Here is a 126637-nt window from a genome sequence, read left to right on the forward strand (position 1 = left end):
ATTAGCTTTAGTTAATGGAACAACCAGTGGTAAGTAATGGGCAGGTTTGTTTGATGTTTGATGCTACTGTTCTGAGTTTCCTAGATGTCAGTTTGATGCCTCTGAGCTTGGGTTCTTGCTTCTTATTATCCTTTGGGTTCGTAGTTTAGTCGGCTATAGCTGTCAAATGAGTCAAATTCGTTTACATAAGGAAATTCCTAATATCTTCTTTTGTTTGCCCAGTTCACGCGGAAATCTTTCCATAAATAGGCAATTGGGGGTTTCCGTAAGGTCCTCACAACAATCAAAAGAAAAGGTCTTAGCCTCGGCCTGGCAGTAAGATTGATGCAAGGCGGAAGTTTATCTTGGCAATATTGTCAGTGGTCCGGTGAGTAGTAAGCTCTCAAAGGATATAAACGAATGCCGAATTACTGAAAAATCTCTCTTTTCATGGAAGTCATATTATCATAGGTGATTCTGACCATCTCTACGCAGTCAGTCCCTACTTCAACCATATCTACCTGCGCCTTCGCGCTAACTAAAGCAGATCCGAAACCGAGGCAAGCTTTTCAGTAGGCAATAGGAGGACCAATATTTGATTGTAAAAGGGGAGTGACCCGAGTAGGTACTCAAGGAAAGATCGCTCACTGCACACGAACTATATTTCGATTCCAGAAAGGTGCTTCTGTCACAAACTGTGTCCAAACTTGAACTTTAGGAAGCCAGGGCTCTTTACGTTTCGGGACTAGAATAGAAAACAAGAAGCACTATTCTGACTATCCTACATCAAACTCCCAGACAAGAAGGGTTCAAGCGGAATGAAGGCGCAAGGTCGGGCATGGATGCTGGGTTCACGATCGGAAAGAACAACCTAAACGATTCTCTCTGTAGCTTTCGGGGCAAACCCATCTATCGCTCGCTCAAGAATCGCATATATAGATCATCTCTCAGATTGCCCAATATTTCACCTTGGCTCTAATCGAAAACCTTGCTCTGTGTTCCGGTTTCAACTCCTCGCTCCGAGGCTTGCTCCGCAGCGCTTTCTCTTTGACATACAGGAGCTGTTGGGGCCTGCCCCAGTTAGTTCGGTACCTCTTGGCTATTGTAAGTGCTACGTGGCCCCTAGGGCTTCTTCAAAGGCTTAATCAAGGAGTCTCTGTAACTAAGAGATCCCTTCTTGTTAACGCGCCTACTGTCCACGAAGCCAAGAGCAAGCCTCAGATCTATTGCGGGAGGAACTTACCGGGGTCGTCCCTCTAACCTTCCCCTGCGGGCTTTCTAGTCCCTAACCACCCTTACCCTTCCCCGTCGCAGGGTAACCACTCCTTCTATCCGATCGTACTACCTATGTGAATTCAAGAAATCGCTAGATTGGTGTAACTACAGGTAGTGAATCCATATTTAGGAGAGTCAGAGCTTAAGTCAATGAAAAAGCTATTGGATGACGAAAGGAAGGAGCCTCATTCGATGAATGTAAACAGCATAGCTATTCAATGTCCCTGTCCCCTTGTTGTCCCCCCTTTCCTTTCAATGTAAAGAGCTATTCTAAGGCAAGCGCCCCACACTTCGCGACATCGTAAACAGAACGATTCGCTGATAGTAAGATGGTCAAAGCTAACCAACTCATACAGGGAGAGCTACCTTATTACAACTTCACTACATCAACTACCCCCAATCTTTGTTTGCTACTCCAAATCTTCACGGAGAATTCAATTTGGTCCATTTTATAGTCAGTCGCTAGATCTATAATAGCCTTTCAAATGCTTGGGAGAGCCCAGCGTGAGTGTCAGTTTAGACGGAGAATTTTGTATAGAAAACTCCTAAGAAACGAAAACCTAGAGTAGAGGGATTCACTTAGACCCATATCTAGCGAAGGATTCAACCCCAAAACTTGTTAGGATCGAGGTAGCTCTTCTATCTCCTCTCTCGTTCTTAGTGGTCCGCAGCTTTGTTCTTTCCACATTTTGGGTTGCCTTTGACTCGGACCCGAAGGCTCAAACAGGCGGAACTCTTCGAAAGGCCGGGAAGGAGAGGATCACTAAAGCATTCCTGGGATAGGAAGGATAGGAAAAGCGGGAGATCCATTAGATGGACGCGACTAAGGCTGGAAAACTGCCGATGAAAGCAAAGATGGGTCCACACCCTTAGATAGGACTAGAACGCTAGTTAAAAGGCACTATCATGGGCATAGAAGAGAAGTGTTGTTGTAGGATAGCCGCCTTATCTGAAGTACGGCGGGGATAAGCCCCCTTAACTCTTTTCCCAACCACAACTCAAATAAGTGAAGAGCCGCGATACATGTTAATCGAGAGAGTTTTCTTCATGAAGCCTTGGTGTGGTGGTTATACTCTATCCCAGAAATGGGAAGCGATAAAGTTGTTCCCATATCTTTCAGAAAAGGGCTAGGGAAATGAAGAAGGAGGTCTGATACGGGCGTAACCTTTTCATCTCCCTCCGGTCAGCTCCTATTATAGCTCTTTCTTCTCTCTGTTTCTTGTGGGAATGCTCAATCGCGTATGGCTTCTCTTGGTAGATCGCTTTGGGGAAGGTCAGTTCGAGGCTACGAAAGTGAAGTGCAAGGAAAGCAAAGCTTCCCTGAGGTCAATGACATAGGACTCTCCATCTGCGTAGTCCTAGTCAATTCAAGGCTAACAAGGCCTGTCACTCTTCATCTGGGCAACCGGTCACGTAAGCAAAGCCTAGGTCGCCTCTCTCCGAGGCAACTAGTCACAGCCTTGTCCCGAGATACCTCCCTCGAAAGGGTGTCCTTAATGAAAGGATAGTCGACACCGCCATGAAAGTATCCCCTTAGTAAGTCGAGATATCCCAATAGTGTAACCCTGTACTGTAGATGCCACTTTCAGAAGCTTAGACGAGCATGTATGTGAACAGAAGCTTCAGCGGTGATCTTTCCAAAGAGTTCAATTTCGTTGGTGTTCCAGTTGAGCTTAGTCTCTCATTCTGATTCTCTCATAGTTCTTTCTCCTCTTTCCCGCCCGTATAGACTATGGAGCATATAGGGCACTGGCATCACGGAAGCTTACCGCGCAAAGGCGAACCCTTCTTGTCCGGCTAAAGGATAGTCTTCATCTCTTTTCCTGTTTTCCCAAAGGCTAAGAACAATTCGGACAGTAATGGGGTTTAACAACCGGACTGAATGTCTCACTATAATCAACACCAGGGCGTTGATGAAACCCCTTGGCAACTAAACGGGCTTTGTAGCGATCAATGAGACCATCGGGATGGGATGTCTCGTAATACGAAATACCCATTTGCACCCAACAATGTTATTGATTAGGTTGAGGAGGAAGAAGGTTCCAGTTTTGATACAATAGGTGGCTTTCCCTTATTCTTTCCTTGAATTCCGTTTGTGGTCAACTTACTTCTATTCTGCTTGTTGGAAGGTTTGTACGGGTCTCTCCTCGAGTTTCAGTCGATAACAAGTTGGTTTCTCATACATCTTCACATTACGTGGAGCGTCATGGTAGGCAACACTAATACAATAGGAATGCTTAAAAAACCAGACAGACGGCTTCATTCCTGATCCTCATCAACTCATACCATCTTTCTTACAGCAAGGTTCGGTTCGTATACCAGCGGCTTACCCTGCAACTGGCTCTGCTGCTCGTACTGCGTAATCTGGACCTGGAGCTGCGTCTGCGACTGGCGGATCTGGATCTGTAGGGTCTATTGATCAAAAGTCGGAACAAGATAGCAACATTTTCTTTGAAGAGAAAAGAGTCTTATTGATGAATAGGGTGTGACTTACTAGTGACTGACTCTGGGACCAGGTAAAGGGCTATCCTTTCCTTGAAATTTACTTCTAGTAGTCAAGTAGTGGATAATCATCTTGCTCAGGGAAGAGATTCCAGACAGAGGGTGTCCAATTAAGGAGCTTACAATAAAGGGAGCTCTAAGAACTCGACAGGGTAATGAAATCCATAATCGAGGTCAAAATAGCCCTCATTTAGGAGGTCGTATTCTTATGAGTGGCCCATGTATGGAACAAGGTCAAGGTCTCATTACCGTTCTTATCAGAAATCTCTCTATCCTATACTAAAGTTTCATAGTCAGTCTAACCTTAAGCAATAGCCTCAAAAGGGGAGTCAAAAGCTTCCAAATCCTGAAAAGAAGTGTCTGCTGGCGTGTCTAAAGCCTGTGTGCCCGAGAGTCGACTGGAACTAGAGTCGTTTTCAAGGAATTCCTGCCCTATTAGTATTAGAAAAGTTTTCGGGAAATCCATATCTATTTGTAATGCAAAGCATGACTCTGTATTAGATCAAATTGGACTTTTCTTTCCGCTATCTGGCTTATCCAATAGTCTTTCTCAGTGAATGAATGAACAAGAAAACGAGAAAACAATGTTGCATGATCGTTCACTTGAAAAGAAAAAGATATTCCTTTAGAGAACAACTGCCAGCTCGAGAAGGTGGGGAAGATTTTCTTAGTGATCTGTGGGCTACGGTATGAATTCTCTTTTGAAGTCGAGGAAAAGCAGCAAACACACTTTTACATCAACATTTGAATATCACAGAATTCACCGATTTCTTAGTGGCATAATGGTAGATGGGGAGGACATTTTCAAGACTGTTTTTAGGACCCGAACCTCCCTGCCCATATCCTCGAAAAAGGTTATTTTATTCGTTTCTCTCTGTTTACTGAGAATTGTGCCTAGAAAACGAAGAGGGGAAAGGTAGACCACCCCGTATTTGTAGCAGGCTTTTCTCCAACACTTAGAGTTTTGCCTATGGTTAAGCGCCTAAACCCCCCGAACTACTTATTCAGTTTAGCCCTTGCTATTCCTCCTGCCTTTGGGAAGTTCCCCCTTCATAGTTAGAGAAAGAAGGAGATGAGAGTCCGGCCCTCCCCTTATTGACTTGACCGCAACAACTGTCTTGATTCTCGACTTCATTGCTGCTCCTCTGTGTACGGCTGCTCAGTTTACATGACTTGCATCGTGTCCAGGAAGGAGGTCTCATTCAAAAAATCTATCTTTTATTCAATTGGTAAAGTTATATCTTGTGTGCTATGTGACTCAAAGTAAGTAGTCGTTTTCTTTGGTAGAGGCGGTGTCGAATCTATTCTAGCCGAGAGGTCCGTAACGGCTGCTATAGACGAGTCAATTCCTGTAAAGCCTACTACTTAGTATAATAGTAAGGGCTTTGATGATGTGGTTTCTTGTTTTGATTGAAAATATGCCACGGATAAAAGAAAAGGGGCCTCGTGCTATCATTCGGGAGGTGTTTACAGCTGTTATAGTGGATGCGGAAGAAGAAGCCTAAATCATAGACCCACTTCTATATATGCATTTTCCCTGTCGAAGCAAAACTGGCTGCACACTATTGGCAAGATTGATGGAGTATGCTTTACTGCTTTCACCCATCACGTTACCTATATTTGGGTTTGAAATCCAAAATACCAAAGCCGGCAAGATCACTGTCAGGAAGAATGAGATTTTCATCTATTTATCGCTAGGTTTTCCCAATTATGGTGGGATTATGCTTCTGGAAGAGAGCTTCGCATGGACTTTTCTTGAGTCAAGTAGCCTTTGAAGGTCTTGGGTTGCTCTTTTGTTGATTTGGCTCTTTTAAACTTCACCGATTTCATTTAATTTAGTAAGCTAGTAAGCCAGGAATAAGGGGTGGTTGTTGGAGTTGTGGTGAACAGATTTTCCTCTAGGGATCAAATACCCAGTTCCAACTAATTGGGGGTTTCTTACCCCGTCCCTTACTCGTCCTTTGAATGAAGCCCACCTACCAGAACATGCAGAATCTTTTGTCGAATGCTTCCCAATGAGTTTTTTCTGGTCTTTCTTTCTGTGCCAGATTTTGAATCCCTTCGATCGCGAAGGTCAGACCCCTGACTCAAACATGGCTTCTATGGCTGTGGTGACAAGGGGACAAACAAAAGGAAAGACATCTCTCGGGTGTTTTCCTATCTTTGCTGAAATCTACGTTTCTCACTACCTTGTCGCTTCGCTTTCAGCATTCCGGCTACCTCATCTCAATGAGTGAACAGTGCCTCAGCTTTTCCAACCAAGCATGTAGCTCGGCGTGTTAGTCACCGTGCCGTGTATGTTCAAGGTCAAGCGCCGTATGCCCACTACGCATGGGTCAGCTCCTGAGCGAACTTGTAGAACAGGGGCAGTGTCAAGTGAACGAGAAAATGGAACTATTGGAGACTTTTTGGTCACCTTCCCCATTAACAACTGACGCAAGAAAAGGGTTGCGAAGATGCAGCTGGAAGGCAGGCTGTTGAAGTTGTTCCGTTGCACTAAACTAACCTGTAATTCGGAGATCATCTGACTACTGGAAAGAGGAGAGAGAGTCAAAACTAGGGCTAACAGAGGAGTTTTCACTTGCATTTATTGAATGGATTCGAATTCTCTCTATCTAAAGAAATACGTCACAGCGGGGAAGGTGAAAAGATGGGAAGGGGATGGCGACTAGGCTTGGATGCTTCTACAAGACCATCAACCGGGCTTCTCACTATCAGTAGGGTTCGTTGGATCTGGAATGAAATCATAGTAGGAGTGTTCCCGGATGAATTCCATTCCTAAACTGAAGGTGGTCAGATGGAGAAAGGAAGTTCGGGAAGATCAAACCCTCTTGGAACACGCAATTGTGTTTGAATGGTTAAATCATCTTACTCACTGATACGCTTCTTTGCCGAAGTTGTAGTGGGGATCTCACCAACTAATCATTATTATAAGCAATTCTTGAAAGCCTATCAAATTGCTTTTCTCACGACCGAAAGTGCCAAGCCCAGGGAGAAGTACTACATACCGGTTGCTCGTCGTTCAATGAGATTTGAGCTTACCTTGAATAACAACCCTGAGAAGCGGATGGTAGGGGAGGCAATCCAAGTAGCTGATTGATTGGATTTCTGATTTGCGTATAGCTTGTGTGTTTGACCCTCTTATTCTTGAGGTTGGTGTTTGCTTCTTCCCCTCCCCCTCTGTCAAGTGGATCTGTTGAAGGAAGGTAGAAATACAGATATTCAAATAGTTGAACTTCCGACGAGTGCTAGATTAGCTTCGACGACGAATCCACCCACTTTGCTTTGTTTTTAGATCTACTAGAAAGATCGCTGGGATAAATTAGCGCATAAGGGTAAACCGCCTGCTGCCTTGATGCTAGTTCGAACGTAAGGCGTATAACCGTCGGCCTTATCAGAGAGAAAGGGATTTGAACACACCATTGTGGGGAGGATTAAAAGATGAAGCAGGTTCTCCCATTAGAGTGGTTTATGAAGCAGGGGCAGCGACTCCTGAGGCAGCTAGTTTCTAGTGGTCTCACTTTCTAGTGTCAGCAATCCCATCAGCTGAAGACGTTCGTGAGGCTTGGGTTGGTAAAGAAGAATAGGCAGCTTATCTCTAAGTGGATTCCCTTTGAGCAAGAAGCAAGCCTTTTTGAGAAGATTCCCGGCCTAGAAAGAAGTCTACTATCCCTGCTTGACTGGAGGGGTTGACACCCACCTTACGAAGACTTTCGCGCGACCATCTATTTTCCTAGCCCCAAAGAAGGAAGACGATGATGACGGCGATGTTGCTGTTGATGGATGATGGTCTTTGTTTTGGTTTCCTTCTCATCGGTTCACAAGTCAGTAATGTTGTCATCTAAGCTTTCTCTCTTTATTAACTACTCCCCCACTTCTTTGACTCCCTTTGCGTAGCTTTCGCTATAGTCAGAAATGTTGGTTGTGTGGTTGTAGTATTCTAGTCGGATAGCTGCGTCTACGGTTTCACCTATTCGTTTTGCGATTCCCCCAATTGAAGTCTTTTCTTTCTATTATGATAAATAGACGAAACAATAGCCTCCACCTCAAAAATAGATTCTTATCAAGTAGGAGCTATTCCCAAAGAAAAGTCTATCCATCTCGCATCCTGCTTTCCACAAACAAAAACTGCTGCACGCTATGAGATCCTCAGTGGCTTGTTCATTGCTTATAACATTGATACTGGCAATCCGAGTTTTCGAAGCTGTGAATCGCACCAAATGACTTCTATTTTGACCTTAGTGAATCTTCGCGATGGAAAGATTTTGATGGTTGTGTTGAAGGCTGACTCGCGCTTGGCTACGTGGAAGGGGGGCTCTAATTCCACTGACACTTTTGGAGCGACTGAGGAAGCAATCCTTTTCTGAACACCACTACAACGTCAAACCCCCTCGTATAGCTAAGGGCTGTGTCAAAGCTTCCGTCTTCATTCATATATATCTATATATATCGAATACCCAATCTTCCTTATCTATTAGTTGTTTGATCGAATGGAAATGTTTCATTCTTGGTGACTTCGCAGCTACTTAGCTCAATAGCGTCGCCTAGATGCCTTCTTTGAAGTCCTCTTCTTTCTCGTCCGCCAATAAGTAGTCCCCCCCTTCTCTGGCTTTCAAGCTGCTCGTTCTGGTCTTTACGCGGAAGCCTCGTTCGAATAACTGCTGCAAGTCAAGTCAGCGACAAGTAAAATTATGGTAGGGTGATATCAAACGAAACGTCCACCAGAGTAGAGTTTCTGACCCGTATTGCGTGAATTTATAGCCCTCGCTTTCTGCTTTTCGGGGGAGTTGGCTCTGGAATTCAAAAACGAAATAAGCGGAGATCAGTGAGTGAAAATACCTACTGGTTGGTTCACAGAGTAGTGCTAAGGGGCTCATTTCTTTCGCTTTTTAGCTTTCATTTAGGGCATGGATTCTCAAAAGATCTATATAAGGAAATAAAAGAGTGAGGAACCTACCCATTGAGAGATTGATCTTTCTTTTCCTGGGGCCCGGTCCCACCTCTTAGCCAGCCAAGCCAACAACTGATCGGTGAATCTGACTCATCATCTGCTTAGGCATTGTTCGTAACATCCGCTGCATTCGCTATTCAACGTGTCTCTGAATCTGCTTATAGCTTCTATAGCAAGCAAACGAGGAATTCTTTCTCATTAACGAGCATGTGTTATTAATATAGCTAGCGTTCCTTCTGAGCCAGGATCAAACTATGATTGGAACTCTGATCACGAAGAAAATGAACAGCTATCGGGATCTCTTGATTGCGAGTCTAGGGACTATACTAAAGAGGAAAAACAGCCTTTTCACTCCGAAATGGGGAAGAACACGTGAACGGGAGAGAACGGGGATTAGCGCTAAAGGTTGGGCAACAGCGGCATTATCTACGCGTTTAGAGAAAGAGTTTCGGATCACCCTCATTGGGCATTCTCGGCGCTATCGCCTACAGTTTCTTGAAGAAGCACAACCCCATCAAGAAAACATTGCACCAGTAGGCTGGTTTCCATATTGAAAAACAAAAGGAAAGACTGATTTTGGTGAATTCCCTATAGATGATGTTCGAATCGGTTTTCCGCCCTAAATAGGGTCATACAGTCAGCAATGAGGCTTTCAGTCAGCGATGCTGTTTCTGAGTCAGCGAGGCTCTTCAAGACCTCTTTTGCTGTCTCCTCTCTTGTAAGCGAGGAGCTGCTCCTTCCCAACCAACTAATCATATGAGGAGTTTGGAGTCCTCTGTTCGGATGAGTAGGCTAATGCCGGTGACTTTTCTCCTTCCCTAAGGGCGAGGTACCCCTGTGTCTATTTGACTTACAAGCAGCAGGATGCACACTATGTAACAGACAGGCTCCCAACAAGGCAGTTCTTCGATATTCCGTGATGCGTCAGCAGGGTGGAATGGTTTTTGCTCTTCTTTTCAAGCCAGACCTCTACAACCTTTTCTCCAACAAAGCAAATGGGGATCCTAACTCGCGAATTTCTCGCATATTTCTTTTATCTACGTCTATGATAAGGAGGAATCCTATACCAAATCTCTAACCAGTGAGTCAACTAGGTTATATACGCAATTCAAGATTTCGAAATTGTATTCTCCAAACAGTGGAATTTATTTCCAGAAAATAAGGAAGAAAGACCTCCATTGGCCACCTCCTTTTCTTTCCTCGATCGAATTCGTTATATTGGCCCGTTGTCCCGTTCAGCACAAAAGGAGGAATCTGGTCTTGCCGGGAGCAACCGTTGACCGTCTTCGTCAATTTAAGCGCTGGCACGATATCTATGAAGATTGATTGTCCTTGATCTAGAATGGGTCACCCCCCCGTCCTTTCTTCCCAGTCCATTGCGTTTAGGAAAGAAAGAGACAAGAAGACATGCATGCATGGCAAAAGAAGACCGAGCAAGAGACAAAGAGAACAGCAATGAGGCCGTATCGTTCCGGAGATTCGTTATAATCCGGAGTTTCCAGGATAGGGTCCAATGAACACTGACTCACCTCTGGATACGGGCGTGAAGCCCTTCCATTACTACCTTTCGCCTTATTTACAATCTTTTAGAAAACCTCTCCAGACCCACTTGCTTAGAATTCAAAATAGTTCTTTATAGCAATCCGAAAACTAGTTGCCGAGATATGGGGCTATGAACCGGCTGATGGAGTTCTTCGAGCGTATACGTGCATCTGTTAGGGCCTTCTTGACCCTATTGATTGACGGTCATAGGAGCTACCCGCACTACGTTCCTAATGATAGAGGCAAGTTCAACTCACGGGGAGAAAAAAGAATCCATTCTCAGGTTGGGGGTTCGGAGCGGGGGAATAGGGTGTTGGGGAAGGTGGAAAGCTAGGCGCCTCTCCTCCTATTATTATAGTGCCCGGGGGCCGATATTGACTAGCTACAACACGAATCCGGGAAGCGACTGAAGATATTTTTGTTTCAGTAAAATGTGCTAGTGGGATCACCCCAACTTCGGCTTCGCATTGGTGGATCAAAGCCCTTTGTTAGTGATCCATGTACTGCGGTACAATAAAGTCAGTAAGAATCTCATAAGTCATTCGTATAGTGACTCCCGCGCTTGACAGCAAAGAAGCTTATTTTGCAATTCATTCTTTCAATGTGTGAATGTTAATCCACATTGCTTATCCATATTGATACGCTTGTATGCTTTATATTCCTTAGATGCTCTACTTGGAATTCACTGCTCGTTGCCTTCCTTTCTTGTAGACTGGTAAGATGAACGAGAGCCTGTGGCTTTTTTCAACTTTCTCGGCATGATCTTGGGACTTTTTGAGTCTCCCTTTGAGCGCCTGAATCAATTCAACAAAAATAGGTCAAATCCCCTAGTTGGGCTGCAAGCTCTTAGCGTTCCTCGTGAGTGAGAAAAGAAAGCTATACCTGATACCGAGCAAGGAAACGGATCCTGCCACATTGATCATGGAAGTAGCAGATTTCAATCTTAATGTAGTAACCAAACACAAGTAAGTAGTTCGTAAGCCATTAATAAGAAATACACGTCATTCTATGTTAATGTTTAGAATTGCCTGATCGCCCGATCGTGCTGAACCTTTGGGCATTGGTTATCTGAAATCCGAACAGTCATTTTGCAGCTATATGAGACTCCACTTTTTCTAAAATAGACCTGGTCCCCAGGCTGAAAAGGGGTTACCAACTTTTACCTATATATCCGGCATCACTTTCTTTTTTCTCTTCCCAGTATTGAATTTAGCCACTCGTATTATAGCTCTGTCTTCTGGCAAGGTCTAGGGAACTCTCTTCTTGTTTTGCTTTTGTTTTTCAATCCTCCGCCAGTTTCGGAATGGACTGAGTCCAGACACTCAGATGGAATTCAAGATCCAAATCACCCATCTGCTGACCTCTAAAGTGACCCCAGGGTCAGATCAGATCCCACGGCTTGCACGGGATCCTTCTCTTTTCCATCATTCCTTGTTTGGTGAGACATCTCTGTCTCTCGGGGGCAAGACACTGCAGAAGAAAGCACTCCACAGAAGCTTTTGATGGATGCTGGAATGAATCGAAAGAAAACTTTCTCTGATACGCGAAAGAACCTGTTTGTTGAGATTCTCGTAATATAGATGAAATCATTCTCACCTTCAGGAACCCTATGAGAAAAGAGCACGCTCATCTGAATCTCCTTCGTTTTGCTTTTGAATTGCTCGGTGAATCTTCTGAATCTACTAATGGATAGAGGAATGGATCGATACATCTGCTTCAAGCTTCGGACTATCTTCCTCATCTGGTCTTAGATGATCGGAGTCTCTGCCCCAATCGGTCTTTAGGCTTTCCTCTTCATCTCTTCAATGCTGTTCTCAGATGTCTTTGAGTTAAGGCCTTATATCTACCTCGCTGAGGGAAAAGCAACGCTTCCCACGCGGTATCCTATCTCCTATGGTTTGGTTGGAAAGGCCCATTTCCCCATTCCAAGCTTGAAGAAGAAGGGAGTTGGTCCGGTTGAGCCCCCTTCTGATTCTTCTGGCAATGATGAAGGTCGTATGGATTCTATTCTTGTAGACCTTTCCCGAAGTTAAGGGCAAGTATAAGAAAGTCAAGTGCAAGGCCAAGAAGCGAGAGTTAGAACCTATGAATATCCCTTCGTGGGAGTCCTAAGGCAAAGGCTACATGATTAAACAGATGAGAGCTGACTTCCCGGCGCAATCGCGTGCAGAAGAAGATAGGTTTCGCGGAAAACCATGCTAGCTGATTGATGAAGAAGAACCTTGAATGGAAGCCCCGTACCGAAATAGAATCTTGAACCTAAGCGATTGAACCGCTCCTCTTCGATTTATTACCCGAGAGCTCGTTCAAGGAAAGAGAAAGACTGACTGGCCAGAAAAAGCCCTTTGAACCGCCTATGGGCGCCTAGACAGGAAAACACCCGAGAGATGGCTTGAACTGCCCTTAAAGGCCACGAAAATGGCCATAGCTGCAATGTTTTATGAATGGGGTTGTGCTTCTCTTAGCGATCGAATAGAGAAGGAGAGGATCACTAAAGCGGATAGGAACAGCTTTCTTGTAATTAGATGGACGTATTGAAGATGGAAAAACCTCATATTGACTCTTCTTTGGGTCAAACCCTGCAAGAGGTATCATATCAAAACTGGTTGAAAGCTACATCCGATGGTCATGGAAGTGGTTTTCCAATTGTGCTAGAAGGTTCTTTGATCGACTAGTGGAATAGCCCTACGGAGCCTTTGCCGTGGAACTAGCTCTAAGGGTGACTTTAGTGTTCTCAGTAGTTTGATTCTCCTTGTCTTTCAGATGGCGAAGAACTAGATTCCGAGCTTGAGTGAAAGCTTCACTAACTTACAGACCTCATTCATTCTTTCTTTATTTCCTTATATAGAACGATCATCAATGAAAGAAATGCAAGCTCAAAAGCCTCTGTTAACCAACCTTGTATGTGACTCTCCTCAAGATTCTATTTGGAACGGAGATTGGAAACTCACTGTCAATAAGGGGGGACTCCTTTTCAGGTTCATTTGAGGAAGGCAGATTGAGATTCGGATCCGATCATTGCTTGCTGCTTTGGTTGAAAGATTCTTTCCTATGGGACCTGAGGACTTCTCTAATACGATATTTCTGCTGTTTTCTTTCCTGACATGGCATTACCAAACAGAAGGATTTAGAATGAGAAACAGGATCGATGGAAGAAGCTTGGACGAAGACCTGGATCTACTAATTGTTGGTTTTCCGGTGTTCATCATCTGTTTTTCGTTGATCATCCTTGGTACCTGCTGCCGCCCCTCTATAACTATATTCTTATCCCTCTTGATGACATCACAAGCGAGTACTCACTCACTGATTTGAATAGGTCTTCCCCGTCCGTGTTCCACAATGACACCTGTGCCGTTGTTCCAACAATTTGACACCAAGCATCATCTTAGTATAGGCATGGCATGTACGAGTGAGTCTAGGAACTTTTCTTCAGGATACGTCTAAGACCTCGCTTTTGAAGTGGATTTGCGTGGGCCTTTTCCAGTTTTCCCAAAGGATAAGAATTGGAACTCGCCTGAACCCATGCTCTGAACTGTCACCATGTCTGTAGTTTCACAACCCAACCCTTGTTCACTTACGCGCGATCCTATGATTTGCTTTTCGTTCTTACTGAGGAGATTGATGCTGCTAAACCGTAGATTGAGTCGTATTTTGGTCCAACCCTGACATAGGGGGAGAAATCGGTTGTAAGCTATCCCTCGCGTGAGGTACTTCGCTAAGAGGTTCCACCTACTCTTTTCTATTGGTCCCCGTACATCTGGTTGTGTAGCATTGTTTTCTCTCTGTCGTTCACTATTGCTTGCTAATCCTGCTGTTTGTTTGATCTTTCTTTTTTACATATCCTCCTCCCAGCAATCTTATAGATAGCAATTCATGACCAGCAGCTGAGTCAATTAGCATAGCATGTCTGCATTGGTCGACTTGAACCAATCATGAAATGGTTGGAATCACCTCATAGTATCGAAGGGAAAAGAGCGACTCCATCCATTAAAACAATCCTTGCTGGAGAGGGGCATCGGTCACCGACTGCCAGCTATCCTATCGGAACTAGAACTGAAGATGGAAATTCCCCAAACATGGATGAGACAGACACCATGCACAAGGAGACATTGATTAGTAGAGGTCACAACGTCTGCCTGAGCTTCGAACAGAGAGAGCTCGCTTAATGTCTCCTGTCGGTTCCTCTCTAAAAGCGTTAAGGCCAGTCAGTTTAATGGACCGTATAGCTCCAACTCGGAAACACCGAATTGGAGACAATTTCTCTTTTCTTCCTGGCTGCTTATAAAGATTCAATCTTCTGCGTAATAAAGCACTTCGGATCCTCATAAATAGAAGTACTGGCACGAGGAAGAAAATGAGGAATCCAATGTGTAAAATCAAACTTCTGAAATGCAAATCTTCACTCTACCTTAGATTCATTCGACGAAACGAGAGAGCGCCGGCTTGATCCGAACCTTTAGGCATACGATCACACAAGACAAGAGCGTCTGTTTGCTTCATCTGGGAAGCTTTCTATACCATACCTTGCTAAGAGAATCTCTCTGCTAGGGAATGGTCGAGGTAAGGGATAAAAACCTATTCGACTGGACTTGGTTCATTGCCTTCTTCAACAAGAGAGGAGGACGGGGAAGACCTGCTTCGAATTGCTTTCTTCTGACCTCTCTTTCTGACTTATGTAATTGATTCAGCAGAAATGGAATTCATAAGGCAAGGGCTTTGGCTCAAGGCTCCAACTCATTTTTGCAATCTGTTTTGTTTTCAAGGTTTGTTCGATAATCAGACTAGTAGGAAGATTTTGTATTATTAGACATCCCCGTTCCTTCCGCCACATTCTCTGATCAAGAGATAATGAATAAGGAGCATTTTTCGATCTGTCTTCCGTGAGGATGATGAGTGATGGGATACTTCTACCGGCGGAACAGCTTTTAAGATGTAAAAAATGGGTGCTAAACAAGGATGACAAGCACTTATATGATAGCCTTGGTATGCTCTTCAAGGCGTTTTGCGGATCTACCCTTGACCCCTAAAGTTTGAAACAGAAGGGGGCGAAATGGGGGAGATCAAAATGGTCGGCACTGCGGTGAGACCTTATTGGAAGACTTTGACTAAGGTCTGTTCATGGATTGAGGGCCTAGGTCTAGAGCCATAGTACCCTCAGTAGTGAGAGGCAAGAGTGTCAGCTACTTGTTCATCAGAAGGTTCATAAAAACTAGGAAGAAGGAGGGGACCTAAAGGAAGAAATAGAACAAATAGATGAATAGCGAACTGCTGCTTAAGTGCAATGAATGTGAATCCTCGGTTCCAAATGAGAACGAAATAACCGGCGTCAGAGCCACCTTCGGTTGAGTCGGGTGGGCTTAGGAAAGTGACCAACAACATCAACAGCATCTTCTCCTATTAGCCCCAAATTAAAAAGTAAATTCTTCACCTATGTTAGTAGGATCTGAAACTCATTTTTGGTATTCATTTCACTTAATTGTCAACCCCTTTTCTTTTTGTTCGTAGAAGCGCTATTAGCTTTAGTTAATGGAACAACCAGTGGTAAGTAATGGGCAGGTTTGTTTGATGTTTGATGCTACTGTTCTGAGTTTCCTAGATGTCAGTTTGATGCCTCTGAGCTTGGGTTCTTGCTTCTTATTATCCTTTGGGTTCGTAGTTTAGTCGGCTATAGCTGTCAAATGAGTCAAATTCGTTTACATAAGGAAATTCCTAATATCTTCTTTTGTTTGCCCAGTTCACGCGGAAATCTTTCCATAAATAGGCAATTGGGGGTTTCCGTAAGGTCCTCACAACAATCAAAAGAAAAGGTCTTAGCCTCGGCCTGGCAGTAAGATTGATGCAAGGCGGAAGTTTATCTTGGCAATATTGTCAGTGGTCCGGTGAGTAGTAAGCTCTCAAAGGATATAAACGAATGCCGAATTACTGAAAAATCTCTCTTTTCATGGAAGTCATATTATCATAGGTGATTCTGACCATCTCTACGCAGTCAGTCCCTACTTCAACCATATCTACCTGCGCCTTCGCGCTAACTAAAGCAGATCCGAAACCGAGGCAAGCTTTTCAGTAGGCAATAGGAGGACCAATATTTGATTGTAAAAGGGGAGTGACCCGAGTAGGTACTCAAGGAAAGATCGCTCACTGCACACGAACTATATTTCGATTCCAGAAAGGTGCTTCTGTCACAAACTGTGTCCAAACTTGAACTTTAGGAAGCCAGGGCTCTTTACGTTTCGGGACTAGAATAGAAAACAAGAAGCACTATTCTGACTATCCTACATCAAACTCCCAGACAAGAAGGGTTCAAGCGGAATGAAGGCGCAAGGTCGGGCATGGATGCTGGGTTCACGATCGGAAAGAACAACCTAAACGATTCTCTCTGTAGCTTTCGGGGCAAACCCATCTATCGCTCGCTCAAGAATCGCATATATAGATCATCTCTCAGATTGCCCAATATTTCACCTTGGCTCTAATCGAAAACCTTGCTCTGTGTTCCGGTTTCAACTCCTCGCTCCGAGGCTTGCTCCGCAGCGCTTTCTCTTTGACATACAGGAGCTGTTGGGGCCTGCCCCAGTTAGTTCGGTACCTCTTGGCTATTGTAAGTGCTACGTGGCCCCTAGGGCTTCTTCAAAGGCTTAATCAAGGAGTCTCTGTAACTAAGAGATCCCTTCTTGTTAACGCGCCTACTGTCCACGAAGCCAAGAGCAAGCCTCAGATCTATTGCGGGAGGAACTTACCGGGGTCGTCCCTCTAACCTTCCCCTGCGGGCTTTCTAGTCCCTAACCACCCTTACCCTTCCCCGTCGCAGGGTAACCACTCCTTCTATCCGATCGTACTACCTATGTGAATTCAAGAAATCGCTAGATTGGTGTAACTACAGGTAGTGAATCCATATTTAGGAGAGTCAGAGCTTAAGTCAATGAAAAAGCTATTGGATGACGAAAGGAAGGAGCCTCATTCGATGAATGTAAACAGCATAGCTATTCAATGTCCCTGTCCCCTTGTTGTCCCCCCTTTCCTTTCAATGTAAAGAGCTATTCTAAGGCAAGCGCCCCACACTTCGCGACATCGTAAACAGAACGATTCGCTGATAGTAAGATGGTCAAAGCTAACCAACTCATACAGGGAGAGCTACCTTATTACAACTTCACTACATCAACTACCCCCAATCTTTGTTTGCTACTCCAAATCTTCACGGAGAATTCAATTTGGTCCATTTTATAGTCAGTCGCTAGATCTATAATAGCCTTTCAAATGCTTGGGAGAGCCCAGCGTGAGTGTCAGTTTAGACGGAGAATTTTGTATAGAAAACTCCTAAGAAACGAAAACCTAGAGTAGAGGGATTCACTTAGACCCATATCTAGCGAAGGATTCAACCCCAAAACTTGTTAGGATCGAGGTAGCTCTTCTATCTCCTCTCTCGTTCTTAGTGGTCCGCAGCTTTGTTCTTTCCACATTTTGGGTTGCCTTTGACTCGGACCCGAAGGCTCAAACAGGCGGAACTCTTCGAAAGGCCGGGAAGGAGAGGATCACTAAAGCATTCCTGGGATAGGAAGGATAGGAAAAGCGGGAGATCCATTAGATGGACGCGACTAAGGCTGGAAAACTGCCGATGAAAGCAAAGATGGGTCCACACCCTTAGATAGGACTAGAACGCTAGTTAAAAGGCACTATCATGGGCATAGAAGAGAAGTGTTGTTGTAGGATAGCCGCCTTATCTGAAGTACGGCGGGGATAAGCCCCCTTAACTCTTTTCCCAACCACAACTCAAATAAGTGAAGAGCCGCGATACATGTTAATCGAGAGAGTTTTCTTCATGAAGCCTTGGTGTGGTGGTTATACTCTATCCCAGAAATGGGAAGCGATAAAGTTGTTCCCATATCTTTCAGAAAAGGGCTAGGGAAATGAAGAAGGAGGTCTGATACGGGCGTAACCTTTTCATCTCCCTCCGGTCAGCTCCTATTATAGCTCTTTCTTCTCTCTGTTTCTTGTGGGAATGCTCAATCGCGTATGGCTTCTCTTGGTAGATCGCTTTGGGGAAGGTCAGTTCGAGGCTACGAAAGTGAAGTGCAAGGAAAGCAAAGCTTCCCTGAGGTCAATGACATAGGACTCTCCATCTGCGTAGTCCTAGTCAATTCAAGGCTAACAAGGCCTGTCACTCTTCATCTGGGCAACCGGTCACGTAAGCAAAGCCTAGGTCGCCTCTCTCCGAGGCAACTAGTCACAGCCTTGTCCCGAGATACCTCCCTCGAAAGGGTGTCCTTAATGAAAGGATAGTCGACACCGCCATGAAAGTATCCCCTTAGTAAGTCGAGATATCCCAATAGTGTAACCCTGTACTGTAGATGCCACTTTCAGAAGCTTAGACGAGCATGTATGTGAACAGAAGCTTCAGCGGTGATCTTTCCAAAGAGTTCAATTTCGTTGGTGTTCCAGTTGAGCTTAGTCTCTCATTCTGATTCTCTCATAGTTCTTTCTCCTCTTTCCCGCCCGTATAGACTATGGAGCATATAGGGCACTGGCATCACGGAAGCTTACCGCGCAAAGGCGAACCCTTCTTGTCCGGCTAAAGGATAGTCTTCATCTCTTTTCCTGTTTTCCCAAAGGCTAAGAACAATTCGGACAGTAATGGGGTTTAACAACCGGACTGAATGTCTCACTATAATCAACACCAGGGCGTTGATGAAACCCCTTGGCAACTAAACGGGCTTTGTAGCGATCAATGAGACCATCGGGATGGGATGTCTCGTAATACGAAATACCCATTTGCACCCAACAATGTTATTGATTAGGTTGAGGAGGAAGAAGGTTCCAGTTTTGATACAATAGGTGGCTTTCCCTTATTCTTTCCTTGAATTCCGTTTGTGGTCAACTTACTTCTATTCTGCTTGTTGGAAGGTTTGTACGGGTCTCTCCTCGAGTTTCAGTCGATAACAAGTTGGTTTCTCATACATCTTCACATTACGTGGAGCGTCATGGTAGGCAACACTAATACAATAGGAATGCTTAAAAAACCAGACAGACGGCTTCATTCCTGATCCTCATCAACTCATACCATCTTTCTTACAGCAAGGTTCGGTTCGTATACCAGCGGCTTACCCTGCAACTGGCTCTGCTGCTCGTACTGCGTAATCTGGACCTGGAGCTGCGTCTGCGACTGGCGGATCTGGATCTGTAGGGTCTATTGATCAAAAGTCGGAACAAGATAGCAACATTTTCTTTGAAGAGAAAAGAGTCTTATTGATGAATAGGGTGTGACTTACTAGTGACTGACTCTGGGACCAGGTAAAGGGCTATCCTTTCCTTGAAATTTACTTCTAGTAGTCAAGTAGTGGATAATCATCTTGCTCAGGGAAGAGATTCCAGACAGAGGGTGTCCAATTAAGGAGCTTACAATAAAGGGAGCTCTAAGAACTCGACAGGGTAATGAAATCCATAATCGAGGTCAAAATAGCCCTCATTTAGGAGGTCGTATTCTTATGAGTGGCCCATGTATGGAACAAGGTCAAGGTCTCATTACCGTTCTTATCAGAAATCTCTCTATCCTATACTAAAGTTTCATAGTCAGTCTAACCTTAAGCAATAGCCTCAAAAGGGGAGTCAAAAGCTTCCAAATCCTGAAAAGAAGTGTCTGCTGGCGTGTCTAAAGCCTGTGTGCCCGAGAGTCGACTGGAACTAGAGTCGTTTTCAAGGAATTCCTGCCCTATTAGTATTAGAAAAGTTTTCGGGAAATCCATATCTATTTGTAATGCAAAGCATGACTCTGTATTAGATCAAATTGGACTTTTCTTTCCGCTATCTGGCTTATCCAATAGTCTTTCTCAGTGAATGAATGAACAAGAAAACGAGAAAACAATGTTGCATGATCGTTCACTTGAAAAGAAAAAGATATTCCTTTAGAGAACAACTGCCAGCTCGAGAAGGTGGGGAAGATTTTCTTAGTGATCTGTGGGCTACGGTATGAATTCTCTTTTGAAGTCGAGGAAAAGCAGCAAACACACTTTTACATCAACATTTGAATATCACAGAATTCACCGATTTCTTAGTGGCATAATGGTAGATGGGGAGGACATTTTCAAGACTGTTTTTAGGACCCGAACCTCCCTGCCCATATCCTCGAAAAAGGTTATTTTATTCGTTTCTCTCTGTTTACTGAGAATTGTGCCTAGAAAACGAAGAGGGGAAAGGTAGACCACCCCGTATTTGTAGCAGGCTTTTCTCCAACACTTAGAGTTTTGCCTATGGTTAAGCGCCTAAACCCCCCGAACTACTTATTCAGTTTAGCCCTTGCTATTCCTCCTGCCTTTGGGAAGTTCCCCCTTCATAGTTAGAGAAAGAAGGAGATGAGAGTCCGGCCCTCCCCTTATTGACTTGACCGCAACAACTGTCTTGATTCTCGACTTCATTGCTGCTCCTCTGTGTACGGCTGCTCAGTTTACATGACTTGCATCGTGTCCAGGAAGGAGGTCTCATTCAAAAAATCTATCTTTTATTCAATTGGTAAAGTTATATCTTGTGTGCTATGTGACTCAAAGTAAGTAGTCGTTTTCTTTGGTAGAGGCGGTGTCGAATCTATTCTAGCCGAGAGGTCCGTAACGGCTGCTATAGACGAGTCAATTCCTGTAAAGCCTACTACTTAGTATAATAGTAAGGGCTTTGATGATGTGGTTTCTTGTTTTGATTGAAAATATGCCACGGATAAAAGAAAAGGGGCCTCGTGCTATCATTCGGGAGGTGTTTACAGCTGTTATAGTGGATGCGGAAGAAGAAGCCTAAATCATAGACCCACTTCTATATATGCATTTTCCCTGTCGAAGCAAAACTGGCTGCACACTATTGGCAAGATTGATGGAGTATGCTTTACTGCTTTCACCCATCACGTTACCTATATTTGGGTTTGAAATCCAAAATACCAAAGCCGGCAAGATCACTGTCAGGAAGAATGAGATTTTCATCTATTTATCGCTAGGTTTTCCCAATTATGGTGGGATTATGCTTCTGGAAGAGAGCTTCGCATGGACTTTTCTTGAGTCAAGTAGCCTTTGAAGGTCTTGGGTTGCTCTTTTGTTGATTTGGCTCTTTTAAACTTCACCGATTTCATTTAATTTAGTAAGCTAGTAAGCCAGGAATAAGGGGTGGTTGTTGGAGTTGTGGTGAACAGATTTTCCTCTAGGGATCAAATACCCAGTTCCAACTAATTGGGGGTTTCTTACCCCGTCCCTTACTCGTCCTTTGAATGAAGCCCACCTACCAGAACATGCAGAATCTTTTGTCGAATGCTTCCCAATGAGTTTTTTCTGGTCTTTCTTTCTGTGCCAGATTTTGAATCCCTTCGATCGCGAAGGTCAGACCCCTGACTCAAACATGGCTTCTATGGCTGTGGTGACAAGGGGACAAACAAAAGGAAAGACATCTCTCGGGTGTTTTCCTATCTTTGCTGAAATCTACGTTTCTCACTACCTTGTCGCTTCGCTTTCAGCATTCCGGCTACCTCATCTCAATGAGTGAACAGTGCCTCAGCTTTTCCAACCAAGCATGTAGCTCGGCGTGTTAGTCACCGTGCCGTGTATGTTCAAGGTCAAGCGCCGTATGCCCACTACGCATGGGTCAGCTCCTGAGCGAACTTGTAGAACAGGGGCAGTGTCAAGTGAACGAGAAAATGGAACTATTGGAGACTTTTTGGTCACCTTCCCCATTAACAACTGACGCAAGAAAAGGGTTGCGAAGATGCAGCTGGAAGGCAGGCTGTTGAAGTTGTTCCGTTGCACTAAACTAACCTGTAATTCGGAGATCATCTGACTACTGGAAAGAGGAGAGAGAGTCAAAACTAGGGCTAACAGAGGAGTTTTCACTTGCATTTATTGAATGGATTCGAATTCTCTCTATCTAAAGAAATACGTCACAGCGGGGAAGGTGAAAAGATGGGAAGGGGATGGCGACTAGGCTTGGATGCTTCTACAAGACCATCAACCGGGCTTCTCACTATCAGTAGGGTTCGTTGGATCTGGAATGAAATCATAGTAGGAGTGTTCCCGGATGAATTCCATTCCTAAACTGAAGGTGGTCAGATGGAGAAAGGAAGTTCGGGAAGATCAAACCCTCTTGGAACACGCAATTGTGTTTGAATGGTTAAATCATCTTACTCACTGATACGCTTCTTTGCCGAAGTTGTAGTGGGGATCTCACCAACTAATCATTATTATAAGCAATTCTTGAAAGCCTATCAAATTGCTTTTCTCACGACCGAAAGTGCCAAGCCCAGGGAGAAGTACTACATACCGGTTGCTCGTCGTTCAATGAGATTTGAGCTTACCTTGAATAACAACCCTGAGAAGCGGATGGTAGGGGAGGCAATCCAAGTAGCTGATTGATTGGATTTCTGATTTGCGTATAGCTTGTGTGTTTGACCCTCTTATTCTTGAGGTTGGTGTTTGCTTCTTCCCCTCCCCCTCTGTCAAGTGGATCTGTTGAAGGAAGGTAGAAATACAGATATTCAAATAGTTGAACTTCCGACGAGTGCTAGATTAGCTTCGACGACGAATCCACCCACTTTGCTTTGTTTTTAGATCTACTAGAAAGATCGCTGGGATAAATTAGCGCATAAGGGTAAACCGCCTGCTGCCTTGATGCTAGTTCGAACGTAAGGCGTATAACCGTCGGCCTTATCAGAGAGAAAGGGATTTGAACACACCATTGTGGGGAGGATTAAAAGATGAAGCAGGTTCTCCCATTAGAGTGGTTTATGAAGCAGGGGCAGCGACTCCTGAGGCAGCTAGTTTCTAGTGGTCTCACTTTCTAGTGTCAGCAATCCCATCAGCTGAAGACGTTCGTGAGGCTTGGGTTGGTAAAGAAGAATAGGCAGCTTATCTCTAAGTGGATTCCCTTTGAGCAAGAAGCAAGCCTTTTTGAGAAGATTCCCGGCCTAGAAAGAAGTCTACTATCCCTGCTTGACTGGAGGGGTTGACACCCACCTTACGAAGACTTTCGCGCGACCATCTATTTTCCTAGCCCCAAAGAAGGAAGACGATGATGACGGCGATGTTGCTGTTGATGGATGATGGTCTTTGTTTTGGTTTCCTTCTCATCGGTTCACAAGTCAGTAATGTTGTCATCTAAGCTTTCTCTCTTTATTAACTACTCCCCCACTTCTTTGACTCCCTTTGCGTAGCTTTCGCTATAGTCAGAAATGTTGGTTGTGTGGTTGTAGTATTCTAGTCGGATAGCTGCGTCTACGGTTTCACCTATTCGTTTTGCGATTCCCCCAATTGAAGTCTTTTCTTTCTATTATGATAAATAGACGAAACAATAGCCTCCACCTCAAAAATAGATTCTTATCAAGTAGGAGCTATTCCCAAAGAAAAGTCTATCCATCTCGCATCCTGCTTTCCACAAACAAAAACTGCTGCACGCTATGAGATCCTCAGTGGCTTGTTCATTGCTTATAACATTGATACTGGCAATCCGAGTTTTCGAAGCTGTGAATCGCACCAAATGACTTCTATTTTGACCTTAGTGAATCTTCGCGATGGAAAGATTTTGATGGTTGTGTTGAAGGCTGACTCGCGCTTGGCTACGTGGAAGGGGGGCTCTAATTCCACTGACACTTTTGGAGCGACTGAGGAAGCAATCCTTTTCTGAACACCACTACAACGTCAAACCCCCTCGTATAGCTAAGGGCTGTGTCAAAGCTTCCGTCTTCATTCATATATATCTATATATATCGAATACCCAATCTTCCTTATCTATTAGTTGTTTGATCGAATGGAAATGTTTCATTCTTGGTGACTTCGCAGCTACTTAGCTCAATAGCGTCGCCTAGATGCCTTCTTTGAAGTCCTCTTCTTTCTCGTCCGCCAATAAGTAGTCCCCCCCTTCTCTGGCTTTCAAGCTGCTCGTTCTGGTCTTTACGCGGAAGCCTCGTTCGAATAACTGCTGCAAGTCAAGTCAGCGACAAGTAAAATTATGGTAGGGTGATATCAAACGAAACGTCCACCAGAGTAGAGTTTCTGACCCGTATTGCGTGAATTTATAGCCCTCGCTTTCTGCTTTTCGGGGGAGTTGGCTCTGGAATTCAAAAACGAAATAAGCGGAGATCAGTGAGTGAAAATACCTACTGGTTGGTTCACAGAGTAGTGCTAAGGGGCTCATTTCTTTCGCTTTTTAGCTTTCATTTAGGGCATGGATTCTCAAAAGATCTATATAAGGAAATAAAAGAGTGAGGAACCTACCCATTGAGAGATTGATCTTTCTTTTCCTGGGGCCCGGTCCCACCTCTTAGCCAGCCAAGCCAACAACTGATCGGTGAATCTGACTCATCATCTGCTTAGGCATTGTTCGTAACATCCGCTGCATTCGCTATTCAACGTGTCTCTGAATCTGCTTATAGCTTCTATAGCAAGCAAACGAGGAATTCTTTCTCATTAACGAGCATGTGTTATTAATATAGCTAGCGTTCCTTCTGAGCCAGGATCAAACTATGATTGGAACTCTGATCACGAAGAAAATGAACAGCTATCGGGATCTCTTGATTGCGAGTCTAGGGACTATACTAAAGAGGAAAAACAGCCTTTTCACTCCGAAATGGGGAAGAACACGTGAACGGGAGAGAACGGGGATTAGCGCTAAAGGTTGGGCAACAGCGGCATTATCTACGCGTTTAGAGAAAGAGTTTCGGATCACCCTCATTGGGCATTCTCGGCGCTATCGCCTACAGTTTCTTGAAGAAGCACAACCCCATCAAGAAAACATTGCACCAGTAGGCTGGTTTCCATATTGAAAAACAAAAGGAAAGACTGATTTTGGTGAATTCCCTATAGATGATGTTCGAATCGGTTTTCCGCCCTAAATAGGGTCATACAGTCAGCAATGAGGCTTTCAGTCAGCGATGCTGTTTCTGAGTCAGCGAGGCTCTTCAAGACCTCTTTTGCTGTCTCCTCTCTTGTAAGCGAGGAGCTGCTCCTTCCCAACCAACTAATCATATGAGGAGTTTGGAGTCCTCTGTTCGGATGAGTAGGCTAATGCCGGTGACTTTTCTCCTTCCCTAAGGGCGAGGTACCCCTGTGTCTATTTGACTTACAAGCAGCAGGATGCACACTATGTAACAGACAGGCTCCCAACAAGGCAGTTCTTCGATATTCCGTGATGCGTCAGCAGGGTGGAATGGTTTTTGCTCTTCTTTTCAAGCCAGACCTCTACAACCTTTTCTCCAACAAAGCAAATGGGGATCCTAACTCGCGAATTTCTCGCATATTTCTTTTATCTACGTCTATGATAAGGAGGAATCCTATACCAAATCTCTAACCAGTGAGTCAACTAGGTTATATACGCAATTCAAGATTTCGAAATTGTATTCTCCAAACAGTGGAATTTATTTCCAGAAAATAAGGAAGAAAGACCTCCATTGGCCACCTCCTTTTCTTTCCTCGATCGAATTCGTTATATTGGCCCGTTGTCCCGTTCAGCACAAAAGGAGGAATCTGGTCTTGCCGGGAGCAACCGTTGACCGTCTTCGTCAATTTAAGCGCTGGCACGATATCTATGAAGATTGATTGTCCTTGATCTAGAATGGGTCACCCCCCCGTCCTTTCTTCCCAGTCCATTGCGTTTAGGAAAGAAAGAGACAAGAAGACATGCATGCATGGCAAAAGAAGACCGAGCAAGAGACAAAGAGAACAGCAATGAGGCCGTATCGTTCCGGAGATTCGTTATAATCCGGAGTTTCCAGGATAGGGTCCAATGAACACTGACTCACCTCTGGATACGGGCGTGAAGCCCTTCCATTACTACCTTTCGCCTTATTTACAATCTTTTAGAAAACCTCTCCAGACCCACTTGCTTAGAATTCAAAATAGTTCTTTATAGCAATCCGAAAACTAGTTGCCGAGATATGGGGCTATGAACCGGCTGATGGAGTTCTTCGAGCGTATACGTGCATCTGTTAGGGCCTTCTTGACCCTATTGATTGACGGTCATAGGAGCTACCCGCACTACGTTCCTAATGATAGAGGCAAGTTCAACTCACGGGGAGAAAAAAGAATCCATTCTCAGGTTGGGGGTTCGGAGCGGGGGAATAGGGTGTTGGGGAAGGTGGAAAGCTAGGCGCCTCTCCTCCTATTATTATAGTGCCCGGGGGCCGATATTGACTAGCTACAACACGAATCCGGGAAGCGACTGAAGATATTTTTGTTTCAGTAAAATGTGCTAGTGGGATCACCCCAACTTCGGCTTCGCATTGGTGGATCAAAGCCCTTTGTTAGTGATCCATGTACTGCGGTACAATAAAGTCAGTAAGAATCTCATAAGTCATTCGTATAGTGACTCCCGCGCTTGACAGCAAAGAAGCTTATTTTGCAATTCATTCTTTCAATGTGTGAATGTTAATCCACATTGCTTATCCATATTGATACGCTTGTATGCTTTATATTCCTTAGATGCTCTACTTGGAATTCACTGCTCGTTGCCTTCCTTTCTTGTAGACTGGTAAGATGAACGAGAGCCTGTGGCTTTTTTCAACTTTCTCGGCATGATCTTGGGACTTTTTGAGTCTCCCTTTGAGCGCCTGAATCAATTCAACAAAAATAGGTCAAATCCCCTAGTTGGGCTGCAAGCTCTTAGCGTTCCTCGTGAGTGAGAAAAGAAAGCTATACCTGATACCGAGCAAGGAAACGGATCCTGCCACATTGATCATGGAAGTAGCAGATTTCAATCTTAATGTAGTAACCAAACACAAGTAAGTAGTTCGTAAGCCATTAATAAGAAATACACGTCATTCTATGTTAATGTTTAGAATTGCCTGATCGCCCGATCGTGCTGAACCTTTGGGCATTGGTTATCTGAAATCCGAACAGTCATTTTGCAGCTATATGAGACTCCACTTTTTCTAAAATAGACCTGGTCCCCAGGCTGAAAAGGGGTTACCAACTTTTACCTATATATCCGGCATCACTTTCTTTTTTCTCTTCCCAGTATTGAATTTAGCCACTCGTATTATAGCTCTGTCTTCTGGCAAGGTCTAGGGAACTCTCTTCTTGTTTTGCTTTTGTTTTTCAATCCTCCGCCAGTTTCGGAATGGACTGAGTCCAGACACTCAGATGGAATTCAAGATCCAAATCACCCATCTGCTGACCTCTAAAGTGACCCCAGGGTCAGATCAGATCCCACGGCTTGCACGGGATCCTTCTCTTTTCCATCATTCCTTGTTTGGTGAGACATCTCTGTCTCTCGGGGGCAAGACACTGCAGAAGAAAGCACTCCACAGAAGCTTTTGATGGATGCTGGAATGAATCGAAAGAAAACTTTCTCTGATACGCGAAAGAACCTGTTTGTTGAGATTCTCGTAATATAGATGAAATCATTCTCACCTTCAGGAACCCTATGAGAAAAGAGCACGCTCATCTGAATCTCCTTCGTTTTGCTTTTGAATTGCTCGGTGAATCTTCTGAATCTACTAATGGATAGAGGAATGGATCGATACATCTGCTTCAAGCTTCGGACTATCTTCCTCATCTGGTCTTAGATGATCGGAGTCTCTGCCCCAATCGGTCTTTAGGCTTTCCTCTTCATCTCTTCAATGCTGTTCTCAGATGTCTTTGAGTTAAGGCCTTATATCTACCTCGCTGAGGGAAAAGCAACGCTTCCCACGCGGTATCCTATCTCCTATGGTTTGGTTGGAAAGGCCCATTTCCCCATTCCAAGCTTGAAGAAGAAGGGAGTTGGTCCGGTTGAGCCCCCTTCTGATTCTTCTGGCAATGATGAAGGTCGTATGGATTCTATTCTTGTAGACCTTTCCCGAAGTTAAGGGCAAGTATAAGAAAGTCAAGTGCAAGGCCAAGAAGCGAGAGTTAGAACCTATGAATATCCCTTCGTGGGAGTCCTAAGGCAAAGGCTACATGATTAAACAGATGAGAGCTGACTTCCCGGCGCAATCGCGTGCAGAAGAAGATAGGTTTCGCGGAAAACCATGCTAGCTGATTGATGAAGAAGAACCTTGAATGGAAGCCCCGTACCGAAATAGAATCTTGAACCTAAGCGATTGAACCGCTCCTCTTCGATTTATTACCCGAGAGCTCGTTCAAGGAAAGAGAAAGACTGACTGGCCAGAAAAAGCCCTTTGAACCGCCTATGGGCGCCTAGACAGGAAAACACCCGAGAGATGGCTTGAACTGCCCTTAAAGGCCACGAAAATGGCCATAGCTGCAATGTTTTATGAATGGGGTTGTGCTTCTCTTAGCGATCGAATAGAGAAGGAGAGGATCACTAAAGCGGATAGGAACAGCTTTCTTGTAATTAGATGGACGTATTGAAGATGGAAAAACCTCATATTGACTCTTCTTTGGGTCAAACCCTGCAAGAGGTATCATATCAAAACTGGTTGAAAGCTACATCCGATGGTCATGGAAGTGGTTTTCCAATTGTGCTAGAAGGTTCTTTGATCGACTAGTGGAATAGCCCTACGGAGCCTTTGCCGTGGAACTAGCTCTAAGGGTGACTTTAGTGTTCTCAGTAGTTTGATTCTCCTTGTCTTTCAGATGGCGAAGAACTAGATTCCGAGCTTGAGTGAAAGCTTCACTAACTTACAGACCTCATTCATTCTTTCTTTATTTCCTTATATAGAACGATCATCAATGAAAGAAATGCAAGCTCAAAAGCCTCTGTTAACCAACCTTGTATGTGACTCTCCTCAAGATTCTATTTGGAACGGAGATTGGAAACTCACTGTCAATAAGGGGGGACTCCTTTTCAGGTTCATTTGAGGAAGGCAGATTGAGATTCGGATCCGATCATTGCTTGCTGCTTTGGTTGAAAGATTCTTTCCTATGGGACCTGAGGACTTCTCTAATACGATATTTCTGCTGTTTTCTTTCCTGACATGGCATTACCAAACAGAAGGATTTAGAATGAGAAACAGGATCGATGGAAGAAGCTTGGACGAAGACCTGGATCTACTAATTGTTGGTTTTCCGGTGTTCATCATCTGTTTTTCGTTGATCATCCTTGGTACCTGCTGCCGCCCCTCTATAACTATATTCTTATCCCTCTTGATGACATCACAAGCGAGTACTCACTCACTGATTTGAATAGGTCTTCCCCGTCCGTGTTCCACAATGACACCTGTGCCGTTGTTCCAACAATTTGACACCAAGCATCATCTTAGTATAGGCATGGCATGTACGAGTGAGTCTAGGAACTTTTCTTCAGGATACGTCTAAGACCTCGCTTTTGAAGTGGATTTGCGTGGGCCTTTTCCAGTTTTCCCAAAGGATAAGAATTGGAACTCGCCTGAACCCATGCTCTGAACTGTCACCATGTCTGTAGTTTCACAACCCAACCCTTGTTCACTTACGCGCGATCCTATGATTTGCTTTTCGTTCTTACTGAGGAGATTGATGCTGCTAAACCGTAGATTGAGTCGTATTTTGGTCCAACCCTGACATAGGGGGAGAAATCGGTTGTAAGCTATCCCTCGCGTGAGGTACTTCGCTAAGAGGTTCCACCTACTCTTTTCTATTGGTCCCCGTACATCTGGTTGTGTAGCATTGTTTTCTCTCTGTCGTTCACTATTGCTTGCTAATCCTGCTGTTTGTTTGATCTTTCTTTTTTACATATCCTCCTCCCAGCAATCTTATAGATAGCAATTCATGACCAGCAGCTGAGTCAATTAGCATAGCATGTCTGCATTGGTCGACTTGAACCAATCATGAAATGGTTGGAATCACCTCATAGTATCGAAGGGAAAAGAGCGACTCCATCCATTAAAACAATCCTTGCTGGAGAGGGGCATCGGTCACCGACTGCCAGCTATCCTATCGGAACTAGAACTGAAGATGGAAATTCCCCAAACATGGATGAGACAGACACCATGCACAAGGAGACATTGATTAGTAGAGGTCACAACGTCTGCCTGAGCTTCGAACAGAGAGAGCTCGCTTAATGTCTCCTGTCGGTTCCTCTCTAAAAGCGTTAAGGCCAGTCAGTTTAATGGACCGTATAGCTCCAACTCGGAAACACCGAATTGGAGACAATTTCTCTTTTCTTCCTGGCTGCTTATAAAGATTCAATCTTCTGCGTAATAAAGCACTTCGGATCCTCATAAATAGAAGTACTGGCACGAGGAAGAAAATGAGGAATCCAATGTGTAAAATCAAACTTCTGAAATGCAAATCTTCACTCTACCTTAGATTCATTCGACGAAACGAGAGAGCGCCGGCTTGATCCGAACCTTTAGGCATACGATCACACAAGACAAGAGCGTCTGTTTGCTTCATCTGGGAAGCTTTCTATACCATACCTTGCTAAGAGAATCTCTCTGCTAGGGAATGGTCGAGGTAAGGGATAAAAACCTATTCGACTGGACTTGGTTCATTGCCTTCTTCAACAAGAGAGGAGGACGGGGAAGACCTGCTTCGAATTGCTTTCTTCTGACCTCTCTTTCTGACTTATGTAATTGATTCAGCAGAAATGGAATTCATAAGGCAAGGGCTTTGGCTCAAGGCTCCAACTCATTTTTGCAATCTGTTTTGTTTTCAAGGTTTGTTCGATAATCAGACTAGTAGGAAGATTTTGTATTATTAGACATCCCCGTTCCTTCCGCCACATTCTCTGATCAAGAGATAATGAATAAGGAGCATTTTTCGATCTGTCTTCCGTGAGGATGATGAGTGATGGGATACTTCTACCGGCGGAACAGCTTTTAAGATGTAAAAAATGGGTGCTAAACAAGGATGACAAGCACTTATATGATAGCCTTGGTATGCTCTTCAAGGCGTTTTGCGGATCTACCCTTGACCCCTAAAGTTTGAAACAGAAGGGGGCGAAATGGGGGAGATCAAAATGGTCGGCACTGCGGTGAGACCTTATTGGAAGACTTTGACTAAGGTCTGTTCATGGATTGAGGGCCTAGGTCTAGAGCCATAGTACCCTCAGTAGTGAGAGGCAAGAGTGTCAGCTACTTGTTCATCAGAAGGTTCATAAAAACTAGGAAGAAGGAGGGGACCTAAAGGAAGAAATAGAACAAATAGATGAATAGCGAACTGCTGCTTAAGTGCAATGAATGTGAATCCTCGGTTCCAAATGAGAACGAAATAACCGGCGTCAGAGCCACCTTCGGTTGAGTCGGGTGGGCTTAGGAAAGTGACCAACAACATCAACAGCATCTTCTCCTATTAGCCCCAAATTAAAAAGTAAATTCTTCACCTATGTTAGTAGGATCTGAAACTCATTTTTGGTATTCATTTCACTTAATTGTCAACCCCTTTTCTTTTTGTTCGTAGAAGCGCTATTAGCTTTAGTTAATGGAACAACCAGTGGTAAGTAATGGGCAGGTTTGTTTGATGTTTGATGCTACTGTTCTGAGTTTCCTAGATGTCAGTTTGATGCCTCTGAGCTTGGGTTCTTGCTTCTTATTATCCTTTGGGTTCGTAGTTTAGTCGGCTATAGCTGTCAAATGAGTCAAATTCGTTTACATAAGGAAATTCCTAATATCTTCTTTTGTTTGCCCAGTTCACGCGGAAATCTTTCCATAAATAGGCAATTGGGGGTTTCCGTAAGGTCCTCACAACAATCAAAAGAAAAGGTCTTAGCCTCGGCCTGGCAGTAAGATTGATGCAAGGCGGAAGTTTATCTTGGCAATATTGTCAGTGGTCCGGTGAGTAGTAAGCTCTCAAAGGATATAAACGAATGCCGAATTACTGAAAAATCTCTCTTTTCATGGAAGTCATATTATCATAGGTGATTCTGACCATCTCTACGCAGTCAGTCCCTACTTCAACCATATCTACCTGCGCCTTCGCGCTAACTAAAGCAGATCCGAAACCGAGGCAAGCTTTTCAGTAGGCAATAGGAGGACCAATATTTGATTGTAAAAGGGGAGTGACCCGAGTAGGTACTCAAGGAAAGATCGCTCACTGCACACGAACTATATTTCGATTCCAGAAAGGTGCTTCTGTCACAAACTGTGTCCAAACTTGAACTTTAGGAAGCCAGGGCTCTTTACGTTTCGGGACTAGAATAGAAAACAAGAAGCACTATTCTGACTATCCTACATCAAACTCCCAGACAAGAAGGGTTCAAGCGGAATGAAGGCGCAAGGTCGGGCATGGATGCTGGGTTCACGATCGGAAAGAACAACCTAAACGATTCTCTCTGTAGCTTTCGGGGCAAACCCATCTATCGCTCGCTCAAGAATCGCATATATAGATCATCTCTCAGATTGCCCAATATTTCACCTTGGCTCTAATCGAAAACCTTGCTCTGTGTTCCGGTTTCAACTCCTCGCTCCGAGGCTTGCTCCGCAGCGCTTTCTCTTTGACATACAGGAGCTGTTGGGGCCTGCCCCAGTTAGTTCGGTACCTCTTGGCTATTGTAAGTGCTACGTGGCCCCTAGGGCTTCTTCAAAGGCTTAATCAAGGAGTCTCTGTAACTAAGAGATCCCTTCTTGTTAACGCGCCTACTGTCCACGAAGCCAAGAGCAAGCCTCAGATCTATTGCGGGAGGAACTTACCGGGGTCGTCCCTCTAACCTTCCCCTGCGGGCTTTCTAGTCCCTAACCACCCTTACCCTTCCCCGTCGCAGGGTAACCACTCCTTCTATCCGATCGTACTACCTATGTGAATTCAAGAAATCGCTAGATTGGTGTAACTACAGGTAGTGAATCCATATTTAGGAGAGTCAGAGCTTAAGTCAATGAAAAAGCTATTGGATGACGAAAGGAAGGAGCCTCATTCGATGAATGTAAACAGCATAGCTATTCAATGTCCCTGTCCCCTTGTTGTCCCCCCTTTCCTTTCAATGTAAAGAGCTATTCTAAGGCAAGCGCCCCACACTTCGCGACATCGTAAACAGAACGATTCGCTGATAGTAAGATGGTCAAAGCTAACCAACTCATACAGGGAGAGCTACCTTATTACAACTTCACTACATCAACTACCCCCAATCTTTGTTTGCTACTCCAAATCTTCACGGAGAATTCAATTTGGTCCATTTTATAGTCAGTCGCTAGATCTATAATAGCCTTTCAAATGCTTGGGAGAGCCCAGCGTGAGTGTCAGTTTAGACGGAGAATTTTGTATAGAAAACTCCTAAGAAACGAAAACCTAGAGTAGAGGGATTCACTTAGACCCATATCTAGCGAAGGATTCAACCCCAAAACTTGTTAGGATCGAGGTAGCTCTTCTATCTCCTCTCTCGTTCTTAGTGGTCCGCAGCTTTGTTCTTTCCACATTTTGGGTTGCCTTTGACTCGGACCCGAAGGCTCAAACAGGCGGAACTCTTCGAAAGGCCGGGAAGGAGAGGATCACTAAAGCATTCCTGGGATAGGAAGGATAGGAAAAGCGGGAGATCCATTAGATGGACGCGACTAAGGCTGGAAAACTGCCGATGAAAGCAAAGATGGGTCCACACCCTTAGATAGGACTAGAACGCTAGTTAAAAGGCACTATCATGGGCATAGAAGAGAAGTGTTGTTGTAGGATAGCCGCCTTATCTGAAGTACGGCGGGGATAAGCCCCCTTAACTCTTTTCCCAACCACAACTCAAATAAGTGAAGAGCCGCGATACATGTTAATCGAGAGAGTTTTCTTCATGAAGCCTTGGTGTGGTGGTTATACTCTATCCCAGAAATGGGAAGCGATAAAGTTGTTCCCATATCTTTCAGAAAAGGGCTAGGGAAATGAAGAAGGAGGTCTGATACGGGCGTAACCTTTTCATCTCCCTCCGGTCAGCTCCTATTATAGCTCTTTCTTCTCTCTGTTTCTTGTGGGAATGCTCAATCGCGTATGGCTTCTCTTGGTAGATCGCTTTGGGGAAGGTCAGTTCGAGGCTACGAAAGTGAAGTGCAAGGAAAGCAAAGCTTCCCTGAGGTCAATGACATAGGACTCTCCATCTGCGTAGTCCTAGTCAATTCAAGGCTAACAAGGCCTGTCACTCTTCATCTGGGCAACCGGTCACGTAAGCAAAGCCTAGGTCGCCTCTCTCCGAGGCAACTAGTCACAGCCTTGTCCCGAGATACCTCCCTCGAAAGGGTGTCCTTAATGAAAGGATAGTCGACACCGCCATGAAAGTATCCCCTTAGTAAGTCGAGATATCCCAATAGTGTAACCCTGTACTGTAGATGCCACTTTCAGAAGCTTAGACGAGCATGTATGTGAACAGAAGCTTCAGCGGTGATCTTTCCAAAGAGTTCAATTTCGTTGGTGTTCCAGTTGAGCTTAGTCTCTCATTCTGATTCTCTCATAGTTCTTTCTCCTCTTTCCCGCCCGTATAGACTATGGAGCATATAGGGCACTGGCATCACGGAAGCTTACCGCGCAAAGGCGAACCCTTCTTGTCCGGCTAAAGGATAGTCTTCATCTCTTTTCCTGTTTTCCCAAAGGCTAAGAACAATTCGGACAGTAATGGGGTTTAACAACCGGACTGAATGTCTCACTATAATCAACACCAGGGCGTTGATGAAACCCCTTGGCAACTAAACGGGCTTTGTAGCGATCAATGAGACCATCGGGATGGGATGTCTCGTAATACGAAATACCCATTTGCACCCAACAATGTTATTGATTAGGTTGAGGAGGAAGAAGGTTCCAGTTTTGATACAATAGGTGGCTTTCCCTTATTCTTTCCTTGAATTCCGTTTGTGGTCAACTTACTTCTATTCTGCTTGTTGGAAGGTTTGTACGGGTCTCTCCTCGAGTTTCAGTCGATAACAAGTTGGTTTCTCATACATCTTCACATTACGTGGAGCGTCATGGTAGGCAACACTAATACAATAGGAATGCTTAAAAAACCAGACAGACGGCTTCATTCCTGATCCTCATCAACTCATACCATCTTTCTTACAGCAAGGTTCGGTTCGTATACCAGCGGCTTACCCTGCAACTGGCTCTGCTGCTCGTACTGCGTAATCTGGACCTGGAGCTGCGTCTGCGACTGGCGGATCTGGATCTGTAGGGTCTATTGATCAAAAGTCGGAACAAGATAGCAACATTTTCTTTGAAGAGAAAAGAGTCTTATTGATGAATAGGGTGTGACTTACTAGTGACTGACTCTGGGACCAGGTAAAGGGCTATCCTTTCCTTGAAATTTACTTCTAGTAGTCAAGTAGTGGATAATCATCTTGCTCAGGGAAGAGATTCCAGACAGAGGGTGTCCAATTAAGGAGCTTACAATAAAGGGAGCTCTAAGAACTCGACAGGGTAATGAAATCCATAATCGAGGTCAAAATAGCCCTCATTTAGGAGGTCGTATTCTTATGAGTGGCCCATGTATGGAACAAGGTCAAGGTCTCATTACCGTTCTTATCAGAAATCTCTCTATCCTATACTAAAGTTTCATAGTCAGTCTAACCTTAAGCAATAGCCTCAAAAGGGGAGTCAAAAGCTTCCAAATCCTGAAAAGAAGTGTCTGCTGGCGTGTCTAAAGCCTGTGTGCCCGAGAGTCGACTGGAACTAGAGTCGTTTTCAAGGAATTCCTGCCCTATTAGTATTAGAAAAGTTTTCGGGAAATCCATATCTATTTGTAATGCAAAGCATGACTCTGTATTAGATCAAATTGGACTTTTCTTTCCGCTATCTGGCTTATCCAATAGTCTTTCTCAGTGAATGAATGAACAAGAAAACGAGAAAACAATGTTGCATGATCGTTCACTTGAAAAGAAAAAGATATTCCTTTAGAGAACAACTGCCAGCTCGAGAAGGTGGGGAAGATTTTCTTAGTGATCTGTGGGCTACGGTATGAATTCTCTTTTGAAGTCGAGGAAAAGCAGCAAACACACTTTTACATCAACATTTGAATATCACAGAATTCACCGATTTCTTAGTGGCATAATGGTAGATGGGGAGGACATTTTCAAGACTGTTTTTAGGACCCGAACCTCCCTGCCCATATCCTCGAAAAAGGTTATTTTATTCGTTTCTCTCTGTTTACTGAGAATTGTGCCTAGAAAACGAAGAGGGGAAAGGTAGACCACCCCGTATTTGTAGCAGGCTTTTCTCCAACACTTAGAGTTTTGCCTATGGTTAAGCGCCTAAACCCCCCGAACTACTTATTCAGTTTAGCCCTTGCTATTCCTCCTGCCTTTGGGAAGTTCCCCCTTCATAGTTAGAGAAAGAAGGAGATGAGAGTCCGGCCCTCCCCTTATTGACTTGACCGCAACAACTGTCTTGATTCTCGACTTCATTGCTGCTCCTCTGTGTACGGCTGCTCAGTTTACATGACTTGCATCGTGTCCAGGAAGGAGGTCTCATTCAAAAAATCTATCTTTTATTCAATTGGTAAAGTTATATCTTGTGTGCTATGTGACTCAAAGTAAGTAGTCGTTTTCTTTGGTAGAGGCGGTGTCGAATCTATTCTAGCCGAGAGGTCCGTAACGGCTGCTATAGACGAGTCAATTCCTGTAAAGCCTACTACTTAGTATAATAGTAAGGGCTTTGATGATGTGGTTTCTTGTTTTGATTGAAAATATGCCACGGATAAAAGAAAAGGGGCCTCGTGCTATCATTCGGGAGGTGTTTACAGCTGTTATAGTGGATGCGGAAGAAGAAGCCTAAATCATAGACCCACTTCTATATATGCATTTTCCCTGTCGAAGCAAAACTGGCTGCACACTATTGGCAAGATTGATGGAGTATGCTTTACTGCTTTCACCCATCACGTTACCTATATTTGGGTTTGAAATCCAAAATACCAAAGCCGGCAAGATCACTGTCAGGAAGAATGAGATTTTCATCTATTTATCGCTAGGTTTTCCCAATTATGGTGGGATTATGCTTCTGGAAGAGAGCTTCGCATGGACTTTTCTTGAGTCAAGTAGCCTTTGAAGGTCTTGGGTTGCTCTTTTGTTGATTTGGCTCTTTTAAACTTCACCGATTTCATTTAATTTAGTAAGCTAGTAAGCCAGGAATAAGGGGTGGTTGTTGGAGTTGTGGTGAACAGATTTTCCTCTAGGGATCAAATACCCAGTTCCAACTAATTGGGGGTTTCTTACCCCGTCCCTTACTCGTCCTTTGAATGAAGCCCACCTACCAGAACATGCAGAATCTTTTGTCGAATGCTTCCCAATGAGTTTTTTCTGGTCTTTCTTTCTGTGCCAGATTTTGAATCCCTTCGATCGCGAAGGTCAGACCCCTGACTCAAACATGGCTTCTATGGCTGTGGTGACAAGGGGACAAACAAAAGGAAAGACATCTCTCGGGTGTTTTCCTATCTTTGCTGAAATCTACGTTTCTCACTACCTTGTCGCTTCGCTTTCAGCATTCCGGCTACCTCATCTCAATGAGTGAACAGTGCCTCAGCTTTTCCAACCAAGCATGTAGCTCGGCGTGTTAGTCACCGTGCCGTGTATGTTCAAGGTCAAGCGCCGTATGCCCACTACGCATGGGTCAGCTCCTGAGCGAACTTGTAGAACAGGGGCAGTGTCAAGTGAACGAGAAAATGGAACTATTGGAGACTTTTTGGTCACCTTCCCCATTAACAACTGACGCAAGAAAAGGGTTGCGAAGATGCAGCTGGAAGGCAGGCTGTTGAAGTTGTTCCGTTGCACTAAACTAACCTGTAATTCGGAGATCATCTGACTACTGGAAAGAGGAGAGAGAGTCAAAACTAGGGCTAACAGAGGAGTTTTCACTTGCATTTATTGAATGGATTCGAATTCTCTCTATCTAAAGAAATACGTCACAGCGGGGAAGGTGAAAAGATGGGAAGGGGATGGCGACTAGGCTTGGATGCTTCTACAAGACCATCAACCGGGCTTCTCACTATCAGTAGGGTTCGTTGGATCTGGAATGAAATCATAGTAGGAGTGTTCCCGGATGAATTCCATTCCTAAACTGAAGGTGGTCAGATGGAGAAAGGAAGTTCGGGAAGATCAAACCCTCTTGGAACACGCAATTGTGTTTGAATGGTTAAATCATCTTACTCACTGATACGCTTCTTTGCCGAAGTTGTAGTGGGGATCTCACCAACTAATCATTATTATAAGCAATTCTTGAAAGCCTATCAAATTGCTTTTCTCACGACCGAAAGTGCCAAGCCCAGGGAGAAGTACTACATACCGGTTGCTCGTCGTTCAATGAGATTTGAGCTTACCTTGAATAACAACCCTGAGAAGCGGATGGTAGGGGAGGCAATCCAAGTAGCTGATTGATTGGATTTCTGATTTGCGTATAGCTTGTGTGTTTGACCCTCTTATTCTTGAGGTTGGTGTTTGCTTCTTCCCCTCCCCCTCTGTCAAGTGGATCTGTTGAAGGAAGGTAGAAATACAGATATTCAAATAGTTGAACTTCCGACGAGTGCTAGATTAGCTTCGACGACGAATCCACCCACTTTGCTTTGTTTTTAGATCTACTAGAAAGATCGCTGGGATAAATTAGCGCATAAGGGTAAACCGCCTGCTGCCTTGATGCTAGTTCGAACGTAAGGCGTATAACCGTCGGCCTTATCAGAGAGAAAGGGATTTGAACACACCATTGTGGGGAGGATTAAAAGATGAAGCAGGTTCTCCCATTAGAGTGGTTTATGAAGCAGGGGCAGCGACTCCTGAGGCAGCTAGTTTCTAGTGGTCTCACTTTCTAGTGTCAGCAATCCCATCAGCTGAAGACGTTCGTGAGGCTTGGGTTGGTAAAGAAGAATAGGCAGCTTATCTCTAAGTGGATTCCCTTTGAGCAAGAAGCAAGCCTTTTTGAGAAGATTCCCGGCCTAGAAAGAAGTCTACTATCCCTGCTTGACTGGAGGGGTTGACACCCACCTTACGAAGACTTTCGCGCGACCATCTATTTTCCTAGCCCCAAAGAAGGAAGACGATGATGACGGCGATGTTGCTGTTGATGGATGATGGTCTTTGTTTTGGTTTCCTTCTCATCGGTTCACAAGTCAGTAATGTTGTCATCTAAGCTTTCTCTCTTTATTAACTACTCCCCCACTTCTTTGACTCCCTTTGCGTAGCTTTCGCTATAGTCAGAAATGTTGGTTGTGTGGTTGTAGTATTCTAGTCGGATAGCTGCGTCTACGGTTTCACCTATTCGTTTTGCGATTCCCCCAATTGAAGTCTTTTCTTTCTATTATGATAAATAGACGAAACAATAGCCTCCACCTCAAAAATAGATTCTTATCAAGTAGGAGCTATTCCCAAAGAAAAGTCTATCCATCTCGCATCCTGCTTTCCACAAACAAAAACTGCTGCACGCTATGAGATCCTCAGTGGCTTGTTCATTGCTTATAACATTGATACTGGCAATCCGAGTTTTCGAAGCTGTGAATCGCACCAAATGACTTCTATTTTGACCTTAGTGAATCTTCGCGATGGAAAGATTTTGATGGTTGTGTTGAAGGCTGACTCGCGCTTGGCTACGTGGAAGGGGGGCTCTAATTCCACTGACACTTTTGGAGCGACTGAGGAAGCAATCCTTTTCTGAACACCACTACAACGTCAAACCCCCTCGTATAGCTAAGGGCTGTGTCAAAGCTTCCGTCTTCATTCATATATATCTATATATATCGAATACCCAATCTTCCTTATCTATTAGTTGTTTGATCGAATGGAAATGTTTCATTCTTGGTGACTTCGCAGCTACTTAGCTCAATAGCGTCGCCTAGATGCCTTCTTTGAAGTCCTCTTCTTTCTCGTCCGCCAATAAGTAGTCCCCCCCTTCTCTGGCTTTCAAGCTGCTCGTTCTGGTCTTTACGCGGAAGCCTCGTTCGAATAACTGCTGCAAGTCAAGTCAGCGACAAGTAAAATTATGGTAGGGTGATATCAAACGAAACGTCCACCAGAGTAGAGTTTCTGACCCGTATTGCGTGAATTTATAGCCCTCGCTTTCTGCTTTTCGGGGGAGTTGGCTCTGGAATTCAAAAACGAAATAAGCGGAGATCAGTGAGTGAAAATACCTACTGGTTGGTTCACAGAGTAGTGCTAAGGGGCTCATTTCTTTCGCTTTTTAGCTTTCATTTAGGGCATGGATTCTCAAAAGATCTATATAAGGAAATAAAAGAGTGAGGAACCTACCCATTGAGAGATTGATCTTTCTTTTCCTGGGGCCCGGTCCCACCTCTTAGCCAGCCAAGCCAACAACTGATCGGTGAATCTGACTCATCATCTGCTTAGGCATTGTTCGTAACATCCGCTGCATTCGCTATTCAACGTGTCTCTGAATCTGCTTATAGCTTCTATAGCAAGCAAACGAGGAATTCTTTCTCATTAACGAGCATGTGTTATTAATATAGCTAGCGTTCCTTCTGAGCCAGGATCAAACTATGATTGGAACTCTGATCACGAAGAAAATGAACAGCTATCGGGATCTCTTGATTGCGAGTCTAGGGACTATACTAAAGAGGAAAAACAGCCTTTTCACTCCGAAATGGGGAAGAACACGTGAACGGGAGAGAACGGGGATTAGCGCTAAAGGTTGGGCAACAGCGGCATTATCTACGCGTTTAGAGAAAGAGTTTCGGATCACCCTCATTGGGCATTCTCGGCGCTATCGCCTACAGTTTCTTGAAGAAGCACAACCCCATCAAGAAAACATTGCACCAGTAGGCTGGTTTCCATATTGAAAAACAAAAGGAAAGACTGATTTTGGTGAATTCCCTATAGATGATGTTCGAATCGGTTTTCCGCCCTAAATAGGGTCATACAGTCAGCAATGAGGCTTTCAGTCAGCGATGCTGTTTCTGAGTCAGCGAGGCTCTTCAAGACCTCTTTTGCTGTCTCCTCTCTTGTAAGCGAGGAGCTGCTCCTTCCCAACCAACTAATCATATGAGGAGTTTGGAGTCCTCTGTTCGGATGAGTAGGCTAATGCCGGTGACTTTTCTCCTTCCCTAAGGGCGAGGTACCCCTGTGTCTATTTGACTTACAAGCAGCAGGATGCACACTATGTAACAGACAGGCTCCCAACAAGGCAGTTCTTCGATATTCCGTGATGCGTCAGCAGGGTGGAATGGTTTTTGCTCTTCTTTTCAAGCCAGACCTCTACAACCTTTTCTCCAACAAAGCAAATGGGGATCCTAACTCGCGAATTTCTCGCATATTTCTTTTATCTACGTCTATGATAAGGAGGAATCCTATACCAAATCTCTAACCAGTGAGTCAACTAGGTTATATACGCAATTCAAGATTTCGAAATTGTATTCTCCAAACAGTGGAATTTATTTCCAGAAAATAAGGAAGAAAGACCTCCATTGGCCACCTCCTTTTCTTTCCTCGATCGAATTCGTTATATTGGCCCGTTGTCCCGTTCAGCACAAAAGGAGGAATCTGGTCTTGCCGGGAGCAACCGTTGACCGTCTTCGTCAATTTAAGCGCTGGCACGATATCTATGAAGATTGATTGTCCTTGATCTAGAATGGGTCACCCCCCCGTCCTTTCTTCCCAGTCCATTGCGTTTAGGAAAGAAAGAGACAAGAAGACATGCATGCATGGCAAAAGAAGACCGAGCAAGAGACAAAGAGAACAGCAATGAGGCCGTATCGTTCCGGAGATTCGTTATAATCCGGAGTTTCCAGGATAGGGTCCAATGAACACTGACTCACCTCTGGATACGGGCGTGAAGCCCTTCCATTACTACCTTTCGCCTTATTTACAATCTTTTAGAAAACCTCTCCAGACCCACTTGCTTAGAATTCAAAATAGTTCTTTATAGCAATCCGAAAACTAGTTGCCGAGATATGGGGCTATGAACCGGCTGATGGAGTTCTTCGAGCGTATACGTGCATCTGTTAGGGCCTTCTTGACCCTATTGATTGACGGTCATAGGAGCTACCCGCACTACGTTCCTAATGATAGAGGCAAGTTCAACTCACGGGGAGAAAAAAGAATCCATTCTCAGGTTGGGGGTTCGGAGCGGGGGAATAGGGTGTTGGGGAAGGTGGAAAGCTAGGCGCCTCTCCTCCTATTATTATAGTGCCCGGGGGCCGATATTGACTAGCTACAACACGAATCCGGGAAGCGACTGAAGATATTTTTGTTTCAGTAAAATGTGCTAGTGGGATCACCCCAACTTCGGCTTCGCATTGGTGGATCAAAGCCCTTTGTTAGTGATCCATGTACTGCGGTACAATAAAGTCAGTAAGAATCTCATAAGTCATTCGTATAGTGACTCCCGCGCTTGACAGCAAAGAAGCTTATTTTGCAATTCATTCTTTCAATGTGTGAATGTTAATCCACATTGCTTATCCATATTGATACGCTTGTATGCTTTATATTCCTTAGATGCTCTACTTGGAATTCACTGCTCGTTGCCTTCCTTTCTTGTAGACTGGTAAGATGAACGAGAGCCTGTGGCTTTTTTCAACTTTCTCGGCATGATCTTGGGACTTTTTGAGTCTCCCTTTGAGCGCCTGAATCAATTCAACAAAAATAGGTCAAATCCCCTAGTTGGGCTGCAAGCTCTTAGCGTTCCTCGTGAGTGAGAAAAGAAAGCTATACCTGATACCGAGCAAGGAAACGGATCCTGCCACATTGATCATGGAAGTAGCAGATTTCAATCTTAATGTAGTAACCAAACACAAGTAAGTAGTTCGTAAGCCATTAATAAGAAATACACGTCATTCTATGTTAATGTTTAGAATTGCCTGATCGCCCGATCGTGCTGAACCTTTGGGCATTGGTTATCTGAAATCCGAACAGTCATTTTGCAGCTATATGAGACTCCACTTTTTCTAAAATAGACCTGGTCCCCAGGCTGAAAAGGGGTTACCAACTTTTACCTATATATCCGGCATCACTTTCTTTTTTCTCTTCCCAGTATTGAATTTAGCCACTCGTATTATAGCTCTGTCTTCTGGCAAGGTCTAGGGAACTCTCTTCTTGTTTTGCTTTTGTTTTTCAATCCTCCGCCAGTTTCGGAATGGACTGAGTCCAGACACTCAGATGGAATTCAAGATCCAAATCACCCATCTGCTGACCTCTAAAGTGACCCCAGGGTCAGATCAGATCCCACGGCTTGCACGGGATCCTTCTCTTTTCCATCATTCCTTGTTTGGTGAGACATCTCTGTCTCTCGGGGGCAAGACACTGCAGAAGAAAGCACTCCACAGAAGCTTTTGATGGATGCTGGAATGAATCGAAAGAAAACTTTCTCTGATACGCGAAAGAACCTGTTTGTTGAGATTCTCGTAATATAGATGAAATCATTCTCACCTTCAGGAACCCTATGAGAAAAGAGCACGCTCATCTGAATCTCCTTCGTTTTGCTTTTGAATTGCTCGGTGAATCTTCTGAATCTACTAATGGATAGAGGAATGGATCGATACATCTGCTTCAAGCTTCGGACTATCTTCCTCATCTGGTCTTAGATGATCGGAGTCTCTGCCCCAATCGGTCTTTAGGCTTTCCTCTTCATCTCTTCAATGCTGTTCTCAGATGTCTTTGAGTTAAGGCCTTATATCTACCTCGCTGAGGGAAAAGCAACGCTTCCCACGCGGTATCCTATCTCCTATGGTTTGGTTGGAAAGGCCCATTTCCCCATTCCAAGCTTGAAGAAGAAGGGAGTTGGTCCGGTTGAGCCCCCTTCTGATTCTTCTGGCAATGATGAAGGTCGTATGGATTCTATTCTTGTAGACCTTTCCCGAAGTTAAGGGCAAGTATAAGAAAGTCAAGTGCAAGGCCAAGAAGCGAGAGTTAGAACCTATGAATATCCCTTCGTGGGAGTCCTAAGGCAAAGGCTACATGATTAAACAGATGAGAGCTGACTTCCCGGCGCAATCGCGTGCAGAAGAAGATAGGTTTCGCGGAAAACCATGCTAGCTGATTGATGAAGAAGAACCTTGAATGGAAGCCCCGTACCGAAATAGAATCTTGAACCTAAGCGATTGAACCGCTCCTCTTCGATTTATTACCCGAGAGCTCGTTCAAGGAAAGAGAAAGACTGACTGGCCAGAAAAAGCCCTTTGAACCGCCTATGGGCGCCTAGACAGGAAAACACCCGAGAGATGGCTTGAACTGCCCTTAAAGGCCACGAAAATGGCCATAGCTGCAATGTTTTATGAATGGGGTTGTGCTTCTCTTAGCGATCGAATAGAGAAGGAGAGGATCACTAAAGCGGATAGGAACAGCTTTCTTGTAATTAGATGGACGTATTGAAGATGGAAAAACCTCATATTGACTCTTCTTTGGGTCAAACCCTGCAAGAGGTATCATATCAAAACTGGTTGAAAGCTACATCCGATGGTCATGGAAGTGGTTTTCCAATTGTGCTAGAAGGTTCTTTGATCGACTAGTGGAATAGCCCTACGGAGCCTTTGCCGTGGAACTAGCTCTAAGGGTGACTTTAGTGTTCTCAGTAGTTTGATTCTCCTTGTCTTTCAGATGGCGAAGAACTAGATTCCGAGCTTGAGTGAAAGCTTCACTAACTTACAGACCTCATTCATTCTTTCTTTATTTCCTTATATAGAACGATCATCAATGAAAGAAATGCAAGCTCAAAAGCCTCTGTTAACCAACCTTGTATGTGACTCTCCTCAAGATTCTATTTGGAACGGAGATTGGAAACTCACTGTCAATAAGGGGGGACTCCTTTTCAGGTTCATTTGAGGAAGGCAGATTGAGATTCGGATCCGATCATTGCTTGCTGCTTTGGTTGAAAGATTCTTTCCTATGGGACCTGAGGACTTCTCTAATACGATATTTCTGCTGTTTTCTTTCCTGACATGGCATTACCAAACAGAAGGATTTAGAATGAGAAACAGGATCGATGGAAGAAGCTTGGACGAAGACCTGGATCTACTAATTGTTGGTTTTCCGGTGTTCATCATCTGTTTTTCGTTGATCATCCTTGGTACCTGCTGCCGCCCCTCTATAACTATATTCTTATCCCTCTTGATGACATCACAAGCGAGTACTCACTCACTGATTTGAATAGGTCTTCCCCGTCCGTGTTCCACAATGACACCTGTGCCGTTGTTCCAACAATTTGACACCAAGCATCATCTTAGTATAGGCATGGCATGTACGAGTGAGTCTAGGAACTTTTCTTCAGGATACGTCTAAGACCTCGCTTTTGAAGTGGATTTGCGTGGGCCTTTTCCAGTTTTCCCAAAGGATAAGAATTGGAACTCGCCTGAACCCATGCTCTGAACTGTCACCATGTCTGTAGTTTCACAACCCAACCCTTGTTCACTTACGCGCGATCCTATGATTTGCTTTTCGTTCTTACTGAGGAGATTGATGCTGCTAAACCGTAGATTGAGTCGTATTTTGGTCCAACCCTGACATAGGGGGAGAAATCGGTTGTAAGCTATCCCTCGCGTGAGGTACTTCGCTAAGAGGTTCCACCTACTCTTTTCTATTGGTCCCCGTACATCTGGTTGTGTAGCATTGTTTTCTCTCTGTCGTTCACTATTGCTTGCTAATCCTGCTGTTTGTTTGATCTTTCTTTTTTACATATCCTCCTCCCAGCAATCTTATAGATAGCAATTCATGACCAGCAGCTGAGTCAATTAGCATAGCATGTCTGCATTGGTCGACTTGAACCAATCATGAAATGGTTGGAATCACCTCATAGTATCGAAGGGAAAAGAGCGACTCCATCCATTAAAACAATCCTTGCTGGAGAGGGGCATCGGTCACCGACTGCCAGCTATCCTATCGGAACTAGAACTGAAGATGGAAATTCCCCAAACATGGATGAGACAGACACCATGCACAAGGAGACATTGATTAGTAGAGGTCACAACGTCTGCCTGAGCTTCGAACAGAGAGAGCTCGCTTAATGTCTCCTGTCGGTTCCTCTCTAAAAGCGTTAAGGCCAGTCAGTTTAATGGACCGTATAGCTCCAACTCGGAAACACCGAATTGGAGACAATTTCTCTTTTCTTCCTGGCTGCTTATAAAGATTCAATCTTCTGCGTAATAAAGCACTTCGGATCCTCATAAATAGAAGTACTGGCACGAGGAAGAAAATGAGGAATCCAATGTGTAAAATCAAACTTCTGAAATGCAAATCTTCACTCTACCTTAGATTCATTCGACGAAACGAGAGAGCGCCGGCTTGATCCGAACCTTTAGGCATACGATCACACAAGACAAGAGCGTCTGTTTGCTTCATCTGGGAAGCTTTCTATACCATACCTTGCTAAGAGAATCTCTCTGCTAGGGAATGGTCGAGGTAAGGGATAAAAACCTATTCGACTGGACTTGGTTCATTGCCTTCTTCAACAAGAGAGGAGGACGGGGAAGACCTGCTTCGAATTGCTTTCTTCTGACCTCTCTTTCTGACTTATGTAATTGATTCAGCAGAAATGGAATTCATAAGGCAAGGGCTTTGGCTCAAGGCTCCAACTCATTTTTGCAATCTGTTTTGTTTTCAAGGTTTGTTCGATAATCAGACTAGTAGGAAGATTTTGTATTATTAGACATCCCCGTTCCTTCCGCCACATTCTCTGATCAAGAGATAATGAATAAGGAGCATTTTTCGATCTGTCTTCCGTGAGGATGATGAGTGATGGGATACTTCTACCGGCGGAACAGCTTTTAAGATGTAAAAAATGGGTGCTAAACAAGGATGACAAGCACTTATATGATAGCCTTGGTATGCTCTTCAAGGCGTTTTGCGGATCTACCCTTGACCCCTAAAGTTTGAAACAGAAGGGGGCGAAATGGGGGAGATCAAAATGGTCGGCACTGCGGTGAGACCTTATTGGAAGACTTTGACTAAGGTCTGTTCATGGATTGAGGGCCTAGGTCTAGAGCCATAGTACCCTCAGTAGTGAGAGGCAAGAGTGTCAGCTACTTGTTCATCAGAAGGTTCATAAAAACTAGGAAGAAGGAGGGGACCTAAAGGAAGAAATAGAACAAATAGATGAATAGCGAACTGCTGCTTAAGTGCAATGAATGTGAATCCTCGGTTCCAAATGAGAACGAAATAACCGGCGTCAGAGCCACCTTCGGTTGAGTCGGGTGGGCTTAGGAAAGTGACCAACAACATCAACAGCATCTTCTCCTATTAGCCCCAAATTAAAAAGTAAATTCTTCACCTATGTTAGTAGGATCTGAAACTCATTTTTGGTATTCATTTCACTTAATTGTCAACCCCTTTTCTTTTTGTTCGTAGAAGCGCTATTAGCTTTAGTTAATGGAACAACCAGTGGTAAGTAATGGGCAGGTTTGTTTGATGTTTGATGCTACTGTTCTGAGTTTCCTAGATGTCAGTTTGATGCCTCTGAGCTTGGGTTCTTGCTTCTTATTATCCTTTGGGTTCGTAGTTTAGTCGGCTATAGCTGTCAAATGAGTCAAATTCGTTTACATAAGGAAATTCCTAATATCTTCTTTTGTTTGCCCAGTTCACGCGGAAATCTTTCCATAAATAGGCAATTGGGGGTTTCCGTAAGGTCCTCACAACAATCAAAAGAAAAGGTCTTAGCCTCGGCCTGGCAGTAAGATTGATGCAAGGCGGAAGTTTATCTTGGCAATATTGTCAGTGGTCCGGTGAGTAGTAAGCTCTCAAAGGATATAAACGAATGCCGAATTACTGAAAAATCTCTCTTTTCATGGAAGTCATATTATCATAGGTGATTCTGACCATCTCTACGCAGTCAGTCCCTACTTCAACCATATCTACCTGCGCCTTCGCGCTAACTAAAGCAGATCCGAAACCGAGGCAAGCTTTTCAGTAGGCAATAGGAGGACCAATATTTGATTGTAAAAGGGGAGTGACCCGAGTAGGTACTCAAGGAAAGATCGCTCACTGCACACGAACTATATTTCGATTCCAGAAAGGTGCTTCTGTCACAAACTGTGTCCAAACTTGAACTTTAGGAAGCCAGGGCTCTTTACGTTTCGGGACTAGAATAGAAAACAAGAAGCACTATTCTGACTATCCTACATCAAACTCCCAGACAAGAAGGGTTCAAGCGGAATGAAGGCGCAAGGTCGGGCATGGATGCTGGGTTCACGATCGGAAAGAACAACCTAAACGATTCTCTCTGTAGCTTTCGGGGCAAACCCATCTATCGCTCGCTCAAGAATCGCATATATAGATCATCTCTCAGATTGCCCAATATTTCACCTTGGCTCTAATCGAAAACCTTGCTCTGTGTTCCGGTTTCAACTCCTCGCTCCGAGGCTTGCTCCGCAGCGCTTTCTCTTTGACATACAGGAGCTGTTGGGGCCTGCCCCAGTTAGTTCGGTACCTCTTGGCTATTGTAAGTGCTACGTGGCCCCTAGGGCTTCTTCAAAGGCTTAATCAAGGAGTCTCTGTAACTAAGAGATCCCTTCTTGTTAACGCGCCTACTGTCCACGAAGCCAAGAGCAAGCCTCAGATCTATTGCGGGAGGAACTTACCGGGGTCGTCCCTCTAACCTTCCCCTGCGGGCTTTCTAGTCCCTAACCACCCTTACCCTTCCCCGTCGCAGGGTAACCACTCCTTCTATCCGATCGTACTACCTATGTGAATTCAAGAAATCGCTAGATTGGTGTAACTACAGGTAGTGAATCCATATTTAGGAGAGTCAGAGCTTAAGTCAATGAAAAAGCTATTGGATGACGAAAGGAAGGAGCCTCATTCGATGAATGTAAACAGCATAGCTATTCAATGTCCCTGTCCCCTTGTTGTCCCCCCTTTCCTTTCAATGTAAAGAGCTATTCTAAGGCAAGCGCCCCACACTTCGCGACATCGTAAACAGAACGATTCGCTGATAGTAAGATGGTCAAAGCTAACCAACTCATACAGGGAGAGCTACCTTATTACAACTTCACTACATCAACTACCCCCAATCTTTGTTTGCTACTCCAAATCTTCACGGAGAATTCAATTTGGTCCATTTTATAGTCAGTCGCTAGATCTATAATAGCCTTTCAAATGCTTGGGAGAGCCCAGCGTGAGTGTCAGTTTAGACGGAGAATTTTGTATAGAAAACTCCTAAGAAACGAAAACCTAGAGTAGAGGGATTCACTTAGACCCATATCTAGCGAAGGATTCAACCCCAAAACTTGTTAGGATCGAGGTAGCTCTTCTATCTCCTCTCTCGTTCTTAGTGGTCCGCAGCTTTGTTCTTTCCACATTTTGGGTTGCCTTTGACTCGGACCCGAAGGCTCAAACAGGCGGAACTCTTCGAAAGGCCGGGAAGGAGAGGATCACTAAAGCATTCCTGGGATAGGAAGGATAGGAAAAGCGGGAGATCCATTAGATGGACGCGACTAAGGCTGGAAAACTGCCGATGAAAGCAAAGATGGGTCCACACCCTTAGATAGGACTAGAACGCTAGTTAAAAGGCACTATCATGGGCATAGAAGAGAAGTGTTGTTGTAGGATAGCCGCCTTATCTGAAGTACGGCGGGGATAAGCCCCCTTAACTCTTTTCCCAACCACAACTCAAATAAGTGAAGAGCCGCGATACATGTTAATCGAGAGAGTTTTCTTCATGAAGCCTTGGTGTGGTGGTTATACTCTATCCCAGAAATGGGAAGCGATAAAGTTGTTCCCATATCTTTCAGAAAAGGGCTAGGGAAATGAAGAAGGAGGTCTGATACGGGCGTAACCTTTTCATCTCCCTCCGGTCAGCTCCTATTATAGCTCTTTCTTCTCTCTGTTTCTTGTGGGAATGCTCAATCGCGTATGGCTTCTCTTGGTAGATCGCTTTGGGGAAGGTCAGTTCGAGGCTACGAAAGTGAAGTGCAAGGAAAGCAAAGCTTCCCTGAGGTCAATGACATAGGACTCTCCATCTGCGTAGTCCTAGTCAATTCAAGGCTAACAAGGCCTGTCACTCTTCATCTGGGCAACCGGTCACGTAAGCAAAGCCTAGGTCGCCTCTCTCCGAGGCAACTAGTCACAGCCTTGTCCCGAGATACCTCCCTCGAAAGGGTGTCCTTAATGAAAGGATAGTCGACACCGCCATGAAAGTATCCCCTTAGTAAGTCGAGATATCCCAATAGTGTAACCCTGTACTGTAGATGCCACTTTCAGAAGCTTAGACGAGCATGTATGTGAACAGAAGCTTCAGCGGTGATCTTTCCAAAGAGTTCAATTTCGTTGGTGTTCCAGTTGAGCTTAGTCTCTCATTCTGATTCTCTCATAGTTCTTTCTCCTCTTTCCCGCCCGTATAGACTATGGAGCATATAGGGCACTGGCATCACGGAAGCTTACCGCGCAAAGGCGAACCCTTCTTGTCCGGCTAAAGGATAGTCTTCATCTCTTTTCCTGTTTTCCCAAAGGCTAAGAACAATTCGGACAGTAATGGGGTTTAACAACCGGACTGAATGTCTCACTATAATCAACACCAGGGCGTTGATGAAACCCCTTGGCAACTAAACGGGCTTTGTAGCGATCAATGAGACCATCGGGATGGGATGTCTCGTAATACGAAATACCCATTTGCACCCAACAATGTTATTGATTAGGTTGAGGAGGAAGAAGGTTCCAGTTTTGATACAATAGGTGGCTTTCCCTTATTCTTTCCTTGAATTCCGTTTGTGGTCAACTTACTTCTATTCTGCTTGTTGGAAGGTTTGTACGGGTCTCTCCTCGAGTTTCAGTCGATAACAAGTTGGTTTCTCATACATCTTCACATTACGTGGAGCGTCATGGTAGGCAACACTAATACAATAGGAATGCTTAAAAAACCAGACAGACGGCTTCATTCCTGATCCTCATCAACTCATACCATCTTTCTTACAGCAAGGTTCGGTTCGTATACCAGCGGCTTACCCTGCAACTGGCTCTGCTGCTCGTACTGCGTAATCTGGACCTGGAGCTGCGTCTGCGACTGGCGGATCTGGATCTGTAGGGTCTATTGATCAAAAGTCGGAACAAGATAGCAACATTTTCTTTGAAGAGAAAAGAGTCTTATTGATGAATAGGGTGTGACTTACTAGTGACTGACTCTGGGACCAGGTAAAGGGCTATCCTTTCCTTGAAATTTACTTCTAGTAGTCAAGTAGTGGATAATCATCTTGCTCAGGGAAGAGATTCCAGACAGAGGGTGTCCAATTAAGGAGCTTACAATAAAGGGAGCTCTAAGAACTCGACAGGGTAATGAAATCCATAATCGAGGTCAAAATAGCCCTCATTTAGGAGGTCGTATTCTTATGAGTGGCCCATGTATGGAACAAGGTCAAGGTCTCATTACCGTTCTTATCAGAAATCTCTCTATCCTATACTAAAGTTTCATAGTCAGTCTAACCTTAAGCAATAGCCTCAAAAGGGGAGTCAAAAGCTTCCAAATCCTGAAAAGAAGTGTCTGCTGGCGTGTCTAAAGCCTGTGTGCCCGAGAGTCGACTGGAACTAGAGTCGTTTTCAAGGAATTCCTGCCCTATTAGTATTAGAAAAGTTTTCGGGAAATCCATATCTATTTGTAATGCAAAGCATGACTCTGTATTAGATCAAATTGGACTTTTCTTTCCGCTATCTGGCTTATCCAATAGTCTTTCTCAGTGAATGAATGAACAAGAAAACGAGAAAACAATGTTGCATGATCGTTCACTTGAAAAGAAAAAGATATTCCTTTAGAGAACAACTGCCAGCTCGAGAAGGTGGGGAAGATTTTCTTAGTGATCTGTGGGCTACGGTATGAATTCTCTTTTGAAGTCGAGGAAAAGCAGCAAACACACTTTTACATCAACATTTGAATATCACAGAATTCACCGATTTCTTAGTGGCATAATGGTAGATGGGGAGGACATTTTCAAGACTGTTTTTAGGACCCGAACCTCCCTGCCCATATCCTCGAAAAAGGTTATTTTATTCGTTTCTCTCTGTTTACTGAGAATTGTGCCTAGAAAACGAAGAGGGGAAAGGTAGACCACCCCGTATTTGTAGCAGGCTTTTCTCCAACACTTAGAGTTTTGCCTATGGTTAAGCGCCTAAACCCCCCGAACTACTTATTCAGTTTAGCCCTTGCTATTCCTCCTGCCTTTGGGAAGTTCCCCCTTCATAGTTAGAGAAAGAAGGAGATGAGAGTCCGGCCCTCCCCTTATTGACTTGACCGCAACAACTGTCTTGATTCTCGACTTCATTGCTGCTCCTCTGTGTACGGCTGCTCAGTTTACATGACTTGCATCGTGTCCAGGAAGGAGGTCTCATTCAAAAAATCTATCTTTTATTCAATTGGTAAAGTTATATCTTGTGTGCTATGTGACTCAAAGTAAGTAGTCGTTTTCTTTGGTAGAGGCGGTGTCGAATCTATTCTAGCCGAGAGGTCCGTAACGGCTGCTATAGACGAGTCAATTCCTGTAAAGCCTACTACTTAGTATAATAGTAAGGGCTTTGATGATGTGGTTTCTTGTTTTGATTGAAAATATGCCACGGATAAAAGAAAAGGGGCCTCGTGCTATCATTCGGGAGGTGTTTACAGCTGTTATAGTGGATGCGGAAGAAGAAGCCTAAATCATAGACCCACTTCTATATATGCATTTTCCCTGTCGAAGCAAAACTGGCTGCACACTATTGGCAAGATTGATGGAGTATGCTTTACTGCTTTCACCCATCACGTTACCTATATTTGGGTTTGAAATCCAAAATACCAAAGCCGGCAAGATCACTGTCAGGAAGAATGAGATTTTCATCTATTTATCGCTAGGTTTTCCCAATTATGGTGGGATTATGCTTCTGGAAGAGAGCTTCGCATGGACTTTTCTTGAGTCAAGTAGCCTTTGAAGGTCTTGGGTTGCTCTTTTGTTGATTTGGCTCTTTTAAACTTCACCGATTTCATTTAATTTAGTAAGCTAGTAAGCCAGGAATAAGGGGTGGTTGTTGGAGTTGTGGTGAACAGATTTTCCTCTAGGGATCAAATACCCAGTTCCAACTAATTGGGGGTTTCTTACCCCGTCCCTTACTCGTCCTTTGAATGAAGCCCACCTACCAGAACATGCAGAATCTTTTGTCGAATGCTTCCCAATGAGTTTTTTCTGGTCTTTCTTTCTGTGCCAGATTTTGAATCCCTTCGATCGCGAAGGTCAGACCCCTGACTCAAACATGGCTTCTATGGCTGTGGTGACAAGGGGACAAACAAAAGGAAAGACATCTCTCGGGTGTTTTCCTATCTTTGCTGAAATCTACGTTTCTCACTACCTTGTCGCTTCGCTTTCAGCATTCCGGCTACCTCATCTCAATGAGTGAACAGTGCCTCAGCTTTTCCAACCAAGCATGTAGCTCGGCGTGTTAGTCACCGTGCCGTGTATGTTCAAGGTCAAGCGCATTCTGAAACTTTCAACTATCAGCCAACCAAGGAGTTGATCCGCTCGAACTTCTGCTCGAAGATTCTGACCTCGGCCTCAGGCTTCTGCTTCATTCAAGTAAGGACAAGTCCACAACGTACTGCGGGGCGATTCTAATCTTATGCAGCTGGAAGGCAGGCTGTTGAAGTTGTTCCGTTGCACTAAACTAACCTGTAATTCGGAGATCATCTGACTACTGGAAAGAGGAGAGAGAGTCAAAACTAGGGCTAACAGAGGAGTTTTCACTTGCATTTATTGAATGGATTCGAATTCTCTCTATCTAAAGAAATACGTCACAGCGGGTTAGCTGCCTTTACGTAGTCCATAGAAAGGAAGATCTCAATCTCCGATTTCCAACACGCTCTCTCCTCATCATTCTCAAATCAACCATTCCGCTATCAAGTTTACTTGAGTTCCATCAGCTTGTTGTTGAAGAATCTCCTATTACAAGCTTTCCAACCCTAAACCTATAGTTGTCACTCTCTCTTCGATCGAGAAGCGCCCTGACTCAAACATGGCTTCTATCTTAGAACACCACCAGGGGCATGAGCTTGGGCTCAATATGAGATCACACTTTTTGAAGTTTTCGCGGAGTCATATTAATGAAAATGGGGTTGAGGCCAAAAACACGGGGTTTTTAGCCCAACTTCCAACTCCCTCCCTCCCAGCGAACAGATGAAAGAGGATTTCGAAGTAAAATTCATATATATAATTATAAGTATAGCCCAAGAGCTCTGTAGGTTAACGAGTAGTGAGTCAGAATAGTGGATCTGCTGAAACGATGTAATCTACCTACTGGCATGGAAACTGCAACCTAAGCTCCTAACGTCAGAATTTCGTATTGAATTGACTATGTTGATGAGCTCTTAGTATCAACACCCCTACCATGTCAAATTGTCTACCCCATACCATAAGTCCGTGTTGACACAGAGGATCCCACATTAGTCTTTGAGACAGTGTTTAGCGTTGTGGTCTTCACGCTTACAATACAAAGATACTCAGATATTGGCATCAAGCATTCCTACATCTGTCGCAGTAGCAGTTGCTGAAGACATGCTTGCCGATTCCAACCAAACCAAATATGCTTTTTGACTCCATGGTTATAGGCGCAAGATTGGACCACCTATACACTATAATGAAAAACAAGACTTTGTCGATGGTGCCCTTACGAACCAGTCGCCCTAAGTCTTTTAAATTTCCGAGCCTCACCCTTCATTCACTAAAGCCTAACTCTCATACATAGGAGCGAGCGGGTAGAGTATACCGCATCGGGTATCGTATCGGGTAGAGCAGCGGTCAACGTCGGCTCAAGGCCAAGCATACAATTAGATAAGGGACCATTTCTCGAAATCATAGAACTTCTCTCTCAGATCACTACCTCAACCAGCCGGGTTAGCGACTTCAACAAAATAGAAACCTTCCCCAACTTCCCGGTCCTTACAATCATTCGAAGAAGGCAAGGTGCCTGTCGATTATGCTGTCAACGCAAAAGGCTAAGACGAGTATTCAAAAGACTATTCTATGTTAGAATATGCTGAAAAGCTTGTTGAAGATCTACGCTAATGAGCAGCAACCCGTGTGAAACAAGGGGTCTGGCTTTCATCACTTAAAAAAAACTCTTTGTCCTAGTACAAAGCCTCTTCACTCGCTGTACCGCCACGCCTTTCGGCCTTACTCGTCACGAGGTGCTTTTTTTTTGAAAGCCTTACCGTATTGCTAAATATTGATTTCGCTAGATACAAGTAGAATCAATTAATGTTTTGAGACTATGATTCCACTCGTAGCTACCGTTATGGGAGTGGATTTTAGTGATGAAGTTGTGCACCTATTGATATTTGATCGTAGCGCACCTTTATGAAATAGAGAGATTGTTGGTGTGTAGGGTACTATCAAACAAGAGAGATTGTTGGTGTGTAGGGTACTATCAAACAAGAGAGAACAATTCTGACGGACATTTTATGCAATTATTTCCTCATCTTTGATTTCATTATTGATATGCGCTTGCTTGTTCTGCTTCTACGGAGGAGCTTGTGTTCGAAATTCCTTAGAGAAACCTGCCTTAAAGCATCCCTTTCTTTCTTTGTAGTGACATCCACATATGCGGGAAAGGCTCCGGTCAAAGAATGACTAGCGAAAGGTGAGTTCCTCCCTATTTGAAGTGAAGAAAAGTTCCACTTACTACAGAATTAGAAGGTCGAGTCAGAGAGCTCGTCCTTTAATGGAGGGCATGATCACAGGAGGACAGGCTAGCTAACATAGAAAGAGGTTTGATACGTCCTTAACTTAGAAGAAGTAAAGCCAAATGATTTTTCAGCAAGAAAAGAAACTCAAAAGTGTCTGCTCAGCGATCGCTTTAATGGTTCGTTCCATCAAGTGGCTCAGACCGAAGCCTTGGTTCTGATCCTGTGGTAATTTACGCGGGATATCCTTGCACAACATTGTGAATCATCTATTTGTTCATTCTCGTATAGCTGTCAAATCTAAAAGAAATGGAGGCAGAACCTTACCAAACACTTTCTTTCATCTCAATATAGAACGTGTGCAGTGAGGGATCTTTCCTCTCTAACATACTTCAACAAGGCTGGGTTGCGAACTGGTCCTGCTTGACCTAGCATTTCGTTCTTTTGTGCTCGATCTATCTCTGAATTGAGGAATTCCGCTTTATTTTATTTTCTTTTTTTCTTTTTCTTGTAATCGAAAACGTCTTCTCTATTTGATGGTGGGAATTGCTGCCCAGTTGACCACTGATCTCCCCCCGGTCCTCCTAGTATTAACTCCTTTTCGTTGGTTGCACGACCCATTCAAGGAACAACACTGGCTTCCCTTCTCGACCCGTAGTCCCGCTCCCTATCCCCTTCCACTATGCATCATTCTGTCCTTCCCTCTTTGTATGATCTTCTTGTTTATGGAATTGTTGAATTTGTTGGAGATTATTATGGATTTTGTGATCTTTTTGAAAGTTGGTTTTCGTCCTATCCGTTGCTCTACCTAATGGAACTTGGACTTCCTTTCATAGTACGGATGCTATAGGCTGACATTTATCCTTCACTTAATGCTGAAGTTTGATTGATTATGATTGATCAGAATTCGAAATCTTGTAAAGCCGAGTCGCTGTTATTAACAATGTAATAATCAGAGTTTCAGGCACTCTGACTGCCATTTCTTCATACCCCCATCCCGAGATAGTACTCCCGCGACAAACGACTTACAGCGAAATGTTGACTAGGCAGTTCAGGATGAAGTGACTTGGGGGTGATACGACCCATTATATAAACTTTTTTACAAAATGATTCCCGCGGAATCGCTTTATAGGCCCCCTACTATCAAGATCTACAGCATAATCTGAATCTTCAACCAACCTGGCAGTTACCTTACCCTGCATGTCCGGATCAGCTGGCGTCTGGGCCCTCACAGGATTTGTCCTCCTTATGGACGTGCTCAAACTCGTCATCTTCTTGCATCTTTGGCTTGTTCAAATACTTATTTTATTGGGCAAATTACAAGATCAGGTGGGTCTGCTATTAAAGCTGGTGGCCAAGTATAACTTGCTAAGGTCAATTTCCTTCACTTCAATCGGGCGTTCCTGTGTTGGCGCTTCCACTCTCCATGGAAAAATTCCTTAGATAAGGGGGGAGAAAGCTCCCTTTTCAATCGGTCTTGAAGGCATAGAGACAGAAGATCTCAGGTAAAGCACTAGCTCGGCTAGAAGAGTGGAGGTACAGAGAGGTTGTCTAATGGTTTTTGATCGTTCTTGCCCCTTTTCTTCATGAAATAGAGGCAGCTCTTCACTTCTTTGATCAGGTTCCAATAGAGGAAAACCTATGATTGAGGCATAGATAGGTAATCTATCAAAAAGGGGAGCGAAAGTGGCTTAAAGGTCACGAGAAGCGCCATTGAACCTCATTTCGATAGAGCGTCGGGAATAGAGATCTGAGGATTGAGAGGCGGGAAATGTCATATGTGGAAGACCAACAGCCAGATCACAAGAAGAACACTATATATGGAATTACCCAGACAAGGGGTTGACTCAGCGATCCTCCAACACTTCTAGGTACCTTGTCAGGCGAGGAATAATATCTTATATTAATATGGATTTCCCTTTTTGAAGGTTCAGTTTGAGAAATAGTTAGGCCTGTCCCTGCGTGAATCAGAAAGCGACCCTAGAGTAGAGCCGTCAACTTCCTTGGATAGCTCGCGGGAGGATCCGCTCGAGATCATTTTTGACTTGTAGCACGAATCAACAATATGACATAAACTCCAGCTATACTACGTGAATCGGCTCATCCGCGATGAGATCTTCCCCGGCTCGGAAGTCTAGTTGATTGATCAATTTACCATGCCACCAGTGAGTGGTGGCTAAAGCTTACCCGATATGACAATGACAAGTGAATCGAGCGATGCGCTCCAAGTCAGGGCTTCATCTTCCCCCAAGTTTATGATTTTGATTCTCGCGCAGGGAGAGGGGATTCGCCAATAGAAGGTCACGCAAAAGGATCTAACCGAGAATCCTTTTCTTTATTACTATACCTAAGAACTGGAGGAAGTAGGTCTGCAACTCTAGTAGAAGGGGGGAGTCCAACCCCGGCTCGGGCGGAAGATCTACAAGAAGGAAGGAAGCATTCGCTTTAGCCATTCATAATGGCTAAAGGGTAACTTGGAGTCTAGTCGCTACAGAAGCAAGGTAAAGCACTTTCCAGACTGAAGTCAAACCAGTAGGAGTGCCATGATCCAATACTTCGTCTCTACCACTCGAGTCCTTAGCTGTCTTCTTTGAAATTGTAAGAAAATGGGGCTTACGTTTTTAAGCTGCATTGCACTTTAGCATAAACAATGGATCTGCTGGGCTGGATGAGAGCAACCTTCCCTGGAAAGGAATAGTGAAAAGCCATGTCACTTGGAACGGAACTGGTTGCTTACTGGACTTTTAGTAAGACCACTTTGGTAAGCCAAATTCTCTTCTATTATATAGGCATGGTTGCTTACAAGACAATAGCTAGCTTCTATATGTTCTTCGCCTGAACATAACATATAGAAGAAGCAACCTTCTATCTGGCCTCTGTACCAGTATTGGAGTGGCTTGCTACTTTCAATCAGAAAAGGAAGATTGAGCAAGGCAAAGGAGAAAGAAGCTGTCCCCTCTTCTCTGCCGCCGGCCGCATATGTAGAAAAAGAGGGAGCGGGGAAGGAAGAACAGCCGTTTGACTTTGATGAGGTGGTGGGTTTGGTGGCTAGGTAACATAATGGAAATGTATCGGACTGCAAATCCTGGAATGACGGTTCGACCCCGTCCTTGGCCTCGAGGAGTGGTGAGCAGCATGGAACTTGAATCAATCAAATGGCATAGCATAGTATTATGGGGCTTTCCTTTGTTAGAAATCCACAGACAACATTCTGGAACTTCCAAACCAAAGAAATGCAATATGAGAAGGAGCTTTTTACGTGACGCTTCAATAGAATGAATTCGGTAAGGGTAGAGCCCTATGGTCGATCGAGGGTCCTGTGCCACTTGAACTCCAATCTATCTGACCTTCAATCCATCTTTGTCCAGCCAAGCCAGCTCATAACAAAATGTTAGACCAATCAATCTCAGGGCTGACACAACCGAATTGGTTGAGGAAAAGGAAACCCCTGCGACCAAGCACTCCCGCCCCCAAACGCGGAGACCGAACAACCGCCAGGGGTTTTGTCTAGGGCACGTCTGAAGAGGAGGCAAGCGCCCTCTAAGTTGACCACCCCACCCACTACTGGACTATGAGGGGAGCAGGCGAACGGGAACCGACCGAGAAAAAACCCGAACCGCTTGACTGACCCCTGAATACTCTATTATTAGGGTGGGGGATGGATGGAACCAATCAGAAGTGCAAAATAGCGCAAGCGAAGCCGGGAAAGGGACCGCAGCGCAACGACTAGGGCTCGTGTCGGAGGAGTTTTGAGCGTGAGCTACCATTCATGCAGCGGCAAGGCCCCGCAACTCTCGAATCACTGTAGCAAAGCCTCCCTTTACTCAACGGATAGCCTTTATGAATCTTTCAATAAACAAAAAATGATCAAGGGGGAGAAAGTCGTTCTGATTGCCATGAATGCTGCCCTCGAGGACGTGTACAAGAAGGTCTTTGCCGATTCCTATCAACATGGTGCACCTCTTAGTAGAGGAGTGTGAAACCGCCGTGGAGACTTTGACCGAATGAATAGGGATCAATTGATAGACATTTTGATTGAGGAAGAGAATCCAAGATGAACTCTTTTTTCATTCGCTATGTGCTGACTTACTGCGTACTCTAGTGATCAATCGATGGACGGGGGAAAATAGCGTGAATGACGAAACCGGCCTAACCTAAAGTCAAGGGCTCTCCCTCCAACTCAAGCACGAAATTGGAGTCCAAAATAATCGAGAGGGGCACCACCGGGCGAGATCGAGACCAGACCCTTGTATAGGAAAGCCAAGCTTCCCTGCGCTTCTTCAAATATCCCAACAATAATAGAGATGGAGGGGCTTTTTCGGCTTGATCAGAATCGATTCTATAATGGAATAATAGAGTGACGAACTCATTTTTGTTTGGTCATAGGTTGGTCCAAAAAACGAGAGCCGGCTTCCTTAATGGAGTTCTTCCTCAGTAGCTCAGTGGTAGAGCGGTCGGCTGTTAACTGACGGGTCGTAGGTTCAAATCCTGCTTGGGGATCATTTCTAGTTCTCGCTTTTCTGATCTAGCGACCCTTGTCCTTGACTGTCTTTCTAAACTAGCAGAATCGTGGGACATCAAAAGCGGGAAGTTTCTTGTTGGTTTTGATTCTTCACTCTCGTATAGGTGTGAACTTGGTTCGTTCCATTCTTAGGGAGAAGAAGGATCGACCAAAGGGAGAGGAAGACTGACGGGAGTAGTATCTTCATTAGCCGGAAGGAATGAGTCTCCACTAGCGTCATTCGAAGAACGAACAAGAAAAAGAAAAGGCTTACTGTGTATAGATTACTGTGGTCCAATGGCTAAAGCTCTGCCAGCTTCTTGTAGACTAAGCTTTCTTCTCTCTTTAGGCTCCGAGTGGTTTTTGGGTGGGATGGTTTCATTTATCTTCACACTAGTGGCAACGAAGTTCTTGGTAATTAGCAAGGGGGAGGGGGAGAGTGGCCGAGCGGTCAAAAGCGACAGACTGTAAATCTGTTGAAGTTTTTCTACGTAGGTTCGAATCCTGCCTCTCCCACTTGTTTGTTGTAGACTTCGGAGAAGAGAAAGGAGGCATTCGTCAGCGTGGGAAGGCCAACCGAGCAAAGCTCTTTCCGTGCCGTGAAGTTCAATTGTATCTACTGTTAGTTAGAGAGGTTGGCGAAGTAGATCTATGGATTCCCCACCTATATCCAATCCCAACGAGAATAGAAGCGACTCGCTTCCGGCTGGCTTGGCTTGTAGTCGTAGTCTTTTATTCGCACGTGCCCGCCCAGAATGTCTCCTTGGTTCGGGACGAAGCCAAGCCGATACATAACATACGATAGGCGAAGGAAAGACCAGACCCCCATTTCATAGCGCCTGGGGAAGGCAAGTTTGATCGAGGATTGGAGAGGAGAGGTGGAAGAAAAGGCTCGGGATGGATTTCGGAGTCTTTGTGCGAGCCGTATGCGGTGAGAGTCGCACGTACGGTAACGAGGGGGGTTCGCGTCTATACGTGTAGTGTGGTGGTTGGGCCTACCCACCCTATTTGTTCTATGATCTATGGGTCTACTGGAGCTACCCACTTCGATCAATTAGCTAAGATTTTTACCGGATACGAAATCACTGGTGCTCAATCTAGTGGTATTTTGATGGGGATTCTATTTATCGCTGTAGGATCCCTATTCAAGATCACTGCAGTTCCTTTTCGGGCGGCTGTAGGACGGATGGCCACCTATAGGTGGTAGGGTAGGGTGGGTGGTACCGCTCTTCTTTCGGCCAATCTTCCTAACCGCGCGCGGGCTTAGAGCGCGTGAAACTCATCACTACCTCGTAAGGGCGTTGAGACCATAGCATGTTACACGAAAGCACCGCTTTCTCTGTAGTGTTGTCACACAGCTGCCCGCCTAGAAGAGCCACTCGCTCTGTAGTGTTGTCACACAAGAGAAGCACGCCGCCCGCCTGCTGGCCGGGCGAATCCAAGTTCTCTTCCGGTCAACTGTCCACCCAGTCAAATGCAAAAAACACAGTCGAATCACGCAACGCACGCTGCTGGTGTGCTTCCTGCTCGCGAGGAAAGAAAGAAGAGCGACAAGGTTCAGATTTGACTGTTTGCAGCATGGGAGCGGATTACCCAAAAAATCCCTGGGAACAATGAAAAAAAAGAGATCTCGGTAATGAAAACTATAGGGGGCTGTATTGGCGAGATCCAACGGTGAACAGCTGCCCAAAAGAAAAACCGCCTGGAAGTCCGAGGACCTTTAGTACTGTACTCTACCCCCGAACCAGCAGCCTTCGCGCCAAGCAAGACCGCCCTTGTCCCTTTCCTTTCTCGCCTCCTTCTTTGCTTTGTTCCAATAGAGTCTAAGGCAAAGCGTGAAGTGCTTCGTATGCCTACTTTACCTACTTGACGAAAGGGAACTTTGTTTCCGGGTTTATGGATTGACTTCAATCAGCCTCACGACATAAGAAAAAGGAGGGAGCTTTGCGGCGAACGCTTCCAAAGGCTACCCTCTCGAGTTTCTGGCTGTTTCCTAGATTTTAGTAGCCTTTCGTCGCCCCGAAAGAAGTAACTATCAAACAGCTCGCCCTACTGAACAAAGGTGCGCTCCGCCCGGCGACTCAGAAATGGGTTTGCGCTTTCATTTCAGTGATGAGGTCGCAAAGAGGGAAGTAGGGCTCCTATTGACTAAAGGTTGGTTCTTCGCTTTCCTTCACGAATGAAAGTCGCTATGAAGCCCCTACTACTGACTTTGTTTGATTCAAAAGGCGAACAGCCCCCCCAACTAGTCTACTGGGGTGGGGTGCTTGTGGTCAAAAGTCCGGTATTTGACGAAGATCTTTCTATCAATAAATAGGAATGAGTGTTCAATATAGGGTACGAAGGAGGCTGCTCTTTCTCTCTCCATTTTTTTTAGAGAGAGCAGATAGAACGATATAAAAAAGAATCGGGAGATTCTAAAGGATACATATAGACATCTAAAGGGGATGTCTATTCTATTCCTCTTTTTTTGTCATCCCGGTGCAGCTTTCCTTCTTTTGTATTGAACGCATGGCGTAGCTAGGACCCTTCCAATCACGTTTGAGCCTATGCTATGTTCAAACCCAACCCGGCCGGAAAGAATGCCCACCAAGTTCAGATAAGTCCATGCTTCCCCCAACCATTAAAGGAAAGGCCCAATCTATACAAGTGGGAGATGTGGCGGGGGAAGGAAAAAGCTTTTGGAGATCGAGATTGATTTTTCATCGAAAACGAAGAAGGCCGAGGATGGCCTACGGTGCCGTGTTATCTTGAAGGGAACACGCTTTTTCGACCGCGGTTGGTATGATTGCCGGGCCCTCTCCTCGTTCCGCCCGCTGGCCTATTGGGATAGCAGCCTTCGGGCTTTGCCTACCCTTTCGAATCCAGAATTCCAGCTCGGCCCGGGAAAGCGCTGGCAACAACAGAAAGGAAGGGGTCCATGTAGCTGCTGCCCCCGCCCCCCTCTTAGTCAATGGGGCAGCAGGTTCGGCATCTACTACAAAAGAGAGAATCCGCTGAAGAGTAGACGAAAGAACGAGAGCGGATCTTTTTTGGATATATAATCCAAGTCGAGAGTAGAGTTACGGGAACAGCCGTCTGATGGAAAACGACTTTCACGTTCGGTTCAGAGAGCACTTTTTTCGTTGAGAATTCCTCGTTCCTTTTCGTGTGAATTCCCCAGCGGCGAATTCGAAACTTGTGGGGCCCTATCTATTCCATCTCTCGAGCCCCGAAGAAAACCCCCCTCCCCTTTTCGGACTCCATCTCTCTTTTGACTCTATATATGTGGGCACCTGATATCTATGAGGGTTCACCCACCCCGGTTACAGCATTCCTTTCTATTGCGCCTAAAATCTCTATTTCTGCTAATATTTCACGTCTTTCTATTTATGGTTCCTATGGAGCTACATTGCAAGAAATCTTCTTTTTCTGCAGCATTGCTTCTATGATCTTAGGAGCACTGGCCGCCATGGCCCAAACGAAAGTCAAAAGACTTCTAGCTCATAGTTCCATTGGACATGTAGGTTATATTCGTACTGGTTTCTCTTGTGGAACCATAGAAGGAATCCAATCACTACTAATTGGTCTCTTTATTTATGCATCAATGACGATAGATGCATTCGCCATAGTTTCAGCATTACGGCAAACCCGTGTCAAATATATAGCGGATTTGGGCGCTCTAGCCAAAACGAATCCTATTTCGGCTATTACCTTCTCCATTACTATGTTCTCATACGCAGGAATACCCCCGTTAGCCGGCTTTTGTAGCAAATTCTATTTGTTCTTCGCCGCTTTGGGTTGTGGGGCTTACTTCCTAGCCCCAGTGGGAGTAGTGACTAGCGTTATAGGTCGTTGGGCGGCCGGAAGGTTGCCACGAGTAAGTCAGTTTGGGAGACCGAAGGCAGTTCTCCGTGCACCGGACACGTAGCTTACCGAATCAGTTGCGACACGGATTTCCATGCATGCTACGAAAGAGAGGGTTGAGTCTGATACATTAACCGTCTACTCAATATCCTTTGTACGAGTCCACAATCACTACACGAGATGAACCCTGGTTTGGTGAATTGAAGTTGGCCTTAGGTGTAATAGGACTCCCAGTTACTGCGCGCGATCGTATACTGAGGTGATCCCCGCCGGTTGTTGGAACGACGCGAGCCGGGCCTCGATTCAGAAAGATGAAGGGCCAAAAAGTTTAAATAGGGGGTTCGAAATTCCCCATCTCATTCGGGGCGGAAAACGAATCGACATCTCGATGTGATACAGCCTTTTCTATTTGAGTTGGGAAAGAACGGCGAAGTCCATCCGAACCGTCCAATGAAGAATAAGAGGAGAGCAAAGCTACAATGGCGCGCGAAGCGCATGCGGAACGGACACGGATCAAAAGACGTGTGGAGGAGAAGCAGCCGAGCTCATGGACTTTGCTTCCTGGGCCAAAAGCAGTGCAGTCTTTCTTGGCCAAATCAAGGACTTGGGGCTTTTTGCTACGCTACTTCACTATATAAATCCATCTATCCTATCCGATTTCGATTTTGATATCTAAAAAAGAATCGATTTCATTCAACCTTTGATTCAAAGAACTGCGCTTAGCCCCCCCGCTCATGAAAAGGCTCTGCTGCAATGGATGGCAGAGGGTCCGTAGTACCCGAAGCACTGGAGTGATCCAGTAGCCGGGAAGGGGCCTAGAAGTGCCTACACCACACTACACTTGGCTCTACACATTTGCAGAGCTAACCAACCCCCCTGTCCAGTGCCGGGCAGATTGGATCATTTTGATATAGAGGGGTATGGAGAAAGAAAATAGACTCGCATTTCTCATCGAACAAATACAGAAAAAGAATCATATTGAAAACACTCCTAACCCAACCCCTTCCTTCGTAGAGCCTTGTATTTACAGTGATCCGAACCTGCCCGGAGCGAGCCCCCCATAGAGGCAAGTGAAGTTGGTGAGCCGTATGATGGGCAACTATCTCCTGCGGTTCGGAGAGGACTCAGCTGTTAGTTAGTATAACCCCTTGGTTTCGGGGTGGACCCTTTTCACTCTATTTTATTATATACGCTTAGCAAAAAGAATGTTTTTTGATACACCTAGGACATGGATTCTATATGAACCAATGGATCGTGAAAAGTCGTTACTACTAGCAATGACTTCCTCTTTCATTACTTCATTCTTTTCATATCCCTCTCCGTTGTTCTCAGTTACTCATCAAATGGCACTCAGTTCATATCTTTAAGTTCGATCATTGACACAAGGTTCAAAGAAAGGGTGGGATCTACTATGGGACTCTCTAACGGAGATCAAAATACTCACATGTCATACCCTAGCGCTCGAAACTCCAGAATAGCGCTGAGGATCTACTCGTCGGGGCAAAGTTCAGGTTGATAAAGCAGTGAGGCGGCTCTAAGAAGGCAAGTCCCTTCCACTTTGGCTTGTGAATTGCAGAAGTGAGGGGCTGTCCGCTTCTTGAGATTCTTCGGCTATTATTGGTTAGAGATCACACAAGAACCTGAGATTTCTCTTCTCGTTTTTGGTGAGAATGAAAATGGGTGGCAAATGATCTGAACAGGAGTTTCACCGACCACACAAATCTCATAGAAGAGAAAACTTCCACTTTCTAGGCATATCTAGATCACAAGTGGAATCCGTGAATATCGAAATGGAAGGTTAGCTATACCGCATCCCGGCCAGAACCTGACCCTGTATTTGCGAAGAAATAGGACAGGTTCTCCGAAATGAAAGAAAAGAAGAAAGATTTTTTGATTGATGAGAACGTGTTCATTCATTTTGACTTCCATGTGTTGCCCTTCTCTATGAGGTAGGGAATTTTGAACTAAAGAAAGTCTCCGACTGGCGTTCAGGTACCCCTCATAACTGTTCTGGCTGACGATCTGGAACAGCTTAGCCGCTAGTTGAACCGAAGACACGAAGAAGACTGCCCATAGCTTCTTTGTTATGAAGAAAATGTTGATTCTCCTATGGCCCGTTTTGATTCCAATCCCTGTGTCAGACATTGGTCTTTGTGGTGGTTCGAACAAGGTATTAAGCCAACTAACAAATCTCCTAAGATACCGACTCCTTCGTCCCGATCCGCTCTTTCTCTTTGACTTGCCATTCACCACACATTGATCTGGTTAATGATGATGGGATTCTCCCCCTATATTTGGCTTAATAACGTGCTATTAAAGGCAAGGAAATGTCCAAAAAGGAATCGTTTATGGGGAACAAACAAAAGCACAATTCCATACTAGAGAAATAATGAATATTGGGAGGACACCCTTTAAACCGGGGTCCAGAGATAGGAATCTCGGCAAACCTTTGGCCATGCGCTAAGTACGCATGGGGTCGTCGCTCTTGTACCAATGAACCTCTTTAAGGGCTTGACGGGACGAACGAGGGGGACAGAAGCAGAGGAGACTTCGTCGTGGAGCAAGAGCTGCTTATTCGACCTTCTTCACTTCCTGGAAAAAGAGAGAGATATCGAACTTTGCCTCGAGCAGTCCTATGAATGAAGTACTGTACTGGGTTACCGACCTTTTAGCACTTCCTCTAATAGATCCAAAAAGTGTTTACCCGCCCCTTTACCCGGATTGGATCAATTGCTTGACCTTTGCCGACCCTATTTCGCTCTTGACTTGCCATGATCTCATCCGTTGAAAGGTGGAATGTGGATGAGATGCTTATCTACGCGTTTAGTTCCTAGCACGAGTGAAAGTCCAAATATACCTCTTTTTTCGTTGCTTGCATGAGCTAGCTAAAAGTGAGATTTCTATCTCTTACTAGTTCTTCTCTGCTGAAGAGGAAAGAAGCAGACCTGGCTCGAAGGGCGAAAAGGAGGCTTGGCTTTAGAACAGTGGATCGGCGAGTCATTCTGACGGGAAGGGGGGCTCGCAAAGAAGCAGGATTAATCGCCGGACAACGGTATGATGAACCCGAAGGTTAGGCAAGGGGGCGAAAACCCCCCAGCTGAGTCAGCTGACAGAGCGGAAAGAAAGAGGGATGAAACATCTGACTGATCTTTTATCATGCACTTCCTTTGAACCTGAAGTTTGATCTCCTATATATGTGAAATGAGTCAACCCCATTTTCGCTAATAGGAGGCTGTTCCACTGTGAAAACTTCATGCTCATATAGGTGTCAAATGAGTGAAAATTCTTACATAAATAGCAAAACTACCTCATGGCTTCGGACGTTGAGGGACCGTGGCGGTCTATCTCACTGACAAGCTGTGTACTTCGACTGAAGCCCTTTTCTGCTTTTCTCAACTGAGTTCTCTTTCTTTATTTCTTGTTGTACAATAGTTGTTCAATCTCTCAGCTGCTGCTGATGCGAATAGAAGAGTCTTTTCTGCCCGTGTTTTCGTCTTCAGAAGTTGGGATGTCACAGAAATACCAGAAGTTCGTCAGGGTGAGGCAATGCATGGAAATCTCGGGGCACAAGCAGCGCTGGACAGCCCCATTGCTCGTATTATTGCTTCACGAGAGAACCCATAATTGATCCACATCCGTATTCCACTAATAGCATATATATAGTAGTCCCTTTCTTCAACCCCCAACTGGCGGACGAAATCCGACTATTGACTTGACCCCCTTCCTGGCGGCTTCGGCTGCCAAAGCAGTAACCAAGATCAGGTGGGTCCGCTATTCAAGCAGTTGGTTATGCCTTTGTAAGACTCTCACTGGATGGACGTGTATGCAAGTGACTTGGATACCGCACTCCCAGATGCAGCAATATCTGCTCTGCAATGCCTGCCGGTTCATGCTCGGAGGGGGATGCCGTTTCTCATTTCCTACTTGAAGCAGACCGAAAAGCTTCTATTCTCAAAGGCATGAGAGAGGGTACGGACCTTCCCGATACTCACTTTTGACTCAAAAACTCAACAAAGCTTGTACAACACATAGGCATAGGACGCTCCTCCGGTTTTAGAGCGCGCCCTTCTATTACCCCAAATTAGTCACTCAATCGAATGAACCTTTGGCTACAGCAAGCACTTCAGGTTGCCTGTCGACAGCCACGACTTGTCTGAAAGGATTGAAGAATAGAATTTTCCGTCTATAGCATCAGTAAAGCACTTCCTCTTTTGATTCTTGATTGGTGAAACCACTTATCCCCGAAGTAGGAACTAGAGCTGCAGGCTCTTTTCGGCCTTCTTCTTTGGTTATAGTGGTACGGGCGGCTTTTTGGGCTTCCCATTAACCGGGATGTCTGTCTGATTGGTCAAATCATGACATCCCGCAGACGCAGTTGAAACGCTCTTCTTGGAACTTAGCCTTTACACGCAGGAGAGAAATTAACCATAATTTTACTTTTTGCATTGTATATAGATATTTCTATATATCTCCCTTCTATATTAGTGCAAATCTCATTGAAATTGGATCCTTCTTTTTCACTTCACAGCGACTTCGCTAAACAACTCGACTTTCACATTTGTTTGAGCTCATGTGTGAGTAGAGAAAAGAGCATTCAACCTGATCTTTATCCTCCATTTCCATTTTTCTTTCTTCTTGTAGCCGTGTTCTCTCTTGGGGCCAACAACTCTTGATCTTTCATAACAGGCCTCTTTCCTCACTAGGAAGAGGTCATTCTTTCTTCAACGGACTACTCTTTCAATCGATGCTTTGCTTGCTTGGCCTACCCTCGAGTGGCTTGGTACGCGCTTGTTAGACTAGAGAGGGCTAACCTTACGTAAATCCTCATTGTCTCTACCTGTGGAGGGAGATCAAGCTTTCAACGAAAGAAGACCAAGCCTCTGGCTTTCGCTCCCTATATAGATATAGGCGGCTTTTGAAAGAAATTGAGCTGAACCAAGCGGACAGTTGTTCCAAGAGCTAGAGCCAGTAATGCTATGCCCAGAATATCTCATCTTTTCCGCTTTAGTGACGGGTTGACGCTCGGCCATCCCTGCGGACGAATAGATAGCGAATTAGCGGACTTTGGTGATTCATCTCCTAATTCCGTCTTCGACAATTGGTTAGCGATCAGACAGGTGCATTCCTTCTTTTTGTGAAAACGATTCCAATATTGGTGGGTCGCGTGAGAAGGTTCGATTAAGGACTAACTAGATCCCAAAGAAGAATATTATGACCCATCTATAGAGCTTATGCCATCTCAACAAGCAGAACTGCACAATTCATTGAGAGGGCTCTCCAAGAGTTCAAGTCAGGATAGGATCTTAGCCCGCCATTTACCGACTCCCCAGCGAGTCCTTTCGGCTCTATTAGCTGGGAGCTCCATGGGTTTACTGATGGATGTGATGTCGAGGAACTTTGTAAGGAAGGTTCGGAACGGTCTGAACTGAATAAGCGAAGGTCCTCAGGTGCTCGTCTTCATAAGGCAAGGGGTTTTAAGCGCTGAACTTCTGAACGGAAAGCCGCAACGATGGATTAAGAGAATGAGATTGAATTTCAACGATATATCTACGGTTCAAATCCTGCCTGAAAAAACCTACTTGTGATTGGTTGACTTCGCTCGAAACCCGCCCGATCCACTCTAACGATCAGTTATCTTAGTCGGAACTAGCGGCCAGTAGTGCCATGCCCTAAGTACCCTTGAACGACTATTCCGTAAGAGAAATAGAAAAGGAGTTCTTTCCAGGATCTTCCCTGCCTTAGTGCCGAGAGAAGGGAGCCGGAGTCTATGAAAGAGTCCCTGTTAACACAACACCGTACGGTTACAAAAAGGAAGACCTCCTCAATGCACCTTGTAGATAGCTGGAAACAACTTTCTAGCCCTATCTAAGGGGGGTTGCCCCAAAAGATTGATTTCCTGCGGTTTGTGACTAAGGAACCCCTGCCATAGCTGCAATGTTTTCTTGATGGGGTTGTTCGAGAAGATAGAAGGAGAACTACTACGAATCACCCGTATAGGTAGAGGAAAGCCAAGCTTCCCTACTCTAAATCATAGTTTGATCCTGGCTCGGAAGGAACGATAGCCAGCTCTAGGATGCTTCATGCCCATGGCTTACTTCAGCGCCGCCGTAGCTCCTTTGAACATTGGCTCGAGGCAGTTGGCAGTTAACAAAGTCTCAATAGAAAAACCGACCTCTCGGATCAAAAGACAGAGCTAGCAGGTTGAATTTGCTGTTCAGAGGAAAAGGGAGAAACTGAACCCAGTGTCATCATTACTTTCGGAATCAATCCCACCGTTGAAGCTCAGCTTTGCTCGGATCAGGATTTCACGCTAACCAAAAAGCGAAATACCAATTCTGAAACTTTCAACTATCAGCCAACCAAGGAGTTGATCCGCTCGAACTTCTGCTCGAAGATTCTGACCTCGGCCTCAGGCTTCTGCTTCATTCAAGTAAGGACAAGTCCACAACGTACTGCGGGGCGATTCTAATCTTATGCAGCTGGAAGGCAGGCTGTTGAAGTTGTTCCGTTGCACTAAACTAACCTGTAATTCGGAGATCATCTGACTACTGGAAAGAGGAGAGAGAGTCAAAACTAGGGCTAACAGAGGAGTTTTCACTTGCATTTATTGAATGGATTCGAATTCTCTCTATCTAAAGAAATACGTCACAGCGGGTTAGCTGCCTTTACGTAGTCCATAGAAAGGAAGATCTCAATCTCCGATTTCCAACACGCTCTCTCCTCATCATTCTCAAATCAACCATTCCGCTATCAAGTTTACTTGAGTTCCATCAGCTTGTTGTTGAAGAATCTCCTATTACAAGCTTTCCAACCCTAAACCTATAGTTGTCACTCTCTCTTCGATCGAGAAGCGCCCTGACTCAAACATGGCTTCTATCTTAGAACACCACCAGGGGCATGAGCTTGGGCTCAATATGAGATCACACTTTTTGAAGTTTTCGCGGAGTCATATTAATGAAAATGGGGTTGAGGCCAAAAACACGGGGTTTTTAGCCCAACTTCCAACTCCCTCCCTCCCAGCGAACAGATGAAAGAGGATTTCGAAGTAAAATTCATATATATAATTATAAGTATAGCCCAAGAGCTCTGTAGGTTAACGAGTAGTGAGTCAGAATAGTGGATCTGCTGAAACGATGTAATCTACCTACTGGCATGGAAACTGCAACCTAAGCTCCTAACGTCAGAATTTCGTATTGAATTGACTATGTTGATGAGCTCTTAGTATCAACACCCCTACCATGTCAAATTGTCTACCCCATACCATAAGTCCGTGTTGACACAGAGGATCCCACATTAGTCTTTGAGACAGTGTTTAGCGTTGTGGTCTTCACGCTTACAATACAAAGATACTCAGATATTGGCATCAAGCATTCCTACATCTGTCGCAGTAGCAGTTGCTGAAGACATGCTTGCCGATTCCAACCAAACCAAATATGCTTTTTGACTCCATGGTTATAGGCGCAAGATTGGACCACCTATACACTATAATGAAAAACAAGACTTTGTCGATGGTGCCCTTACGAACCAGTCGCCCTAAGTCTTTTAAATTTCCGAGCCTCACCCTTCATTCACTAAAGCCTAACTCTCATACATAGGAGCGAGCGGGTAGAGTATACCGCATCGGGTATCGTATCGGGTAGAGCAGCGGTCAACGTCGGCTCAAGGCCAAGCATACAATTAGATAAGGGACCATTTCTCGAAATCATAGAACTTCTCTCTCAGATCACTACCTCAACCAGCCGGGTTAGCGACTTCAACAAAATAGAAACCTTCCCCAACTTCCCGGTCCTTACAATCATTCGAAGAAGGCAAGGTGCCTGTCGATTATGCTGTCAACGCAAAAGGCTAAGACGAGTATTCAAAAGACTATTCTATGTTAGAATATGCTGAAAAGCTTGTTGAAGATCTACGCTAATGAGCAGCAACCCGTGTGAAACAAGGGGTCTGGCTTTCATCACTTAAAAAAAACTCTTTGTCCTAGTACAAAGCCTCTTCACTCGCTGTACCGCCACGCCTTTCGGCCTTACTCGTCACGAGGTGCTTTTTTTTTGAAAGCCTTACCGTATTGCTAAATATTGATTTCGCTAGATACAAGTAGAATCAATTAATGTTTTGAGACTATGATTCCACTCGTAGCTACCGTTATGGGAGTGGATTTTAGTGATGAAGTTGTGCACCTATTGATATTTGATCGTAGCGCACCTTTATGAAATAGAGAGATTGTTGGTGTGTAGGGTACTATCAAACAAGAGAGATTGTTGGTGTGTAGGGTACTATCAAACAAGAGAGAACAATTCTGACGGACATTTTATGCAATTATTTCCTCATCTTTGATTTCATTATTGATATGCGCTTGCTTGTTCTGCTTCTACGGAGGAGCTTGTGTTCGAAATTCCTTAGAGAAACCTGCCTTAAAGCATCCCTTTCTTTCTTTGTAGTGACATCCACATATGCGGGAAAGGCTCCGGTCAAAGAATGACTAGCGAAAGGTGAGTTCCTCCCTATTTGAAGTGAAGAAAAGTTCCACTTACTACAGAATTAGAAGGTCGAGTCAGAGAGCTCGTCCTTTAATGGAGGGCATGATCACAGGAGGACAGGCTAGCTAACATAGAAAGAGGTTTGATACGTCCTTAACTTAGAAGAAGTAAAGCCAAATGATTTTTCAGCAAGAAAAGAAACTCAAAAGTGTCTGCTCAGCGATCGCTTTAATGGTTCGTTCCATCAAGTGGCTCAGACCGAAGCCTTGGTTCTGATCCTGTGGTAATTTACGCGGGATATCCTTGCACAACATTGTGAATCATCTATTTGTTCATTCTCGTATAGCTGTCAAATCTAAAAGAAATGGAGGCAGAACCTTACCAAACACTTTCTTTCATCTCAATATAGAACGTGTGCAGTGAGGGATCTTTCCTCTCTAACATACTTCAACAAGGCTGGGTTGCGAACTGGTCCTGCTTGACCTAGCATTTCGTTCTTTTGTGCTCGATCTATCTCTGAATTGAGGAATTCCGCTTTATTTTATTTTCTTTTTTTCTTTTTCTTGTAATCGAAAACGTCTTCTCTATTTGATGGTGGGAATTGCTGCCCAGTTGACCACTGATCTCCCCCCGGTCCTCCTAGTATTAACTCCTTTTCGTTGGTTGCACGACCCATTCAAGGAACAACACTGGCTTCCCTTCTCGACCCGTAGTCCCGCTCCCTATCCCCTTCCACTATGCATCATTCTGTCCTTCCCTCTTTGTATGATCTTCTTGTTTATGGAATTGTTGAATTTGTTGGAGATTATTATGGATTTTGTGATCTTTTTGAAAGTTGGTTTTCGTCCTATCCGTTGCTCTACCTAATGGAACTTGGACTTCCTTTCATAGTACGGATGCTATAGGCTGACATTTATCCTTCACTTAATGCTGAAGTTTGATTGATTATGATTGATCAGAATTCGAAATCTTGTAAAGCCGAGTCGCTGTTATTAACAATGTAATAATCAGAGTTTCAGGCACTCTGACTGCCATTTCTTCATACCCCCATCCCGAGATAGTACTCCCGCGACAAACGACTTACAGCGAAATGTTGACTAGGCAGTTCAGGATGAAGTGACTTGGGGGTGATACGACCCATTATATAAACTTTTTTACAAAATGATTCCCGCGGAATCGCTTTATAGGCCCCCTACTATCAAGATCTACAGCATAATCTGAATCTTCAACCAACCTGGCAGTTACCTTACCCTGCATGTCCGGATCAGCTGGCGTCTGGGCCCTCACAGGATTTGTCCTCCTTATGGACGTGCTCAAACTCGTCATCTTCTTGCATCTTTGGCTTGTTCAAATACTTATTTTATTGGGCAAATTACAAGATCAGGTGGGTCTGCTATTAAAGCTGGTGGCCAAGTATAACTTGCTAAGGTCAATTTCCTTCACTTCAATCGGGCGTTCCTGTGTTGGCGCTTCCACTCTCCATGGAAAAATTCCTTAGATAAGGGGGGAGAAAGCTCCCTTTTCAATCGGTCTTGAAGGCATAGAGACAGAAGATCTCAGGTAAAGCACTAGCTCGGCTAGAAGAGTGGAGGTACAGAGAGGTTGTCTAATGGTTTTTGATCGTTCTTGCCCCTTTTCTTCATGAAATAGAGGCAGCTCTTCACTTCTTTGATCAGGTTCCAATAGAGGAAAACCTATGATTGAGGCATAGATAGGTAATCTATCAAAAAGGGGAGCGAAAGTGGCTTAAAGGTCACGAGAAGCGCCATTGAACCTCATTTCGATAGAGCGTCGGGAATAGAGATCTGAGGATTGAGAGGCGGGAAATGTCATATGTGGAAGACCAACAGCCAGATCACAAGAAGAACACTATATATGGAATTACCCAGACAAGGGGTTGACTCAGCGATCCTCCAACACTTCTAGGTACCTTGTCAGGCGAGGAATAATATCTTATATTAATATGGATTTCCCTTTTTGAAGGTTCAGTTTGAGAAATAGTTAGGCCTGTCCCTGCGTGAATCAGAAAGCGACCCTAGAGTAGAGCCGTCAACTTCCTTGGATAGCTCGCGGGAGGATCCGCTCGAGATCATTTTTGACTTGTAGCACGAATCAACAATATGACATAAACTCCAGCTATACTACGTGAATCGGCTCATCCGCGATGAGATCTTCCCCGGCTCGGAAGTCTAGTTGATTGATCAATTTACCATGCCACCAGTGAGTGGTGGCTAAAGCTTACCCGATATGACAATGACAAGTGAATCGAGCGATGCGCTCCAAGTCAGGGCTTCATCTTCCCCCAAGTTTATGATTTTGATTCTCGCGCAGGGAGAGGGGATTCGCCAATAGAAGGTCACGCAAAAGGATCTAACCGAGAATCCTTTTCTTTATTACTATACCTAAGAACTGGAGGAAGTAGGTCTGCAACTCTAGTAGAAGGGGGGAGTCCAACCCCGGCTCGGGCGGAAGATCTACAAGAAGGAAGGAAGCATTCGCTTTAGCCATTCATAATGGCTAAAGGGTAACTTGGAGTCTAGTCGCTACAGAAGCAAGGTAAAGCACTTTCCAGACTGAAGTCAAACCAGTAGGAGTGCCATGATCCAATACTTCGTCTCTACCACTCGAGTCCTTAGCTGTCTTCTTTGAAATTGTAAGAAAATGGGGCTTACGTTTTTAAGCTGCATTGCACTTTAGCATAAACAATGGATCTGCTGGGCTGGATGAGAGCAACCTTCCCTGGAAAGGAATAGTGAAAAGCCATGTCACTTGGAACGGAACTGGTTGCTTACTGGACTTTTAGTAAGACCACTTTGGTAAGCCAAATTCTCTTCTATTATATAGGCATGGTTGCTTACAAGACAATAGCTAGCTTCTATATGTTCTTCGCCTGAACATAACATATAGAAGAAGCAACCTTCTATCTGGCCTCTGTACCAGTATTGGAGTGGCTTGCTACTTTCAATCAGAAAAGGAAGATTGAGCAAGGCAAAGGAGAAAGAAGCTGTCCCCTCTTCTCTGCCGCCGGCCGCATATGTAGAAAAAGAGGGAGCGGGGAAGGAAGAACAGCCGTTTGACTTTGATGAGGTGGTGGGTTTGGTGGCTAGGTAACATAATGGAAATGTATCGGACTGCAAATCCTGGAATGACGGTTCGACCCCGTCCTTGGCCTCGAGGAGTGGTGAGCAGCATGGAACTTGAATCAATCAAATGGCATAGCATAGTATTATGGGGCTTTCCTTTGTTAGAAATCCACAGACAACATTCTGGAACTTCCAAACCAAAGAAATGCAATATGAGAAGGAGCTTTTTACGTGACGCTTCAATAGAATGAATTCGGTAAGGGTAGAGCCCTATGGTCGATCGAGGGTCCTGTGCCACTTGAACTCCAATCTATCTGACCTTCAATCCATCTTTGTCCAGCCAAGCCAGCTCATAACAAAATGTTAGACCAATCAATCTCAGGGCTGACACAACCGAATTGGTTGAGGAAAAGGAAACCCCTGCGACCAAGCACTCCCGCCCCCAAACGCGGAGACCGAACAACCGCCAGGGGTTTTGTCTAGGGCACGTCTGAAGAGGAGGCAAGCGCCCTCTAAGTTGACCACCCCACCCACTACTGGACTATGAGGGGAGCAGGCGAACGGGAACCGACCGAGAAAAAACCCGAACCGCTTGACTGACCCCTGAATACTCTATTATTAGGGTGGGGGATGGATGGAACCAATCAGAAGTGCAAAATAGCGCAAGCGAAGCCGGGAAAGGGACCGCAGCGCAACGACTAGGGCTCGTGTCGGAGGAGTTTTGAGCGTGAGCTACCATTCATGCAGCGGCAAGGCCCCGCAACTCTCGAATCACTGTAGCAAAGCCTCCCTTTACTCAACGGATAGCCTTTATGAATCTTTCAATAAACAAAAAATGATCAAGGGGGAGAAAGTCGTTCTGATTGCCATGAATGCTGCCCTCGAGGACGTGTACAAGAAGGTCTTTGCCGATTCCTATCAACATGGTGCACCTCTTAGTAGAGGAGTGTGAAACCGCCGTGGAGACTTTGACCGAATGAATAGGGATCAATTGATAGACATTTTGATTGAGGAAGAGAATCCAAGATGAACTCTTTTTTCATTCGCTATGTGCTGACTTACTGCGTACTCTAGTGATCAATCGATGGACGGGGGAAAATAGCGTGAATGACGAAACCGGCCTAACCTAAAGTCAAGGGCTCTCCCTCCAACTCAAGCACGAAATTGGAGTCCAAAATAATCGAGAGGGGCACCACCGGGCGAGATCGAGACCAGACCCTTGTATAGGAAAGCCAAGCTTCCCTGCGCTTCTTCAAATATCCCAACAATAATAGAGATGGAGGGGCTTTTTCGGCTTGATCAGAATCGATTCTATAATGGAATAATAGAGTGACGAACTCATTTTTGTTTGGTCATAGGTTGGTCCAAAAAACGAGAGCCGGCTTCCTTAATGGAGTTCTTCCTCAGTAGCTCAGTGGTAGAGCGGTCGGCTGTTAACTGACGGGTCGTAGGTTCAAATCCTGCTTGGGGATCATTTCTAGTTCTCGCTTTTCTGATCTAGCGACCCTTGTCCTTGACTGTCTTTCTAAACTAGCAGAATCGTGGGACATCAAAAGCGGGAAGTTTCTTGTTGGTTTTGATTCTTCACTCTCGTATAGGTGTGAACTTGGTTCGTTCCATTCTTAGGGAGAAGAAGGATCGACCAAAGGGAGAGGAAGACTGACGGGAGTAGTATCTTCATTAGCCGGAAGGAATGAGTCTCCACTAGCGTCATTCGAAGAACGAACAAGAAAAAGAAAAGGCTTACTGTGTATAGATTACTGTGGTCCAATGGCTAAAGCTCTGCCAGCTTCTTGTAGACTAAGCTTTCTTCTCTCTTTAGGCTCCGAGTGGTTTTTGGGTGGGATGGTTTCATTTATCTTCACACTAGTGGCAACGAAGTTCTTGGTAATTAGCAAGGGGGAGGGGGAGAGTGGCCGAGCGGTCAAAAGCGACAGACTGTAAATCTGTTGAAGTTTTTCTACGTAGGTTCGAATCCTGCCTCTCCCACTTGTTTGTTGTAGACTTCGGAGAAGAGAAAGGAGGCATTCGTCAGCGTGGGAAGGCCAACCGAGCAAAGCTCTTTCCGTGCCGTGAAGTTCAATTGTATCTACTGTTAGTTAGAGAGGTTGGCGAAGTAGATCTATGGATTCCCCACCTATATCCAATCCCAACGAGAATAGAAGCGACTCGCTTCCGGCTGGCTTGGCTTGTAGTCGTAGTCTTTTATTCGCACGTGCCCGCCCAGAATGTCTCCTTGGTTCGGGACGAAGCCAAGCCGATACATAACATACGATAGGCGAAGGAAAGACCAGACCCCCATTTCATAGCGCCTGGGGAAGGCAAGTTTGATCGAGGATTGGAGAGGAGAGGTGGAAGAAAAGGCTCGGGATGGATTTCGGAGTCTTTGTGCGAGCCGTATGCGGTGAGAGTCGCACGTACGGTAACGAGGGGGGTTCGCGTCTATACGTGTAGTGTGGTGGTTGGGCCTACCCACCCTATTTGTTCTATGATCTATGGGTCTACTGGAGCTACCCACTTCGATCAATTAGCTAAGATTTTTACCGGATACGAAATCACTGGTGCTCAATCTAGTGGTATTTTGATGGGGATTCTATTTATCGCTGTAGGATCCCTATTCAAGATCACTGCAGTTCCTTTTCGGGCGGCTGTAGGACGGATGGCCACCTATAGGTGGTAGGGTAGGGTGGGTGGTACCGCTCTTCTTTCGGCCAATCTTCCTAACCGCGCGCGGGCTTAGAGCGCGTGAAACTCATCACTACCTCGTAAGGGCGTTGAGACCATAGCATGTTACACGAAAGCACCGCTTTCTCTGTAGTGTTGTCACACAGCTGCCCGCCTAGAAGAGCCACTCGCTCTGTAGTGTTGTCACACAAGAGAAGCACGCCGCCCGCCTGCTGGCCGGGCGAATCCAAGTTCTCTTCCGGTCAACTGTCCACCCAGTCAAATGCAAAAAACACAGTCGAATCACGCAACGCACGCTGCTGGTGTGCTTCCTGCTCGCGAGGAAAGAAAGAAGAGCGACAAGGTTCAGATTTGACTGTTTGCAGCATGGGAGCGGATTACCCAAAAAATCCCTGGGAACAATGAAAAAAAAGAGATCTCGGTAATGAAAACTATAGGGGGCTGTATTGGCGAGATCCAACGGTGAACAGCTGCCCAAAAGAAAAACCGCCTGGAAGTCCGAGGACCTTTAGTACTGTACTCTACCCCCGAACCAGCAGCCTTCGCGCCAAGCAAGACCGCCCTTGTCCCTTTCCTTTCTCGCCTCCTTCTTTGCTTTGTTCCAATAGAGTCTAAGGCAAAGCGTGAAGTGCTTCGTATGCCTACTTTACCTACTTGACGAAAGGGAACTTTGTTTCCGGGTTTATGGATTGACTTCAATCAGCCTCACGACATAAGAAAAAGGAGGGAGCTTTGCGGCGAACGCTTCCAAAGGCTACCCTCTCGAGTTTCTGGCTGTTTCCTAGATTTTAGTAGCCTTTCGTCGCCCCGAAAGAAGTAACTATCAAACAGCTCGCCCTACTGAACAAAGGTGCGCTCCGCCCGGCGACTCAGAAATGGGTTTGCGCTTTCATTTCAGTGATGAGGTCGCAAAGAGGGAAGTAGGGCTCCTATTGACTAAAGGTTGGTTCTTCGCTTTCCTTCACGAATGAAAGTCGCTATGAAGCCCCTACTACTGACTTTGTTTGATTCAAAAGGCGAACAGCCCCCCCAACTAGTCTACTGGGGTGGGGTGCTTGTGGTCAAAAGTCCGGTATTTGACGAAGATCTTTCTATCAATAAATAGGAATGAGTGTTCAATATAGGGTACGAAGGAGGCTGCTCTTTCTCTCTCCATTTTTTTTAGAGAGAGCAGATAGAACGATATAAAAAAGAATCGGGAGATTCTAAAGGATACATATAGACATCTAAAGGGGATGTCTATTCTATTCCTCTTTTTTTGTCATCCCGGTGCAGCTTTCCTTCTTTTGTATTGAACGCATGGCGTAGCTAGGACCCTTCCAATCACGTTTGAGCCTATGCTATGTTCAAACCCAACCCGGCCGGAAAGAATGCCCACCAAGTTCAGATAAGTCCATGCTTCCCCCAACCATTAAAGGAAAGGCCCAATCTATACAAGTGGGAGATGTGGCGGGGGAAGGAAAAAGCTTTTGGAGATCGAGATTGATTTTTCATCGAAAACGAAGAAGGCCGAGGATGGCCTACGGTGCCGTGTTATCTTGAAGGGAACACGCTTTTTCGACCGCGGTTGGTATGATTGCCGGGCCCTCTCCTCGTTCCGCCCGCTGGCCTATTGGGATAGCAGCCTTCGGGCTTTGCCTACCCTTTCGAATCCAGAATTCCAGCTCGGCCCGGGAAAGCGCTGGCAACAACAGAAAGGAAGGGGTCCATGTAGCTGCTGCCCCCGCCCCCCTCTTAGTCAATGGGGCAGCAGGTTCGGCATCTACTACAAAAGAGAGAATCCGCTGAAGAGTAGACGAAAGAACGAGAGCGGATCTTTTTTGGATATATAATCCAAGTCGAGAGTAGAGTTACGGGAACAGCCGTCTGATGGAAAACGACTTTCACGTTCGGTTCAGAGAGCACTTTTTTCGTTGAGAATTCCTCGTTCCTTTTCGTGTGAATTCCCCAGCGGCGAATTCGAAACTTGTGGGGCCCTATCTATTCCATCTCTCGAGCCCCGAAGAAAACCCCCCTCCCCTTTTCGGACTCCATCTCTCTTTTGACTCTATATATGTGGGCACCTGATATCTATGAGGGTTCACCCACCCCGGTTACAGCATTCCTTTCTATTGCGCCTAAAATCTCTATTTCTGCTAATATTTCACGTCTTTCTATTTATGGTTCCTATGGAGCTACATTGCAAGAAATCTTCTTTTTCTGCAGCATTGCTTCTATGATCTTAGGAGCACTGGCCGCCATGGCCCAAACGAAAGTCAAAAGACTTCTAGCTCATAGTTCCATTGGACATGTAGGTTATATTCGTACTGGTTTCTCTTGTGGAACCATAGAAGGAATCCAATCACTACTAATTGGTCTCTTTATTTATGCATCAATGACGATAGATGCATTCGCCATAGTTTCAGCATTACGGCAAACCCGTGTCAAATATATAGCGGATTTGGGCGCTCTAGCCAAAACGAATCCTATTTCGGCTATTACCTTCTCCATTACTATGTTCTCATACGCAGGAATACCCCCGTTAGCCGGCTTTTGTAGCAAATTCTATTTGTTCTTCGCCGCTTTGGGTTGTGGGGCTTACTTCCTAGCCCCAGTGGGAGTAGTGACTAGCGTTATAGGTCGTTGGGCGGCCGGAAGGTTGCCACGAGTAAGTCAGTTTGGGAGACCGAAGGCAGTTCTCCGTGCACCGGACACGTAGCTTACCGAATCAGTTGCGACACGGATTTCCATGCATGCTACGAAAGAGAGGGTTGAGTCTGATACATTAACCGTCTACTCAATATCCTTTGTACGAGTCCACAATCACTACACGAGATGAACCCTGGTTTGGTGAATTGAAGTTGGCCTTAGGTGTAATAGGACTCCCAGTTACTGCGCGCGATCGTATACTGAGGTGATCCCCGCCGGTTGTTGGAACGACGCGAGCCGGGCCTCGATTCAGAAAGATGAAGGGCCAAAAAGTTTAAATAGGGGGTTCGAAATTCCCCATCTCATTCGGGGCGGAAAACGAATCGACATCTCGATGTGATACAGCCTTTTCTATTTGAGTTGGGAAAGAACGGCGAAGTCCATCCGAACCGTCCAATGAAGAATAAGAGGAGAGCAAAGCTACAATGGCGCGCGAAGCGCATGCGGAACGGACACGGATCAAAAGACGTGTGGAGGAGAAGCAGCCGAGCTCATGGACTTTGCTTCCTGGGCCAAAAGCAGTGCAGTCTTTCTTGGCCAAATCAAGGACTTGGGGCTTTTTGCTACGCTACTTCACTATATAAATCCATCTATCCTATCCGATTTCGATTTTGATATCTAAAAAAGAATCGATTTCATTCAACCTTTGATTCAAAGAACTGCGCTTAGCCCCCCCGCTCATGAAAAGGCTCTGCTGCAATGGATGGCAGAGGGTCCGTAGTACCCGAAGCACTGGAGTGATCCAGTAGCCGGGAAGGGGCCTAGAAGTGCCTACACCACACTACACTTGGCTCTACACATTTGCAGAGCTAACCAACCCCCCTGTCCAGTGCCGGGCAGATTGGATCATTTTGATATAGAGGGGTATGGAGAAAGAAAATAGACTCGCATTTCTCATCGAACAAATACAGAAAAAGAATCATATTGAAAACACTCCTAACCCAACCCCTTCCTTCGTAGAGCCTTGTATTTACAGTGATCCGAACCTGCCCGGAGCGAGCCCCCCATAGAGGCAAGTGAAGTTGGTGAGCCGTATGATGGGCAACTATCTCCTGCGGTTCGGAGAGGACTCAGCTGTTAGTTAGTATAACCCCTTGGTTTCGGGGTGGACCCTTTTCACTCTATTTTATTATATACGCTTAGCAAAAAGAATGTTTTTTGATACACCTAGGACATGGATTCTATATGAACCAATGGATCGTGAAAAGTCGTTACTACTAGCAATGACTTCCTCTTTCATTACTTCATTCTTTTCATATCCCTCTCCGTTGTTCTCAGTTACTCATCAAATGGCACTCAGTTCATATCTTTAAGTTCGATCATTGACACAAGGTTCAAAGAAAGGGTGGGATCTACTATGGGACTCTCTAACGGAGATCAAAATACTCACATGTCATACCCTAGCGCTCGAAACTCCAGAATAGCGCTGAGGATCTACTCGTCGGGGCAAAGTTCAGGTTGATAAAGCAGTGAGGCGGCTCTAAGAAGGCAAGTCCCTTCCACTTTGGCTTGTGAATTGCAGAAGTGAGGGGCTGTCCGCTTCTTGAGATTCTTCGGCTATTATTGGTTAGAGATCACACAAGAACCTGAGATTTCTCTTCTCGTTTTTGGTGAGAATGAAAATGGGTGGCAAATGATCTGAACAGGAGTTTCACCGACCACACAAATCTCATAGAAGAGAAAACTTCCACTTTCTAGGCATATCTAGATCACAAGTGGAATCCGTGAATATCGAAATGGAAGGTTAGCTATACCGCATCCCGGCCAGAACCTGACCCTGTATTTGCGAAGAAATAGGACAGGTTCTCCGAAATGAAAGAAAAGAAGAAAGATTTTTTGATTGATGAGAACGTGTTCATTCATTTTGACTTCCATGTGTTGCCCTTCTCTATGAGGTAGGGAATTTTGAACTAAAGAAAGTCTCCGACTGGCGTTCAGGTACCCCTCATAACTGTTCTGGCTGACGATCTGGAACAGCTTAGCCGCTAGTTGAACCGAAGACACGAAGAAGACTGCCCATAGCTTCTTTGTTATGAAGAAAATGTTGATTCTCCTATGGCCCGTTTTGATTCCAATCCCTGTGTCAGACATTGGTCTTTGTGGTGGTTCGAACAAGGTATTAAGCCAACTAACAAATCTCCTAAGATACCGACTCCTTCGTCCCGATCCGCTCTTTCTCTTTGACTTGCCATTCACCACACATTGATCTGGTTAATGATGATGGGATTCTCCCCCTATATTTGGCTTAATAACGTGCTATTAAAGGCAAGGAAATGTCCAAAAAGGAATCGTTTATGGGGAACAAACAAAAGCACAATTCCATACTAGAGAAATAATGAATATTGGGAGGACACCCTTTAAACCGGGGTCCAGAGATAGGAATCTCGGCAAACCTTTGGCCATGCGCTAAGTACGCATGGGGTCGTCGCTCTTGTACCAATGAACCTCTTTAAGGGCTTGACGGGACGAACGAGGGGGACAGAAGCAGAGGAGACTTCGTCGTGGAGCAAGAGCTGCTTATTCGACCTTCTTCACTTCCTGGAAAAAGAGAGAGATATCGAACTTTGCCTCGAGCAGTCCTATGAATGAAGTACTGTACTGGGTTACCGACCTTTTAGCACTTCCTCTAATAGATCCAAAAAGTGTTTACCCGCCCCTTTACCCGGATTGGATCAATTGCTTGACCTTTGCCGACCCTATTTCGCTCTTGACTTGCCATGATCTCATCCGTTGAAAGGTGGAATGTGGATGAGATGCTTATCTACGCGTTTAGTTCCTAGCACGAGTGAAAGTCCAAATATACCTCTTTTTTCGTTGCTTGCATGAGCTAGCTAAAAGTGAGATTTCTATCTCTTACTAGTTCTTCTCTGCTGAAGAGGAAAGAAGCAGACCTGGCTCGAAGGGCGAAAAGGAGGCTTGGCTTTAGAACAGTGGATCGGCGAGTCATTCTGACGGGAAGGGGGGCTCGCAAAGAAGCAGGATTAATCGCCGGACAACGGTATGATGAACCCGAAGGTTAGGCAAGGGGGCGAAAACCCCCCAGCTGAGTCAGCTGACAGAGCGGAAAGAAAGAGGGATGAAACATCTGACTGATCTTTTATCATGCACTTCCTTTGAACCTGAAGTTTGATCTCCTATATATGTGAAATGAGTCAACCCCATTTTCGCTAATAGGAGGCTGTTCCACTGTGAAAACTTCATGCTCATATAGGTGTCAAATGAGTGAAAATTCTTACATAAATAGCAAAACTACCTCATGGCTTCGGACGTTGAGGGACCGTGGCGGTCTATCTCACTGACAAGCTGTGTACTTCGACTGAAGCCCTTTTCTGCTTTTCTCAACTGAGTTCTCTTTCTTTATTTCTTGTTGTACAATAGTTGTTCAATCTCTCAGCTGCTGCTGATGCGAATAGAAGAGTCTTTTCTGCCCGTGTTTTCGTCTTCAGAAGTTGGGATGTCACAGAAATACCAGAAGTTCGTCAGGGTGAGGCAATGCATGGAAATCTCGGGGCACAAGCAGCGCTGGACAGCCCCATTGCTCGTATTATTGCTTCACGAGAGAACCCATAATTGATCCACATCCGTATTCCACTAATAGCATATATATAGTAGTCCCTTTCTTCAACCCCCAACTGGCGGACGAAATCCGACTATTGACTTGACCCCCTTCCTGGCGGCTTCGGCTGCCAAAGCAGTAACCAAGATCAGGTGGGTCCGCTATTCAAGCAGTTGGTTATGCCTTTGTAAGACTCTCACTGGATGGACGTGTATGCAAGTGACTTGGATACCGCACTCCCAGATGCAGCAATATCTGCTCTGCAATGCCTGCCGGTTCATGCTCGGAGGGGGATGCCGTTTCTCATTTCCTACTTGAAGCAGACCGAAAAGCTTCTATTCTCAAAGGCATGAGAGAGGGTACGGACCTTCCCGATACTCACTTTTGACTCAAAAACTCAACAAAGCTTGTACAACACATAGGCATAGGACGCTCCTCCGGTTTTAGAGCGCGCCCTTCTATTACCCCAAATTAGTCACTCAATCGAATGAACCTTTGGCTACAGCAAGCACTTCAGGTTGCCTGTCGACAGCCACGACTTGTCTGAAAGGATTGAAGAATAGAATTTTCCGTCTATAGCATCAGTAAAGCACTTCCTCTTTTGATTCTTGATTGGTGAAACCACTTATCCCCGAAGTAGGAACTAGAGCTGCAGGCTCTTTTCGGCCTTCTTCTTTGGTTATAGTGGTACGGGCGGCTTTTTGGGCTTCCCATTAACCGGGATGTCTGTCTGATTGGTCAAATCATGACATCCCGCAGACGCAGTTGAAACGCTCTTCTTGGAACTTAGCCTTTACACGCAGGAGAGAAATTAACCATAATTTTACTTTTTGCATTGTATATAGATATTTCTATATATCTCCCTTCTATATTAGTGCAAATCTCATTGAAATTGGATCCTTCTTTTTCACTTCACAGCGACTTCGCTAAACAACTCGACTTTCACATTTGTTTGAGCTCATGTGTGAGTAGAGAAAAGAGCATTCAACCTGATCTTTATCCTCCATTTCCATTTTTCTTTCTTCTTGTAGCCGTGTTCTCTCTTGGGGCCAACAACTCTTGATCTTTCATAACAGGCCTCTTTCCTCACTAGGAAGAGGTCATTCTTTCTTCAACGGACTACTCTTTCAATCGATGCTTTGCTTGCTTGGCCTACCCTCGAGTGGCTTGGTACGCGCTTGTTAGACTAGAGAGGGCTAACCTTACGTAAATCCTCATTGTCTCTACCTGTGGAGGGAGATCAAGCTTTCAACGAAAGAAGACCAAGCCTCTGGCTTTCGCTCCCTATATAGATATAGGCGGCTTTTGAAAGAAATTGAGCTGAACCAAGCGGACAGTTGTTCCAAGAGCTAGAGCCAGTAATGCTATGCCCAGAATATCTCATCTTTTCCGCTTTAGTGACGGGTTGACGCTCGGCCATCCCTGCGGACGAATAGATAGCGAATTAGCGGACTTTGGTGATTCATCTCCTAATTCCGTCTTCGACAATTGGTTAGCGATCAGACAGGTGCATTCCTTCTTTTTGTGAAAACGATTCCAATATTGGTGGGTCGCGTGAGAAGGTTCGATTAAGGACTAACTAGATCCCAAAGAAGAATATTATGACCCATCTATAGAGCTTATGCCATCTCAACAAGCAGAACTGCACAATTCATTGAGAGGGCTCTCCAAGAGTTCAAGTCAGGATAGGATCTTAGCCCGCCATTTACCGACTCCCCAGCGAGTCCTTTCGGCTCTATTAGCTGGGAGCTCCATGGGTTTACTGATGGATGTGATGTCGAGGAACTTTGTAAGGAAGGTTCGGAACGGTCTGAACTGAATAAGCGAAGGTCCTCAGGTGCTCGTCTTCATAAGGCAAGGGGTTTTAAGCGCTGAACTTCTGAACGGAAAGCCGCAACGATGGATTAAGAGAATGAGATTGAATTTCAACGATATATCTACGGTTCAAATCCTGCCTGAAAAAACCTACTTGTGATTGGTTGACTTCGCTCGAAACCCGCCCGATCCACTCTAACGATCAGTTATCTTAGTCGGAACTAGCGGCCAGTAGTGCCATGCCCTAAGTACCCTTGAACGACTATTCCGTAAGAGAAATAGAAAAGGAGTTCTTTCCAGGATCTTCCCTGCCTTAGTGCCGAGAGAAGGGAGCCGGAGTCTATGAAAGAGTCCCTGTTAACACAACACCGTACGGTTACAAAAAGGAAGACCTCCTCAATGCACCTTGTAGATAGCTGGAAACAACTTTCTAGCCCTATCTAAGGGGGGTTGCCCCAAAAGATTGATTTCCTGCGGTTTGTGACTAAGGAACCCCTGCCATAGCTGCAATGTTTTCTTGATGGGGTTGTTCGAGAAGATAGAAGGAGAACTACTACGAATCACCCGTATAGGTAGAGGAAAGCCAAGCTTCCCTACTCTAAATCATAGTTTGATCCTGGCTCGGAAGGAACGATAGCCAGCTCTAGGATGCTTCATGCCCATGGCTTACTTCAGCGCCGCCGTAGCTCCTTTGAACATTGGCTCGAGGCAGTTGGCAGTTAACAAAGTCTCAATAGAAAAACCGACCTCTCGGATCAAAAGACAGAGCTAGCAGGTTGAATTTGCTGTTCAGAGGAAAAGGGAGAAACTGAACCCAGTGTCATCATTACTTTCGGAATCAATCCCACCGTTGAAGCTCAGCTTTGCTCGGATCAGGATTTCACGCTAACCAAAAAGCGAAATACCAATTCTGAAACTTTCAACTATCAGCCAACCAAGGAGTTGATCCGCTCGAACTTCTGCTCGAAGATTCTGACCTCGGCCTCAGGCTTCTGCTTCATTCAAGTAAGGACAAGTCCACAACGTACTGCGGGGCGATTCTAATCTTATGCAGCTGGAAGGCAGGCTGTTGAAGTTGTTCCGTTGCACTAAACTAACCTGTAATTCGGAGATCATCTGACTACTGGAAAGAGGAGAGAGAGTCAAAACTAGGGCTAACAGAGGAGTTTTCACTTGCATTTATTGAATGGATTCGAATTCTCTCTATCTAAAGAAATACGTCACAGCGGGTTAGCTGCCTTTACGTAGTCCATAGAAAGGAAGATCTCAATCTCCGATTTCCAACACGCTCTCTCCTCATCATTCTCAAATCAACCATTCCGCTATCAAGTTTACTTGAGTTCCATCAGCTTGTTGTTGAAGAATCTCCTATTACAAGCTTTCCAACCCTAAACCTATAGTTGTCACTCTCTCTTCGATCGAGAAGCGCCCTGACTCAAACATGGCTTCTATCTTAGAACACCACCAGGGGCATGAGCTTGGGCTCAATATGAGATCACACTTTTTGAAGTTTTCGCGGAGTCATATTAATGAAAATGGGGTTGAGGCCAAAAACACGGGGTTTTTAGCCCAACTTCCAACTCCCTCCCTCCCAGCGAACAGATGAAAGAGGATTTCGAAGTAAAATTCATATATATAATTATAAGTATAGCCCAAGAGCTCTGTAGGTTAACGAGTAGTGAGTCAGAATAGTGGATCTGCTGAAACGATGTAATCTACCTACTGGCATGGAAACTGCAACCTAAGCTCCTAACGTCAGAATTTCGTATTGAATTGACTATGTTGATGAGCTCTTAGTATCAACACCCCTACCATGTCAAATTGTCTACCCCATACCATAAGTCCGTGTTGACACAGAGGATCCCACATTAGTCTTTGAGACAGTGTTTAGCGTTGTGGTCTTCACGCTTACAATACAAAGATACTCAGATATTGGCATCAAGCATTCCTACATCTGTCGCAGTAGCAGTTGCTGAAGACATGCTTGCCGATTCCAACCAAACCAAATATGCTTTTTGACTCCATGGTTATAGGCGCAAGATTGGACCACCTATACACTATAATGAAAAACAAGACTTTGTCGATGGTGCCCTTACGAACCAGTCGCCCTAAGTCTTTTAAATTTCCGAGCCTCACCCTTCATTCACTAAAGCCTAACTCTCATACATAGGAGCGAGCGGGTAGAGTATACCGCATCGGGTATCGTATCGGGTAGAGCAGCGGTCAACGTCGGCTCAAGGCCAAGCATACAATTAGATAAGGGACCATTTCTCGAAATCATAGAACTTCTCTCTCAGATCACTACCTCAACCAGCCGGGTTAGCGACTTCAACAAAATAGAAACCTTCCCCAACTTCCCGGTCCTTACAATCATTCGAAGAAGGCAAGGTGCCTGTCGATTATGCTGTCAACGCAAAAGGCTAAGACGAGTATTCAAAAGACTATTCTATGTTAGAATATGCTGAAAAGCTTGTTGAAGATCTACGCTAATGAGCAGCAACCCGTGTGAAACAAGGGGTCTGGCTTTCATCACTTAAAAAAAACTCTTTGTCCTAGTACAAAGCCTCTTCACTCGCTGTACCGCCACGCCTTTCGGCCTTACTCGTCACGAGGTGCTTTTTTTTTGAAAGCCTTACCGTATTGCTAAATATTGATTTCGCTAGATACAAGTAGAATCAATTAATGTTTTGAGACTATGATTCCACTCGTAGCTACCGTTATGGGAGTGGATTTTAGTGATGAAGTTGTGCACCTATTGATATTTGATCGTAGCGCACCTTTATGAAATAGAGAGATTGTTGGTGTGTAGGGTACTATCAAACAAGAGAGATTGTTGGTGTGTAGGGTACTATCAAACAAGAGAGAACAATTCTGACGGACATTTTATGCAATTATTTCCTCATCTTTGATTTCATTATTGATATGCGCTTGCTTGTTCTGCTTCTACGGAGGAGCTTGTGTTCGAAATTCCTTAGAGAAACCTGCCTTAAAGCATCCCTTTCTTTCTTTGTAGTGACATCCACATATGCGGGAAAGGCTCCGGTCAAAGAATGACTAGCGAAAGGTGAGTTCCTCCCTATTTGAAGTGAAGAAAAGTTCCACTTACTACAGAATTAGAAGGTCGAGTCAGAGAGCTCGTCCTTTAATGGAGGGCATGATCACAGGAGGACAGGCTAGCTAACATAGAAAGAGGTTTGATACGTCCTTAACTTAGAAGAAGTAAAGCCAAATGATTTTTCAGCAAGAAAAGAAACTCAAAAGTGTCTGCTCAGCGATCGCTTTAATGGTTCGTTCCATCAAGTGGCTCAGACCGAAGCCTTGGTTCTGATCCTGTGGTAATTTACGCGGGATATCCTTGCACAACATTGTGAATCATCTATTTGTTCATTCTCGTATAGCTGTCAAATCTAAAAGAAATGGAGGCAGAACCTTACCAAACACTTTCTTTCATCTCAATATAGAACGTGTGCAGTGAGGGATCTTTCCTCTCTAACATACTTCAACAAGGCTGGGTTGCGAACTGGTCCTGCTTGACCTAGCATTTCGTTCTTTTGTGCTCGATCTATCTCTGAATTGAGGAATTCCGCTTTATTTTATTTTCTTTTTTTCTTTTTCTTGTAATCGAAAACGTCTTCTCTATTTGATGGTGGGAATTGCTGCCCAGTTGACCACTGATCTCCCCCCGGTCCTCCTAGTATTAACTCCTTTTCGTTGGTTGCACGACCCATTCAAGGAACAACACTGGCTTCCCTTCTCGACCCGTAGTCCCGCTCCCTATCCCCTTCCACTATGCATCATTCTGTCCTTCCCTCTTTGTATGATCTTCTTGTTTATGGAATTGTTGAATTTGTTGGAGATTATTATGGATTTTGTGATCTTTTTGAAAGTTGGTTTTCGTCCTATCCGTTGCTCTACCTAATGGAACTTGGACTTCCTTTCATAGTACGGATGCTATAGGCTGACATTTATCCTTCACTTAATGCTGAAGTTTGATTGATTATGATTGATCAGAATTCGAAATCTTGTAAAGCCGAGTCGCTGTTATTAACAATGTAATAATCAGAGTTTCAGGCACTCTGACTGCCATTTCTTCATACCCCCATCCCGAGATAGTACTCCCGCGACAAACGACTTACAGCGAAATGTTGACTAGGCAGTTCAGGATGAAGTGACTTGGGGGTGATACGACCCATTATATAAACTTTTTTACAAAATGATTCCCGCGGAATCGCTTTATAGGCCCCCTACTATCAAGATCTACAGCATAATCTGAATCTTCAACCAACCTGGCAGTTACCTTACCCTGCATGTCCGGATCAGCTGGCGTCTGGGCCCTCACAGGATTTGTCCTCCTTATGGACGTGCTCAAACTCGTCATCTTCTTGCATCTTTGGCTTGTTCAAATACTTATTTTATTGGGCAAATTACAAGATCAGGTGGGTCTGCTATTAAAGCTGGTGGCCAAGTATAACTTGCTAAGGTCAATTTCCTTCACTTCAATCGGGCGTTCCTGTGTTGGCGCTTCCACTCTCCATGGAAAAATTCCTTAGATAAGGGGGGAGAAAGCTCCCTTTTCAATCGGTCTTGAAGGCATAGAGACAGAAGATCTCAGGTAAAGCACTAGCTCGGCTAGAAGAGTGGAGGTACAGAGAGGTTGTCTAATGGTTTTTGATCGTTCTTGCCCCTTTTCTTCATGAAATAGAGGCAGCTCTTCACTTCTTTGATCAGGTTCCAATAGAGGAAAACCTATGATTGAGGCATAGATAGGTAATCTATCAAAAAGGGGAGCGAAAGTGGCTTAAAGGTCACGAGAAGCGCCATTGAACCTCATTTCGATAGAGCGTCGGGAATAGAGATCTGAGGATTGAGAGGCGGGAAATGTCATATGTGGAAGACCAACAGCCAGATCACAAGAAGAACACTATATATGGAATTACCCAGACAAGGGGTTGACTCAGCGATCCTCCAACACTTCTAGGTACCTTGTCAGGCGAGGAATAATATCTTATATTAATATGGATTTCCCTTTTTGAAGGTTCAGTTTGAGAAATAGTTAGGCCTGTCCCTGCGTGAATCAGAAAGCGACCCTAGAGTAGAGCCGTCAACTTCCTTGGATAGCTCGCGGGAGGATCCGCTCGAGATCATTTTTGACTTGTAGCACGAATCAACAATATGACATAAACTCCAGCTATACTACGTGAATCGGCTCATCCGCGATGAGATCTTCCCCGGCTCGGAAGTCTAGTTGATTGATCAATTTACCATGCCACCAGTGAGTGGTGGCTAAAGCTTACCCGATATGACAATGACAAGTGAATCGAGCGATGCGCTCCAAGTCAGGGCTTCATCTTCCCCCAAGTTTATGATTTTGATTCTCGCGCAGGGAGAGGGGATTCGCCAATAGAAGGTCACGCAAAAGGATCTAACCGAGAATCCTTTTCTTTATTACTATACCTAAGAACTGGAGGAAGTAGGTCTGCAACTCTAGTAGAAGGGGGGAGTCCAACCCCGGCTCGGGCGGAAGATCTACAAGAAGGAAGGAAGCATTCGCTTTAGCCATTCATAATGGCTAAAGGGTAACTTGGAGTCTAGTCGCTACAGAAGCAAGGTAAAGCACTTTCCAGACTGAAGTCAAACCAGTAGGAGTGCCATGATCCAATACTTCGTCTCTACCACTCGAGTCCTTAGCTGTCTTCTTTGAAATTGTAAGAAAATGGGGCTTACGTTTTTAAGCTGCATTGCACTTTAGCATAAACAATGGATCTGCTGGGCTGGATGAGAGCAACCTTCCCTGGAAAGGAATAGTGAAAAGCCATGTCACTTGGAACGGAACTGGTTGCTTACTGGACTTTTAGTAAGACCACTTTGGTAAGCCAAATTCTCTTCTATTATATAGGCATGGTTGCTTACAAGACAATAGCTAGCTTCTATATGTTCTTCGCCTGAACATAACATATAGAAGAAGCAACCTTCTATCTGGCCTCTGTACCAGTATTGGAGTGGCTTGCTACTTTCAATCAGAAAAGGAAGATTGAGCAAGGCAAAGGAGAAAGAAGCTGTCCCCTCTTCTCTGCCGCCGGCCGCATATGTAGAAAAAGAGGGAGCGGGGAAGGAAGAACAGCCGTTTGACTTTGATGAGGTGGTGGGTTTGGTGGCTAGGTAACATAATGGAAATGTATCGGACTGCAAATCCTGGAATGACGGTTCGACCCCGTCCTTGGCCTCGAGGAGTGGTGAGCAGCATGGAACTTGAATCAATCAAATGGCATAGCATAGTATTATGGGGCTTTCCTTTGTTAGAAATCCACAGACAACATTCTGGAACTTCCAAACCAAAGAAATGCAATATGAGAAGGAGCTTTTTACGTGACGCTTCAATAGAATGAATTCGGTAAGGGTAGAGCCCTATGGTCGATCGAGGGTCCTGTGCCACTTGAACTCCAATCTATCTGACCTTCAATCCATCTTTGTCCAGCCAAGCCAGCTCATAACAAAATGTTAGACCAATCAATCTCAGGGCTGACACAACCGAATTGGTTGAGGAAAAGGAAACCCCTGCGACCAAGCACTCCCGCCCCCAAACGCGGAGACCGAACAACCGCCAGGGGTTTTGTCTAGGGCACGTCTGAAGAGGAGGCAAGCGCCCTCTAAGTTGACCACCCCACCCACTACTGGACTATGAGGGGAGCAGGCGAACGGGAACCGACCGAGAAAAAACCCGAACCGCTTGACTGACCCCTGAATACTCTATTATTAGGGTGGGGGATGGATGGAACCAATCAGAAGTGCAAAATAGCGCAAGCGAAGCCGGGAAAGGGACCGCAGCGCAACGACTAGGGCTCGTGTCGGAGGAGTTTTGAGCGTGAGCTACCATTCATGCAGCGGCAAGGCCCCGCAACTCTCGAATCACTGTAGCAAAGCCTCCCTTTACTCAACGGATAGCCTTTATGAATCTTTCAATAAACAAAAAATGATCAAGGGGGAGAAAGTCGTTCTGATTGCCATGAATGCTGCCCTCGAGGACGTGTACAAGAAGGTCTTTGCCGATTCCTATCAACATGGTGCACCTCTTAGTAGAGGAGTGTGAAACCGCCGTGGAGACTTTGACCGAATGAATAGGGATCAATTGATAGACATTTTGATTGAGGAAGAGAATCCAAGATGAACTCTTTTTTCATTCGCTATGTGCTGACTTACTGCGTACTCTAGTGATCAATCGATGGACGGGGGAAAATAGCGTGAATGACGAAACCGGCCTAACCTAAAGTCAAGGGCTCTCCCTCCAACTCAAGCACGAAATTGGAGTCCAAAATAATCGAGAGGGGCACCACCGGGCGAGATCGAGACCAGACCCTTGTATAGGAAAGCCAAGCTTCCCTGCGCTTCTTCAAATATCCCAACAATAATAGAGATGGAGGGGCTTTTTCGGCTTGATCAGAATCGATTCTATAATGGAATAATAGAGTGACGAACTCATTTTTGTTTGGTCATAGGTTGGTCCAAAAAACGAGAGCCGGCTTCCTTAATGGAGTTCTTCCTCAGTAGCTCAGTGGTAGAGCGGTCGGCTGTTAACTGACGGGTCGTAGGTTCAAATCCTGCTTGGGGATCATTTCTAGTTCTCGCTTTTCTGATCTAGCGACCCTTGTCCTTGACTGTCTTTCTAAACTAGCAGAATCGTGGGACATCAAAAGCGGGAAGTTTCTTGTTGGTTTTGATTCTTCACTCTCGTATAGGTGTGAACTTGGTTCGTTCCATTCTTAGGGAGAAGAAGGATCGACCAAAGGGAGAGGAAGACTGACGGGAGTAGTATCTTCATTAGCCGGAAGGAATGAGTCTCCACTAGCGTCATTCGAAGAACGAACAAGAAAAAGAAAAGGCTTACTGTGTATAGATTACTGTGGTCCAATGGCTAAAGCTCTGCCAGCTTCTTGTAGACTAAGCTTTCTTCTCTCTTTAGGCTCCGAGTGGTTTTTGGGTGGGATGGTTTCATTTATCTTCACACTAGTGGCAACGAAGTTCTTGGTAATTAGCAAGGGGGAGGGGGAGAGTGGCCGAGCGGTCAAAAGCGACAGACTGTAAATCTGTTGAAGTTTTTCTACGTAGGTTCGAATCCTGCCTCTCCCACTTGTTTGTTGTAGACTTCGGAGAAGAGAAAGGAGGCATTCGTCAGCGTGGGAAGGCCAACCGAGCAAAGCTCTTTCCGTGCCGTGAAGTTCAATTGTATCTACTGTTAGTTAGAGAGGTTGGCGAAGTAGATCTATGGATTCCCCACCTATATCCAATCCCAACGAGAATAGAAGCGACTCGCTTCCGGCTGGCTTGGCTTGTAGTCGTAGTCTTTTATTCGCACGTGCCCGCCCAGAATGTCTCCTTGGTTCGGGACGAAGCCAAGCCGATACATAACATACGATAGGCGAAGGAAAGACCAGACCCCCATTTCATAGCGCCTGGGGAAGGCAAGTTTGATCGAGGATTGGAGAGGAGAGGTGGAAGAAAAGGCTCGGGATGGATTTCGGAGTCTTTGTGCGAGCCGTATGCGGTGAGAGTCGCACGTACGGTAACGAGGGGGGTTCGCGTCTATACGTGTAGTGTGGTGGTTGGGCCTACCCACCCTATTTGTTCTATGATCTATGGGTCTACTGGAGCTACCCACTTCGATCAATTAGCTAAGATTTTTACCGGATACGAAATCACTGGTGCTCAATCTAGTGGTATTTTGATGGGGATTCTATTTATCGCTGTAGGATCCCTATTCAAGATCACTGCAGTTCCTTTTCGGGCGGCTGTAGGACGGATGGCCACCTATAGGTGGTAGGGTAGGGTGGGTGGTACCGCTCTTCTTTCGGCCAATCTTCCTAACCGCGCGCGGGCTTAGAGCGCGTGAAACTCATCACTACCTCGTAAGGGCGTTGAGACCATAGCATGTTACACGAAAGCACCGCTTTCTCTGTAGTGTTGTCACACAGCTGCCCGCCTAGAAGAGCCACTCGCTCTGTAGTGTTGTCACACAAGAGAAGCACGCCGCCCGCCTGCTGGCCGGGCGAATCCAAGTTCTCTTCCGGTCAACTGTCCACCCAGTCAAATGCAAAAAACACAGTCGAATCACGCAACGCACGCTGCTGGTGTGCTTCCTGCTCGCGAGGAAAGAAAGAAGAGCGACAAGGTTCAGATTTGACTGTTTGCAGCATGGGAGCGGATTACCCAAAAAATCCCTGGGAACAATGAAAAAAAAGAGATCTCGGTAATGAAAACTATAGGGGGCTGTATTGGCGAGATCCAACGGTGAACAGCTGCCCAAAAGAAAAACCGCCTGGAAGTCCGAGGACCTTTAGTACTGTACTCTACCCCCGAACCAGCAGCCTTCGCGCCAAGCAAGACCGCCCTTGTCCCTTTCCTTTCTCGCCTCCTTCTTTGCTTTGTTCCAATAGAGTCTAAGGCAAAGCGTGAAGTGCTTCGTATGCCTACTTTACCTACTTGACGAAAGGGAACTTTGTTTCCGGGTTTATGGATTGACTTCAATCAGCCTCACGACATAAGAAAAAGGAGGGAGCTTTGCGGCGAACGCTTCCAAAGGCTACCCTCTCGAGTTTCTGGCTGTTTCCTAGATTTTAGTAGCCTTTCGTCGCCCCGAAAGAAGTAACTATCAAACAGCTCGCCCTACTGAACAAAGGTGCGCTCCGCCCGGCGACTCAGAAATGGGTTTGCGCTTTCATTTCAGTGATGAGGTCGCAAAGAGGGAAGTAGGGCTCCTATTGACTAAAGGTTGGTTCTTCGCTTTCCTTCACGAATGAAAGTCGCTATGAAGCCCCTACTACTGACTTTGTTTGATTCAAAAGGCGAACAGCCCCCCCAACTAGTCTACTGGGGTGGGGTGCTTGTGGTCAAAAGTCCGGTATTTGACGAAGATCTTTCTATCAATAAATAGGAATGAGTGTTCAATATAGGGTACGAAGGAGGCTGCTCTTTCTCTCTCCATTTTTTTTAGAGAGAGCAGATAGAACGATATAAAAAAGAATCGGGAGATTCTAAAGGATACATATAGACATCTAAAGGGGATGTCTATTCTATTCCTCTTTTTTTGTCATCCCGGTGCAGCTTTCCTTCTTTTGTATTGAACGCATGGCGTAGCTAGGACCCTTCCAATCACGTTTGAGCCTATGCTATGTTCAAACCCAACCCGGCCGGAAAGAATGCCCACCAAGTTCAGATAAGTCCATGCTTCCCCCAACCATTAAAGGAAAGGCCCAATCTATACAAGTGGGAGATGTGGCGGGGGAAGGAAAAAGCTTTTGGAGATCGAGATTGATTTTTCATCGAAAACGAAGAAGGCCGAGGATGGCCTACGGTGCCGTGTTATCTTGAAGGGAACACGCTTTTTCGACCGCGGTTGGTATGATTGCCGGGCCCTCTCCTCGTTCCGCCCGCTGGCCTATTGGGATAGCAGCCTTCGGGCTTTGCCTACCCTTTCGAATCCAGAATTCCAGCTCGGCCCGGGAAAGCGCTGGCAACAACAGAAAGGAAGGGGTCCATGTAGCTGCTGCCCCCGCCCCCCTCTTAGTCAATGGGGCAGCAGGTTCGGCATCTACTACAAAAGAGAGAATCCGCTGAAGAGTAGACGAAAGAACGAGAGCGGATCTTTTTTGGATATATAATCCAAGTCGAGAGTAGAGTTACGGGAACAGCCGTCTGATGGAAAACGACTTTCACGTTCGGTTCAGAGAGCACTTTTTTCGTTGAGAATTCCTCGTTCCTTTTCGTGTGAATTCCCCAGCGGCGAATTCGAAACTTGTGGGGCCCTATCTATTCCATCTCTCGAGCCCCGAAGAAAACCCCCCTCCCCTTTTCGGACTCCATCTCTCTTTTGACTCTATATATGTGGGCACCTGATATCTATGAGGGTTCACCCACCCCGGTTACAGCATTCCTTTCTATTGCGCCTAAAATCTCTATTTCTGCTAATATTTCACGTCTTTCTATTTATGGTTCCTATGGAGCTACATTGCAAGAAATCTTCTTTTTCTGCAGCATTGCTTCTATGATCTTAGGAGCACTGGCCGCCATGGCCCAAACGAAAGTCAAAAGACTTCTAGCTCATAGTTCCATTGGACATGTAGGTTATATTCGTACTGGTTTCTCTTGTGGAACCATAGAAGGAATCCAATCACTACTAATTGGTCTCTTTATTTATGCATCAATGACGATAGATGCATTCGCCATAGTTTCAGCATTACGGCAAACCCGTGTCAAATATATAGCGGATTTGGGCGCTCTAGCCAAAACGAATCCTATTTCGGCTATTACCTTCTCCATTACTATGTTCTCATACGCAGGAATACCCCCGTTAGCCGGCTTTTGTAGCAAATTCTATTTGTTCTTCGCCGCTTTGGGTTGTGGGGCTTACTTCCTAGCCCCAGTGGGAGTAGTGACTAGCGTTATAGGTCGTTGGGCGGCCGGAAGGTTGCCACGAGTAAGTCAGTTTGGGAGACCGAAGGCAGTTCTCCGTGCACCGGACACGTAGCTTACCGAATCAGTTGCGACACGGATTTCCATGCATGCTACGAAAGAGAGGGTTGAGTCTGATACATTAACCGTCTACTCAATATCCTTTGTACGAGTCCACAATCACTACACGAGATGAACCCTGGTTTGGTGAATTGAAGTTGGCCTTAGGTGTAATAGGACTCCCAGTTACTGCGCGCGATCGTATACTGAGGTGATCCCCGCCGGTTGTTGGAACGACGCGAGCCGGGCCTCGATTCAGAAAGATGAAGGGCCAAAAAGTTTAAATAGGGGGTTCGAAATTCCCCATCTCATTCGGGGCGGAAAACGAATCGACATCTCGATGTGATACAGCCTTTTCTATTTGAGTTGGGAAAGAACGGCGAAGTCCATCCGAACCGTCCAATGAAGAATAAGAGGAGAGCAAAGCTACAATGGCGCGCGAAGCGCATGCGGAACGGACACGGATCAAAAGACGTGTGGAGGAGAAGCAGCCGAGCTCATGGACTTTGCTTCCTGGGCCAAAAGCAGTGCAGTCTTTCTTGGCCAAATCAAGGACTTGGGGCTTTTTGCTACGCTACTTCACTATATAAATCCATCTATCCTATCCGATTTCGATTTTGATATCTAAAAAAGAATCGATTTCATTCAACCTTTGATTCAAAGAACTGCGCTTAGCCCCCCCGCTCATGAAAAGGCTCTGCTGCAATGGATGGCAGAGGGTCCGTAGTACCCGAAGCACTGGAGTGATCCAGTAGCCGGGAAGGGGCCTAGAAGTGCCTACACCACACTACACTTGGCTCTACACATTTGCAGAGCTAACCAACCCCCCTGTCCAGTGCCGGGCAGATTGGATCATTTTGATATAGAGGGGTATGGAGAAAGAAAATAGACTCGCATTTCTCATCGAACAAATACAGAAAAAGAATCATATTGAAAACACTCCTAACCCAACCCCTTCCTTCGTAGAGCCTTGTATTTACAGTGATCCGAACCTGCCCGGAGCGAGCCCCCCATAGAGGCAAGTGAAGTTGGTGAGCCGTATGATGGGCAACTATCTCCTGCGGTTCGGAGAGGACTCAGCTGTTAGTTAGTATAACCCCTTGGTTTCGGGGTGGACCCTTTTCACTCTATTTTATTATATACGCTTAGCAAAAAGAATGTTTTTTGATACACCTAGGACATGGATTCTATATGAACCAATGGATCGTGAAAAGTCGTTACTACTAGCAATGACTTCCTCTTTCATTACTTCATTCTTTTCATATCCCTCTCCGTTGTTCTCAGTTACTCATCAAATGGCACTCAGTTCATATCTTTAAGTTCGATCATTGACACAAGGTTCAAAGAAAGGGTGGGATCTACTATGGGACTCTCTAACGGAGATCAAAATACTCACATGTCATACCCTAGCGCTCGAAACTCCAGAATAGCGCTGAGGATCTACTCGTCGGGGCAAAGTTCAGGTTGATAAAGCAGTGAGGCGGCTCTAAGAAGGCAAGTCCCTTCCACTTTGGCTTGTGAATTGCAGAAGTGAGGGGCTGTCCGCTTCTTGAGATTCTTCGGCTATTATTGGTTAGAGATCACACAAGAACCTGAGATTTCTCTTCTCGTTTTTGGTGAGAATGAAAATGGGTGGCAAATGATCTGAACAGGAGTTTCACCGACCACACAAATCTCATAGAAGAGAAAACTTCCACTTTCTAGGCATATCTAGATCACAAGTGGAATCCGTGAATATCGAAATGGAAGGTTAGCTATACCGCATCCCGGCCAGAACCTGACCCTGTATTTGCGAAGAAATAGGACAGGTTCTCCGAAATGAAAGAAAAGAAGAAAGATTTTTTGATTGATGAGAACGTGTTCATTCATTTTGACTTCCATGTGTTGCCCTTCTCTATGAGGTAGGGAATTTTGAACTAAAGAAAGTCTCCGACTGGCGTTCAGGTACCCCTCATAACTGTTCTGGCTGACGATCTGGAACAGCTTAGCCGCTAGTTGAACCGAAGACACGAAGAAGACTGCCCATAGCTTCTTTGTTATGAAGAAAATGTTGATTCTCCTATGGCCCGTTTTGATTCCAATCCCTGTGTCAGACATTGGTCTTTGTGGTGGTTCGAACAAGGTATTAAGCCAACTAACAAATCTCCTAAGATACCGACTCCTTCGTCCCGATCCGCTCTTTCTCTTTGACTTGCCATTCACCACACATTGATCTGGTTAATGATGATGGGATTCTCCCCCTATATTTGGCTTAATAACGTGCTATTAAAGGCAAGGAAATGTCCAAAAAGGAATCGTTTATGGGGAACAAACAAAAGCACAATTCCATACTAGAGAAATAATGAATATTGGGAGGACACCCTTTAAACCGGGGTCCAGAGATAGGAATCTCGGCAAACCTTTGGCCATGCGCTAAGTACGCATGGGGTCGTCGCTCTTGTACCAATGAACCTCTTTAAGGGCTTGACGGGACGAACGAGGGGGACAGAAGCAGAGGAGACTTCGTCGTGGAGCAAGAGCTGCTTATTCGACCTTCTTCACTTCCTGGAAAAAGAGAGAGATATCGAACTTTGCCTCGAGCAGTCCTATGAATGAAGTACTGTACTGGGTTACCGACCTTTTAGCACTTCCTCTAATAGATCCAAAAAGTGTTTACCCGCCCCTTTACCCGGATTGGATCAATTGCTTGACCTTTGCCGACCCTATTTCGCTCTTGACTTGCCATGATCTCATCCGTTGAAAGGTGGAATGTGGATGAGATGCTTATCTACGCGTTTAGTTCCTAGCACGAGTGAAAGTCCAAATATACCTCTTTTTTCGTTGCTTGCATGAGCTAGCTAAAAGTGAGATTTCTATCTCTTACTAGTTCTTCTCTGCTGAAGAGGAAAGAAGCAGACCTGGCTCGAAGGGCGAAAAGGAGGCTTGGCTTTAGAACAGTGGATCGGCGAGTCATTCTGACGGGAAGGGGGGCTCGCAAAGAAGCAGGATTAATCGCCGGACAACGGTATGATGAACCCGAAGGTTAGGCAAGGGGGCGAAAACCCCCCAGCTGAGTCAGCTGACAGAGCGGAAAGAAAGAGGGATGAAACATCTGACTGATCTTTTATCATGCACTTCCTTTGAACCTGAAGTTTGATCTCCTATATATGTGAAATGAGTCAACCCCATTTTCGCTAATAGGAGGCTGTTCCACTGTGAAAACTTCATGCTCATATAGGTGTCAAATGAGTGAAAATTCTTACATAAATAGCAAAACTACCTCATGGCTTCGGACGTTGAGGGACCGTGGCGGTCTATCTCACTGACAAGCTGTGTACTTCGACTGAAGCCCTTTTCTGCTTTTCTCAACTGAGTTCTCTTTCTTTATTTCTTGTTGTACAATAGTTGTTCAATCTCTCAGCTGCTGCTGATGCGAATAGAAGAGTCTTTTCTGCCCGTGTTTTCGTCTTCAGAAGTTGGGATGTCACAGAAATACCAGAAGTTCGTCAGGGTGAGGCAATGCATGGAAATCTCGGGGCACAAGCAGCGCTGGACAGCCCCATTGCTCGTATTATTGCTTCACGAGAGAACCCATAATTGATCCACATCCGTATTCCACTAATAGCATATATATAGTAGTCCCTTTCTTCAACCCCCAACTGGCGGACGAAATCCGACTATTGACTTGACCCCCTTCCTGGCGGCTTCGGCTGCCAAAGCAGTAACCAAGATCAGGTGGGTCCGCTATTCAAGCAGTTGGTTATGCCTTTGTAAGACTCTCACTGGATGGACGTGTATGCAAGTGACTTGGATACCGCACTCCCAGATGCAGCAATATCTGCTCTGCAATGCCTGCCGGTTCATGCTCGGAGGGGGATGCCGTTTCTCATTTCCTACTTGAAGCAGACCGAAAAGCTTCTATTCTCAAAGGCATGAGAGAGGGTACGGACCTTCCCGATACTCACTTTTGACTCAAAAACTCAACAAAGCTTGTACAACACATAGGCATAGGACGCTCCTCCGGTTTTAGAGCGCGCCCTTCTATTACCCCAAATTAGTCACTCAATCGAATGAACCTTTGGCTACAGCAAGCACTTCAGGTTGCCTGTCGACAGCCACGACTTGTCTGAAAGGATTGAAGAATAGAATTTTCCGTCTATAGCATCAGTAAAGCACTTCCTCTTTTGATTCTTGATTGGTGAAACCACTTATCCCCGAAGTAGGAACTAGAGCTGCAGGCTCTTTTCGGCCTTCTTCTTTGGTTATAGTGGTACGGGCGGCTTTTTGGGCTTCCCATTAACCGGGATGTCTGTCTGATTGGTCAAATCATGACATCCCGCAGACGCAGTTGAAACGCTCTTCTTGGAACTTAGCCTTTACACGCAGGAGAGAAATTAACCATAATTTTACTTTTTGCATTGTATATAGATATTTCTATATATCTCCCTTCTATATTAGTGCAAATCTCATTGAAATTGGATCCTTCTTTTTCACTTCACAGCGACTTCGCTAAGTAATGCCTCAACGAACAGCATCAAATTGGCATCTCCCTCCTCATATCTAGTCGACGAGCGCTCCGCTCCCGATGCAACGAAACAACCTCTTCTCGAACAAAAGGAAAAAAGCTTCTCAAAATCCAAAGCCACAAGGCTGCTAGTTCCCAATTAGCAAAAGAACAAAACCCATAACCATACCTGACAGACGCACATCTTATACAATGCCCGAAGGTCGCAACATCTGCTGCTTTTGTTCTCAAGGAGCAAGCCGAGCCAGGTCAGCCTAATACACTGACACTTACAGGTGATGTTGAGAAAGTTCACCCCGGACAGGCAACTGAGAGTGTCCTTTCTTTTCAAGATTCTGACTCCCTTCGCTTCCTAGCAGACAATGAGGTTCGTTTTTGAAAAGCCAACCCATTACAGAAAAAGAAGGCAATGAAGATGCTCAGAAGAAAGCTTACCTTAACGTAGCTCACATCATGTACTTCAGGGAACCGGTGAGAAGGGAAGAAAAATAGCACAAAGAGAATTGAGACGTCTGGCAGAGAAGAGGGCGAAACAGGGTAGCCGTGGGGAAACCTGTGGCTTGATTGAATCATTCAAAGTGACTGACAGCGAACAGAGATGGGACAAGGATTCGCGTAATATAAGTAGGAGATTGCATTGAATTTGAAGTGGACGAGAACGGCCAGAAAGAAATAGGAAAATATGGGCCAAGCTATTAATAACACAGCAATCAATTCATTCTATTTCAACTTCTTCAGCTCTTCACTTGATGACTTTCACCGCTTGAAAATACCGCTACCCGAAAAGAAATGTAAGCTGCCCCATCATGGCCAATTTACAGGGTTATTCTCCAAACATTGGAAAGAAATTCCATTCCAGAGCTTGTCAAATACCAACTCGTAAACTACCATCTCATTTGAATTCAAAAAGCGGGTCAACGTGCTGACGTTGGTAGAAGCGCAGTGCGTTGAGTGGACGAACTACCCCCCCTACTGTTGATTTCATACTCTTCTCTAGTGGCGCCTTTACTTGTACTTGGATAGTACCCCAGCCGGGGGACTTTTTATATTATAGAAAAAGGATACGTGTCGGGTGTTGCGGATTTGGCACCTGATGCCGTTGTGGCATTTGAAAGTGGATGCTATTTTCGCGGGGCAATTTCCTCGTCATTGACTTAACAAAGCCTCTATGCTTTCACAAAGTAAAGGCAGGCTCACAGCCACTGGATCTAGATCTTGGCCGGTTGAGATGGATGGACTTGGACTTCTGGTGTCCGCTTTTGGCCCTTCATCTGTGTTCAGGATATCTAGCTCCAGGAGAGAAGTTTAAGGAATGGAGACAACAGTGGTGGCTAATCCCTTATCTAAATCTAAATGTTGCGCTTTCTGTAACGGTAAGGGGGTTGTTGTTGCTTCACAATCCTTGTGTGTTTAAGAAAATAGAACTTGTCTCCTTGCTAACAGCCAGTCCGGAAAGAGGATTTGGAAGCCTTTGAATCCAAGACAGAGTACCTCCAAGTAGAGTGGAGTCTCCCGCAAAGGTAGCTGGGCTAACAGCTTCTCAATCGCAAAGCGCGGCACACGCATCTGGTCCTCAGTAGAGGAGATTACTGACTTTGCTGGTAGAAGGGGTTTTTCAAAAGACTCTATCCCGGGACTATTTGAGGAATTTAAAAGAAGCCCTTCGCTTCGAACATCTGTAATTGTTTGTAATAGGGGGCTGCTAGTAAGTCCATTAACCCTGTTATGTATTGCTATAACAGAGCCGTCACAAAGCTGGATCGATCCTGGCTCAGAAGGAAAATGGGTGGCATATTCCATAAACAAAATGAAAAAGTAATTTTCCACTTTTTCTTAGTGATTGGGAATCTAAATTCGAAAGATAAGAAATGGAAAACAAAGTGGATGATCCATGTCTATTACACCAATCTCTTGGAGATTGTGCGCCTTTCCGCTACTATTCATTGCTCTAAACTCTACTTGTCACTAAAGAAGTGAAGCTCGTTCCATCGTCTTTGGCCCCATCCATGCGGATCAGGAACCCTTCGTCAGACCCAAAAGGGCAGAAGGAAGAGCGACTGAGACTTTCAAAGAAGAAACTCTGACTCCGCTTGTTTGCTCTTTAAATGCCGTCGTTTGCTGGATTGGTCAGCTCCTGCTTACCTGGAATAGCTCAACCAACTAGAATTCCTTATTCAAAGTAGTCAGAAAGGTTTGACTGATCCCCCGTGGGATTGTTCGGAGGGGTAAACGTTCTTGCACTTAGCCAGCCGTATCCGCTATTGAATTCCGTACTAAGAAGGCGAGGCTCATGAGACAGAGAAGAGGCGACGAGAAGTTCTTTCTGCCCTTTTACTTGGGAACAGAGGGTGCCATTTGCCCTGTACAGATTCTGGTCAGAGAGAGCTAAATTAAGGGACCTATAGCGACCCGTTCCGAAGAGATGTCTCCAGTCAGTTGTGCAAGTTCTCTTCTTAGCGAAAATGAGAGTTTGATCGGAACGCTAGCTAGATGCTTAACACCTGCGTGTCGAACATGCTTAATGGGGAGCGTGGGGGCGGAAAGCAGACAAAGTCTATAACGGAAAAGGCGTCTCTTCTCAATCTCAAAGCAAGGCTGCCTTCTTCTTTGGTGAGTGAGTATTGCGTCGATCAATGGATCGGTTCTTCACTCCTTTATTTCCTTATATAGACGCATTCTCTTTCATTACTCAATGGCTCTAAATTTCCTTCGCCCAAAGCTCCTTTTTCGGGCTAAAGTGGAGAAGCAGTTTTCGATTTCCTGTCGCATCTTTCCGACTTCATTTTCTAGATTTCTTTTGTTGTTCCGTGGTCTTTATGCCACTCTCTAAATGGTTCAATCACTCTTCCTTTGAGCAATAGTCGAAACTTAGCTCAACGTGGTCCTTCATTCTCCTTATTTATTGAGAATCCATGCAAGACAATTCCGTTTTTTCCTTCTTCTTTCTCAACCGTCTGGTGTGAGCATGGGTGTCTTATAGACAGATGTGACCTTGGTGGGATGACATGGACCAAACCTCCCAGTTACTGGATCTTCTCTTTCTCAGCAGCCTACGCTTGTTGTTTTGTTTCCACATCAGCTCGTTGCTTTGAAACTTCCTTTGTGCATGAACAAAGCCTCCGGTAGAGCCTGGCCGCTGCGGCTGATCGGCCTCAGGGCGGGAAAAAGAGACGACGGGACAGGAAATGGATTCACATAGCTTTTGATGACTCAACCGCTGAAGCGCGGGATGGAAGTGATTAGAATTAGCTGCTCTGCTTGGAACCCTTAGCTAGAAAGCTGGTTGAGCAATCTGATTTTCATATGAATTACGAAGGCTTGTTAGAAGGTTGGGAAATTCAAATTCAAATCGCTTGCATCTGCCAACACAAGGTCGACCAGTCCGCCACTTGCGGATCACTTTTGTACGCTTTTGACCTGCTTTTTCAAGTATTACAGGGCGCCATTCCCTGACTTCTGGTGTGGTGCCCGCGGGCTTAGTTTCTGACGTGATTGGATCCATGTTTGGTAAAGAGTTCTTGAAGAACTTCATCACCATCCTCGGAGAGGTCAACCGGGTTTACCAAGTTGGGATCAGCTCCTTGAAAAGGAAAACTTAGGAGAAAGTTACTTTGACCTCTGCCCTAGAGGATCAGTAGGCGAATTGAGAAAGTTTGATCTCATATATACGGAAAATGACTAACTCGTATTCAAGATAGGGTAGAGACTCCCAATTGAAAGGGTTGGCCCGATGTGAGTTAGCTCCAGGTTCCTTTGTGACAGTTCTGCACGGTTTAAGGCTTCTTATTCAAAAGAAGCGTCTGAGAAGAAGAAAAACCCTGGGAAAGTTGCTACAATTCTTAAGAATGGAGTATTCATGAGAGAAGAATCAAAACCTGACATTGCAATCAAGGAGCATATGGGCATTTCCTCTACTATCTATTTGCGGATGAGGCAGCGACAGGCAGGTACCACGAAGAAGCTTAGAGTGCTTTACGAAGCAAGTGCAGGTGTACTACTTGACTACCTAAACCTAAAGAAGGATTCCTATCGTGAAAGCTAAGACCCCAATTCCCAGACACCGTTCTCCGGAGAGAGGGGCGAGGTTAGGGAATAGGGATCCACACAACCAAGGATTGAAAGCTATGGATTGTGATCTGAAACTCGTGCTATAAACTATTATATAAGCCAGGCAGAGCGCTTTTAGAACCTCAGAGACTAAAGGGAGACCAATGCATAGTTTTGATTTAGAACAGCTGCTTCCGAAACTATGAGGAATGAAAGGAAAAACGAAGATGAAAGAAAAGATGTACAACTACATAGATCTGATACCTTCTTCCCTTGGTCTGGGAACATCCTCTCAACAGCTTCATTCGTCCGAGCTCTTCAATTCATTCAATTGCTTCCATGAAAGTGAAAAGAACTCTTCACTTATAGCCCGAGTGGAGCTATTCAGTAAATCATCTGACTGACTTAGTTGATTGACTGTTGGCAGGTTTTACCTGTACCCCTTCTTATTCAAATGAAAGTACTTATTTGATATGCACCATTCCATTCAATTGATCATCCTCCTGCTTGATTCTCCTTCAAATGCGGACTCGCTAGGTGGTATTCCGTGCTTCATATTCTATCCATGCCCACTCTTTCCTTATTGAATTGGATTATTCAGAAGTTGGCACACAGAAGAGACAGTTGGCCGGGCTCTCTCCTTCAAAGGATGAAATCCGATTGGCCAAGAATCTCGCTCTGGTCTGAACAAGGCCCAGCCCGCGGTTACTCTTTAGTGAAAGTGAACGAATACTCAATTGGATTGCTTATCCTTATAGAATAAGCTTGCTTTCTTGTTGCGTTCTCGTTTCAATACTTTTCTGGTACCACTGCGCACCACTCAGGCTTTTTACACAATCAATCAAGTTCCCCAGCCACCCGGCCCGCAAGTCAAGTTGAACGTGTGGAATCATATTTTCCACTTGAATCTAAACAAAGAATATCTCATCTCTTTTGAACCTGTTTCTGCACAGGGAATCAACGTTAGAATACTCTAGAGAGAGAGAGTACTCTGGATGGAGTATCTTGATAGTTCATATGCCAAGAGCTGGTAAGGTTAGCGTGCTTGTGTTGGAAGCTGGTGGTAGACTACCGGCTCTACCCTTCAAATAGGGCTTTACGAGCTCATTGTGTGAAGGTGTTGATTATGCTGGTGATGACAGTCGAGACCTGGGAGAGACAAGCTACCTTCCTTCAAGAAGGTATATATCGGGTAGACCTCATCCATAGAGCATGAACCAGCACAGCAGCAGAGCGGGCCAAGAAAAGGATATTGGCCGGCTCGCGGAATCTTCGTATCACTAACATTCATAAATCATCTCCTTCTTCACCATTTTCTTCCTCAGTTGTTAGATCATTCTTCCTTGCAACCCTTAGTGATCGAATAGATGGAAAATGAGACCACCGTGTTCCAACTCTCTTTTCCAATCGTCCTGGTTCGCTTGTCTTTCGAATTAGAATGTAACAAAAGTTGGGGATTTTTCTACTAATTCCTAGGGATCAGCTAGACGCCCTTTCTCAAAATGCTATTTTTCTCAGGTGAACCAAAGAATCGGCCACGTTAGCACGTTGACAAGAACTCTTTCCCAGGTCTTTACCTGCATCCCTTTTTGAGGCAGTTCTCACTAAACTAATAAGAGAAATGGATTCGTCCACCTAGAAGGACATGAGCAAAACCTACGATCACCAAGATATAAGGCAAGAGGAGAGGGGAAATTTGACAAATCAAGTTCAAACTTCCTAGTCGTAGCTTGAAAGATCCACTAGCGGAAGTAGAAGCAAGGAGTTTGGATGCTTATCCAGTATAAGGAGCTGTGGCAAAGACAAAGGCTCTTCCAAGAAGTTTGACAGGTCAACGTGTCAATTTAGAACTTGCACGAGAGTCGCGACAAAGGAACCTAGGTGCAACTGATCTTGTATACGGATAGCGACCTTATTGAATGACGTCTATAGCCTTTAGGTTCAGGGGAGGTTTCATGAAGGAGAAATTCAGTATCAGAACAAACGCAACTTGGTTGGCTCAACAACAGACTTCTTTGATCATACACAAGGTAGTAGGCTGGCCTTTCTTTCATTCCGTCAAGCCATTAGTCACAAGCCCTCAGTAGGCATGCTGCTTTTCGGACCGCTTCTTCCCTTATACTGTCAGCAGAATCAACCCATCATATCCATCAATTCACGATCAAAGTAGATCGAATAGGGTCACGCCACAACACAAGGACGAAATGTGATGCATATAGGGTAAAGCCCCCATTTTCAAATTCAAGAAATATAGTTTTGTGCGACAAAACAGAATCGATTAGTGATTGAAGGAAAGCTCTACTTGGAATGGAAGTTTTCAATTCATTTGATTACCCTCACAAGAGCTAAAACGAACTTGAGGCCGAAAATACGGGGTTTCTTCCACTTTTCATTAGTCAAGCTCAAAGTGAATCTTCTGTGCGTGCCTTCCATTATCAACCATCCACATAGTGCTCTTGCAGGGTTCCTCCTTCTTTCTTTAGTGACCGGGCTAGAACATTAGAAGGGATGAGAATGGGCAACGAAAACAAGAAGCGGATCAGGGGCCTGTGCTCTCAACACAACGGTCAAGCGGCAGGCAAAGACTTTCTTTTGATCTATGATGGGTGATTGATCTATGAGAGGATGTTTCGGGGTGACCTCGCTTAACGGTTAGGGTGGAAATGACCCTTCCGCCCTTAAGGAAGGGCCGCCGCCCAGAGAGTTTGAGTATGATTGGACTGCTGCGGTAGAACCTGGAGAGGTGAACCACACGTACTACTGACTTACCAAAGATGCTGTTCCCTAAGTCAGTGCTAAGCAGCTGTACCAACATAGACTCTTTGGCCATCTGACCTAATTGAAGCGCTAGGATGACAGAGCAGTTCGAGCTGATGCGTTATGTAGGGAAGAAGTGGACCCACCTTCCACCTCGCTGGAGAAAGGTGGTTAGGGAAGATCAAAGGATTTCAATACCTAACACGAGGATGGATATCACGTCTGACTCTGCTTGACACATTAAGTTATGCAGGGAAGCAGCTTAGGGAATAGAGAAGGGGTGTTTATAGCCTGAGATAAGCCTATCCGGCTAATTGGGGAAACTAGTTCTCTGTTGAAGTTGTGACTTCCGTAGTTCGTTCCCTAGGAGAGAAGGAGTGGGACAGAAGAGAAGCGGAGATCCATTCGAACATAACAGCTTATGAGCAATACATTGGAAACGGGGTTGATCGAGGAAGCGAGTCATGAGGAAAAGAAGAAGACCTATATCTACTTGTTGGTTTGACTTTGTGAAGATTAGGATTGTTGAAAGGATCTTGAATTCCATTCTGAAACTGGACTGAATGAAGGGGAGGGTTCTTGTTCGAGATGAGCACCTGAAGGTTCCTGAGAGCGTGTTGCGGAATCAATCCACTTTGTTACATACGCAATTCTTGCCGATGAGATTTCCTGGCCAATAGAGACCGGTTCGCGGATGGAGCTGGTTCGTATTCTTTAGCTCCTTTGTTTTATCCACGTTGACTTCTACCTTCCTTCCTTCTATTGCTTCTATGAGGTTCAGACTTGACCACCACCCCTTAATTGACATAGGAGACCCACGCTTTCTATTTGCCTGCATGCTCGGGGTCAAGGCGGCATAGTCTAAAGGGTCTCACCTCGACCCTTTCCTTTAATCAATGGCCACTAGTGGATCAACAAATGATTTTTGAAAATGATTGCTGAGTCCAAACCAAAATCACCAATAAGTCCATTGCGAAGAACATATCTGAAACTTCTTTGAAGAGTCATCCTCTGCTGGGAAGAAGGAGAGAGGGCATTTTTACAAGAACTAGGAGAATTGGGCTGACCGAGGGATCAAACCTACTTGGAGGATAGCTGAGAGGTGACAAAAGCCTATTTAGGGAGCGAGGTCTTAAACTTGAGGATGTGGGTGGGATATGGAGGATTGTTGGCTGCTCGTGTTCCAGAGCAGGGGGAAACTAAAAGTGACTCAAATGGGGGCTCAATTCAATAACATGCCCTAATTTAGGGCTCTTTTTTCGTTGACCTCACCTTCTCTTCTCAACCAAAGAGTCAAGTTATATGCGGAGTAGGCCAATATCACTTTGATGGTACCAGCCCCGTCTCAATTGCTTGCCCTTTGAGAGCACTTGCCTCTCACTTTCTTTGGAAGTGGCCCCAGCGAGAAAACGCTTAGAACCATCTCGAGCTAAGGTCTTTCCTTATTTTCATTATTTCAGTAATAGAAGAAAGTAAGATGCTAGTGGTTTTACAACTGGGGGAGCTTTCGTGTATTAAGCATATGTCTCCTAGCAGGTCTCACTGGTTTCGTTACACCGCAGTCTATAATAAATACGCCCACTTCTTCTTTGATTATGCGTTTTGCCTTTCGGATCACATGTCCCATGTAAATCACATTGGCTGGCATTAGCTACAAAGAAGGCAACCCCGGGCCAACCCCAGTAGCGGCCCCGAACCTTTGGCAATATGGGGCGACTCTCCCAGCCACCCAATTAATCAATTCCATGCCATAACTATTTGAATTCTGTAGAGAAATCAAGTCAAGCACGAATAGAGGTTTGGCAATTATTACGTTGACCCTTATGGAACCGTTCTTAGAAGCGATTGACCGATGCTGATATTTATATTCCAGTTAGAGCGGTGGAAATGACCATTTGTGCATCTGCTCCAGGATCCCCCGCGGGTTCTTCTTTAGTTCCCCGCAAAAGCCCTTAGAATCTCTATTAACAGAGGAGATGTGGCAAACTTTCGAGAAGCACTGGAGGAAGAGACGCCTCTGTCACTTTCCGGAGTCATATACGAAGGGGTTCTTGGCAAGACAGAAAGAAAGCATATTGGAAAGGCAGGAAAAGCTGTCATAACATCAAATGTCTGCAGTCTTGGCAGTTCTATATATATTGGGGATTCTCCTTACAGGCGCGGCCGTTAGGGGCCTCTGTTCGGTCATTCTCAAGGTAATAATATTGTATTGTAAGGTCCAGTCTTTATTAGAAGAAGAGGTCTCCCTGGCGAGGTTAGATAGAACCCGGCCCCATCAACATTTTTTACAACAAGAGTCACCTGCTGAATCCTAAGTCACGGAAACGAATCCCTTTACTATAAATAAAAAGTAGAGAACCGACGGCCAGCTATCCTTTATCTAATCATGTTCAAGCCCAGCAACATCCCAGATGTCCATAAGGCTAAAGCAGAATGCTAGTTATGGCGAGAGGGTATGGAAGGACTTCACCTTCACGACCTATTGCCATTATTCTTGGTCTTATTGGGCGGTACGGACCCCTTATATGAGCATTCCTACTAGCAGTAGGCTTAACCTGTCTATACTTGCTTGCCTGCCAACTGTCCGTAGTAGGCTCTTTACAGGAATTGAAGGCTAATAAAAGACTGCCATCGCCTAGTCATAAACTCTTCGTCCTAGCTCGAAGGTCTTTTGCTTTGCTGGCAAGGTTGGAGTGGGATTGAGAAACCGTTGCCCAATAGAGCTAGCTACAGAGCTCTTCCATTTATTTATAGTCAAATTCCTACTTTTCTGAGAGATCTCGGGCGGAGCTTCCCTCCTTTCTTCAAAAGTTTCTACTTTTGTATCACAGTGGGCCCGGCCTTGTGGGGTACTTTTCCATTTTTGGGCGGGTGATGGTCTATCAACAGCAGCAAGTCCAAGAGCCAATGTTACAGTTTCTATTTTAGATCTTGGGGATGGTAAGCCTTGAAAGAGAGCTGCAGACCGAATGAAAGCCATGAACGAAGTAGCTGCCGCCATCAGTAAATGGCTGTGGTTCCGCACATGAAATACAAAAGAGAATAAATAGATAGGCCGAAGGGCCTTCACGAGTACGGTCTGGTTGCCCCCCCTTACATACATCCTTTCTTTCTTAGAGTTGATCCAGCCTTAGCATCATAAGGGGTTTCCCTAAAGTGGCAGCAGGAGGTATGGCTGAAGCGTCGTACTTTCACTCATCAAGTGAGAACTTCCCATTGTTTATCCATTTAGCTAGCTTGTTGCAATCCATGACAAATTGTTGAGTTTTTGGTGGCATAAATTCTTTAGGTAAAAGGGTCACCACATTCCCTTGAATATAGTAAGTACTCTTAAATGAAGTTCAGGACGAAATAAACCTCGATCGAAAAGCTCTGCTTGGGATCCTAACATAAGTCAATTCCTCCACGCCAGCTCTGTCTTTTTCAGTTCTTTATGAGAGAGAGGCCGAGTCAGGCCCCTTTTTCAATGAATTGAGAGATCTCGGTCAGGGCGGGCATTATTCCAAAGAAAGTGAAGAAGTGATATCAGTACGATCATATCTATTCTATATTTTCTTTTGAAATCAGTTCTGACAACAAGAAATTCGAAACGTACGTAGGTCGTGGGTAAGAGCCTCACCCTGCTTAACCGTCTGTGGATGATGAAAGAGGAGTGGCCATTAGTGGATCAGGGAAAGTAGTTCAAGTTACAAGAGGCTCCGTTGTTGAAAGTTTCAGTTGATCTTTCCTAGCCTTTTGATTTACATGGTGAGGAGAACGCGATCTGGCACAAGCTGCTTCAGGGTTGGTTGAAAGTGCCTCAACTTCGCTAGCGCTTTACTAATAATCTAATAAGTGGAAAGAAAGGTTCGACACCCGCAGTGTTGACCTGCTTTCGTGTTAAGTTGTGTTATTCACTTCATATTGGTAATGCAGAGAGCTTACCTTTCTTCAAAAGCGGTCCACTAGACTCCTGACGTGACCTTATTTATTCTAGATTCGATTGAAGAGGCATGAGAAGGCGGGAATAGAGACATTCTCTGCCCCTATGGACTTTTTGGTACCTATAGTAGGTGAAGCAGGTGGAGAGTCTGATTATTCAGCTGGAGGGATTTCTTCGTTGTCCAACTGAAAAGCAAAAGCAGCGAGTGAAGATGAATCAAGCAAAGACGCTGGAGATCCAGCAGCTCATGAAGGAGTAAGGTATACCTCTAAACAAGTTCCGTCTTGGAGGAGAGTCTTGCCAAGCTTCTTATTAAATATTAAATAGAAGCTTGAAATTGACCAAGATTCTTATTTTTAAGTCTTGCTTTGACCCCTCACTATAGTCTTTTCGTAGTGCCCACGATGAAGTGACCATTAAGAGTAGGTAACCTCTTCCCTGGATGAGTGAAAATGTAATAAAATAAAGACTGAAGAGCTTATGATGATTTGAACACAGCTATCAAAAGGAGCAAGCATCAGCAGCTTGACCATCTACAAAAGTCTTCCTCAAACCAAAACCACTCTTATATGAGTAGGATAGGAGCATTTTACGTGATGAGTAGGCTCTCCTCGTTGGGGTGAAATGCTCTTTTTCGACAGTGCCTTCTTCTGAGCCTGGTCTTTCTTGCTTCTTAGCGAAGAAGAAGAAATGGAAATCTTTCTCAGGTCAACCCCGAGTTATTGCGAAAAAAGACCCTAAATGACTTAATAATAAGAGAGAAGGGGTATCATAAATGAGCAAATCTGATTGATTCACATTCATTCCCGCACATGGGAAGTCTTAAAGTAGACCCTCTACCTCCTTTTTAGGCAGGTCGTGGGTACGCCGGTATAGATTCACAGAGGCGGCGAAAGAACTTGACTCCCCTCTCTGTCAACAAGAAGACTTGCCACCGATCAACTACAACGACTGGTGCTAAACAGGAAATTGAGAAGTCCATTCCCCTATATCCCACCCTACTCTTCATCCGAGAAGTATTCATTTAAATGTCGGAGTCCCTCTAGCTCCGTTTAAAGTAGATCGGCAAGACGTCTCGAAGCATATTTTGGTTCTTTGACCCTTTATCAACGGAGGAGCCTGCTTGTAGCACCAAGATCTTGATTTTGGTCAACTCTATGCTGCCTCTTTGGTGTACCAGAAATAGAAAGAAGTTGGAGAGACAGGTGGTAAACTTACTGCTGGACAGTCACACTTATTCGATCAGAGGGGCTTTTCCGCCATTCGAACGGAGAATGATTTTGATCTTGAACTTTCGGAATAAAGTGACATCTAAGCTATTGTCTATTCTCGGAACATGTGGGAAGGAATCATATACATGTTTTGGCCTTTATTTGCCGATTCACTTCTCCTATATTACTGGTCGGATAATACGCCCCAACCTAACAATTGATCTCTCAACCGCGCGATTGTATTCTATTCTCGGAACATGGCATGGGTGAAGCTCGTGCCAGACCTAGCTTTCTCATATCAAGTCAATTTCATCTCAAGAAAGAATCAAATATAGAAGGAATTGAGGAGCTCAGTCGAATTTCAAATGACACTGTGGTGCTGATGGTCAATCTCCTAAAGTGTTGAAAGCTGACTCCGACAACCCCACAATAAATCCTGAAGTATTGTAGAGCGAACTTTGCTAGAAAGATAGATTGAGGGCCATCGACCGGACCCCCTTTATGTCTAAGGGGGCGGGGGAGGCCTATAACAGAGTCAACAAAAAACAACCGTCAGGATAAGAGGTTCTGAGTTTTGGTATGATTTCTTTCCGGAAATTATCCTTAAATACTCAAACTCACTGACACCATGCGCTGAATAACGCTATCGCGGAAGAGCTCTTTAGTAGAGGGGCTCGGAAAAATAATGACTCAAATTAGTCAACTATAACTATCTAAACAATTCCCAAAACTTAGGCTACCACCTAAACAAAAACAGAATCAAGAAATAGGTCCTTTAGCGTTGCAATCAAATGGTTGAGTTTGGTGTGCCAAATTCCTTAGAGAAACCCGCCCTAAGAAATATTACCACCAGCACGTGAGAAAGGGATCTCTCTCTATTTCTATTTGGCAAAGCGACGAATGTGTCCCATCAAAATCCGCCTTTTTATTTCCACCCAAAACATAGTTCACGTGATGGGGAATTCCATTTGAGTTCATTCGTGTAGTAGTCAAAGGATTCACCCCAATTAGAAAGACTGGAAGTGACTGCCTAATCATAAATAAGAAGAAGGGGCGCGTTCACTGGATAAAGTATATACTAAAACAAGGCAAGTCTTCAATAGATCAGAGAGATGTTTGACATCGAGGGGTGTTCGAGAGTTCATCTTATGATTTCACTCTCTTCTTTTCAACCGCTAATACAAGAGCAGCTGGCGAGTCTTCTTTTCTTCCTCAGCCGCTGTACCTGATCTGTCTTAAGAGGTCTCCTGGCTTGTTCTTTCTTGAGCAACTCATCAGGATTGAGCGCAGCAGAAAGGGATCATGAACAAGAAGCGTAAGGTCAAGAACCAGAATAGGAATCGGCGTAGTCAACATAGTCAAGTCAAGAGAGAAAGAAAGAGCATCTGTAACAAGAGCATCTAATCGCTTATGTAAGAAAATCTGATCTTGATTCCGCAACACGTTCTCCGTCTCCGTTCAACAGACAATCTTGTGTACAAAGAATCTCAGTTCCAAATAGAAGATTGTGTCAGTGTTCCGTGTACAATGGAACAGAGAAATGAAGGAAGGTTCAGCATCAGTACCCAATCTACAAGCTTGAAGGGAACGCGAATAAAGGTATAAGAGAGGAAGCCCATGTGCTCTAAAGTAGTAAGCTAGAAAGCTAGTTGAGCAATATTTGATTTTCATATGAATTAAGAGAGCATACAAACTTCTCCATAAGGACAGTTTGCAAAACTAGCTACTTCATTCCATTCATTCTTGATGTCGGAAACAAGGGGAAATCCATCCTTCCAGCAAGGCTAGAAAGGAATAACCTTTCTTCTTCAGCTACAGCTCCTGCCGGGGCTATACTCTCTTCACTTTAGCCTTCAGAGTCCTATTTTAAACCGGGGGAAGTTTTCATTCAAAAGTAGGATGCAGAAATGATTGAAGAATGAGGAGCCCGACAGGGAGGGAACAAAGTCCTCATGAAAACGATCTCAATGAAATGTATCGGTAGCATGACTTGCCTTCTGATCGCTAACCAATTGTAGAATCATCTGAAAAAACTACCTGATCTTGGCATTTTCCCGTTCTCATGGTGATTAGCAAGGAAACGTTGTGTACCATAAGAGTGCTTCTGGATAGAGTGTTGACTCTCATATGCTTCCTAGCAGGCCTAATCCACCGCTCATTCGCTCCGTGCATCAATCAAGTAAGGTTTACTTTCTTTTCCAATCTTCATTCTCAGGGTTGAATAGTCGGATCCTCTCTTTTCCGTCGGCACAACTTTTCGTTAGCCGCGTATCCTTATTCATCAAATCGTATGGCGTTCTTATTCATTCCTGGCATTTGAAAGCCTGTGCTCGAAGGTTTGACTTGACTCATTTTTTGATGCGAGGGAAGGGGCAGGCTTCCGCCAATATGGTAAACCTCTTTTAAAAGACCGCCTTAAGATAAGGCATTCTTGACTGCTTGAGGCGAAGTTACGCAATAAGGGGGTATAAATAACAGGAGAATGGCGTACGTACCCATAATCTTTCTCTATCAGAGTGGAAAGCTGGCTTTGTTGGAGCCAAAAAAGCTTACTCGGATGGGACATCGAACATTCTTGATTTGGATGGCCACCCTGCCTGCTGACTTGGAAACTCCTTTAAACACGACCTTTCCCTTTGCTCTATAGCTCCACATATGTCTTCTCAGAGGCTTACCAATGCGAGTATCCGGATGGATTCAAACCCAACCTATCATCCTGCAGTTCAAAGGGTCAACCACCCACAACCCCGTATTCGTGACGATGATAATGGCCAGATGTGCGGGGTCGTATCTATCTATAGAAATTTGAGTCGTGCTAGCGTAGATAAGAAGACGCCAGCGATTCAGCCCGCTTCTCGACAAACCCTTCCCACACGACTACTTTTCTATGCTCTATTTCTAATTCGTTTCGTTCTGTAGAAGAAGCTCCCATTTTCGAATAATAGAAGTAGCATAGAGGTAAGCGAAGAGGGAATCCAAATATAGTTCGTGTGCAGCGAGGTCATCAACTCTTCAATCATCTTCTTGAACCGAAAGCAAGCAAGATAAGAGGAAGCTAACCTTAAAGGGCACGTCATTGAAGGGGTTTGACTGTTGTGCGAGAAGCAGGTTTATAAAGAAAAGACTAAGTAAGATCTGGGAAATCCCACGGGAAATGACTTATAGAAGAAGGAGCTTGCCTTCATAAGAGAAGTCAGTTTCGTAAGTTTCATAAGAGAATTCATTGAACATTCATTCCAGCATCTCATCCATCAAAACGAGTTCCTTCTGCTGATCGGTTCACTCAAACCTATGTTCTGAAAAGCTAGGCATACTTTGGCTTACTTCGAACAGTCAGCGTTCAGGTTCGCTCAAGGAGCAAGTAGTCATTTGTTTCGCTTCCGGCGCATTACCTATTCTTCCATTTCTCATCTGTTCAATGAAGGTAGCATGATTCTTTTCTTATGAGAATTCTCAACATCTTTTCTATTGAATAATATATGAACAGTACCAGGAAAAGTCACTAGAAAAATGGGTAAAGACCTGCTTACTAATGCACCTATCCTCTGAGAGAGTATAGCGAGGGTTGGATCTCACTTTATTGGTAGGTTCGGGCGGGAGCTACCTATTCAATTGGGTTGGTCTCTTCTCACCGCACAACTCCACTAGCAAGCTGTGAACCTAGAATGCTTGAGTGACATGGTTAGGAAGTGGTTTAGTCAATCTCCTATTTCCTCAGCAACAAGGGATCCGAAGCAAGTCAACCAATTCAGTAGCGCTTTCCTTAGCTGTACAGTACATCATGCTCGCTTCATTGACCCTATGATGAAGTGAAGAAGAGTGGATGATGAGGAAGAAAGCTTCACGCCCAGAATGCTACCCAACAAAGGAGCTTGCATTTCTTTCATTGATTCAGAATTCATTCTCTATATGGAAATACGTCCAGAAAGACTACTTCCACTTCAACATCTGACTGATCTAGAGCATTTTCAGAAATGAACTTCAAACAAAGAGCATTTCACCCTGCATGCTCCTATAGTGCAATGCAGTTGTTTTCTTCCGCAAAACAAGAACATTAGCACTATGGAAATACAGCAAACAATGCTACACAAGGAGACGTACGGAGATCAGCAGACAGAGCTCGAGAAAGAAAGGCAGAATCTCACCAGAACTTACAGAGGGCTACGTCTAAGGCAAATCTTCATTGAGATCAGGCAACAATTGGACTGACTTATAGCCTCAGGAAGAAAAAGAATGGAAGAAAGATCAAAACAATCAGCAGACTAAATAGGAAATTTCCCAGATAAGGGGTTCGCCCATTGATGCTTCTTTCTGCTTGACTCTTATAGAGTGACTTCCCTTTAGCGAACAACTGAAAAAAGAAGGGACTTGAATAGAAGAGAACTCCCCGAATTTAGTTATCAAAGAGGGAGTTTGAACCTCGATTTGAGAACATTACAGGCTTAGTCACATCACGCCTAGCGCCCAGGTCGCCGTGCGAAAGTGTGAGAAGGACATACTCACAGAAGCCATCATCCAGATCCAGAGTTGTATGATATACAGAACGAGCGCGATTCGTGCTCTTCTCCGATTTAGGTCTCGAACTGGTAGAAAAGCCTCGACGAGAAAACACAACGACTTTTACCACACCGAAACTCACAATCGACACTCAAAGGTTACGGACAGGACACCTCATAGAAATAGAAACCAACATGTTCATTGACTACTGACTAAAGGTACGTAATCGGGTCCAATGCTCCTACTCATTCTCCTCAGACATCTTAGTTGGTCCTTTCACTTGCCGATAACAGAGATCGGTTCTCTTTGTTGGGTTATTAGCTGGGCCATTTCTTTAAGATAATGAAATGGATCTCAATGTGTTCCCCCATTGTTAATATAGACAAGCTTGCTTGCTTTGTTGGAACAGGAGTGCCACACCAACAATGACAAGGGGAAAGCAATTCACTAAATAGATAGAAATAGGTCGAGATAGGAGCATGCCCCATTTCATAATAGCATAGATAAGAACCCCCCTCCGAGCTTATACTGGAGCTGTTATATCCGCAGTCCTTTCCTTAAGGAAGTAGGTAAATTGTTCGTTTCAAGACAAGGAAATAGCCGTTGACTGCTTGGGCACATGCAGACAGAGAAAAGTGGAAGTTAGGGAATAGGCCGCCACTTCCGCGGGTTGCCTTAGAATTATTGGTTCATGGGATCCTCCCGCCATCCGTAGACTAGGAGTGCTAGATAGAGACAGCGGCTACAGCTTGGGAAAGTCAAGGGTGGTCAAACATGGCCCACACTACACACTTACATAGCGACAGAAAGTCTTATTCAAATGCTGCACTCGCTCGTACTTGTATTCCTTGCTTCTCTCTCTTGAACCCTCTGTCAAGAACTAACAGCAAAGTAAGGAAGTTCAAGGTCAGTCCTAAAAGAAGGAGAGACTCTCTATACTTCCTTGGGAGTTGGCTTCCTCCTAGCTCTAAATCAAGGGAAGAAAGAAGATAGAAGGGAGTACTTTGGGACTCAGGCGGGATAACTATTGCAATCCTGACTACATGAGGTAGCTTGCTTACTCTTCTCTTTCTCTTATTAGGTAGAAAACGAGAGAGAGCCCAGGGGAGAGAGGACTAGCTTAACCTCTTGATAGTCTAGGTATCCTACCTTTGGATTGATCTCGCAGGAAAGATCAAAGAGAAACTAACACTATCTAAGGAATCAAAACCTGACCTTGAGAGAGCTAAGCAGTTAGAAGGCATGAGACACAACTGCACACTCACTATATCTCCAATCTCTCCTCAACATTCAACCTTTCAATGGTTGGCGAATGTCAAGTCAAGAGAGAAAGAAAGATGATTTACCCTTGTTATGTTAATACACCGGAACATCACCATTTTCTTAAGGCTTTGAAGAAGACCTCACTCTACTAATGGGGGAGTCTTCCTTCTATTTGGCCTATGCCCTTTACCAAGGCACACAAGCACTAGATGCATGTGCGGGAGGAATGGGAAAACAAGCAACAGATTTCACTCATTTGACAGCTATAGGAGATCAAACAATTTCCATTTTCAGATTGTCTTATTAAGGAAAAAGAGAAATTTGACATATATAGGAGACTCAACTGCGAACGTCTCATTCAAGCTCTAAGTCACTATCTAGGGCAAGAAGGTCCTTTTACTTAAGCGCCATCTGATCTGGATGAGCTAGTGCGCTTGTCATCTTTTGTTTGCTTACTTGGTCAAGCTCCTGAGCAAAGAAGAAGGCCAATTAAGGTCTATCAGTCCAAGGTAGTAGGCGTGGTCCCAGGTTCCTTGTTGTATTAGGACATTGTTTTGACATCCCCATTCGGTAGATAAAATGACTTGGTATATACCGGGAGTTACGAGCGGAGTCTTCACTATCTTGATTGCCTTAACTCTCTTTCCACCAGTTGGATTCAAGTAGTCGGCTCAAGATTCATTATAGGAGCGGGCTTCCTACTGAACTTCGATCCGACGAATTACGAATACATAGTCATGATCATATCGATATCAACCGGCCCCCCAAACGACGGCTGAGCAGAGCGGAGTCCAAAGTTAACGAGTGCGAATAATATGCCACAGCTGGAAGATGAAAGGGGGTGAGACCGGTCAAATTACACTGTGGGGAGGGGAATGATCTGTGCATCCGTTACGTTATGAGCAAGGATTGAAAGAAATTCTTGCAAAATGTTATAACGACTCTATATAAGATGATAGTTGGCGATACAACTCCAAGCGAGGAAGAGAAGGAAGAAGCGAAGAGCTAAGCCTAGCGTTCGTACCCCAGAGAATTAGATCGGATACTCCCTACCATTGGGAAGACTGCGCGATAGCATAAGTAAGGTAGAAGCGGGACTGGCGGAACAGTAATCAAGCCCTTCACTCGAGATGGTGATAATAGGACCTCGACACGGTCTGCCACGGGTACCACACCGTTTTCCCAAAGCCAGGAATGCGAGAAATATTCATTCTATTTTTTAGCAACCGGACAATCAGTCAAACTGAGAAATGGATCATTGTTTGGCACAATAAAGCTACTTCGGGCAACAAAAATGTGGATTCTCATTATCTAACACAGCAAAGCAAAGAAAGATTTGGTTTTTGAGGAGTTTGGGATCTTAGCAGGTTGACTTAGCTTGAGAGAGTGTGCCGCCCTAGCACCCGATTCTTGTTATCCAAATGTTGAACCGGCATTTGGGCCAGACCTTGTACATTATTATGATGGTAAATAAGCTGTGGCAAAGAGAAGACCCTTTAAGTCAAGGTGGCGTCAATCAAGTTTGTTAATTGAGCCCTGGTTCGCGACATGTCCTCTATCCCTTTCACCGGTATACAAATCTAGGGGCTGTAGTGGGAGGACGCTGAAATAGCCCTTTTTCGGCGGAAGTGCCACCAGCCAAGAGAAGATCGCTATGGATCCGGTTGTTATGGCAAGGGTTTCACCTCGTAATGCCCCTTTCTGATCTCTAACCACTTAATGCCGACGAATCTAAAAAAGGGCAGACCACCTTCCACGAGCGCCTTACGCCTTTGTTGAGGGTCAAGCGTAGTATCGAGGACAAAATACTTTCCATTGACCCGCTTCGGAACTCTCTATGTAAACACGATCTTTCCTTTTTACCTACCCAATCTTAGCACTATAAGACTCACAGCGTTGGTTAGCTAGTGTCCGGCTTCTTAGCCTTCCTTTTTGAACTCCTGTTTTCCTGTCGAATCGAAAACGAGTCGATCTTCTGTATAAAAGCAATCTCTAACAAAAGAGCTTCCATATTTCGCTCACATTATGAGTTGTTTTGCCTCCCTGCGCCCTTTACTAAATCTCAGAGCAAAATGAGTTGCGCTAATCCATTGAAATGGGGGAAGCTATAGACCTCACTATAGAAGTTCTTTTTGAAGTCCAAATATGAGTTGTTTTTTTCGCTCGTAGCCTTTACGGAAAATGAATCACCAAAATGCGTTGGAAATCAATCGTAGCGCTTACTTCAAATCGAAGATCCAACGAAACCTCTTCTCGAACAAAAGGAATTCGTCCTCAATGGCTATTGTAGTGAGCTTTAAGGCATGTTCAATCCCCTTGTTGCTGGATTCTATATTTCTTCTTCCCTCTTCGGTTTTGCTTCCTGGACTCTTGCCTTACAATCGATATCAATCTCCTCAGTAAGAACGAAAAGCAAAAGGGCTAAGGCGCCTTCGTCCCAGTCGCTACCAATGTTTCTACGGATCTCAAAGTTTCCGTCGATAACACAGTTTCTTTTTCCACTTACACTGAAGTGACCCCGGGAAGCTTGAGCCAACTCGGAGAGAGGAGAGCATCTTTCGCTGTAGGATTAGGATCTGCAACTGACCTTCACTTGACTTTGGTTAAGGCTTCTGTAGGAGCAGCGGGTATTCATACTCGTACATGAAAGCAAGAATGGAAAGACAGCTTCCCTTATCATTTTGAAAAGAGGAAAGCCAAACTGGCATTCGCTTTGTCGTGAACTGGTGGGGTGGGGGTCTCCTAAGTGATGAAGGTGTAGAAGTCGTTCTCCGTGCAACCCCTTTTCTCTTAAACAGCAAGGACTTGACGAACATTCCAATGGTAATGGGCGACAATCAGTCATAACTCGGAATTAGAAGTTGACCTGGAAGAGCGACTACTAATATTTCCATAGAAGTGAGCGTCTTTTCTACCAATTGCTCCCTCCTTTCTGCCTAACACTGTTGAAGCTTATTCAGTGTCCGATTTGTTAACTATAAAAGAGGTTGTTTTTCTTCTTATTCCTTTAAGTCAAAATCAGACATAGTAAACGCAGAAGATCCTGGATATCTTGGGGAGATCCTGCCTGGGCAAACCAAAGATGTTCGACTAACGGAAATGTAAGCCCTCATTAACTGCCCAATTCCGGCACAAACCAACAGTTCTCAGTGCTCCTTCCTGCCGCTGGAATTCTTCAGCGTCAGAGAAAAGCCAAGAGCGTGGCGACCTAAGACAGAGCCGGAGGCGGGGGACTCGTTGAAGTAGCCCCCCGTTTGTCAGGAATAGGCTAAGCAGCAGAAAGTGAAGCGGTCCCATTTCGTTCGGGCGTTTAAGCTATAGGACCACAATCTTGAATAGGGGGTGAGTGCCTGACCTAGGATAGAAGTTGAGAAGTCGAACCATTCGTGTCACCTCCCTCGTACCAGCTTTCTCTCCATTGTATTACGTAAAGGCGGCTAAACCTCTGATTCACTCTTCTTTGCAACCATGAAAGATGTCTTGATTGTTGTTTTTCACCTTGGAAACTCGCCATAGCAGCATTGTTTGAGTGAGGGGCCTTATCGAGAGACAAGGATACCTACTGGCTTGAGGCGAAGACACGGAACTCGCTATAATAAGAGTCGGTTTGCCTTTGACTCGTACTCCATGTTTTCGTTGTCTCCTCCCAATTGAAAGGAATTGGCGACGTATTTCCATAAATAGATCGAATGAGAATTCATGACTGAAATGAGCTTTCTAAAGCCTCTTTTTTCTAGGATTCCTCCGTTTTTCGACCTCTGCACTTGGCTCTTTGTTTTCTCTTCCCGAACCCCCTTTAGTAGCCTCGGTTTCAGCCTTCACTGCGAAGTCAGTCAAGGCGTATGACAAGCACTCAAAAGAAACCCTGCTCGCTCTGTCTTCCTTTTCATCCTCAGCTCGACGGAATAACGGTACGGGGTCGTCCATCTAACCGACCCCAGCCTTAGGGTTCAGGACCGTTCTCCGGCTCTAACGAATCCTTGTCTCTTCTTTCGCGAAGGTCAGACCCCTGAATCAAACATGTCTTATACGGGCAGGTTCTTTAGTCACAAACCTCCGGAAATCCATCTTTTGGGTCCATTCTCTCTGGCTGATGAAAGAATAGGTTTTCCTCTATTGCAACCTGGTCATTGAATCTCTTTTCTTTTTCGCTCTCTGTGACTAACGCTTGCTAAGGGAAGCGGTATTCCTTATTGTTTCGGCTATGCGCTTCGCTTTACCGATCGCAGATCCCCGGCTCCCTCCTTCTACTTCTCTTGCCGAATCGTTGTCGTTGGCTCCCTCCCTTGTGACCTCCGGACTGACTCCTCTGGCGACCCTCCTTTATGACTATCTTTCTCAACCGGACACAAGAAGACAGGATAGAATTGCAGCATTTGAGACTACCTATGGATGCTCTATCGTAATGGTCCTGTCTGGCTGACTTTACAGCCCGGAGCAGCTGATGCTGATAATCGTGAAGATGGCTCTAATGTAAATGTTCGAGTAGACTACTTTGTTCGGGGATTGCTCGATAATCCAGGTCTACAGTCTCTATAAGCGCGTACCAAGCCAAAGCTTCCTCTTCCTTCTTCGTGACTGACTGAACAGGATAGAAAGAAAGAACAGACGCTAAAAAAGAGGACAAGCTTCAGGCTCAAGAGAAAGCCAAGTTGCCTTGCCTATGGTATGGGCGAAGTTGTAGCGATCTCAACTACGAAGATGGTCAAGCATCTTATAAAACAAGCCGGCCATAATAGAAATAGATAGGCACAGCGAAAATCGAAGTACAACAACATGCCTTTGCTATCAAGATTTATTTAAATAAGTCATATGACCAGTCAGGAGTAGCTGTTGCTAGGTGTGATCCTTAAGAGAGTGCCCGTGTCAAGTAAATGCAAAGCCAGGAAACCTTCAAAGTCGAACGGTCTCAATCACTATAGCGATTGAGCGCAAGACCGAAACCAAAAGGAATTACACTGCTCGATAAGGGACTAAAATAGCATTAGAACTAAGCACTTTACCGAGGGCCTAATGACCTGTCCTTCCTTGACACGTACTATAACTTGGCTACTTTCACTCCTATTCTTTCATTTCATATTGACTTCTTTGCGTCGCATATGGGCCTTTCTATTATCTAGTCTCCGTTCCACTGGACTGCCCATCGACATCACTACTATACATAAAGATGCAAGGCCACTCTCCCATTCTCCCTCTATTGTAAAGAAAGGGGCTGGGTCTGCCTTATTAGTAGTTTCACCCCACTACGAGCAAGCACAGTAGTAGGCATTTTTGCAATGCGCAGTGTTGGTTTCCCACTGATTCCATTCCGTTCGCATTAAAGGGTAAAGGTATGTGTCGTAGTGAATATTCTTCTCAAGAAGACTGAAAAGCTTTGAACGCGGACTCACTCGCCGGAACACAGCAAAGTTTTAGATTGAAGCAAGGTGGTGCTGGCACCACCAGTTCAACGAAACCAAGCGAGTAAGAGGCAGATTTCATTCAAAGAAATGGTCATTTCATCGGTTTTCTTGTTGTGTTATCATAGGTTTCGCTTAGTTCGATAATCAGATGAGGTTATTGGATGAGAAAGAGAGGCAGACATGGCTGGGGCACATAACAGAATAGGAAGGCTCAGAACCAGAATAGGAATCGGCGTAGTCAACATAGTCAAGTCAAGGTTTGTGTTCCGCGATTGTGACCATTTGATTGCTCGTTCGTGGATTCAGACTTGTTTGCTTAAGGTAAAGGATGGCTGGAGAACCTGCAATTGCCCCAGTAGCTGCTTCAAGAATGTTGATAGGTAGGTGTATGGTTGGGGTCTGGTTGCCACTCACCAAAGGAGGAAAGGGAAGAGTTGTTCGACAAGCTCAATGGTGGTGCATATTTTGGGTGAGGCGCTCTCGCTGATATCAGTTGTCTACTATTTGTTGTATAAGGAGTGAGCCCAATCTCTTCGATCGATAAGCTACGGCCCCTCACTCAAACAGGGATGAAATTTCCATATGCTTCGCGGAACCTAGAATGCAAGAGTGACATGGTTAGGAAGTGGTTAGGCAATCTCCGATTGAGATCCTTTCGTAGGACGCTTGAAAGTAGGAAAGATAGTTAGAAAACCCACCCTCGGCTAGATCCAAAAGATCGAGTCATTTTCCTTATTTAGGGAGGAGAAACGTAGATTGAAGCTTCGATAGGGGAAGGAATCTGAAAGGTCCGAGAACATGAGCTAAAGGCCACGAAAAGGTCCTAACCGATGTCCTTGTTGTTTCTTGACCTTCCTCTATCCCAGGATCACTGGGTGAACCACTTCTATGACAGGAATCCTGTTTACTACTTGCAAGGTATTGCACACCCTAGGAAACTGAAGGTCATATGGGATGCGATTATAGGACAGGGGGAAGTGAAAGCCTAACCATTAAAAGCACGAGAACAACATCCTCAACAGAAAAGCACTGCCAACCCAAGCATTGATGCCACCAGCTCAGAGTCAACTCCGACAATCGAAACGCTAGTGCATATATAGATGAGAAAGGTTTTCCATCTGAAATGAAAGAAGGAGCAGCCTTAACCCAATCCAAATGACAAACGTGGGAGACAAAGGGTTAACAAGGAGCACTACAAACAAACCTTTCCCAAGGATGGAATACCTAGAGGCTCAGCAAGCCAAGAAGCCGCCCTGAAACAGAAGAGGGAGCCGGGGATCTTCGATCGAGAAGTCCCCTGAAGAAAACATCGCTGGAATGGCCGGGT

The 126637-nt window shown here is 44.9% G+C and overlaps 3 protein-coding genes and 6 non-coding genes across 9 annotated transcripts; all 9 read left to right on the plus strand.

The window, feature by feature from the left end:
• Positions 1 to 54079: 54079 nt before the first annotated feature.
• On the plus strand, positions 54080 to 65854 carry LOC132292401 (NADH-ubiquinone oxidoreductase chain 2-like). Its single transcript, XM_059790356.1, has one exon. The coding sequence runs from the start codon at positions 63321 to 63323 to the stop codon at positions 63963 to 63965; it is 645 nt and encodes a 214-aa protein (XP_059646339.1). The 5' UTR covers positions 54080 to 63320; the 3' UTR covers positions 63966 to 65854.
• Positions 59983 to 60054, plus strand: TRNAN-GUU (transfer RNA asparagine (anticodon GUU)). Its single transcript has one exon. It is a non-coding gene; the product is annotated as a tRNA-Asn (tRNA).
• Positions 60489 to 60571, plus strand: TRNAY-GUA (transfer RNA tyrosine (anticodon GUA)). The gene has a single exon. It is a non-coding gene; the product is annotated as a tRNA-Tyr (tRNA).
• A 5105-nt stretch (positions 65855 to 70959) lies between the features above and the next one.
• On the plus strand, positions 70960 to 82733 carry LOC132292400 (NADH-ubiquinone oxidoreductase chain 2-like). The gene has a single exon (XM_059790355.1). The coding sequence runs from the start codon at positions 80200 to 80202 to the stop codon at positions 80842 to 80844; it is 645 nt and encodes a 214-aa protein (XP_059646338.1). The 5' UTR covers positions 70960 to 80199; the 3' UTR covers positions 80845 to 82733.
• TRNAN-GUU (transfer RNA asparagine (anticodon GUU)) lies at positions 76862 to 76933 on the plus strand. The gene has a single exon. It is a non-coding gene; the product is annotated as a tRNA-Asn (tRNA).
• TRNAY-GUA (transfer RNA tyrosine (anticodon GUA)) lies at positions 77368 to 77450 on the plus strand. The gene has a single exon. It is a non-coding gene; the product is annotated as a tRNA-Tyr (tRNA).
• Positions 82734 to 87837: 5104 nt separating the features above from the next.
• LOC132292402 (NADH-ubiquinone oxidoreductase chain 2-like) lies at positions 87838 to 99612 on the plus strand. The gene has a single exon (XM_059790358.1). It carries the CDS (start codon positions 97079 to 97081, stop codon positions 97721 to 97723), a length of 645 nt encoding a protein of 214 aa, XP_059646341.1. The 5' UTR covers positions 87838 to 97078; the 3' UTR covers positions 97724 to 99612.
• Positions 93741 to 93812, plus strand: TRNAN-GUU (transfer RNA asparagine (anticodon GUU)). The gene has a single exon. It is a non-coding gene; the product is annotated as a tRNA-Asn (tRNA).
• Positions 94247 to 94329, plus strand: TRNAY-GUA (transfer RNA tyrosine (anticodon GUA)). The gene has a single exon. It is a non-coding gene; the product is annotated as a tRNA-Tyr (tRNA).
• Positions 99613 to 126637: the final 27025 nt, after the last annotated feature.

This window comes from Cornus florida, unplaced genomic scaffold (genome assembly GCF_030987335.1).
Source record: "Cornus florida cultivar Cherokee Brave unplaced genomic scaffold, ASM3098733v1 CherokeeBrave_3.0.0_Hap2_scaffold_67, whole genome shotgun sequence".
NCBI lineage: Eukaryota > Viridiplantae > Streptophyta > Magnoliopsida > Cornales > Cornaceae > Cornus > Cornus florida.

Coding starts and splice junctions, on each gene's coding strand:
- LOC132292401 (XM_059790356.1), top strand. CDS start 63,321: ATGTGGGCACCTGATATCTATGAGGGTTCACCCACCCCGGTTACAGCA.
- LOC132292402 (XM_059790358.1), top strand. CDS start 97,079: ATGTGGGCACCTGATATCTATGAGGGTTCACCCACCCCGGTTACAGCA.
- LOC132292400 (XM_059790355.1), top strand. CDS start 80,200: ATGTGGGCACCTGATATCTATGAGGGTTCACCCACCCCGGTTACAGCA.